General features: G+C 37.6%; 1 long non-coding RNA gene across 1 annotated transcript; it reads right to left on the bottom strand.

Moving 5' to 3' along the window:
- Nucleotides 1–1,056: 1,056 nt before the first annotated feature.
- LOC141563447 (uncharacterized) lies at nt 1,057–90,086 on the bottom strand. Its single transcript, XR_012488421.1, has 3 exons — nt 89,949–90,086; nt 62,731–62,787; nt 1,057–1,756 (listed from the first exon to the last, which is right to left on the bottom strand). It is a non-coding gene; the product is annotated as an uncharacterized LOC141563447 (long non-coding RNA).
- Between the last annotated feature and the right edge of the window lie 25,478 nt (nt 90,087–115,564).

Below are 115,564 nucleotides of genomic sequence, written 5' to 3'. Positions count from 1 at the left end.
CTCCGTGGCAGAGAATGTATTGTCTATCCTTCTTCCATCATTGCCGATCTCTAAAACTTACAGTGGACAATGTTTCTTTTCTTCCACAGGGTGGATTCTAAGACGCTTTATATCCTTAGCTGTGGATAATGCCTCGAGTGAATGAACCAGACAGGAAGGGAAATTAGAAGTGCTTCCATGCACACAAATATCTCTGTAATCAGTAATAAGAGAGAAAATACAGAAGCAAGGTCCATAATTTATGGCAAGCAGAGGGCAGAAAAGGAAGTTTTAAAGGCCTGCTCAAGTTGTCACTAAAACACCATTTCATTGTTTTTTGTTTGTTTTAAGGAACTGACCCAAATGGGCAATTTCTATTGCACACCCCCCTGAAGTGCAAGCTTTTCATGTTTTCCATGAGGAACAGAAAACGCCCGCCTGCCACTTTGGGGCCCACCTTTATATGGCTGTTTGTAAATGTTTAAGTCAGCTTAATGGATGTAAATGAGCACTCCTGCCTGATGCATATCAATCACAACCCAACCTTGTTCAAACTATCCAACCAAAGGCCATTTTTTCCTGCATGGGTGACGATGCTCTCAGTTGGGTCTGAAAGTGATTCTCTCGGGAGATAATCCCTAACCGAAAGGGACACCACTTTGTCTCCGCGGCCTTCCTAGAACACGGCACTAGAACGTCGCCCTAACTAAGAGGTTTCCTACTGGGGCGAGTGTCCCGGGAATACGCACTTGGCGGACTCTGCAATGGCAGGAGCGTAATTCTAATGCAGGAAGGAAGGGACGTGTGCAGAAAGGAAGACTATGGGCTGAGGGAGAGAGAACAAGAATAGCATGAGGGGAAAAAGTCACAATCTTAGAGATGAAAACCAGCGGGACCTTGGCTCGCCAAGGCCTCCTCACGCTTTACAGAAGGGGAAGCCGCTGGGGGGAGGGGTCCCAGAACTGGCAGCGGCTAAGCCAGAAGCTGCCCCAGATTTCCTGAGTCCAATTTCAGTATTCGCTACAATTTTGCACTTCACGGAGGACCGAGACGCTGAGAAAACAAGAAAACTCAGCATTTAAGGCTATAATCTCCTTTATTCCAAAAATAAATATTTCACCTTTGAATTGATAGATTACAAATCCCGAGAGGCGCAGGGACACACGGTCCCGCGGGGAAGCGTGTGTGAGTCATGGCAATCACGCTGGGGGGCAGGGCGGCGGAAAGCTGAGTCAGACAGGGTTATGGCACGCAGAGTTCTCCTTCTCCGGTGGAGTTACACAGACCTCGGTTTTAGAAAGAAACACTCCCTTTTTAAGTCTGAAAGGCACATGAAGTGGACCACAAGGTGTATGGCACATTCACTGATATACATTTCCTATTACATTCCAGGAGAACTGAGAGACTTTAATCAGGGGCAAGGCGGGAGGAGACTGGGCGCCAGGCTCGGGAGCATCCGGGCCTCCCCCAGCGGAAGCCGCCGCCCCCTCTCGGCTCCTCTCTGCCTCCCCGCTTTCCTCCTGACAGGGGCTCACTCGGTGGTGGCGGGGCGCGTGGCCACGTACACGAACACCACGATCAGGAGCACCACCACGGCCAGCGTGGGCAGCACCACCGTGGTGATCTGCTGCCGGGCCTCCTGCATGGCCTGCTTCCGCTCCTTCTTATCTTTCGAAGTCTCCTTCTTGGGCTTGCCTTTGAGCTGCCTCATCCTGAGCAGCTCCCCAGAAGCGGCCCCGCTCCTCCTCTCTCAAGCGCACTGCTACTGAGGGAAGACCTACAAGCAAGAAGAGAGGACACATCTTTTAAGTGGGGCTGCTGAGAGCACCTGCCACCCTCACTGGGAGCACGCCCCCCACGGACTGCCCCGCCGGCCGCCTGGCAAGGCAGCTACATCTCATTAACGCATCGTTCCCCCTAGCTTCCCAGAGAACATTCCATCACTTCCTGCCTCCTGACCCAGACCCTTCCGTTTAATTAAGAATACGTCCTGAAAGCCTCAAGACCGTGATTTCAGGAATCTCGGTAAAGGAGGCTTCCCTCCTCTCTGGCGATGGACCCAAAGGGTGGAGGGAGGCCCTTGTGGTCCCACATGGCAATGTGTTTCATTTAACTGTACTTGTGGGGGCCGCTAGGTGGCGCTGTGGGTAAAGCACCAGCCCTGAAGGCAGGAGGACCCGAGTTCAAATTTGACCTCAGTCACTTTCACTCATAGCCCTGTGACCTCAGGCAAGTCACTTAACCCCATTGCTTCAGGGAAAAAAATTGTACTTCTGGTTTATAAGGAAGTCAGCAGAACCAAAAGTGCTACAAATACTACTAAATACTAAAATAATATGTAACACAGATGCAACAGTTATGTTTAAGTACGTATGTCCAAACCTCTCACTCAAAGAGGAGGAATAATTTAACCAAAGACGTAAGCGTCAGAGTCCGGATCTTTTCTAATACCCCGCGGAACTGGGTTAGATCACAGTATCTAACGGGAGAAGCGTCCATTAGGCCCGAGGTACAGAGTGGAGTAAGGAGCTCTAAAAGCTAACCAGCGGTTTGTTCGATCCGAGACAACAGAGCGTTCCTGACCGAACAGGGGAATCACGTGGTCGGACGCGCACTAGGGAAACGACGACGGAGGGGGTTCCGAGTGGCGAGACCAGGTGGGAAGTCCTCACAACCGTCCAGATCGGTGACGGCCCGAAACGGATCGGTGACAATGTGAAGGGAGAAAAGGGCCAGATGTCAGAGACGCTGGTTGTGGAGGCTACAAGGGCCAAAAAGATAGAACTGAAGCTAATGCCCCGGTGAAGAAACCGGGAGACTGGAGGAATAAGGGTACCCGGACAAAAGTGAGGAAGATTGGATGAGGGGAAGATTCGAGGGGAAAAGTGAGTCCATACACCCACAGGGTGACCACACAACGTTAACTTGTGATCCAGCAACACCTCTGAGAGATCATAAAAAGTGGAAAAGGACCTACGTGGGCAAAACTACTTACAGCGCCCCATTTCATGGCGGCAAATATCAGAACTGGAGAATGGCTGAGCAAGCTCTGTTATGGGAACATAATGGAAACCGCTGTGAAATAGGAGAAGAACAGGCAGATTTCGAACCGCCAACGCACAGATCGAGGCAAAGTGAAAGGAGAACCAGAAACCTCGTGCGCAGTGTCAGCACCGTGGGACGGTCACCTACGAATGACGTGGGTCTTCTCAGCACGCAAGGATCCAAGACAAGTACAAAAGACTCACAAAGGAAAATGCTCCTCGCAACCAGCTAAGAACAAAAAGCTCAGACCAAAGTGTACTTCTTTCACGTTATCCTTTTTCATGGCTTTTTCTCTTTTGATGTTTCTTCTTCCACAATTGTGACTAATAGGAAAAGGTTTCCCGTGATAGCACATGTATAACTAATACTAAACTGCCTCCCATTTTTGGAAGAGGGGAGAAAAGAGAGGGAGGGAGAAAATTTAGAATTCAGAATCTTCTAAAAATGAATGCTAAAAATTGTCTTCACAGGTAATTGGGGAAAAAATAAGATAAGGTATTGAGTTCAATTTTGGACATTTTGGTTAAAGATGTCTTTGGGATATGTAGTTGAAAACATACAATAATCAATACACGGATTTATAGATCTAGAAGACATCTGTGATAGAGATAATAGTTAAATCAAGGACAGCTGATAAGGCTACTTGGAATATGGAGAGAAAAGTGAAAAAAAGGACTAGGACACAACTTTTCCAATTAGGAGATAGGGTGAGCAGGAAAAGTCAGAAAGAAGAATGAACATGTACCTAGTCATCAGGAGATCAATGGTAACTTTGGACAGAACTGTTTCAGTTGAGTGACAAGGGCCTGTATATGTAGAGAAATCTGCTAACCTTAAAGTGCTATATCAGCATTAGATATTATTACTCCCATTACTGCTCAAGGACTCACAGATAATAGGTGGAAATCAGGACTCCTAGTTTGTACTGCCAGTGTTTATTTATTGACTCCAAATGATGTCAGTTCAACAAAAACCAGAACCTAAGGACACAACTCAAGGTTCTCAACTCCCACCTAAAAATAAGGAAGCAAGAATGAAGTGAGGGGAATTGTATATGTGTGTGTGTGCGCACTTAGATTTTCAAGAAACAAACCATTTGCAGTAACTTTTTCCAGTGTTTAGAGGTTCATCATACTTTAGAAAACAACTTTTATACAAATTCTTTTATATAACGCAAAAGATACCTTGCAGAAACTTCCATACAGACACTACTTAGGGGTGTGGGGGAGAGGGAGAAACAAGATTATTCAGCTGAGAGGGTGTTCTAAAATATAATAAAAATCTGGATATAAACAGCTATTGCTGCTTTACTTCCTTAGAAGCTGCTGGAACTTTCTCATGTAATTCTATGGGATATTCAAAGGTACTAGCCACAGTGATGACTAACTCTTGTACATTTATACTGTAAATTCAAAAGTGACTGGAGCTTTAAAAATTTTTTAAGAAATATAAGTAACCAGCTGCTCCAGCTCGCTTAGAGCTGGTTAGGATTTCAAGGACAAACAAATATGCTTGGAGTCTAAATGGCAATACATGTATCAGCTGGTCTCTGCTGAACACCACAGAGCAGAGATCCTCCTTTTGTGCACTCCCCTTGAAAGGGGAGGGGAATGCTCTGCGGATGCGGGAAGAAGCCCACTCTGTCTGCCACCCTCCACACCAAAGAGAATCCTCCCAAACCCAATGGCTTGGGACTGTGACAGTGAGCTTGGGCTTTCACACATCACAAAAGACTCTGGCTCCAGGGTCAGAAAAGGTGCGTCAAAATCCTGCCTCTCACTATAACTTAGTCTCTGGGTGACTTCAAACAAATCCCTGCCACTTTCTGGCCCCCAGTTTCCTTATCTATAATAAAATGAGATTAGACTAAATTTTTTCAGCTCTTAAGTTTATGATCCTATGAAACCTTTCAGCATTTCCACTCTCATCCCTCAAGGGGGCAGTCTTGAACACTGAGGCTCTAGGATAAAATGTAAACTTTTCAGGTTGGTATTTCATGCATTTTAAAATCTGGCTCCAGGTTTATTGCACATTTTTCTCTTTCATGCACTCTGTCACAGCTCAACCAGTGGCTGTTCCTTGGATTTAGCACTCCATCTCCCATCTCCATACCTTTGCTCTCATGTCGAGTGCACTCCCTTTCTAGCTTCCATCTTTTAGAATCCCTAACTTTTTTTATGACTCAGCTCAGGGTACAGCGAGGTGGTATTGGGCACAGAGTCCTAAACCAAGAATCAGGGAGACCCAAGTTCCGATCCAGCCTCAGAAACTTACTAGTTGTGCAATTGGGCAAGTTATCTAACTCCTCCTGCTATAGTTTTCCCATCTGTAAAATGGGATAATAGCCCCTTATCTCTCTGGGTTGTAATATGGATAAAAGAAGATATTTGTTAAAGCAGTTGGCAAACCTTAAAGTGTCATATAGATGTTGCTATTGTTGTTGTCATCCTATCACCATCTCTCCAGAAGCCTTTTCTGAGGCTCTATACCTGCAGTGCTTAGCACTGGAACCGGCTCATAATAAGCACTTAATAATGCCTGAGTGCTTACTGACTGATCCCTTTATTTGTTAATAATCACTCCAACCTTCCAAATTATCACAAATGTACATAATCAGCAAAAACTGATTAGAAGTATGCAAGAACTGTGCTTGCTAAATGATGGTCATACTGTTAGAGCAAATAAAATAATACAAATAATACAAAGGAAAATGTAACAGGGCTTAAGAGAGCTGTCTAGACAACATGTTCTAGGAAGTCACGATGACAGAATACTTTCAGCTGGAGTGTGGGGGTGGAGAGGGAATCAAGGACAGCTTCTAGTAAGGGATGGCACCTGTGCTGAGCCTTAAAGGAAAAGAAGGTGTTTAGCAAGTAAAGAGGAGGAAGAGAAAATGACTGGCTCACTGTGTTTGATGAAGCAGGTCTGTAATCTCTGCTGATGAAGGAAGCTGAAACTAGTGAATTGTTTGACTGGAAATTCTGTGCTGAAATGGGCAAGAGAGGATTGAGCAGTGGTGAGATATCCAGAAATATGGGGCAGAAGGAGGGGTCTGCAAATGGTCTCTGCATTCCAGTCTGAACAAGACAGGGAGGAACCCAGTCTCCAAATCACAAACAATGGTGATCAATTCCTCTGAGTTTAAGGATTTATGTGTGAATTCATTATTTTTATTCCTGCTTATTTATCTGATCATTTGTTTTTATGATAGTTGCTAAGCTTAGGATGAAAATAAAGGGAGAGGAGGCTTCATAGTCCATGCTCTCCCCCATTCTCTAACAATCCTGTCTGACAATAGCATCACTTTCTACAGATTTTACTCCCCATTTATCTTTCCTTTTCTGGACTTTACCTCCTCAGTAGCAGCCTTCCCTTTTAAGCTCCGTCAGGAAAGGGACTGTCTTTTGCCTCTTTTTGGATCCTCATCTCTTAAACTAGAGCTTGGTATGCTTGTTTTTGAGTCATTTTTCAAGTGTTATCTGACTCTTCATGACCCTATTTGGGGTTTTCTTGGCAAAGTCACTGAAGTAGTTTGCCATTTCCTTCTCCTGATCATTTTTCAGATGAGGAAACTAAGGCAAAAGGGGATCACACAACTAGTTAAGTGCCTTAGGTTGGATTTGAACTCAGAAAAATGAGTCTTCCTAAATCCAGGATTATCTAGTCTACCATATAGGTACTTAATGTTTGCTAATTGACTGAAGATCTCCCTATTGGCCAGTCCTTTAGTTCACTATTTCTTTAGTGGGCTCAGTCCTGCTTAACTTCACTTCTAAATGGACTTTGTCCTTTCTTTCTATTCCTCAACAGAAACCTTGCACCCTTTCAGGGGCAGTCCCCACCCACCCATCCCTTGACCCTGACTCCTTGGGAATAGGTGGTTTCTTTGTACGTGTGTCCCTAGAGTTCAGCACTAAGTGTGGTGTGGAGTGAATGTGATATCTCTAGTCCTCACCTTCCTTCTGCGCTACAGACACATTTCTAACGGCCTACATCCCATCTCTACCCAGACACCCCACTGGAACCTCAAGCCCAGAATGTCAAAAACCAAGCTCATTATCTCACCTCAAAATCCACTCTTCCTCTGGCATCTCACTTCCTGACAAATGGTGCCATTCAGTCCCTCCCACTTTCATAAATTTGAAGCTATCTTTTCTCTCCTTTCACCTCTCATATATGATTAGTTATAAGTCCTGCCAATTGCTCTCACATCTGTCACCACTTTTATTCTCATTGCCACTGCCCGAGTACAAGTCCCCATTACAACCTGCCTCTCTTCTTGTTCCCTCTCTCTCCTTCCCACCCATCTGTCCTTTGTATCACTATCAGAAAAATCTTTCTAATGCACAGATCAAGTCACCTTACACCTCTGCCACTGGCTGTTAAGGAAAGCTCAAACTTGGCTGCCTGGCATCCAGAGCCATACACAATCGTGTCAATCTACTTTTCTGGCTTAATCTCATTATTTCCCTCCATGTGCTTTACACTCCTTCCCAAAGGGAAGATTCCTTGCTACCTGAATACTAAGGCATGTCTGCCTACCATGGGCCAGGCTGTGCCCAATTTCTTTTGCCTTTCTTCTCTCTTTTTGCTTTCCCAACTCAAAAACTAAAGTCTGGGCTGGTCCATGCTTCACTCATTTGGACCTCACACATCATACTTTGTTTTGTGACTCCTGTAGCTTTCCAAGGGCAGGGGCTGCATCTTATTTTTGAACTTCATAGATACTCTTTTCCTAACATAGTAGTCTACATACATGCATAATAAAGTTGGAAAATATTGTTAAATATACATGTTAAGTGAAACGACAGCAAAAAGATGGTAGGTGTTCAATGTCCCATCATTCTGGAGATAGATTTCTCATATAGATATGGGTGCATGCAGGACTGAGAAGATACAGGATGCTTTCCATCCTGGGTGGATACAGCATAGCCACAAATATATGGCCTACTTGTGGAGATTTGGACAGATGACTACATATATAAATTGTCTCGGCTACTAGCTCCCCTTTCCTCAGTTATCTCCTTGCCAGATGCAGGAATGAAGTACTAATCCACATTCTCCATCATCCTACACAGCAGATACAATTAGTTAGCAGGACAGGAACCTCAGTTTTTATAAACTTTACCTGGTAGCAAAAGAGAGGCCTTCCATTCAATGAAAAATACATATAATTGACTGACAGCCTGAGCCTCAAAGGTTCTAGTTACATAGGGTATCTAATGTAAATCATCTGTTAGCACGGCATTCTTTCTTTTGGGTCTAGACTTCTGTTTAAAGAGAAGTCCTAGTGAGGAAACTTCCTCTCCCAATACACATCGACAACTGTATTCTAACTCAGTCTTTTCAAAGGGTCGCCTGATGGCATTTAAAAAGCTGATTTCACCAGGGTCACATAGTCACAGGAAGGCTGAGACTGGCCCCTATGGCAGGGCTTGGGTAAGGTCATTTAGCAAACTTACTAGGTTCAAGGACCAATCAGTGAAAGGCAGCCAATTACCAATACAAGGAATTTGAGTTTAGCATAAATTTACCCCCAAAGTACAGAATAACAGAAAAACTATGGAAAAAGTCAAGCTCTTCCCTTGATGAAGCAATTTCCCATACCAAGAATTGATCCAGGAACAAGATTGCCTGAAGCATGATCCCTCATCAGCCATGGTAGGACAAGATCTCCCACGAAGAATATGTATATAGTGGACAGTGACATGATATGTCTTTGAAGGAGTCTATGCAATTACCTCTGTCCCAACATGAGATAGTAACAGTGGCCACAAGATTTCAATTTTAACTAAGGTAGACTTGAGTAAAAATATAGAAGTCCTAATAATTTCATCTTGAGTTCAAATAAAATATGTATACAGGGTCATCTGCAAGGTCACTATCCCCTGGCATAATACCTATGGTCCAGTTTTAGTATGACTATCCTAGAAAGATGGGATCCAATTTTAATCTAATGTTGATGTTGCTATCAATAAAATTATTTCTGATAAAAAATGTTATAAAGCAAACAAACAATATTAAAGCAAATATGAATAGTTTCTCCAAAGAGACTTTTCCTTGGAATAGAAATAAATGATTCTGCTTTCTTTCTAACTCCATACCTACTCTTCTTCAATATACCATAACTACCTGTACTAGAAAAAAAAAAGAAAAAACCCCAAACAACACCCAGAGAAAACATCCTTCAACAAAGTCTTTCAGATCGTTTTTTAAAAAAGAGAATAGCTAAGAAGATGTCTGAAAAGACTCTATCTTTTTAAAATCAGGAATACAGAGAAACATATGACAAATAAAAGGCAGGGAAAAAAAATCCAAAAAAAAGAAAAAAAAAAAAAAACCCTCAAATAAAACTTTGCCATCTCTTCTCTTCCTAGTGTCATTATCATAACATTAAACAGAAGAGTGGCTGGCAAAGCTCCCACACTTGATATGTGAAGAAGAAAGCCGTCTTAGGTAAGAGGAGACATAAATTCAGCACTGCAGAGCTAGCTGCAAACCTCTGCTCTTTGGTTCATCACATGCAGCTGCTTCGTTTTATGTCCATGGTATTTAGCAATAATGTTTTTTCCTCCCCAGCTTACCAAAGATCCAGGAAGAAATGCTAGGGAAATTAGGAAAAGTGTGACTTGTGACATTGTTAAATACCTGCCGATGACACAGGCGCCTTCTCCCATGGAAAGACAAGAGCCACGAGTACCCCTTCTCCCCCACCGCCTGTGCACATACATGCTGGGTCAATGAATGCCTCCTAGACTCTGAGTTGGAAAGGCTTTGGAGCTACCTCTCATCCAATCTAGCAAGCCCCTTAGGATACCCTAAAAAGTTGGCAAGCCAAGGATCACAGGATTTAGAATAGCTTACAACTAAAACTGTCCTTTTTGAAAATAGAGAAGCAAGGAATGAGGGAAAGGTCTGTGGAGAACTCAGTTAACTATAAACAGTCCAGCTCTATGTCCTTTTTGGTTGCTGTTGGTGGGTGCCTCAATCATGTCTGACTTTTTGTGACTCCAGGGACCATGCTGTCCATAGGGCTTTCATGGCAAAGACACTGAAGTAGTGTGCCATTTCCTTCTCCAATGGGCTTAAGACAAACAGGTTAAGTGACTTGCTTAGGGTCACACAGTTAGTGTCTGAAGTTGGATTTTAATTCAGTTCTTCCTGACTCCGGATCCAATACCTATTCCACTGAGCCACCTAGATGCCTCCTATGTCCTTTATTTCCAGGTAAAAGTCAAACTGCTCTGTATCAACCAACAATTCTTTATTCTATGACAGTTTAAGAAAAAAATCAGCTATCTCAAGTATTTTGGTAATGATGATAATCTATTTCACAGATGACAAGTCAAAAAAAAAAAGGGGGAAGAAATAAGAAAAATAGTATAATTTCCTATAAAAGGGCTTGAGGTCTTAGACAATTAGCTTCAACTCAGTTTTTACTGGCTTCCAGCTGCCTGCCCTCATCTCTACCACCACCAAATGAAGACCAACTGCCAATGGACAGGCAGATAAGCCCAAGAACTCTTATCTACTATAGCAACAGAACTCCCTCTCCTAGTCTCCACCTTTCTGCCACTCCCTGACCCCCTACACCCAGGACTAGCTCTTTCCAACCTGGCTCATAAAGACATAGTCCATCTCCTTGTGGCAATATGGCCTGACAGCTTCCTTTACTGGTCCCCTGATTCTCCCTTTCCTCAAGCCTCCTATTCCTTGACAATATTTAAAATAGGCCAATTAATAACCCTACAATGACTCTAAGTGTTTAAGTAAAAGGTAGAGTCAATTGATGTGACAAACTTCATTGCTATGTTATTTTAAGAAACTGCCACAGCCAACCCAGCCTTCAGCAATCACTCTGATAACTCAGCAGTCATCAATAGGGGGGCAAGACCCTCTACTAGCAAAAAGATTACACCTTTGTGAAAACTCAGGTGAAGGTTAGTTAGCACTTTTTAGGAATAAAGTATTTTCAAATTAAGATATGGACACTGTTTTTTGGACATAATACTACTGCACAGTTAACAAAATACAGCACAGGGTAAACATAACTTTTATAGATATCACCCTTCCTGATGTCATTAGTCCTCTTAAAAAACAAAGAACACGCAACAAATTTTATATGTACTTTGACATCCAAAAATTCATGTCACTCTCTTTTGTAAGATGTTTATTTTATTTTGGTGGTTTGGAAATGACCCCATATTAACCTCTGAGGTATACTAGTATATTGAATTTATCAGAGAGTCAACCAACTCTCCCAATCAGCTAGGAATTTTAGAAAGATAATGTACACATTCCCATTCTATAGATGAATATTATAATTAAAAGGTGGAAGAAAGAGACCCAGTACTCTAATCCTGAATCTATCATTCATTAGCTGTGTGACCTTAGGAAAGTCATAACCTTTCAATGACTGTTTTCTAACTGCTGGAGCTAATATTCTGTTTTAACTAGGCCTGATAACAAGCCTGGATCATGTTATCAAATGAGGTCACAGCCATAAAAGATCTACAAAAACTATGTATTATACATTGTTGGTGGAGTTGTGAAAGAGTCCAGCCATTCTGGAGAGCAATTTGGAACTATGCCCAAAAAGTTATCAAACTGTGCATACCCTTTGATCCAGCATTGCTGCTATTGGGCTTATATCCCAAAGAAATACTGAGGAGGGGAAAGGGACCTGTATGTGCCAAAATGTTTGTGGCAGCTCTTTTCGTAGTGGCTAGAAACTGGAAGATGAATGGATGTCCATCAATTGGAGAATGGCTGGGTAAATTATAGTATATGAAGATTATGGAATATTATTGCTCTGTAAGAAATGACCAGCAGGAGGAATACAGAGAGGCTTGGAGAGACTTACATCAACTGATGCTGAGTGAAATGAATAGAACTAGAAGATTGCTGTACACTTCAATGTTGTATGAAGACGTATTCTGATGGAAGTGGAAATCTTCAACATAAAGAAGATCCAACTCACTTCCAGTTGATCAATGATGGACAGAAACAACTACATCCAGCGAAGGAACATTGGGAATTGAATGTAAACTGTTAGCACTACGGTCTATCTACCCAGGTTACTTATACCTTCGGAATCTAATACTTATTGTGCAACAAGAAAATGGTATTTACACACATATATTGTATCTAGGTTATATTGTAACACATGTAAAATGTATGGGATTGCCTGTCATGAAGGGGAGGGAGTAGAGGGAAGGGGGGATAATTTGGAAAAAATGCATACAAGGGATAATGTTATAAAAAAAAATTTATAAAATTTAAAAAAACAAAACTATGTATTATTATTACCCAGACACACTCTTCTTCTGCCCAATCCTGTGCATGGTTTCCTTATCTGGATCCATTATTGCATTTAGTTTAAAAAAAAAAAAAAATCTTTAAAATATGCTTGTCAGCAAAATTGTTCCTTTAAGGGAAAAAGGAAAACTAGACAACACCTAAAAAAAAAAAAAAAAAAAAAAAAAAAAAAAAGTCCCTGGTCCTCTGGATATAGGAACTGCAGTGAAGCAGTTCCTTACATACCAAACAACAAAAATCCTGACATTTATATAGTGCTTTCCATATACTATCTCATTTGAACCTCAAACCTGTGAGCAAGATACTACTGGTATTATTGAATCCACTTTACAGATAGGGAAACTGAGGCTAGAAGAGGGTAAATATATTGCCTCATGGTCAGAGTAGGTTTTGCTAAGTCTCTCTGATTCCTTTTCACAATGTTCACTATACTGGGCTAAGGTTTTTCTTTTTTTTTCCCCCCCTTACAACACAAACTTCATTAACGACCCAGAGATCATAGGCATAGTTGTTTATGGCATCCCTAAAAAGGAAAATCCATCTCAAAGCTAAATTGCAGTAAGTTAATTACATATTCCGGTTGATGGCAGAAATATTGAGGGAGAGAATGTTTTTATGAGCTGTCAAGTGAGAATCAGAGAAAGCCCTTCCCCAAACTGGCAAATCCTGAGGATGACAAGGAAATGAGTCCTGAAGGTTTATGGCATGTGGTTTTCAGAGAAAGGCAATTATTGCTTACTCATCCACCCCCCTGCCCACCCAGGTTTTCTCTGAGGGGTTTCCTCAAAGGACCTGGAAAACAACTCTATGAGCACAGCCTTATGTCATAATAGGACAACTGTCCATCTACAAAACATGATTTCAGAAGTGCTGAAAAGGTTCCCCAATCTCATCCTCTCCCCCCATAATGACCCCCTTCTGGCATGAAATGACTAAAATTCCATCACTAGAAAGCTCTGTTATTTAGATTAAGATTTTGATCCCTATAAAATACAAATAAACCTAAGGAAAGGTTACTATTTAAGCTTCAGGAGTTAATTAGCCTTTAGTGTCAATGAGTTCTAGGTTCTTCCCAGAATACATGTTTTAAAAGGGGATGAAATTATTTAGAGAGAGAAAGAGAGGTAGAAACTGAAATAGAAAGATACACACAGACAGACAGAAATGTGGATGGGGTGGGGGTGGGAAGGAGGAGGAGAACATAAAAGTACTGGGTTCATAGCAACACAAAAAAGAGAATTAGGAGAATTAGGAATACCATAGACAACTTTCACCATAGACACCTTCACATTTTCTCCTATATCTTCATAATATCATTAAGCTAAAGGAAGCTCTATTAACATAGGATTTATTAAGAGTCCTGTAGACTCACTGCCACCTGAGGCAGACCTCCTGGGTTTCACCTGATTTAGATTAGTATAGATAGTTGGGCAGTAGAAAATAGCAATTGCTATTACTTATTTATCTTTTTCCCCCAATGGATTTGAACTGAAATTTTTTTTTTAAATGATATTTTTATTTTCCTCAGTTACATGTAAAACAAATTTTTACATTTGTTTTTAAAACAGTAAGTTTCAGATTTTTCTCCCTCCCCACTTTCCCTCATTGAGAAGACACATGTTGAAGTCATGCAAAACATTTCTATAAAAATCACATGCTAAAAGAAAACAAGACCCCCCCCAAAAAAATAAACAAAAAAAGTTTTAAAAAATTATATTATGTGTGTGTGTGTGTGTGTGTGTGTGTGTGTGTGTGTGTGTGTGTGTGTGTGTGTCAATCTATACTCGGGCATACTCAATTCCTTCTCTGGATATGGATAGCATTTTTCATCCTTAAGTCCTACAGAGTTGTCTTGTACTATTGTATTCTGAGGATAGTTATATCATTCACAGTTAATCATTTTACAATATTACCATTATTTTATACACAGAACATTTCACTTTGCATCAGCTCATAGAAGTCTTTCCAGGTTTTTCTGAGGGCTTACTGTCTCCCACAGAACAATAATATTCTACCACATACCACAGTTTATTCAGCCATTCCCCAATTGATGAGCATCCCCTCAATTTCCAATTCTTTGCGCTGAGAAAAGAGATGCTATACATATTTTTTGTACAAATTGGTCCTTTTCCTTAAAAAAAAAATCTTTTGGAATTCATGCCTCGTCATAGTATTATTAGGTCAAAGGATATGAAGATTTTATAGCTCTTTGGACTTAGTTCATATGTTTTAATCATTTATTAATTGGGAAATGGCTCTTATATTTTATAAATTTGACTTAGCTCCCTCTACATTTGAGAAATAAGTAACTTGTTTCATCAGAGTAATTTGTTTCAAAATTCTTTTCACAGATACTATTGTTAATTGTATTTCTCCCCTGTATATTCTATTCTCTCTCACCTTGTCCCTCCTCAAGTGTTTTGAGTATTTCACAAATGAAATGAAAGATTATGAAAATTTCACAAAAAGTATTTCACAAATACTATTGCTAATTGTATTTCTCCCCTGTGTATTCTATTCTCTCATCCTGTCCCTCCTCAAAAGTGTTTTGCTTCTAACTATCCCCTTCCTCAATATGCTCTCTTTTCTATCATCTTACTCCCTCTTTACATCTCCCCCCCCCCACTTTCCTGCAGGCTAAGATAGCTTTCTATACCCATATTGGGTTACTATTCATTTATCTAATAAGTTTATAATCACCTTGTGATTTGTAGTACAAGAATGATCCCCATTTTACAGAGGAGGAAACAGAGATTCTACAAAGTTAAATGAGTTGCCCAAGATTTTATAAAATTTGAAGGCAGATCTCAGTGCTCTCAATGAGCCTCACACCAAATTTGGTGTTTCCCAAACTTGACAGGAAAGTAAGTCAACTTGGGGGAATTTGGGAAGTAACGGACAATACTAAAATCAGTTCAAAATATCCAAAGCAGAACTCATCATTTTTTCCCCAAAACCCAACTCCTCTTCTGAATTTCCTTATTTCAGTTGAGGATGCCATCTATCCTTCTAAGTCATTTAAGGTTTTTACAACTTTTGAGCAGTTCATGACTTCCCACTCTCACTTACCTCACACATTCAATAAGTAGGATGTTGCACCAATTCCTACAATTACAAGGATTTATTAAGCATCTTTCACATCTGCTCCCCTTTTCAGACTCACACTCATCAATCTAGTTACAAAGAGCCTCACCTGAACTTCTTCGATAGCTTTCTAAAGGATGCCGCTCCATCTCTCCACTCTTCAATCTGCCCTCCACATTACTTTCAGAATGATGTTACTAAAACACAGGTCTAATCCAGTTTCTCTGTTTCTCAATTAATTTTATTGACCTATGAACTTTACAGTGAAATTCAAATTCTTCTATTTAGTGTCAAAAACTCTTCAGAATCTGCCTCGAACCCATCCTTTCTGACTTGTTCTATATTATTCATCTTTGATCTTTGGAGATGACTCCCTTCTGCTATCTGGTAACACTGGCTTCCTTGCTATTCCTTTAGTACTAAGGTTTATCTCCTGAGTATTTTCCTTTGCTGCAATCTGTCCCTTTTCATTTCAACTCCTAGTTTACCAGGCTTCTTTCAAATCTCAGCAAAAGGAACATGATGGGAAAAAAAAAGCCTTTTCAAGTCTTGCTTCCCTTCAGAGATTATCCCCAATATATGCATTTTGTCTGTGCATCATTGCTGGCATATTGTCTCCCCCACCAGACTGGGAACTCCTTAAGAACAAGGGCTGTATTTTTTTTTCTTTCCTTGTATCCCAAAAGCATTTAGCAAGATGCCTTGTATATAATAGGCATTTAATAAATGCTACTTCATTAATAGCAGTTCATGCTCTCTGTAATCTAGCCAAACTAGTTTTTTATTCATAACATTACTATCTTATTTTCATGCCTTTAAGCAGACTGAAGGATCCTACTTTGTTTAAAAGTTCAGCTAACATACCCATTAGTGACCTTTCCTCACTCCTTTTAAAGTACTAAAGCCCCCTTGCCAAAATTTTTAATTATTTGCAAATGCTTTTTCTTGTTAACTTGTGTTCTAACCTTACAAATGTGAAATCCTTTTTTCCCCATGTTTTAATATTTTTATTTTCCCCAATTACATGCAAAATATTTTTTACATTTGCTTTTAATATTGAGTTCCGGATTCTCTCCCTTCCTCCCTATATGCTCCTCACCACTGAGAAGGCAATATAAAGTTATGCAAAATATTTCCATAAAAAAGTCATGTTGCAAAAGAAAACTTGGATCCTTCCATTTCACCCCCCCAAAAAAAAAATCCTCTAGAAAAAAAAAAAAATTTAAGAAAAAAGTATGTTTTTGTATTTGTATTCAGACATAATCAGTTCTTTCTCTTTGTATGGATAGCATTTTTTCATCATAAGTCCTTCAAAATACTGATGAGAGTAGCAAAGTCATTTACAGCTGATCATCCTACAACATTGCTATTATTTTATACATACAGTATACTTCAATTGCTTGAGCTTCCAGAGGCTTTTCCAGGTAGGACATGAAATCCTTGAGAGCAGAGAATGTTTTATTTGTTTGTCTCCTCTGCTCCTAGGACAGTATAGGACAGAATGGCCTTAATAAAAACAAAATGCTTGTTGACTGATTGATGGGCCTACCAAATGCCTAATCCCAAGATCCAGCCATATTTCCCATAAAGAACATTAGAAATTATAACGACCATCTGACACATCCTCTGGATCATTCTTGTAAACCTCATACTCTAATCATCTCTGCTCTTTTCTCTATGATGATTACCACTTCCCTCCATCCTGCAGGTGAAAAATCAAAAGAGATAGGGGATTTGAGATAGGAAGAGGGAGGAGGGAGAAGAGGGGGAAGAGGGGGAGGAGGGGGAAGAGGGGGAGGAGGGAGGGAAGGAGGGGGAAGAGGAGGAAATTCGTCTTTCCAACCAAAAACCTGCTTTATTAAAGTAGTAAAGGGTAAAGCTGTAATAGTTATTTAACCTGGACAATTATTAATTAATGAGTATTCTGTTATGATTCCAAAGGGAAACAACCTGACAATAGTCTCAGCACACCTCTCATCTTAGAATATGTTTTCCTAGAAGAAACACCTAGGGAGGAAAGTATGAAGTGTCAGAAAGCCAAGACTGGGAACACAAAGGGTTTAGGCTAAAGAGATCCTAGAATCCACCAAGTGTTTTTAGTTGTGTTGCTGTCATGTAAATGAAATCTTGTAATGACCGTGTTAGCACCCTGGATACCTTAGAAGCAGCCAGAGTCAGGAGAAGCAAAAGTGCTTGGTCTTTATGGGCAGAACTGAAGGGAACGGATACAGGATCTCCATGACCTCTTCTCTTCGTCTCTGGCCCCAAAATGACTCTGGCTAGTCTCCCTGCTCCTTCTAGCCCCTCCTACAATTCTCTGTATGCACCAAACGATTGGGCCAGAACAGAATAGTGGGAAGGGCCATTTTCCAATCATATGCTTATAGAGTATTGTCCAATCAGTAATTAGCCTTAAGTGCTCAGTTGTCCAACATCAGCCCTTTACAAAATCTGATGTAGATCAAGCTCAGGGATTTCTAAATGAATTGTGATCCAGGGAACTCAGGATCTAGCTAATATGAAGATATCTAACCAAAAGCCCCTCTCACATTAAGGAACCTACTTATCTGAAATAAATTAATCTAATCAGTCCAAGTTCATTGGTTAGCCAATTGCTCTATTAGAATAGAATAGATCAATATTATTAATAATATTTATTATCTAACTAATTATTATAGTGTTATATAGTAATAACTATTATTTATTATATATAATATAATGACATTATTTTAATAATAATTATGATTATGAGAATAATTGCTTTCCAGAGGTGGAAAGGCAAAAATCTGAAGGATCCTCTCTGGGCCCTAGTTTCTTTTCTTTAATTTTTTTTTTTTTAATATTGCCTACATTTCCCAACATAATCCTCTCCCTCAGAGTCATCCTTTATGATAAAGGAGAAAAAAAAGATATAAAAAAAAAAAAATTCAACAAACTCAACCAGCACATCCATCCATGTCTCTTCTTTGGGGTCAAACTAATTTCTAATGTTCTTTGTCCACTCACTCTTTCCATTAACAATGTTATATTCATTTGTATACACATACACTCAGGTATGTGCATACACATACACACACACACACACATACATACACACACAGAATACATTTCTGTATAGAAACATACATTATATATTATACACACATATATGGTTTTCCTATCTGTGCTTCATTTTTGCCTCAGTTCACATGTCTTTCCTTGATTCTCTGAAGTCATCATATTCAACGGTTTCTTACAGAACAATAATATTCCTTTACATTTATATACCACAGTCTATTAACTTAATCCTCAAACAATGGGCATCTACTTTATTTCCAATTCTTCACTAACTACAAAAAAGTCAAAATATCAATATTTTGTTGTATAGAGTCTTTATTTTTATTAATTTACAAAGGGAGATGGGAGTAGCCTAAGAACTGAAACTGGCCATTGATGTATTCCATTGTGAAGGGGAAATCTACTCAAGAGCAAATTATGAAATTAAAGATAACATTTTACAGAGAGGGACAGAGAAAAGTGTTGCTTATCACAGGATCATATAAATGGAATTAAAAGGAACCTTAGATATGTTTCAGAGATATTTCCATTAAGGTAGGGTAGATGGATAAAATGTTTTTTTTCTACTTTAAAGACAGGTCTATGTAAAGAATCAGTGCTAAAACAAGAAGATTATATGATGATCAACAGTGATGGATTTGATTCTTTTCAACAATGAGATGATTCAAGGCAATTCCAATAGACATGTGATGGAAAGTACCATCCACATCCAGAGACAGAACTAGGGAGACTGAATGTGGTCAAAGCATAGTATTTTTACCATTGGGGTGGGGATGGGGGCATGAGGGGAATGTTGTTATTTGCTTGTTTTCGCATGGATTTTTCCCCCCTTTTGATCTGGTTTTTTCTTGTGTAGCATGATGAATATGGAAATATGTCTAGAAGAATTGCACATGTGTAACTTGTATTACAATAGGAAGAAGTGAGGGGAAGGAGAAAAATTTGGAATACAAGGGTTTGCAAAGGTAAATTCAAAACTATTTGAAAAAATAAAAAGCTATTAAAATTAAAAAAAAAAAGAATGCTAACATCTCTAATTTCAGTATCCTTTGTCCCAGAAAAAAATACAATGATAAATTCTTATTCTTTATTTATTCTTTTTTTATTCACTATAAGAATAAGTAATTTAAAATTTTTATTCATGCTTTTTGTATGTATAGGAGTCATTTATATATCCTTCCACCCATCCCCTTTCCCCTCCCCACCTCTTTAACAATCCAACTTTCTGGCTGAGTATTCAGCACTCTGCCCCAGTAGTGTCCCAGTTTTCTGCCATAAGGAAAGAAATACATTTGATATATTGTCTAGGGCCATGATGGTCATTCAAATTTCTAAGAATTCGATTTATCATTTCTTTCATTTACTTTCTTGTAGGAATTGTGCACATTATTCTCTTGGTTCTGCTTACATCTGCAGTTCCATACATTCACTTTTCCAATTCTGCGCCTTTCTTTACACCATTCTCTTTCCCTGAAAAACTTTCTCCCACTCCTTTTTTGCCTATGAAATCCTGTCCAGTTTTTAAAGTTCCATTCAAATGCCACACCATGAAATCTTCCCCCACTTTGCTCAGTTGATTATGATCATTTCCTCAGGGATCTCCCATGATAGGATCATTGTGGTTCTTTCATACAATTCCCATGTAAAATTTTCAGACTATTATAGATTAATAGTTATTTGTGTATATTTTTCATTTCCTTCCTAGAATCTAATTTCCCTGAAGGGGCTAAACTTTGTCTCTACCCTTGCAGCCATTTCACAGAATTGGAATATTTCAGAATTGGGTCAGTACCTCACCTCATCAGCAATCCATCGCCTCCAACCTGAGAGAAATGATTATCAACTAATTATTGAATCAAGAACAATGGTTTGGTTTTTTTTCCCCCTTTCTACCTCCTCATCCGGGAATCAACCAGTGCAGGGAAATCTTTTTCTAAAGACTTACCCAAGCTAACGATCTAATCAAAGAGAGAAAAGAAATTCAGATTTAAGCTAATAGGTAGATCTCAGCTCATTGTGATTAGAGTTTATAGGTTTATAGATCTGAGAAAAATGTGGATTCTCCTTTTTATCAGACAGGGCATAGGGAAATTATTGTGCCTTTGATCAAGACACTTAATTGTTAAGAGTCTTTGATCCAAGGTACCCTCAAGACTCTCTCTGTAATATAGCCCACTTCTCATTGTAATGTTCATTTTCTCATTAATCATTAACAATGAGAATTGACTGACACCCTCAGGAAAGCCTGCATATGGTACAGGCACAGGACTGCCCAATATGGCGTGCCCTCATCAAAGAGGGTGCAGTGCTTTATGAGCAAAGCAGAAGGGAATTAGCCCAAAGGAGCTCTAGATGCTCAAAATTAGAGAAGCCATCCTAAAACTTCATAGTAGCAGAGCACTCCAAGCTGGCACACTAAGTCTAACAAAGTGATGTACTTACTCTTTAAGAACAAAGGACCTCCCCTCACCATCACCACCAGGACATTATGAACTGTGAGCTCACCACCATGAGGGGTTTTTGCATTAGAGAGTGTCAGCTAGGTGGTGCAGTGGATGGAATACCAGCCCTGAAGTCAGGAAGACTTGAGTTCAAATCTAGCCTCAGATAATTAATATTTCCTAGCTGTGTGACCCTGGGCAAGTCACTTAACCCCAAATGCCTCCATAAAACAACAACAATAATAATAATAATAATAATTAATAATAATCTGTTAGCTTTATTAATAAAATTATTAAACTATCCAGAAACTGTCTCTCAAACTTTTAGAATATTACATACTCATAGCCCCCCAAAGAATCCTTACTTAGGCTTGCTCAAATAGTTACTTCCCTTCTGCTTTAAGAACTTCAAAGAAAGGGGACCCACACTTTACCAAGGCAGTCCAACTTTTGAATGGTGCTAACTATTGGAAACTATCTTTCCTAGACATTAAACCTAAAGTGTGTCCTGGCAACTTCCAATGACTGTTTCTAACTCTGTTCTCCGGGACCAAACAGAATAAGTTCACGTTCTTTTACACATGACTTTCCTTTAACAATCTGGAAGATTGCTATTATGTCCCCCCTCCAACTCTTCCCCAGTTTAGTCTTAAAATCTCCCTAACTCAACCCATCTTCCCAGTGTTTGAATTTGATTTTCTCTATCGTTCTTCTATATGTAACAACCTTCACTTTATCAATGGCTTTTCTAAAATGTGCTGCTCAAAAGAGAATACAATAATCCAGATGTGCTCTGACCAGGAGATGACTGTGCAACTATTAGCTACTGACTCCCAGAAGTCAGCTCTCTCTGAAGTTAGCCTAAGATAGCTCTACTGGCTACCAATTCACCCCTTTCACTCATAAGGAGGATACAGCCCACTAAAATCCAAGGCCTGTTTTTAGACAAACTGTTGCCTAACATGCCTCTCTGAATCTGTATTTGTGAAGCTGATCTCTCTAAACTCAATCACAAGACTAATTTACATTTATTTCTATTAAATTTCATTTTATTAGATCTGGTCCAATGTTATAGCCTGTCCATTTTTCTGCATCCTGACTGTGTGTTAGCTTTCAGTGAGTCAACAACTCAATTTAACTCCAATTTTCTTGACAAATACCTTTATTAAAACATTATCATTGGGTCCCATAAACTCTGTCTTGAGAGGTAAAAGCTTTTAGCTGAGAACAAGGTGTTCATCCATTTATTAGAGTAGCACACAAAATAAAATCACAGTATAATGACTATTTTCACCAAAAATCATATGCCCAAAGCAAAAATGATATATTTTTTATTCTTGTTTTCTTTTCTCTCTGTCTGTTTCTCTCTCTCTGCACCCTCCTCAATGCTTTATAGCTATGCAACCTCTTAATAGTCCACATTTAGAAATGCAAACTCTACAAATAGCTAAGAATGTCAAATGTAAGTGAGGTAGGGAGAGAGAAAAAAGAAAAGCCTCTACCTCAAGATGATTTTAAACAACTATCTGAAGCAGATTTACTGGTTTTCTAGTAAAAACAAAAATGAGGAACTGCTTGGGCACAACAGAGTAGGGAGAATACACCATATCACCTGGCTGAACTCTCCCTTTCATTTTCTGCTTCTAAGATTTTTCAAGGGTAATTTCCCAGTTGATCCTCATTTAAAATCTCTTTTTCTTCAAAGACAAATTCAACAAGCATTTATTTAACAACTATTGTGCACAGAGACCTTGGAAAGCAACATAGTTTAATTTCTGGTTAAGACATTCCTTATCTTCAGGAAGTTTGAAATCCCATTTCTTTACTAGCAATCAGCTCAGTTCAATTCAATTCAATAAGCTCATGCTTATATATAGCAATGGAAGATGGTGGTGAAGGGGGCAGAATGGTATTAATGTGGTACAACTACCATGCTTCTGTGTTTTACTTCAACCTTTACCTGATTCATATCACTCCTACTCTGTGTCTTCTTGGTGCTTACATAATTATAATTAGTACTACATCAACCGGCACTTTTTGATATATAGTTGATCCGAATATGGTTTATGCTACCCCACCTCCATTGAAAGGTTTGTATAAAACCTCAGTGTTGCATTTTACTATGTTCCTAGTTCCACTCATTTTTATCATAATTGCTCTCTTTGTGACAAATACAAGGGAAACAGAAATGATAAAAATGAGGAAAGCACCTTTGAAAGAAATGTAAAATATAAAACCCTTTCAAAGTAAACATTTTTTGATATATGGTAATTTTGTGTAATTATTAGGATAAATTTGTGGGTTTTTTTCTCTCCTCAAAGAGATTTCATCTTTGGTATAAGACCTATTAGCAGGATCAATACAGTGTACCTCAAATGGTCTTCATCTGGTATGCTCCCTCAAACTAGATTTATAAATGACTTGAGGTTGAAGAACCTATATCATACTTCCTATAATTATGTTTGAAATTTAACTTGTACATCTCTTGTATATTGTTTCTGCCCCATAGCCCAATCCCCACCCATGTCATAATAGGAGCTGCTAAAGGACAAACATATATGGTTTTTTTTTCTTTGTTTCCCCAGCACTTAGCACAGTAACTGGCACATCAAAAGCTCTTAATAAACATTCATTGACCGAAAGTTCTAAAGTCAGTACAGCTAAAGCAGAATTTCTTAAACTTTTTCCACTTGCATAAAGGCATATAAAATGGGCATACAAATCAAACATATACTGACAATAAATCATAATTTTGCAACTTCCACATTCAGTTACATATGGCGTCATGAACCACAATTTAAGAAGCTGGGATCTAAAGGATGTTTCTTAGGATGAGCCTCTAAAACATTCCTGGGATTCTCTTAGTTGAGAGAGAAAGTAGATTAAGGAACCAGGTAGACTAATGATATCCTGGGAGAACTACTATCTACAAATACTTGTGTACAGAGGCTCTCCTATAAGAAAATTTTAGTTTAAATTTCCCTCAGAGGCTCCCTATCCTAAAGTGTAAATTGAGAACATTGTCTACTAGGACACCAGAGAGTAGGAGTAAGGAAGACAAACGTTTCAAAACTGTTACTGCCTACCCTTTTCTGGAAAACCTCCAGAACCCAAGATTGTATTTCTAGATTAAAATGACTTCCATGGTTGTTGAGACTCATGAAATCATATATCCAGTGTTCCATTCATTTATAACAGCTGAAAATTATTAGACTAGGTGAATATAAATGCCAATTGTTTCTCTTTTGCTCAGAAACCCTGAGGGTCTTTTTCTACCAGACTGATTTTTTAAAAAACTAGATTAAAAGGCCATTCACTACCTCCTTTCTTACCTAGCCTAAATCATAGAAAGTGCCTCAGTTAAACTAAGACCTGTCAAAGACTTCAGCTTAAAAAGACCTACATCCTCCACTGCATCCAGGGCCCTTTGCAGTTGTTCAGATCTATCTTGCCATTGGACCCAGATGGCTCCAGGAGAAAATGAGCCTTGATCACTGTGCACAGCTCTCCCTCACTTAAATCCAAATTATTTGCATGGAACAGCATCACCTCCCTGTGTGATGACATTGTTCCAGAATGAGGAACAAACAATAACAAGCTGTACCTATAGTTCCTCCAGGGCTTTTCATTCTTCACAATTCTTGTGCCCATCTTTCCCATAAATTGACCCACAGGATACACAGATCACACAACAAAGATCAAGAACTTTAGAGATCCAAAGAGTTCCATATGAAAAGATGCTCCAAGTCATTATTAATCAGAGAAATGCAAATAAAAACAACTCTGAGATACCAGTACACACCTGTCAGATTGGCTAACAACAAATAATGATGAATGTTGGAGGGGATGTGGGAAAATTGGGACACTGATGCATTGTTGATGGAATTGTGAACATATCCAGCCATTCTGGAGAGAAATTTGGAACTATGCTCAAAAAGTTATCAAACTGTGCATACCCTTTGACCCACCAGTGCTACTACTGGGCTTATATCCCAAAGAGATCTTAAAGAAGGGAAAGGGACCTGTATGTGCAAGAATGTTTGTGGCAGCCCTCTTTGTGGTGGCCAGAAACTGGAAACTGAGTGGATGCCCATCAGTTGGAGATTGGCTGAATAAATTGCAGTATATGAATATTATGGAATATTATTGTTCTGTAAGAAATGACCAGCAGGAGGAATACAGAGAGGCTTGGAGAGACTTACATGAACAGCTGCTGAGTGAAACGAGCAGGACCAGGAGATCATTGTATACTTCAACAACAATACTATATGATGATTAATTCTGATGGACGTGGTCCTCTCAAACAATGAGATGAGCCAAATCAGTTCCAACTGAGCAGTAATGAACTGAACCAGCTACACCCAGCGAAAGGACTCTGGGAGTTGACTGTGAACCACTACATAGAATACCCAGTCCCTCTATTTTTGTCTGCCTACATTTTTTACTTCCTTCACAGGCTAATTGTACACTGTTTCAAAGTCCAATTCTTTTTGTACAGCAAAATAACTGTTTGGACATGTATACATATATTGTATTTAACATATATTTTAACATATTTAACATGTATTGATTAACCTGCCATCTGGGGGAAGGGGTGAGGGGAAGGAGGGGAAAAGTTGAAACAAAAGGTTTTGCAATTGTCAATGCTGGAAAATTACTTATGCATAAAATTTTTGTAAAAATAAAAATAAAAAGGAAATTTAAAAAAAAAAAAGAAAAGAAAAAGAACTAAGATAGGGAAAACTTGAAAATTGATTAACTACTGTATCATAAAGAGATGATAAAAGAGGGGAAAAGACCCATGTGGGCAGAAACATTTGTAACAGCCTTTTTGTAGTTTCAAGGAATTGGGAATAGCTGAATTTTTCATCTCCATACATTTGTGCCGATCATCCTTTAAGCTTAGAATGAATTCCTTTTCTCACCTTAATATATTAAAATCTCTCTCTCTTTCTTCACAATCTTCTACAGGAAGTTTTCCCCAATACCCCAAACTGCTAATATCTTTCCCCCCTAATCATCTTTTATTTATATTTGTATTTATATTTCTCTTTAAATTTATTTGGTATTTATTAATACATGAAGTTTATTGTCAAAAACTTCTTGAGAAGTTATTACTCTATTCTTTATATATGCATCACAAGCACCTGACAAAGTGGCAGGTATATAGTAGACACTTAATGAAATGCTTGTTGATTGATAAGTCTTAGTCACATCTCTTGTTGCCTTAGCAGGACATTCTATAGTGCATAATAAATGTCTATTAAAAAAATTTTTTTGAAACTGAGTGCCATGAAGATATATTGAACAAATATGGTCCCCAAAGAGATGAGGAATCACCTTCCTTGTAGATTTAGAGGACTATAGGTGTGGAACAAGACATATAATGTCTGACATGACTGATATGTTAGTTCTGAACTGCCTTTTTTTTGTTTGTTTTGTTATAAAGGATGCCTCTGACAGGATGAGTAAGAATGGAAATATCAGGAAGTTAAAATTATATAAAAATAAAATAACAACTTTGAAAAAAATAACAATCCTATTAATAATCTAAACCATTTAAAGGAAAAACAACATGTCCATTTGAGTTCACATGCATATAACAGAAATAACTAAATTTAGCAGTCATTTTCCCATCTTAACTATGGTGCATATTTTGGAACATTTGAATCTCCAGAAAATCAAAATTGTAGGTCCCTCAAGTGGCAACAACTCAAGAAGCATGGTGGACACAAGAATAATAGATACACTTTCAATGATGATCTTGTATTCAAAATGTGAAATAAGGATTATCAATGAAAAAATGTGTAATCAGCAAAGAAGGCTGATCAGTCACTTAGTAAGAACAGAGAGGTTCAACAACAGAATTATACAGATAACCATGGAATACATGTAACCTCTGTAGAGAATCTATGAAAAAGAATAGATAATAATCACAAAGGATTGAGAAGACATGGATGAGTTACAATCTGTACTGATGAATGAACTGATAGATAATCCCAAGTTATCAACATGGATAAAATGATGGAAGAATCAAATTAGCTAGTTTGAAAATATCCCTGAAATCGGGAAGGTGAAAGAAAGATGGAAGAAGAAGAAAAGCATAACCATATTCAGGAAATATTTCATGAAGAAATGAAATTGTTTCCCTTATGATTCTGTGTGCTCAGCTGTTTTTGTCTTAAACAGCTTTTCACTTATGCTGCTGTGGATAAACATGTTCCAAAAAGATTTGTCTTGTTGATAAAAACTAGATGTACATGGACAATCTTCTAGCAAAAAGTAATGATGTCCACAGCATCACCTCTTCCTCCCTTCTTCTTCCTCAACCCTCATCTTCCAAGTCAGAAGACACTGCTAAGGAATCAAGTTTGTCAGAATTCACATGAAAATTTAAAAAGTCAGAAGAGAACCTTAATGATGCCTCATGCTTTCAAAATTAGTTCCTTTGCTCCTTTCTACACAAAAAGTCATAGTTGCTATATTTATGATAATGAAAAAATGGGAAGGAGAAAAAAAAACTTCTGTATTTAAGAATTGGGGAATAGATGAATAAATTGTGGTTTACTGATGTTGTTCTATCAATGTACCTTCGTTGAAGAAATTCTCCTTATCACAGGATGGAGAGAGGCACTAGTTTGGACTGATCCTATCAAGCTAGAAAGCTTTTGATTGTGCACCCAGTTAAGGAATACATATCTAATAGTAAAGGAGTAGCATTGCTAATTTTGGAGAGATTCAGTACCAGATAGGTCAAAGGGTGTCAAAGGGACATTTTTAAGTCACATCACTTGTGGAAGACAATGTCTCTTGAAGGCAGCTAAGGATACAAAGGAAGAAGGATTAAAGATCCCTTAAGTAATATGAGATGGAATATTACTGAGTATAAGAAGTCTCCTCATCAATGTAAGCAATAGCTCTTCTGTAATTGGCAGGATAGAGCAATACACAGAGAAATGGATTTACAGCCTTGAAGACTTGAGTTCTACTCCTCCCTTAGCTAGCTATGTGACTGGACAAGGCACTAACATACTTGGTTCACTCTAATTCTAATTTCCCCATTGGCAAAATGAGGAAGGTTGGACTCTGATCTCCAAGATCATATATCTATATCTATGAATCTTTGAACTTAGTAAATGGTCTTGAAAGAATTATTGTGGCCCTAAGAAAAAAATCATCACTGCAGCTAATGTGGTAAAAAGCCTATTTCAACTTAACTAAAATGGTCCTCAAATAACAAAAACCACACATTCAAAGGCTTGCTTTCAAGCTTGTCAAAACCTCTACCTGCCTGCATGTATCCCAAGAGCATGACTTTCAAGAACCCAGATTCATCAAAATGAAGTTAGATTTGAATGGAAGCCATAATACTTATTGTGATTTTTTTTCTTTTTTTGGAGGGGGGAAGAGTAGAGACGGTATCTAGATTTGTGATTTCAGCAGTGTGGACATTTTCTCTGATGATCAGCAACTCACTTCCAACTTATAGCTATCTGGCCCACTGAAACATCTTACCCAGTATCAGAGGCAGATCTTAAACTAGATTTTCATGGTCCTTTCTCACACTCTTTTACCAGACCCTCTATTCATTACAGCACAGTGTTCTTACTATGCCATAAGCATGACAAAAGAAATAATGTAAATAAGCATGTAAAAGCATTTACAATGAAGAGCAAAAAAAAAACAGGGAAAAATTATAGGATTTGGGAGTTGGAAGGGATTTTTAGAGATCATCCAATTTACACCCTTTATTTATACATGAAGACATTTAAGCCTAGAGAAGTGATTGACACAGATAATAAATGACAGGATTGTGAACCCAGACCTTCTAACTCCAAATGCAGAGCTCTTCACATTACCAGCCTAACAACTCATACACAGCCTACTATTTTAAACTTGCCACAATCTTGCTTCAATCTAGTTTCCAGACTAATCCAATCATCTTATAAAATACCTGATTTTCTAGGTAAACCAGCCTACTTCTTGTTCTCCGAACATGACAGTCCATCTCCCATTTCTGTATCTTCACAAAATCCATGCCTGGAATGTGTCCCCCTCCTCACTTAAGTCACTTAGAATCCTTTGCTTCCTTCAAGTCTCAGCCCAAGTGCCCCTTGCAGAGCTCCATGTGGAGCCTCTCTTGGATCTCTCCTGTCTTCCACCTCATGTCCCCAGTTGTCAGTGTTCCTTCCCTCCTCCAATTTCCTCAATTTAACTTATCTATGTCTATGCAGTATTCAGGAAGCTGGTCCCCAGTAAGCTCTGTGAACCCAGTACTTATCACAACACATAAACATGACGTGCTTAATAAATATGAAGTGAATTCTGCAAAAGGGAAAGAGGGCAAGAGCACACCCCCATAGTTTTTCCTGCATTTTTCATCCTATTCTCAGTCATAAAACCTGTACTAGAACCCTTTCCAAGCCATTCCACTAAGGGGAAAGTCCAGCCAGAAGCACAACTTGAAGATGGCCTTTTCTTTTTAATAATAAGGAGGCAACTAAAATTCAGGGTGAGTTTGAAAGGTATAAGAAAAGAAATATATACAGGAGGCAGGAGGCCAGATTCAAAAATGAAGAAACAAGAAAAAAGGACAAAGAGGGAGAAGTGAAGAGTTCTATTAAGCTTGGGCTGGGCCTATCAAACTATCAGCCAGTTGGGAAAATCTGCAAAGCTGGTCTGTAGGCACTACATAGCAAGTGAATAGTGAAGACAAAAAACACCATAGAAGTTCACTGAAAGTGGAGATCATGGGGCAGCCAGGAAAAGAAAATTCAGTGTAGGAGGAACTTGAGCCACCATCCTAAATGATAAATAGGATTTATATTACAAGATCTATGTAATGCGTATAGGAAGGAAGATTTATTATGGATTTAAACTATATGCCAGGCACTAAATGAAGTGCTAAGAGTACACATAAAAGTAAAAAAGCAAGATGGTCCCTGCCCTTAAAAAACTTACATTCTTATTAGGAGAACACAACATATGGAATAGAGTGTGACCAAGGAAGGGAATTTTGTTCTCCGAAGTTACTGAGATAGTTAGTGGAAACATAAGGCAGTAGACAATAGACAGATGTTTCCCTTTCAAAATCAATAGTAGCACTGATTTGATTATGGTTGAGATAAAGAGGTAGAAGGAGATGGGGGGGGCCAAGAAAGAAAGCCAAGGTAATAGGTCAAAACATGGCTGTAGTGAAGAGTATGGCCTGACCAAATGAGGTGTCATTGATTGGGACAGTCTAGCTTCTAGACACAAGCTCTAGTGTCTAGAACAAGTATTCTGGAGATTCACAATAGAATCAAGGGATTTTGATAAAAACGGAAGGGCACCTTAAAAACCATTCAATTCAACCTTCTCGTTTTAGAGAAGAGGAAGTGCTTTGTCCAAAATCACACTATTAATTAAAGCAAAGATAAAACTAGTTCTCCTGATTTTCAAGTCAGGGCTCAATCTAATAGATCATGTTGTTTCTCTTATCTGAAAAAGTACCAGTTTCTAAATGTGAAGAAAGGAACTATAACTAATTAAGTCCATTCTTTCTAAATACAGAGAGAAGAAATTCAGCTTACTTCTTCAGGACCAACAAAATGATAGCTACTGCATATCATCTCATATGTAACCTGAAAGCTGGTAGGAGCAGCAGATAGGATTGGTACATCTCAATTACTTTTCAAGGAACAGAAGCATCTACAAGGTGGCATCTTGGGAGACAGGTGTACACAAGGTACACAGGGGTACACAAGAACTTAAAGAGCAGTATGGTCAGTGGATAGTAAGCTTGGTTAATTCCAGACCTATTAATCATTAAGACAATGGACACTCTCAGCCTGTACCCCAGGAGGCTGTGTCTGCTTTAGGAATCCCTAACACTGTCCCAGAGAGAAGGGACGTGATCAGCAGGCCCAGAAGACTATAATCCATAGCTTCCAGATTCAATTAAACAAATATAATGTACATAATTCCTGTCCTAAAGGAGTTTATAAATTAGTGAAAAGGAATGAAACAATATACAAATCTTAAATGCATCAGAAAAACCCAGAGAAAAATAAGATAAAAGGCTCAGATCAAAGCAGAGCCTAGAGAAAGAAGAAGCGGATGGTGGAAGTGGGGAGAAAGTTTACTTAGTCACAAAAACAAGATTACTTAAGCAACATAGAGTCTAACAAGGGATGCGTTAGGATCACATACTAAATCAGGAAACACTTTAGTCCAGTCACAAACTGTAATTAATGTCCTAAAAAACTAATGTCCTAAAACTCTCTATTGAACATATACTAAATGACATTAAAGACAGAGTGAATACACATAGTAATTCCCTCCCTGTATTGATCACTACAAAGTATTTTTCCCATATATATGGTCTTCTCTGGTCATGACAACCCTGTGAAAGAGGCAGATATTTTCATTTTACACAAAGCTGAGGGGGTGAACTGATTTGCCCAAAATTACACAGTTCTAATAAGAGGCTGGGGTTCAAACTCAGTCCTGATTCCCAAATCCAGGATGCCCTTTTCCCTACCTTGAGCTGCCTCCTGACTTAAGGAGATTATAACTACACTCAGATCTAGGTCCATAGAGGCCCTAAGTTCTTGCAGAAAGATATGGTAATCTCTGAGCCCTTAGAAGCTCTGCAATGTTGATGCCAGAAGATGGAAGTAGGAGAGGGAGAAGTACAGGGAAAGAAGGTGGGGAGCAGGAAGGAGTATCAAAGAAGAAACTGAGCTTTTCTCAACCTTTCATTAAAGATTAAATCCTCTTAAGGGCCTTAAATCACTTCATGTCTCTCAGCTCTGGGTCTGTGTTGTTGTTGTTGTTTTTTTAACTCAGGGTAGCCATACTCTGGTCCAAGTACCCAATGTTGCATCATGGTCTCCAAAGGTTGATAGGAGCCAAAGTGAAGGTCATTACATCCTGCCCAGGCAATGACTTCCCAACTGATACTGAAAAATAGACATCCTAAGTGATAGAATGATGAACCCCTTCTAAGGGAATGCCTGACACCCAGCAGGTGCAACACAACATTAAGGACTGTTTCTATGGTAATCTTCAGTAGCAAAGATACTGGTTTGGAGTTAGAAAAAAAACCAAAAAAACAATAACTTTGCCAATGAGCTGGTGTTAGCACTACATCAAAACGGCAGAAATAAAGTGTGCAAAGGGATCTATCCAAATGAAAAGTACCATCTGCGGGCTTATCACCTTCTGAATGCTGACATTTCCTAAGAGTCCCAGTAGAAATTCCTTGCTTTTTGGACCTGAAGCCTAACCCTTTATATTTCTAGTGGGCTGTACTGCTTGGAGGGCAAGAAGGTAGATAGGCTCTCATAGAGTTGTAGTATATTAGAATTCATTTAGCACTCATTTATCAGAAAAGGAAACTGAGACCCTGATATTTGCTTAAGGTCAGACAGTTAAGTTGCAGCAACTGGAGAATTTAAGCCTTCTGACTCCCAATCCTATTTCCATTCCACTCTATCACTGTTTCTCCAAAGATTAGGCATAAGATGTATATGGAACATACTCTTGGAATGGTCTACTAATTCTCTTATCAGGCTCCACGATTCCTTATGGCTGAGAAGAATATTGTTCTGGAGCAAAAAGAAAAAATATGAGGAATATTACTCTATATTGCTCCAGTATGGAATCAGGAAAGATAGAAATGACCAAGATGGGGATTGGGTTGGTGGTAGAAAAGCTGCTGCTTTTTTTCTGAAATAGAGGCATTTTTTCTTATTTCCCAGCAGTGGACAAATCAAAATGTGATACAACATCTGTTTTCTAGTTAAAAGCTGTGCCTTTTTTTATTACTAAATTTCACTAAAGAATTCTAAATAGCAGTAAAGCAGTAGTATCTTCAGCCTTGATTGATGCAACCCATTTGCAATTATTTAGACGGAGAAGAGGGGTGGGGTAGAGAATTTTAGACTGAGTTAGATTAGGCTTATCAAATTCCTGTTGGTTGTCTTTTAGTTTATAGCAAAATAAGGCAGCATGACATAAATGTAAACTAATTAAATTGCCTTGAATTTAAATTAGCCCTAACAAAAATAAAGAGTAGAAGAAAATCTGGAGTGAAGAAGATTATTTGCTTTTTCAGGAAAGCAAATTAAGGCCAGGGTCAGCCCACTAATACTTAAGTCACACCTGTGCTTTCCTGAGAGGTATGACAAATCATCCTGAGGGACAAGGTAGATGTGAAACACCTTTGTAATTATACAGAGCCCAAAGTCTGAGCATTCTTGCAGAATGAATAATGTAGCTAGTAGCAGACCTCATAGTGGCAAGCAAAGAAAGAAATCTGCACTCCTAAAAATTCAATTAAAAAGCCGCATATTAAAGTGTTTATTAGCTCTGTAGATTCCTGTGCTGAGCATTGGGGAGAGATACAGGGTACAGATGAAACAAAGCCCCTAGTCTCATGGCTTTAGGAAATAGGCAGGTCAATTCCCATAACTTCTTTTGCCTATGTTAATGATCTCACCTATACAATTAGGAAAAAATTCTGGAAATGACTATATTGTGATCCTTTTGACAGGAAAGGGAACAAAAGCAGTTGAAACTCAAGGAAGCTTGATTCCCTTTTTTTTTTTTTTAATTAGGAGATAAAATGAAAAACATGAACAAAAACATTTCTGGAAAGCTTATATACAGTGTGGAAGGATATTAAGTTTGAAGTCAGAAACACCTGGGTCCAAATTCCACCTAAAATTTGATATATGTGACTCTTGAAAGTCATTTTGTCTCTGTATCTAACATCTGTAAAATGAAGGTATTGAACTGACCTCAATAATCTCTGAAGTCCTTTACAGATTTAAATCTATGGTGCCACATACAAATAATTTAAAAGTCATATATATAGACATAAGAAAAATAGATCTTGAAGGGATACAAGAGATGATCTAAAGTGTCTCATTATTTAACAAAAGGATACTGAAGCCCAATATGGTCAAGTAACAAAGTTATAAAAAGGCTTAGGATCATAGATGTAAAGTTAGAATGAATTCAGGTCATTTAACTGAAACCACTCATTTGAGAAAAGAGGCATTTGAATCTTAGGAAGGAGTGAGTGCCTTGACCATAAATTCTGGAAGGATTTTAACCCAGCTCCCATGACTCCAGATCTAGCATTCTTTTCCACACCTAAAATCTGACCTCTTAGGTCAGGGATTTTCCCATTAAATGAGTCCCTACATTAACTTTGGAATGGTCCATGACCACATATATCATCTTTATTTTCCTTGGGCTGACACTAAAAATTTTCATTTCCTGCTCAAATGCTAGAGAAGAAAAGTGGCCTACAAATGAGCAGGACAATTAAAAAAAAAAAAAAAAAAAAAAAAGACTTATTTATTTGACATAGTTCTAAGAAAGGGATATTTTTAAGTCTCAAACTTTTTCAGTAAAACAGTCATTTTTCAGTCATGTCTGACTCTTTATGACTCTTTATGGGGTTTTTTTTGACAAAGATACAAGAGTCGTTTACTACCTCATTCTACAGCTCATTTTACAGATAAGGAAACTGAAGCAAACAGGATTAAGTGACTTGCCTAAGGTCACACAGCTAATAAGTGTGTGAAGCTAGCTGAGCCTTTGCAACTTCAACCCCGGCATTCTATCCACTCTATCCTAGCTGCCCCTTTTATGAAAACTGCAGCATCTTAAAACAAACTTCTCAGCCAGCAATGGGGGCACTATGCCCAGTTTTGAGAGTCAGCTTTCAGAGCTGGTGAAATAAGTAATGGTAGTGAGATAGGCAGGATGCTTGTGTGTTTGAAGGAGCTAGTGCAGAGGATCCTCCCCCTCAGCTTTCTTGATTGCCTTATTGTTCTAAGCTGTTTCCCCTGCATAGTTCCCCCATTGCTGGCTGAGAAGTTTGCTTTAAGATGCCCCCATAGTGGGGAGCCACCAAGTTGCCAAAGGAAAAGCAAACCCACACAGGTTGGAAACTGAACAGGTTAAAGCCATCATGCTGAAAAGTAATCAGATTAAGCCTGTGAATAACCACTATATTTCCAACCTAGGCAAGATAGGAACCTTTAAAAAAAAAAAAAAAAAAAAAAAAAAAGCATAAAAAGGCAACAAAATAAAACAAACCAGGAAGACAATAAATTGTCACTTCTAGCAAGGACTCCAGGCAAAGACGCAGGTCTCCAGAATAGAAAAGACTGAATTTGAGTAGAATAGAGAGACAAGTTATCACCAGAAAAAAGAGAAAGATATCCAAATCTAAGAGAATGTTCCCCCTTTATATGTAACCCCCCCCAATGCCAAAGCATTTCTGATCTTGTAATATAGTAAATCCTCAACCTGTAGTCCACAAACTCCCAAAGGGATCTATAGATAGATTTCAGGGGCTGAAAATTTGGACAGGAGAAAAAAAATTATATCTTTATTTTTCATTAACCAATAACTGAAATTTAGCATTTCCTCCAATTATTTAAAGAAAAAAACAAAACAAAACATTATTCCAAGAAGGAGTCCATAGGCCTCACCAGACCAGCATTCAAAGGGATCCATGACAAAAAAAAAGGTTAAGAATCCTTGCTCTAGAAAGAAAGCAATCCCAATATTCATTTTCCTTAGCTTCTTATGTATCACGATATGAATTATAAAGAAGAAAACACAGTTGGATGCATAATACTTCACTTTTTGCAACTGCTTTTGTTTGAAATATAGAACACACCCAGAATAACTGTAGCAAAAAACAAAAACAAAAACAACCCCCCCACACACACACAAAACACACCTATATTGCTAGGCCATGGAATGGTGGTGACCAGTGGGAGGCACTCAGAATTAAAAATTCTGAAGCAAGGACATAGCACCTATTTGTCATCAAATTGTGAGCTCATACCCCTTAAGGAGGGGGTCTAGTGGAGAGGGTGTGCTATGTAATGGGTCAGGGCCTGATGAGTTATTAATTATACAAGAGTAAGAAAATGTAAAAGAATTCAGAAGGAATGAGGCCAGATTTATACAAAAGTTGAAATCATGCTGACCTTAGGGGAAGGACAAGGTGTGCGACTGGTAAGGCAAGGACAAAAGTCCCATGGGGAAACTGCTACTGAACCCACTTATCATCCAATGGAAATGGTTCTGTTTTTGGAATGTGAGCTCTTTAAGAGCAGGAACTGTTTTTCTGCCTTTCTTTGAATCACTAGCTCATAGTGTCTTGAATATAGTTGTAGTAGTGCTTAATAACTTGACTTTCCAGCTATTATGCTGGAAAGCATATCATAAGCATATCATAAGCATGAGCTGCCTCCAATTAGAAACTAGCAGTTGCTGTTCTATGAGACTACAAAGAGCAGAACAAGGATCCAATGGATGGAACTGTAGTGAGGCAGATTTCAGATCCCTAAAAAACATCTAACAGAACTGTCCCAAAATGGAACGAGTTGGTTTGGGAAGTAGGGGATTCTCTTCTCATTGGAGAAAGATCCTGAAGTAGAAGCTGTTGATTTGTCATAAAAGAGGTTTGTTGTGCAAACTCAGCTTATATTAAATGAGCCCCTTCTTCTCTGAATCTGTATAGAACTCATGCTGAAATAGTGGTTTGGGAATCTAATTCAAGTGAAAACAGAGTTCCCTGAGAGATTCTTCCTTCTTATCTATTCCCCAGAATGGCCCCTAAAATGGGCCAACAGGAACAATAAAAGTAGCACTAGACATGAATCCCTAAAAGATACTCATCAGCTCTTATGGATTCAAAGTTCACCTCAAAGAATTATAGCATCTCTCAGTCAGAAGAGCTCTCTATGTAGATGACTCTCAAATCTATGTAGACAGAAACCATTACTGGTGCATACTCCCAAAGAGATCAGAGAAAGAATAAAAAGATGCATCAGCATAAAAATATTTATGACAGCTCTTTTTGTGGTGGCAAACAACTAGAAACTGAAGAGATATCCAATTGAGGAACGGCTGAACAAATTATGTTATATGAATGGAATGAAGTACTATGTGATATAAAAATTAATGAAGGGGATGTCTTCAAGGAAACCTGGGGGAAGATTTGTCTGAATGGATGCAGAATGAAGTGAGCATAACCAGAATGATTTATACAATAACAGCACCATAAAAAACAAAGACCTTAAGATGCAATGACCAACTGTGATTCTAGAATACTGATTAGGAAGCATATTATAAATCTCCTTTCAGAGAGGTAAAGTAAAGAATGAGACCTTCAAGACACAATGTGGAATTTTTTTTTTTCTCGATTCACATATAGTAAAAAGTTTTGTTTTAATTTTCCTCTTCAATTTTAAGAGAGGAGGGGAAGATAGGGAAGAGGGAGGAAATAGGAATTGGTTGTCAGAAAGAAACTGAGACATGTTTTTAAAATACAGAGAAGAGAATTTAAAGAAGACTAGAAGGGATCACAGACAAGCAGGACAGCTTTGAAAATTGTATGTTAAATTTATAATATATTTAAAAAGAAAATAAAGTCTTATATAATAAAGATTTCCAGCCTTATATATATCATTTTCTGTTCTATTTTGTATATGCAAATGCTTATTTTAGGGAATGTTTATTAAATTTAGTATAAAAATCATTCATTAAAAAAACTTTATATAGACTTAATCTCTTCCCTGACTTTCAGTCTCATATTAATTCAATTCAATTTAACTTAATTCATCAGATACCTATTTAGCATATACTATGTGAAGGTCAAATACTGAATCTGAAGCTTAAATACTTAGGCCACATAATGAGAATACAGGACTCATTGGAAAAGATCCTGATATTAGGAAAAACTGAAGACAAAAGGAAAAGGGGACAACAGAGGATGAGACTGATAGATATTGTCATGGAAATAATGAATATGAACTTGGGCAGACTTTGAGAGATAATGGAGGATAGAAAAGCCTGGCATGCTAGGTCTGTGAGGTCATAAAGAATAGTACACAACTGAATGACTGAACAACAGCTTACTTTCTCCCAGAACTGGGAGAAGTATTGGAGTTGCAAGAGTCTTTGTTCTCAAGTTTATATTCTGCTGGGAGGGAAACAACATAAACACAGATAAATAAATACAAAATTTATACAAAGTAATAGGAGGTAAGGGCTTAAAGGAGTGCTAACAATTGCAGGAAGGTTAAAGAAAGGCCACTATCTCCTAGACATCTTTACCTGGATAACATTTAGGCATCTCCAATACATGTCCAAAATGAATTCTGTTTCTCCTGCAAGCTTTCCCATTTCTACTGATGTACCATGGTCCTTCCAATCACACAGGTTTGCACTGCGAAGTCCTCCTCCACTCTTTTCTCAAGCCCTAAATACAATTATCTGATAAGTGTACTTAATCTTACCACTCTACAGTCTCACCCTTCTCCATTCCCTCTCATCTCCTCACAACTACTATCCTCATTTGAACCTGCATCACCTCCCATATGAGATTATTGCAAGAGTTATCATCTTAGGGTCCATGAACATTAATACAAAAAAAAAAAATTGTCAACTATTTCAATAGATTGGTTTCCTTTGAATTGCTATTTTTTAAAAATGCATTTAAAAATATGTTGAGAAGGGACTAAAAGACTTTACCAGATTGCCAAAAAGGATCCATTCCATGACCCAAAAAAGATTAAGAACAGTTTGGTGGTCTCTTCTGTGCTTTCAGTTTATTATTCTCCCCAATCCATCTTCCACACAGTTGGTAAATTGATACTCTTAAAACACAGATCTAACTATGTCACCCTTTTCCTCCCTCCTCCCCAAATCAAATATATGCAAAGGTTTCTTATGCCTTTAGGATAGAATATAAAATCCTTATCCTGATTTAAAGCCTTCCATAATCTGTTTTCACCTACCTTTCAAGTCTTATTTTTCATATTCTTCTTTACATACTCCTTTCTTGTCAAACTAGCCTGTTAACTCCTCCACCTCCAACACAATATTCATCTGACATTCAACTGTTTTATATCTAGAATTCACTCTCTTTATCTCCAGCTCATTTAATCCCTAGCTTCCTTCCACAGGATAATTCAGATGCCTTATCCTCCATTAGATCTTCCTTACTCTTCCAAGTTATAAGTATTTTCTCCCTTTTGAAATTGCATTTAGTCATATACATGTTTCCAGTCTGATTACTCCCCTTCATACACTCTACAATCCAGTCAAACCAGCCTTCTCTATACACAATACTCCCACAATACTGGCTGTCTCCTGGTCTGAGAAAGTTCTTTCTCACCTTTGTCTTTTAAAAACTTAATTCTTAGATGGCCTTCACTACAGGCTGGGGCCATTGGCCACAAAGGCTCCACCAGAAGCAAAGAAAGTTGTGTGGGAAAGATAGGGTATGACTTAAAAACTAAAGATAACTTGAAAAATATATTTATAAATAGTTAACTCTGTTAACAACACTACCATATAGAGGACAAGGCTAAAATCCCCTTGCAGAGGAAATGTGAAATACATGCCAAAGATTAAGTATTCAGTCAGGAAGTAGGTTGAGGATATTTGTTCAATAGCATCTGGTGTAGACAACTGGTTTCAGGACTGGTCGGGTTTCTATTGGCTACTAGGCATTTTAGACTGGCTATAAGATTGGCGTTATACCCTAGTGAAGGAGAAAGGGGTAAAGTCAGCTCTGTGAAACTTAAATTTGCTTCTTGTTACTGAGGCAACATGGCAGGGTGTTGAGAAGGCTAGTCTTGGAATCCAGAAGGCCTGGATTCAAACCTTGCCTTTGCCACCTACCAACTATGGAGTTGTGGTCAAATCACTCTCTAAGGCTAGATGAGTTATGTTATAATTGTTTTGCTTGATGAAAAGAGTTTCCACATCAAGGACATTACATAAGGACATTGCAGGACCAAACAAAAAATAAAAACGAAGAAACAAATCAACTTACAATTTAGGAGTATAACAATTTAGAATCATCAAATACAAACATGAACCATTTTATAAATGATGGAATTTTGTTGCTGAGTTGTTTTTTGGCCACGTTTGATTCTTCATGACCCCCACTTTGGAGTTTTCTTGGTACAGATACTGTTTATTTTTTAGACAAGGATGTGAAGCAGAGTTAAGTGACTTGGCCAGGGTCACACAGCTTGTAAATGTCTAATTCCAGATTTGAACTCAGGAAGATGAGTTTCCCTGACTTGAGGCCCAGCTCTCTATCCACCACATTGCAGATAGAAACCAAGGTACAATGACATTATCTGATTTGTCCAAGGTGTAACCTGCCTCATACTCTGACCAGCAAACCAGAGCTCAAGACTGAGTGCATACTCTCACAGGAGGCTCCATCTCCATGATGACTGCACTGCTGGATGATTCCTGCGATTTGAAATCAATTCCCATTGCTTCCAGACCAGAAGCTAAGGCTCTCAGCTTACAGGCTGGGAGCAGATGGGAAAGGGGGGAAGAAAAAATGGCAGCAAGTTGCCAGATACAAACCTCAATCCCTTCTCCAGGCCAGTTTCCATAGCTCTCTTAGCAATGGCTGAGCTACATTCCCTACTTCTCCCTACTTCCCCTCATCCCTCACAAGGTTTTGGCTTTAATTTGTGGTCTCCTTGATTCTGTAGCTCTCATTAGAATGAGAGCATGAACATTCTCTGCCTCAGCTGTTTTGTGTTCAAGTCTAAAAGAAAGCCAAAATAATCCTTCTGAGAAAACCCTGTGAGGTCAGCGCTGTGTTTCTGCTATACTAAAATAGTCGCGCATGCAATTCTCTAATACCAGAGCTCCAAAAAAAGCACCTAGCAGTTTTGCCAAATTTGTTTTTTGTTTTTTTTCCATCCAGAGCAGCAAGAAGAGTTCTTAAGAATTGACAAAATGATTATCTTTTCAAGATAATAACTTCAAGAAAGAAGTTTTCTACGGAGGAAGTCCCAAGTCTGGGCATCCCAGGACTCTGCCTGACCACAAGACCACAGCCAACTCACTTAACGTCTCTTTCTTTTGTTTCCTCATCTGTAAGACAGGGACAAGACTGGGTAGCCTTCAGGGTTGCTTTCCAGCTCTAATGTTCCAAGACTGAACATTGAAGTCCAAAGGTGATGACTTTTTTTTCCATGGCCTTTTTCAACTTTTTGATTCAAGTCCATAAGCATTTACTAAATTTCTACTGTGAGTGCCAGGCACCATAGGGATAAAGAGAGGGACAAGAGCTGTTACTTCATAGTATGGGGAAATCTCCAGTAAAGAAACTCCCTCTACCAATATGGGTCAGCACCTTCTCTGAGAAAGTTTCCTAGAACAATGAGTTGGTTAAGTGACCCTCCCAGAGTCTCACTACTAGGAGGGGTTGAAGGCAGAATCTGAACCCTGGCTATGAGGGCAGCTCAATCCTACACAGCAAACCCTTCTGCCTCTCTTAAGGACAGAAGTCAAAAGAAAAAAGTCACTACTCTCAAAGTGCTTCCTTCCTACTAAGCATATTCTCCTGAAACTGGCAGAAAAACAACTTAAGTTCACAATCAAAGGAATCAACACCCCCCTAAGGATTTTTCTTAATTCAATTGAATCACAACACCTGAAAAAAATCAGCAATCCCCAAAGGTTTTTTTTCCCCCCATTCAATCAATTTCTCTAAAATCTATTAAATCTTGGTGATACTGGCGGGGACAAAAGCACTGAAGAAGTTTAAGGCTTTGAGGTAATAGGACAACTTGAAATGGCAAACATTTTTCTGTCTATCCATCCATAAATTAGGACAGACAATGGGAGATTATTACTCATTCAGTATGCTTGTTTGGCCCAGAGATGTGTGGCTCCATGCCAGAAGCCAACAAATGCTGATTAATAAACATGTAAATGTTTTATTTCTCTGTAGGTGATTTCACAAAATGAAACATCAAATTAAACACCAGGCTAATCTTTCTGCTAATGTCTTGACTCCCCAGCCATCTGGCTGCAAACCTTTTTGGTTTCATTTACCTACTGCATTCAACCAGCACAGGCACACATGTATAGATGTATACATGTTCCCTCCTCAAATACTTTATTTCTTCTGAAGGCAACCCAATTTTATTGTATCAACATTAAGTCTTTTGATTAAATATTAAATCCACATAAATACTGCATTAGCATTTCCCCTAACATGTAAGCAATTCTAAGTCAAATTAGAATTTGGGTTAGGAGGTTGTTTTGGTTTGAGGGAGCAAGCTAACCAGCAGAAAAAGCTGCTGCTAAAAATAATGCTTCAAAATATCAATTTCCTCCCAAAATAGGGTGGGGGGAGGAAAAAAGAATCTGCAATGGATAAGTGTGAAAAAACAGATTAAGTGACATTAATCTATAACTCAATGGGTGAGAAGCCATTAGGACCAATTATGGGATAAATGTCCATGTGAGCTATTCCATTTTGGGATCCCCAAATGCCATAATCAACCATCTCATAAATTCCCAGAATTTCACACTTGGAAAGGACAATGATAGACAATCTAGGTCAAAAGTTGGTATATCGTGAATAATTTTTTCAAAAAGAAAGTCTAGAGGTTCTTGGGATGGTGAATACTGAATAATGCTTCTCCCCTCCCTCCTCTACACCCCATAGCAGAAAGAAAATGAGCACTTCAGGGGTCAGAGTAGTTAGTTCAGCAGGATTGGTATAGAGGTTTCAGGCAGAAGTAGAAAAGGCTTGGAATCAGGAAGCCTGAGTTTAAACCTGGCCTGATAGTATTTCCATGTGCCTTCACATAAGATCCTTTAATCTCTGGGCCTCCGCTTTTTCATCTGTAAAATGGGGAATGGGGCAGAAGTAGGGTTAGATTATAATATGGATCCCTTAGTAAGATTTATGACTGCATAAAATTCTATCTCTCTGTAACATCCAATGATCATAGCCTGCCTTTCCAAGGCTACTCACAAGGGAAATCAAGATGGCACAGTGAGCCTGGGTTCAAATCTGTGACATATACTGGCTGTGTGACCATAGGCAAGTCAATAAACTTCTCAGTTTTTGGGTCACTCAATAAGATCCTTACATTGTAGAGAGGTATAGATTTGAATTCTTTCCTCAAAGAAGTTTCCTACAGCAATGAAATCACAATTTATACCCCTATCTTTCTGGTCCTCCTACATTTACTGATGATGTTATTATTATTATTAATTTTTTTCCCAAAATATCTCCAGTTCCTTCATTCTATCCCATTTTCACAAGGCATGACTTCAAGTTGCCTTTGAATATACTCCAGACTGTTAAATATTTCTTCTCAAATGTATTGTACAGCATCAGACACACTACTCTTGATATGCTCTGACCACAGAAGACAATGGGTTTACCATTATTCTTTTTTCTCAATGTTGTCAATCAGTGTTGTATATTCTTACCAACTAAGATAAAGCTGGCTCTGTGACTGTTTCATCACATTTATGATGCCAAATGAACATGAAGTCCATTAAAAAACCCATTTGAAGTAATTTCTAGTCATGTCCCCTGACAAATAAATACATACATAGAGATATACATATATAGATATATAAAGACATACATGTGTGCTTGTAAATATATATGTGTGAATGTATATAAATAAATTGTATACATGTCTGTGTATATTTGCAACTGACTTTGTGAACTCCAGAACTTGTTTATTCCTCTTTGATTTCACCTTATTAGTTTCAGTCCAGTTTCAATCTGTCTTTAATCTTTATTGTCACCCAAATTGTTAGCTTCCCTTTCCCTACTCAGGTCATCTGCAAATTTTATAAGCCAGCTATGTCTTCACTCAAGTTATGAATAAAAATACTGACCAGAAACGGGCCAAGGACAGAGCCACATGTCACTCTAACAGAGATCTCCAGGTTGACATCAGCCATCTTCTTCTTGAAGATGTCCATGGAGAGAAGCTCAACTCTTCTGACCAGTTCTCAGTTGACTTAATTATCATGCAGTTTGCATCCCTCCAATCTACTCACTAAGACATCATGAAACATGGTCAAATGCCTTGCTGCAATTCAGCTATTATGTCTCTAAAGCAGCCTAATAACTGTCCAATTACAGGAAACCTTTCCTTAATTCTAGAGTCTTCCCTGTTATTTGTTTATTACTAATCCTTTTCATTGTCTGCTTTATATATATTTGTTTGCATGTTGCCTCCCACATTAGATTGCACACTGGTAATACAGGAAGGGACTTAGCATAGTTCCTGGCATAAAGCAGGTGCTTAAAAAATGTTTACTGATTAATTGATTTAATAGACAATATTAAGAGGTCACTCAAAAGGAAATAAGGTATGGCCAGATTTGTTCTAAATGAATCCATGCTGGCTTCCTGTAATTATCACCTCCTTTTCTAAGGATTTATAAAATATCACTTCAGTAATCTGTTCTGGATCTTCTCCCAGAATGAACATTATGGAGCTCACCAGGATATAGGACAAGACAACCATCTTCTTTCCTCCTCATAAAAATCCTGACATCTTTCTCATTCCAATCCTTCCATTCTCCTGAAGTCATCAAATCAGATGTTGACAGAGACTTATGCATGGTCACATTTTCAGCTTTTACTGGAGTCAGAGAACTTGAATTCATTGAGGGAAAGTAGGAGTTTTGTTTTGCTTTTTACAAGGTCTGTACTTTCCAATCTGTATTCCCCACCCTGTCTGGAATTCATTGTCCTTAGTAACTGGGGGGTGAGAGGGAGAAGTAGAATGGGAGAGAAGGGAGAGGCAAAAGAGGAGTTGATTGGAATGATTCTGTTCTACTTCCATAACTATTACTAGTTTTCCATCTACCCTGAGATGTTCAGTCCCTTACTTTATCTTCCTCTGACCACTAACAGGCTTTTCAAAAGCCCTTTGTTTTTGCTCCTAGCATCTATTTCAAACTTAAACTCCTTTTGGTCTTTAGCCAGATGCTATTCTTCAAGGATTAGATGGTTCTTTGGTTACCTGTTCTTAGTAATCCATACTGAGCTCCTCTATTGTATACTGTCTTTTTAAAAAATGAAGCTCATCAATGAATTCCTTATGTAGCACCATTCACTTCTTTAAATTTTAGTAACCTTCCCCTCTGCACTTTTTCCTGCCTTCATGCTGAATTAGTGTGATTTAGATTAGTGTGAGTTAGAATGATCACAACATTAGAATTTTATTTTTTCACCCTTTTTAAAGCCAGCTTTTCTTTTAAAATATCATGATGCTGAGATAATGAACCTATTCTGACTCTGGATTCAGTGAAGTCTACATTCCCAAAATTTAGATGTACATTAAAACATTTCTCCCAGAATCTAAATTCTCGAATTCTGGAGTTAAACAAAAAAGTTCATCATCTTTATAGACTACATATCTAATCACATAAAATACAAGGGTATAGGAGTGGGGTAAGGGAACTCCAAATGTTTGGGAGAAATCTCTGAAAACAACCAACCCAGGAACAAAACAGTCCCTGACAATTGAATCAGTCTGATGAAAAGTCAAATTATAGGGCATCAAGGATCCCATCATCGCAATACAAGTTCTAAAACATTAATGGATCTCTATAGAACTTAGAAGAGAAAAATTCTAGGACTTTAGGTTAAAAGATTTCAAAGAAAAGCTCTGGCCAGTTACAATTCAAGGAAAGTAAATGGTGAAGTAAAAGGTTTTTAAACAGAAGAGGCTAAAAACCAAAATTCATTTCCTAGTCTTTTGGAGGAAGACAAAATAAGCTACAAAGAAAAAGACAAACCAATATATTAAAGCAAAAGAATGAAATACAAATAATTTTTAAAAATCAGAAAGTATTATAAAGAAATGGTTTAAAGGAACAATAATGAGGAAGTTACATAGTTACATAGTAACACCTACTTCTGGGATAAATTGGATAAAGTGCCAGACCTGGAGCCAAAAAGACTCATCTTCCTTCAAATCCAGCTTTAGCTACTTGCTAACTTTGTGACCTTAGGTAAGTCATTTGATCCTATTTGCTTCAGATCCTCAAAAAACCACAAATGGAGTCATGAAGAGTCAGACATGACCAGAAAATGATTAAATTGTTACATGGTCCAGGTATTGTGGTAGGTACTCATTTGAGCCTCACAAAAATTCTGGAAGACAGATGCTATTATTATTATTTTTTTTCCCTAAGGCTGGGGTTAAGTGACTTGCTCAGGGTCACACAGCTAGGAAGGACAGATGCTATTAATTAAAGAAAACTGAGGTAAAAAGAAATTAATTAACTTACTCAGGATCCCATGATTGATAATTATTATGAGGCCACATTTCCAATGGGGTCTTCCTGACTCTCAATGTACCATCTATCTGCCATATGCTAAAAAACTGACATTTACTCATGCATAGGAGTAGCTCATGATTCTGAAAGGGTAGAAGCAATGGAAAGATGTTAAGTGCAAGTGATGTCCCTAATATACAGGTGGCAATAACTAGGTCTTCTCTTCAACTCTATCTGGAAACTCATAGTTCTAAAAAACACTTTTTGTTCCTATTCTCGACATTTATTATGCTCCTTTTGCTGTTGAACCTTTTAAATGATTTTTATAGCAGCTGTTTCAGGGAGGGTTGAGAGCTGGGAAGGTGGGAAGGGGGGGGGGGACTCCTGTGATTTCCTCACAACTCAGAAAGGCACATTTGCCTCTCTATAACCGTGGTCTACAGCCCAGGGACCAGAAAAGTGAAGTACCTGGCCCTCGGCCACACAGCTAATGTGTCAAATACAAGACATAAAGCTCTAAGATTAGCCCTCAATCTGGCTTTCTGTTTTGTAGTTTAGTGAAAAATAACCAACAATAAGCTACAGAAAATAGAGAAAAAAGTAAAGTCAAATTCCTGCTTCAAGGAACTTTAGGAAACTGGTTCTAGAGTAAAGGACATGGCTTCAAATCCTGCCATGTGTAGGTGTGACCTTGACCAAGCCATCTAACATGTCTGTTTTAAATGACAAGCTTGATCTAGATGGTCTCTGAAATCTCCTCCAGATCTAGCTCTGTGAGTCTTTGATACTACAGGAAACAGCTGAAAAATTGGCAAACTAGTAATTGAGAGTAGTGCAAGTTGAGAAAGAATGGTGTTTAATATAAGATACGGCAGGAGCAGCAAGGTGGTATAGTAAATGGAGGACTGGCCTTGGAATCAGGAGGACCTGAGTTCAAATGCAGACACTTACCAGCTGTGAGACACTGAACTAGTCACTTAAGCCCAATTGCCTCCAAAAATAAAAATGAGGGCTGGACTTTAGGGGGAAATAGTGAGAATTATTTCTTGATTTGCTAAAGTTATTATGGTCTGGAAAGAACTCAAAAATCAAAACCTGAGAAAGAAAAAAAAAATCATGATAATAGAGGATTAAAGCATATTAGTTCACTGGCTTTTAGTATATTCTTTCCACTACTTAGAATAGAGAACTAGAAAAAGTACTTCTGAATTATGTCTTCTATTAAGTCACTGGTTTCCTCCAAGTCAGCTAAAGCCACATTTTCTGCAAGAATATTTTCCCAGTCCCTCACAATTCCCTCTCAGTTGATTGTCTCCCATTTCCACTAAATAGTGGGGCTTATAGCATCATTTCAGAATATGAAGAGCAAAACATTGTTAATAGGTTTAAAGCAAGAAAGAAAAATCCATTCAGATTCATCTAGAGAGATGTTTGCTGTTCACACATGGCTGACTCCTTATGACCCAATTTTTGGGATTTTTATCAGTGGAATGGTTTGCCATTTCCTTCTCCAGCTCACTAATACAGATAAGGTTAAGTGACTTGCCCAGCTTCTCACAGCTAAGTGTCAGAACCTGGATTTGAATTCATGAAGATGAGTTTTCCAGATGCCAGATACAATGGTTGTCTATTGCACCAACTAGCTGCCCTTAACTACAGAGATAAACAAAGCTAAATTAGGCAAACTCCTCCAAATAGATAGGCAGTTGACACACTAATTAGCATGAAGATAATATTGAAAATTTCCAAATGCAGACAACAATACAAAGGCAGAATAAAAAAATAAAAGGGAAAGATCAAAAGTTTTCCAAGATGACTGTGATCACTTAAGTGACAAGGCCAGGATGGCAAGAGATGAGTGGAAATAAAGTGGAAATAATCAGTCTCTGAGAAAAAAATCAAACTTCTAGCATATGAAACATGAGTTTTTGTTTGGTTTTATTTTCTGGTTATTCAACTCAGCAAAATGGTCAGGAAAGCACACCAGGGGTCTGTCACAAAGAAGTGGGTGGAGGAAAGGGGAGAGAGAAAGAAAGAGTTAGAAATGAGACATGCTATTTATCTTTTGACTAGCATAGTCTTTATTTCACACAGACTAAATTTCAAGCTAAATTCCTTCAATTCATTCTTCCTGGAATTCACCAATCATATGAAAATACATTGCCTATTCTGTGATATACTCACCAGCTATGCAGGTTTAAACAAGGTAAGCATCTTGAAAGCAGACACTGTCTCACTTTTCTGGTTAATACAATGCCTGGCACGCAGTAGATAATTTTTAAATGTTTGGTCATTCACGGGTTCCCTCAACTCATCAGTCAGAAGTCCTGACCAGTCAATGTCAAACTCCTTGGTTTGACATTTCCCTCCAGCTGCTGGATTGAGAGGCTGGAGTAACTAAGTTGATAATAAACTCACTTTCATGTGCCCCATTTTACAAATGAGTTGGTCCTTCATTTTTGGTAATGAGTTCTTCACCATTGGAAATCTTCCAGCAGACTCTAAAAGACTACTTGTCAGGAATGCTTAAAAGGGGGGAGAGGGAGGGGGAGTCTTTTCAGATGACTTGGACCCAAGCCTAACCCTATAAAGTCCTTCCAATTACATAATCATTCTGCCTCCTTTGCAGATTATCCTAAATGTGGATGCTATCTCCACTTCAATGCTCAACTCACTGCTTCTTTATATATATTTTATGAAAATCACATCTATTTTTTTGTTGATGACTCCCAAATTTACATCTCTTGTTCTTCTTTTGTAAACTCTGTTCTCACATTTCCAACTGTCTGGTGGACATCTCCACTAGAAACTATCACTCCAAATCCTCCCCCTAAAATAGCTCTTTCTCCTGACTTGAATGTTTTTGACACTCATACATTTGTTGTCATGCATACCATGCCTTATGATGTTCCAGAGTCATAAGTCCAGAACAGGCTTCTCCCTACTTTCTTCTATCTATCCGTTCACACTACCACCACTCTAGAGTTCAGATTATTCTCACCTTATGTCTGAGTTAGATTGTGTAGTTGATAAAGGAGTTAGGAGGACCTGAGTTCAAATATGACCTTAGATACTTAATTAGCTGCGTGACTCTGGGCAAATCACTTTACCCCATTTGCCTCAGTTACTTCATCTGTAAAATGAGTTTGAAAAGGAAATGGCAAACCACTTCACTATCTTTGCCAAGAAAACTGTAAGTGGGGTCACAAAGAGTCGACCAAAACTGAAATGATTGAACAACAACAAATGTATCTGAGCTACTGCAAAAGCTTCTTGGTGGGCTCTCTGCCCACCCAAATCCACACACCACCAACAATCTAATCATCGACTGTTTTGATAAAGCTCTTTGCCAATTCAAAAACTCCCCTACAAAATAAATATCACCGTGGCATTTCACTAACTGAAAAGCCTTTAATAACTCCCCTTGAGTATACTCTAGACAGACCTATACTGGTACATTTCCTCACATTATCTGACTCACTTCCTCCTGACATCACAAATGCCACTGGGAGCCGCCTACCTATTGGCACTACAGGTTATACAGAAAGTAGAAAGTAAACACAGTCCGTTCCAACCAACCACCTCCATATCCCAGCTTAGAGATTCGCTGGGAAGTAATGTGAAACAATCAAGGCACTTGATCAAATGCTGCAAATAGATCAAGGAGGCCAAAGATTAAGAAACAACTGGCACTGCTTAGTGAAATAATAAAGTGATAAACTGTTTAGGACAGACAATAAGCTCTAGTCAGCAAGTATTAGGCACTTATGATGCACTTAACAGTGGTGCTAGAGAAGATATAAAAGGAGGATATTAAAGTCAGTCAGTCAATATATAAATATATATTGTCAGTCAATAAGCATTTATTAAGCACCTACTATGTGCCAGGCACTGTTCTAAGTGCTAAGGTTTACACCCTTCCCCTTTCCCCAAGGAGCTTACAATCTAAAGGGGCAAGACAAACACAAAAAAAAGGCTAGAAAAATATACTTTTGTATACAAATTATATTCTGATTAAAAAGTATGTCCAACAACAATGGCTAGTTCCTAAATAAGATCTTAGCTCCTAAATAGGACCCTAGATCCTAAATAAGACCATACTTCCTTATTGGTCTGTAATTCACTAAAAATTGCCCAAACCATATTAACTTCATTGTAAACTCATTGTGAACAGAGACTTCACCATTTTCAGCATTTCCCCAATACTTAGCAAAATGCATTAATGTTTGTTAAGCTGAATCCAACTACTCCATGTATTTTCTTCCAATTTTCTATTCTGTTCCAACTTACTATTCTCCTGCATACCAGACTCAAAAATAAAGTAGTCTGGGTCAAAAGGAACAATCAAGAATCAATTTCATACTAAAGAGCGGAAAGAGACCTGTATGTGCCAAAATGTTTGTGGCAGCTCTTTTTGTTGTAGCTAGAAACTGGAAGATGAATGGATGTCCATCAATTGGAGAATGGTTGGGTAAATTATGGTATATGAAGGTTATGGAATATTATTGCTCTGTAAGAAATGACCAGCAGGAGGAATACAGAGAGGCTTGGAGAGACTTACATCAACTGATGCTGAGTGAAATGAATAGAACCAGAAGATCGCTGTACACTTCAGTGTTGTATGAAGATGTATTCTGATGGAAGTGGAAATCTTCAACATAAAGAAGATCCAACTCACTTACAGTTGATCAATGATGGACAGAAATAACTATACCCAGAGAAGGAACACTGGGAAGTGAATGTAAATTGTTAGCACTACTGTCTATCTACCCAGGTTACTTATACCTTCGGAATCTAATACTTAATGTGCAACAAGAAAATGGTATTTACACACATGTATTGTATCTAGGTTATATTGTAACACATGTAAAATGTATGGGATTGCCTGTCATGAAGGGGAGGGAGTAGAGGGAAGGGGGGATAATTTGGAAAAATGAATACAAGGGATAATATTATAAAAAAAAATTACTCATGCATATATACTGTGGAAAAAAATTCTAAATAAATAAATTTTTAAAAATTTAAAAAAAGAATCAATTTCATTAGGGGCTTTGTGAGATCTTTTAAACAAGATTGACCCTAAACCATCTACGTAATAAGTAGGCTTATCCATCTTAAGAGTCCTCAGACATGGAAATTCTGAGATATCCTTAAAGATCCTCATAGTATTAGTTTATACACTATAATGGTCAGGGAGTTCATTCACCAACAATTTATCAAGCACTTACTATGTGCTGGAGACATTTTTTTAAAAATTAGTCTCTGCCCTCAAGAAACTTGTATTCTGTTGTAGAGGAACAGATAGGAGAGACGAAAATCAAGAAAAATGAGTCCACCTCCAAGTCTAACCCAAGTTTTTCTTAATGAAGTATATTTCTTTTTATTCTTTTTCACTGATAGATGAATAAAACATGAACAACTGTGTACAAACAAGACATATACAAGAATAAGTTGGAGATAATCAGAAAGAAAAGGCCTTAGCATTAAGATGTATTGGGAAAGTCTTCTTGTAGAAGATGGAATTTTAGCTCAGACTTGAAGAAAGCCAGGGAAACCAAGGCAGAGATGAGGATAAAGAGGATTCTAGACATGGGGGGACAGCCAGGGAAAATCCCCACCACCTGAGTGTCATCTGTAAGGAAGGAGCTAGGCATAAAAAGCTTTCTCTTAAATCTAGCTAAATTATAAGTATAGCATTCCCTTAATCTATTGGACTAGCATTACAGTCAATATTAAAATACTTTTAGGTCAGGGTTCAATAGGAGCCACCAAATATTCTGTAGTTTTTTAAATAAGCTCTTCAACCACACGGAACCAGTCGAAAGAGTAGAATAGGCAATCTCTAGGTTTTCAGACTATCTTACCTCATGTGTAATTGGTAAAGCCAGCCTTAGCCCCAGTCCAGTTTCTGACACTTGCAGGCTATCTTACCACAGGCAAATGACCAAACATCTCAGTCTCACCCCCAGACCAACCTTCTAAAACTCTAAATAGCAGAACAGTTGCTCATTCACACTGAGTTCCCCAAAGTAATGAAATCAAATGTCTGGACCAAAATAGGTTGTCAACTATCTAACAGAAGGGACTAGGTTCTATTTATATCCAGGCTCTAACACAGTTCACTGGCATGTCACAGTTTACATGGCAGGTAATATATGGCAAAGACATAGAATGAATTTCCTACCAGTGATCTCTTGCTCTTCTGAAAGAATCAGTGCCTAATCTTAACAACTTCTAAAAAGCTCATTAGCTGGCATCCCAAAGAGATTTTTTTAAAAGGGAAAAGGAAATACTTATTTGTATAAAAATATTTATAGCAGCTATTTTTGTGGTGGCAAAGTACTAGAACTGAGGAGATGACCATCAATTGGGAAATGGCTAAATAAGCTGTGAATGTAATGAAATACTACTGTGTTCTAAGAAGTGATTAGCAAACTAGATTTCAGAAATACCTGGAAAGATTTACATGAACTAATGCAAAGTGATGTGAGCAGAACCAGGAGAACATTATACACAAAAATAGTAACATTGTACTACACATATCAACTATGAAGGACTTGGCTATTCTTAGCAATACAATGATCCAAGACAATTTCAAGGACTCATGAGGAAAAATGCTATCCACATCCAGAGAAAGAACTGAAGTGTGAATGAAGATCAAAGCATAGAAATTTCGCTTTATTTTTGATGGGGTTTTTTCTTCCTTTTGGTCTGTTTCTTCTTTCACATTACTAATATGAAAATGTCTTACCTGATTGCACATATATAATCTATATCAAATTGTTTACCATTTTAGGGAGGGGTGAAATTTAAGGGATAAAGGGAGAAAATTCAGAACTCAAAAATTTTTAAAAAGTGCTAAAGTTTGTCTTTACATGTAATTGGAAAAAAATAAAATACTATTAAAGCAAAAACAATAAACTCAATACCTGGAAATTTGCTGCATATCTGAATTAAATTTAAGAATACTCTTGTTTCTCACTTAGTTGTATTTATATTCTGTGCAACTGCAACATTTCCTAAACATTCCTAAACATTCTATCCTTTAAAACTCAATCTTTCTGGATTGTAAAAGATCTATAAAGTTAATAGCCTATGAACTCAAATATCACCTCTTCCATAGACTTCTCAAAGTCAGGCTAACCTTTTTACCTCAGAATCCCCAAAGTACTCTGTTTATCCTCCTATGGAGTATTTATGATGTATTATTTGTATTATCATTACAAGTGCACTTCATATTGTTCCTTATAAATTTAAGCTCTTTGAAGAACTCCTAGAGCGCTATTTACTACTCTCTAATGTATTTATGATGTATTATAATCACAAATGTCCTTCATATTTTTTCCCTATTAAACTGAAGTTCCATGCAGGCAGACTATTTTACCCAAGGATCTCTTTCTCCTGGAGTTTAGCACAGTGCTCTGGACAGACATATTGGGCACTGAATAAATGTTAGGTGATTGCTGTGATTTCTTTTATAGGATCAAGCAATCACCTCTAAAGTTTCTAAAATTTTTCCAAAAGAAGCAGAAAGGAAATTCAAAGGTTAAAGTTAAGAGATGGCAATACTGTACTATTTTTTTTTTTAAAGTAATTGACTTAACAAAGCAAATCCAAGACAAATAACAAATTCAACCTCCCAGTTATCAGTAAGACACAAGCATGACACAGTGACAAAGCCAACCTTCAACATCAGGTAATAAAAAAATACAAAAACCAGGTGGGTTGGCAAGGTTTGTCAGGCCAGTGTTTAATTAGGCAGAAAGTAGGATGCAGACAACTCAATTAATTCCATCCTCTGGAAGAAACCGAAAGTCAAGATAAGGTTGACTGAAGACAGATGCAAAGCATAGCTTGATATAAACAGTAGGATATAACAAAGGGAATCTATAGTTTCAAGGAGGATGTGGACCATTCCACACCCTGCCCCCACTGGAAAGCTCTTCCAAGAGGCCCACACAAAGGAAGAGCTGTCAAAGCCATACCAAAGCAGAAAGGTCAGACTATGAAGGAAATACATTATTTATTTTACTTAAAACAAAGTTTCAGTGGTTAGTCCTGTGCAACTCACCAAGAACACAGTAGCCCTGATTCTTAAAATGACTATGACAGCATTCAATATTGGAGCACTAGTAAAACTCCAACCACATAAACTGCATCCAACCAAATCTTGAATTTTTTTTTTTAATTCATTTTTCCAAATTATCCCTTCCCTCCCTCCACTCCCTCCCCTTGATGACAGGCAATCCCATACATTTTACATGTGTTACAATATAACCTAGATACAATATATGTGTGTAAATACCATTTTCTTGTTGCACATTAAGTATTAGATTCCGAAGGTATAAGTAACCTGGGTAGATAGACAGTAGTGCTAACAATTTACATTCGCTTCCCAGTGTTCCTTCTCTGGGTATAGTTATTTCTGTCCATCATTGATCAACTGGAAGTGAGTTGGATCTTCTTTATGTTGAAGATTTCCACTTCCATCAAAATACATCCTCATACAGTATTGTTGTTGAAGTGTATAGTGATCTTCTGGTTCTGCTCATTTCACTCAGCATCAGTTGATTTAAGTCTCTCCAGGCCTCTCTGTATTCCTCCTGCTGGTCATTTCTTACAGAGCAATAATATTCCATAACCTTCATATACCATAATTTACCCAACCATTCTCCAACTGATGGACATCCATTCAACTTCCAGTTTCTAGCTACAACAAAAAGAGCTGACACAAACATTTGGGCACATACAGGTCCCTTTCCACTCTTTAGTATTTCTTTGGGATATAATCCCAATAACAGCAATGCTGGGTCAAAGGGTATGCACAGTTTGACAACTTTTTGGGCATAGTTCCAAATTGCTCTCCAGAATGGCTGGATTCTTTCACAACTCCACCAACAATGTATCAGTGTCCCAGTTTTCCCACATCCCCTCCAACATTCATCATTATTTGTTCCTGTCATTTTAGCCAATCTGACAGGTGTGTAGTGGTATCTCAGAGTTGTCTTAATTTGCATTTCTCTGATCAGTAGTGATTTGGAACACTTTTTCATATGAGTGGAAATAGTTTCAATTTCATCATCTGAGAATTGTCTGTTCATATCTCTTGACCATTTATCAATTGGAGAATGGTTTGGTTTCCTATAAATTAGTGTCAGTTCTCTATATATTTTGGAAATGAGACCTTTGTCAGAACCTTTACTTTTAAAAATATTTTCCCAATTTGTTACTTCCCTTCTAATCTTGTTTGCATTAGTATTGTTTGTACAGAAACTTTTTAGTTTGATGTAATCAAACTCTTCTATTTTGTGATCAATAATGATCTCTAGTTCTCCTCTGGTCATAAATTCCTTCCTCCTCCACAGGTCTGAGAGGTAGACTATCCTCTGTTTCTCTAATCTATTTATTATCTCACTCTTTATGCCTAAATCATGGACCCATTTTGATCTTATCTTGGTATATGGGTTGTTAAGTGTGGATCCATATCTAATTTCTGCCATACTAATTTCCAGTTTTCCCAACAGTTTCTTCCGAATAATGAATTTTTGTCCCTAATGTTGGTATCTTTGGGTTTGTCAAAGATTAGATTGCTATAGATGTACCCTTTTTTGTCCTTTGTATCTAATCTGTTCCACTGATCTACCGTTCTATTTCTTAGCCAGTACCAAATGGTCCAAATCTTGAATTTAACTCAATCCCAACCCATCAGCCTTATTTTTATTGCTCAGTCAATTTTCATTTTCAGTTGGGTCTTACTCTTTGTGATCTCATTTGGCGTTTTCTTGGCAAAGATATTGAAATGGTTTGTATTTTTCTTCTTCAGCTCATTTTACAAATAAGGAAACTAAGACAAATTGGGTTAAGTGCTAGTAAGTATCTGAGGTTGGATTTGAACCACTAAAGATGAGGCTTCCTGACTCCAGGCCCAGTGAGTGCTCTGTGCATCATGGCACCACCTAGCTGTCCTCATCTCTGACTTTCTATTAGAACACATCTACAAAAACGTACCATTAAAAGTGTACAGCTAGGGAGAACCATTTAAATGAGACTTAATGAGCAGGAGAGAAAGTGTGGTCTAACCCGTGGGGACTGGACATTGAATACCTCCCTGGATTCATATCCCTCCTATGACATTTAATAATTGTATGATCCTGTGAAGTCACAATTCCTTAGAGCTTGAAATAACTCTCTAAAAGCCTTTAAATTATGAATGGGTTTCAGATCAGTGAAGGGGAGTCCTCACATGAACAGAATCACAGGTCTCTGACATACAAAGGCAGAAGACAATTTAGGAACAATTGAAAAAAAAAAAAAAAAAGGAAAGGGAAAAAAATAGCTAGGTAAAGGGATCATATATGTCCCTTTTCAGAAATGTATAATGATCTGAACTTCCTTAAGCTCATGCTTAGGTCCCTACAAAGGAAATGAAATATTCTACAATCAGATTATCCCCTAGACAGGGATTTCTTCATTGGGGGTGTGTGTGTGTGTGTGTGTGTGTGTGTGTGTGTGTGTGTGTGTGTGTTTACCCTTTAGCAATCAGATGAAGCCTACAGACTTCAGAGTAATGTTTTTTTTTTAATACATTAAAATTAAAGTCACAGAATTGCAAAGGAGAGCAATTATACTGAAATACATTCATCAAAATATTTTTTAAAACAAATTCCTAGACACCCAAGTTAAGAATCCCTGCCCTACAATAATTTAACAGCAGGATAGAGCTGAAGAGTCCATCAGTTATGATAATATGATGATAAATGCTACTGGGTCTATGTGTTAGGTACTATGCTAAGTGCTTTATAAAAATCATCTCATTTGATCCTCACAACAACCTTAGGGGATAGATACTATTATTATTTCCATTTTACAGATGAGGAAAATGAGGCAGACAAAAATCTTGCCTAAGGTCCCAGAGCCAGTATGAGAGATGGTATTTGCACTCAGATCTTCCTGACTCCAGACCCAGTGCTCTATTCACCCTAACCACTAGCTTTTTTAGAGATCAAATCTAAACTCATTTTATAGATACAAGAACTGAAATCTAGACAAGTTGATTTGTCCTAATTCATCTAACTAGTTGGTGGCAGAGCAAGAACAAAACCCTGTACTGAATACATGGGACAAAAGAAAGAAATTGGTGAAAAATAATCAACTATTTTAGAAAGACATTACTTTTAATCTACCCCTCTCCTTAGGTGTGGTACAGGAGTAAGAGAATCTGGTTCTAATGCCCTCTTAGCTAATTATCATCTGGGTATTTCTGAGCAATTCATCTTTCTCTGGGCCTGAGTTTCTTTTGGGTGTAGAGATAGTATCAAGAGCATTAGATTTGCATTTTTTAATTTTATGGAACAAATGTTTCCATAACTTAATGTGATAATAAAAGATGATCTATTGTGTACAACTTGCTTTAGTTTCTTCATCTTCAAAACCAGGAAGTTGAACTAAATGGCCCCTCCCCCTCTGAGTTTATGACCAAATTGTCCTTTTCTCCCAAGAGTCCTTACTGAATAGGATATACAGAACAGGGGACCTGAACTTTCCAAAGGGAAACCAGACTCTGACCTAGGTAAACAGAAGAACAGATACCCATTTTAAGAACCAAAGGATAAGTAAAACCAGGCACCTTGGAAACACTATCTATTCCCTTGGACCTTTCACATTTCAAATGTTTATTTTTATGTAGATAGTTCTGAGAATAGACTCACATAGGGGGACTATGGTAAATGACTTTAGCACGCAGTTTTTATCTGATCTACTGATGGCAGGATTTGCTTTGCTTTGCTTTGTTAGGCTGCCTCCAAAATACTAGATGATGCATTTTCTGTTTTAATAGTTGATATTGTTATTTCTGTTTCAGCAGGGAAATGTCACCTTTTGATTCCAGAAAGTTCTTTGTTTTTTTCTAAGACTATTTTTTTCTTGCAAATCCCTTTACTGATAGCAGTTTCCAAGAACCTAATTAATTAAATCCTTCCCAAAAAAACCTCTATTTCCCACCCCAATCACCAACCCCCACTACAAACACCAGAAATCACTTTTAATTAATAGTTTTAGAAAGTTACCTATATATATCAGGGGCAAGTCTCAAACTGAATCCAGGTCTTCCTGGTCCTGAAGACAATATTCTCTCCATTATATCCCACTCTCTTTTCTTAGTTAACAAATATATATGTATGTATTTTTTTAATTGGCTAGGTTCAAATGGTGATACAAAGTTTGGCTAAGATACTGTCCCTATCTTGTGGAACTTACAGCCTAGCATGACAAAACAGTAAGAACATAGGTAACTATATGAAAGAGGGAACATTCTAAAAGATACCACATAGTCAAATGCAAAAAGGATCATGATCAGTTAGTGGAGAAGGGCCTAGATGGTGTTGTAGATATAACAATGGACTTAAAGCCAGGAAAATCCAACTTAGAATCTTGCCTAAACTAATTTAAAATCGCACCAAAAATTTTGGGACACTTGTATATGTAAAAAAGGTTTTGCAAATCTATAAGGTTATATAAATGGTAGCTGGGACAATTACTAAGCAGGGGGTAGAAATCAGTGATCATGGAGAAGTCAGTATCTGAACTGGCTTTTAAGAGATGGATCAGAATTTTTGAAAAGGTAAGGAGAAAAGGAAAAAGTCAATCCATACACGGAGAATAGTGGAAGAAGCAGAAAAACTCAGTAAATCAAATGCTGTAAATCATTCTGTTTTTCCAATATTGGACTATCTATCACTTTTCCTACCTGACATTAGTCTACTGGCTCCATCAACCGAGAGCTTCACTAACTCTGAAAAGTCAGAAAGAAGTGATTTTCACAGAATCAGAGTTCCTAAAGTCCTAAAATATAACCTTTCATCTGTAGTTTCCTCTAAAAACACAGCATGGTCCCTGGCTCACTCAAAAGCTCACTGGCTTTTGGAGGCAGAGGACCTAAGTTCAAATCCCACTTCTCACATTTAGTATCTGTGCCCTTGAACAAATAGTTGGGCCTGCTTCATCATTGCTCACATTTATCCCATATGGCTTTTGAGGTCCCTTCCAACTTCAGTTCATTCATCTTTACAAAGTACAAAGAAAGACACCAATTCAGTAGTTTAAAAATGCAGAAAATATTGAGACTTTAGAGATTTGAGTTCAGCACTACCTTAACCTCAAAACACTAAGGTGAACCTGAACTGAGGAAAGAGTCTAAAGTTTTATGAGTCCTTTATGATATAAAATATGCCTACTTACTTGCATAATTTTCCCCAAACTCTGGAAAAAAAGATGTTAATGATTAAAAGGACAACGGGGGAGGGGAGGAGGAGGAGGAGGAGGAGGAGGAGAAGGAAATCTGAGTTTCACTTAGGTGATCCTGTTTCTTGTGCGGATTATAGCCAGGGGAAAAAAAAAAAGTTATTCTTCCTTTCTTGCCATTCTGGCTGGATTCCCTTTTGGAACACAATGATTGAAAGTTTAATAAGAGCAGCTGAAAAACAGTAAACAGTAGTTTCACAGTCTTTTTTTTACTTTCAGAAAACAGACTTTTAATTAAACACCTCTTTGGTTGTTCTTACCAAGCCTTTAAAAGTTCAGGACTGCTATTGTTGATGGCAATACCAAGAGGAAAAGGATAATGGAGGGGTTGAGGGAGAGAAAGGAGTTGTAGAAAAAAAAAGTATCCTGTTTCTCCTTAAAAATGGGGACAAGTGCAGGGGGCAAAGAGAAAAAAGTGGATTTTTCAGGTAAATATGGCAACATGTTAGGTGTAAATTTTTTAGACTTAGTATAAACAGGAATTTATATGGGGAATGAGCTACTTAAGTACTCAACCAGAGCTACATTTGAGTGAAAAATAACAAAAAGTTTCATTCAATTCAATTCCGTAAACATGTATTAAACCCACTATGCTAAGCATTGGGGATACAGAAAAAGAGGCAAAAGACAGTCCCGGTCCTCTAGGAGTTAGGGGAGAATCTGAAAACACATACATACAAAGATATATACAAGATAAATAGCAAGTAGCAAAGGGAAGGTCCTGGAATTAAGAGGAGTTGGAGAAAGCTTCTTATAGGAAATGGGAATTTAGTTCAGTTTTAAAGGAAACCAGAGAGGTTAGGAGTAGTAGAGAAAATGGAGCAAACTCACTGAACTACCGCAAATCCTGGGTCCTGTTAGATTATACCAAGTTAGAATCCAATGCAATCCTGCACACTTTTAGAAGTTCCTTAATCAATTTTAAACCAACTCCACTAAATAGTGATATCTTGACACTTGAATAGTGAGGTATATCCAGAACTCAAAGCTCTGGTGACTTCAATTTGCAGAGTTCATCAAGACTTTAGAAAGATCTTCATTAGCAAAGTTAAAATATGAGATGACTGCAAAAGAATGAAAAAACCAGATTCACCCAAAATTAAAAATTGGAGCAGTCACTAAGAGCCAATGATTTTCATAATATACCACAGAACTAGTTAGGGGGAAAAAAGATGCAGTCCTTTTCCTGAGGGTTTTTAAAAACCTCTATACTGCTCCCTAGAAAGCAGAACTCAAGTGCTTCATTACCCTCAGACTCTTAACACTTTATAAATACCCATATGACCAACCAGGGAGTGCTTGCTGCCTGCTTCCCCAGTAAACCAGTCCAACAGGATTTGATCCGGAAATTAAATATTCATGTAGCTGTGGTCACATTCCCTTCAAAATAGATATCAATGACCTAGTTATTCTGCAAGCACAGTTTTCTCATATCCAAGAAATGCTAAGACAGAAAGGCAAGCTCATTGTTAGGCAACAATCCCACTCTCAAACATGTAATTCATGTAAGACATTGTATATCAAAAGAAAACAATACTCAAATGTTCATCCCATCAAAAGATTCATTTATTATTCACTAGTTATGAGTCACAAAGAACATCAGAGTTGATCAACAAATATCTGTGTATGCCATGTAAATTTATTGTATGTTTATAATTTGTGGTTATAAAAATTATACTTGCATGATATTATCAAGTTAGTCACTTGAATATTTGGAGACCCATCCTTCACATCTATAAAAAGAGCGGGCTAGATTAAAGCACCTCTGAGGTCCCTTGCTGATATCAATCTATGAGCCATTTTGATGATGTGTCTACAAGGAGTAGATGGAACGAGGTGGCAGATTTCCAATAAATTGTGATGGAAAGAGCCATCTGCACCCAGAGAGAGGATTGTAGGGATTGAGTATGGAACACAACATACTATTTTCACTTTTTTCTTTTTATTTGCCTGCATTTTATTTTCTTTTTCATTTTTTTTTTCCTTTTTGATCTGATTTTTCTTGGGCAACATGATAATTGTGGAAATATGTACAGAAGAATTGCATATATTTAACATATATTGGATTACTTGCCATCTAGGGGAGGAAGTGTGAGGGAAGGAAGGGAAAAAACTTGGAATACAAGGTTTTGCAAAGTTGAATGTTGAAGATTATGCATATATTTTAGAAATAAAAAGCTTTAAAAGAAAAAGAAAAAAGAAAGATGGCATAGGGTGAAAGTTACAGGTGGCAGAAGAAGAAAAGAAAAATAAAATGAATGATCATGTATAGCAAATTATAAGGCTCAGATATTTCAAGAGACTAAATGGCTTGAATTAGGAGTGACTGGTCAGGGAAGATGTAGAAAATAGGGAAAAGAGGAAATCTAAAGGTCAAAGATGATGGCCCCCAAAACTGACAAAGAGAAGCTAGTGGCCCCAGAAAGCTAAGAGAGGAGGTATAGTGACAGAGTTGGGAAGACCTCAGTTGAATCTTGCCTCAGATACTTAATAGCTATCTGACCTGAGCTAAGTAAATGAACTTCTGCCTCACTTTTTTCAGTTTAGAAAATGGATAATAGCACCAACTTCCTAAGGTTGTTGTGAGACTCAACATGTAAGTGTTTTGCAGAACATAAAGCGCTACACGTTAGCTACTGTTATTATTCTCATTCTCAGTAATTCATGTGAAAATCAAATCAGAAAATTGAAAGATGTATCTGTCTTCTACTATATGGCAACTTTCCACAAAAATGTTGAGAAACATTGTTACTCATTAATAAAGGGGCCTTGCCTGAGCCTAGGGGGGAAAAAAACCCTAGACAAGGGATTCTTAACAGAAGATCCATGAACTTTTAAAATATTTTAATAATTGTTTCAATATAATTTATTTTCTTTGCAATCCTATGCATTTTATTGAATACATTTTAAAACTTTAACCTTTGAAAAAGGTTCTTGCACTAGTCCTTGGCATTGTCCAGTGCTTCATCAAGAAGTAGTCATTTTATCAATGGAAATGACATTAAAGAAGAGACATTAACATGTGTACAACTGCTGTACCCAGAGGACCATGAGACTTTTCCACCAAACTTGAAAGCTGAATTCTTCAATATGTATTGTCTCCCTCCATTATAAGGTTAAGTTTCTTAAAAGGATTATATATTTATTTCCCCATGTTATGTACAATAGCTTAGCATTTAGGAAGCCCTTAATAAATACCCTAAAGTACTCATTCATTCAGAGGGAGCCCATCAAATATAAAAAAGAATAAGGACTGATGCATAGAATCTTCAGGACTGTCTAGCAACTTCTTTACATAAATTTAAAGTTGGATAACTTTAGGTTTTCCTTATCTTACCTGGCTATTAATATGAAAACTAATCAGTATACAGTACAGGATGAGCTGAAGACTCACCAGCCAGAAAACCCAGGAAATTCCAGGTGGCCCAAAGCTCTTCTCTGACCCACTAACCTGCAAAACAAAAATACACACACTGTTTAAAAAGGCACCCTCTCTTAGGACCTCAAAAAACAGAGACTTAGTTTAAAACAAGCATGAAAGGTCATGCAACTTAAGAAGGAAAGAACTACATGATGTTCACCAACTGGATACTTGCCACTAGATAGGCCTGCAACAAAGATTTTTAAAAGCCTGACAAGAAAATTATCACCATAGCGGCTTTCTTTCTCAGAAAAATGTTAACCCTGGGAGGAAAATTAAGCAGTAGGAGATGTGCTGAGTATGGAACAGGACTAGGAATGAACTGCTTCACACAAGGACCAGTTCTTAGCAAAAGAAGAATTAGAAACACTAGCAATGTAGGTTTCTGCAGATTTGGAAAATGAGAGTCACAAGATCAAGTCTCCAGCTGGAAGGCTTTCTCAGAGGCCCACCTTACTTTACTGATGAAGAAGGTAAGGTCCAGGGATGTAACCTAAATTAGAAGCTAATGTGAACTAGATCTTCTGACTGCTGAACTGTTAGGATTACAAGGTGAGAACTCAGGTTGTCTGGGCAATTCTCTAGCTCAGAATTCACACCTTTAGTTCCAGCCTTTAGGGGGAGTTTACACCTTTGAACTTCTGAGGAGGAGGAGTTTGCATGTTTAAAAGAAGTTTGCACCTTTAAGAGGAGCAAGTTCATTGGTTGAAGTATTTCCCCAAACCCTGTTGAGTTCTCACTACAATCTCTGCGAGGATAAAAGAGGGCAGCATTGGGTATGGAGAGTAGTCGAGTCTGGGACAGAGTTGGGACGGCAGGCTGGAAGGAGAGAGTCTGGCTGGGAGATTGAGTTGAGACGGCAATCCCCAAGGATAACTTAGAGACAACTGGACCTTTACAATTCAAGAACTTTACAATTTGGCACCCACAACGTGGGGCAAGGACTTTTGCTTATCCTGACAAGGACTTATTCTGAGCCCTTCAGAGGAGCTAGCCCGGACCTTCACACTGAACCATTTCCAGTTCCAAACCTGGAACTATATTTCAGTTTCTCTATAAACTGAAGGAAAGACTAGGCCCCCCTCCTCCTCATGTTGGGGAATATGCCAGGGATCAGATCACATCAGCAAAGCTTTTGAACTCCTCTGAAACTATGAATTGCCATTCTATTATTTAAAAGGCAGCTCTTCTTAAAGCACTATATGGCAAAGGAAAGCTTTCCATAAATAACTCAGAAAATGGATTAGGTATCTAGCAAACATATTTGTAACACACACTCATTTTTCATCCAAGAATATTCTCCACAACTCCCCAGGTGTGCTGTCCTAAGTGAGGAAGATATAAGTGAGTGGGCCCCTAGAAGCAGAACCATTTCAATCTGACAGAACAGCAAAGAAAAAAATGGCAGCTTCCAACAAAGGGATATTCTATTTTCATATTTCCTTATTCATAACTCTTTTCTAAATCTGTGCTCCCTAGAGAGGTCACTGTCTGGAGCACACAAACATCCCAGAATCAGGACTGATAGGATATTTCTGTGAGTCTATGAAAAGCAATCACTGGCCCTCAAAGATGCAACTAATCCCCCAGGTGTCTGTACCCCACTGTCCCAAAGACTGTACTAACAGTAGCATAATTGTAATCTCAGATCTGCCTACACTGTGGGTGTGCAATCCTTGTACCACAAACTCTTTCTCCCTATTTCATATCCCACAGTGATTATTGTTGTTTGAGTTCAGTCATGTCCAAAATCTTTGTGGGAGTCACTCTTTGTGACTCCATTTAGGACTTTCTTGGCAAAGATACTCAAATAATTCATCATTTCCTTCTGCAGCTCATTTTACAAATGAGAAACCGAGGCAAACATAGTTACATGACTTACCCAGAATCACATAGTTAGTGTTTGAGGACAGATTTTAACTTTGAAAGATGAGCCTTTCTGACCCCAGTCCTGATACTCTTATTTACTGTGCCACCTCAACACAGTGATTATTACAAACTTTTTATTCTCTTCATTTATTCAACTACATTTCCTACTCTTCATCCAATTATGATTGTCTCCCACTCTACTGGGGAGAATGAGGGTAATGGAAGGTGTTATCCCTCAAGTTCTACCACCTCTTTGCTTTAAAATATATCTTTACCATTCAAAATAACAGTCGATAGTATAAAATATTTGGGAATATATCTACCAAAGGAGAGTCAGGAATTATATGAGCAAAATTACAAAACACTTGCCACAAAAATAAAGTCAGATTTAAATAATTGGAAAGACATTCAGTGTTCTTGGATAGGCCGAGCAAATATAATAAAGATGACAATACTCCCCAAACTAATCTATTTATTTAGTGCTATACCAATCAGACTCCCAAGAAACTATTTTAATGACCTAGAAAAAATAACAACAAAATTCATATGGAAGAATAAAAGGTCGAGAATTGCAAGGGAACTAATGAAAAAAAAGTCAGAGGAAGGTGGTCTAAGTGTACCTGATTTAAAGCTATATTATAAAGCAACAGTCACCAAAACCATTTGGTATTGGCTAAGAAATAGACTAGTTGATCAGTGGCATAGGTTAGGTTCACAGGGCAAGATAGTGAATAAAAATAGCAATCTAATCTTTGACAAACCCAAAGATCCCAAATTTTGGGATAAGAATTCATTATTTGACAAAAACTGCTGGGAAAACTGGAAATTAGTATGGCAGAAACTAGGCATGGACCCACATTTAACACCACATACTAAGATTAGATCAAAATGGGTCCAAGATTTAGGCATAAAGAACGAAATCATAAATAAATTGGAGGAACATGGGATGGTTTACCTCTCAGACTTGTGGAGGAGGAAGGAGTTTGTGTCCAAGGGAGAACTAGAGACCATTATTGATCACAAAATAGAACATTTTGATTACACCAAATTAAAAAGTTTCTGCACAAACAAAACTAATGCAAACAAGATTAGAAGGGAAGTAACAAATTGGGAAAACATTTTTACAGTTAAAGATTCTGATAAAGGCCTCCTCTCCAAAATATACAGAGAATTGACTTTAATTTATAAGAAATCAAGCCATTCTCCAATTGATAAATGGTCAAAGGATATGAATAGACAATTTTCAGATGATGAAATTTCCACTCATATGAAAGAGTGTTCCAAATCACTATTGATCAGAGAAATGCAAATTAAGACAACTCTGAGGTATCATTACACACCTGTCAGATTGGCTAAGATGACAGGAACAAATAACGATGAATGTTGGAGGGGCTGTGGGAAAACTGGGACACTGATGCATTGTTGGTGGAGTTGTGAAAGAATCCAACCATTCTGGAGAGCAATCTGGAATTATGCCCAAAAAGTTATCAAAATGTGCATACCCTTTGACCCAGCCATAGTACTACTGGGCTTATACCCCAAGGAACTACTAAAGAAGGGAAAGGGACCTGTATGTGCCAAAATGTTTGTGGCAGCCCTTTTCATAGTGGCTAGAAGCTGGAAGATGAATGGATGTCCATCAATTGGAGAATGGTTGGGTAAGTTATGGTATATGAATGTTATGGAATATTATTGCTCTGTAAGAAATGACCAGCAGGAGGAATACAGAGAGGCTTGGAGAGACTTACATCAACTGATGCTGAGTGAAACGAGCAGAACCAGAAGATCATTATACACTTCAACAATGATACTGTACGAGGATGTATGCTGATGGAAGTGGATTTCTTCAACATAGAGAAGAGCTAATCCAATTCCAATTGATTAATGATGGACAGAACCAGCTACATCCAGAAAAGGAACACTGGGAAATGAATGTAAACTGTTATTTTTACCTTCTGAATCCAATTCTTCCTGTGCAACAAAAAATTCGGTTCTACACACATATATTGTATCTAGAATATACTGTAATATATTTAACATATATAAGACTGCTTGCCATCTGGGGGAGGGGGTTGGGGGAGGAAGGGAAAAAATCTGAATAGAAGTAAGTGCAAGGGATAATGTTGTAAAAAATTACCCATGCATATGTGTAGCGAGCTATCGTCTCCAGAAGCTGCCAGATCGCTCTCTGGGAAGAGATCTGCTGTGTCTACTCAAATCTTTCAGACAGATTCTTCTTCCTGTAGTGAACCGTTGTCTCCAGGCAGTTGCTGTTAACTCTTGTCCTTAGAAGTGACTTCCCTTCCTGCAGAGAGCCCCGTCAGGCCTGATGTAATACAGAGAGTCTTCTTCTTTCTCTGAGAGTCCTCTCTTTTATTCTCCCAGAGAATGGGCGTGGGATAATGCAAGGGCTTCTGGGAAGAACCACTTCAGCCAATGGGCTTGCTCCTTCTATCAAGTCAACCTGAGTTCTCACCTTGTAATTGTCCAGAAAACCTGAATTCTCACCTTGTCACTGTCCAGACAACCTCAGTTCTCACTTAGTAATCCTAACATCTCCCCCTTTCTTTTGATTTAGAGCATAGGACAGTCATGACCTTGAAACATAAATCCATCAATATGGGAAGTATTACAGATAATTACATAAATTACATAAGCATATAGTAACATAGTAACATAACGCATGCTAGAAGTATATAACATAATCAAATAATCATAAATTGAAAATTTATAAATGTCCATAAGTCCATTGTCCATTAGTCTCATCTTGTGTGAGGAAGTCCAATGATTCCTGCTGGTTTTTAAAGTTCTTTAACAGTCTTCTTATTATCCATGCTCTTTCAGTGTCAGATGTTTCTTAGATCTTCTCCTTTATTTTGAGGTCTTTCTCTTTTTCTGTCTCTCTCTGATAGACAAGGCGAATATGACTCGTTGGCACCCATCTGATTCCTTCTCCTGCTGAAGAAATACAAGCAAACCCTCTCTCCCAGGCAGTTAACCTATCTAATTTCCTTCTATTTACCACTTTCTAAATCTCTTCTCATCATCTGGCAATTACATTGGAATTGTTTGCACTGAACATAGCCCTGTTGGTTTAAAAGGCCTGTATTCTCCCCAAGTGTAATCCATTTTTGCAATCTGATTGCCTTTTGACTCACTTATCAGGTAATCCCTTTCTGCCATGTGATTGCTTTTCTGCTGGTTGATTAAATCAGAGTCCTGGCCTTCTAAAGGTTCTTTGGATGTAACATCAGCTGCCATCATGCCCCAAGTCTTTTTTGCCTGGGGCCCTGGACCTGGACCCCTCATCCCATTTCCCTGAATTATTCTACACTCTGATGCCCAATGGAGTCCTCTGTTGCATTTTGGACATGGGGTTTTAGGTCTTCTTTCACCCTGTCTTCTCACTGTATCTCCATACCTACACTGAGCTCTTAGATGCCCAATTTTTCCACATTGAAAACATCGCCGAGTTTCTCTAGAAGTCCCTTGCCAGGAGGGACCCTGTCTTTCCACATTCATCATTGTCCGGGTGTAAAAAGCATTTGTTCCCACTGTAGCACAGCGTCTTATGATCTCCTCTAAAGGAGCATCTTTGTCTAATCCCCATATAATTCTTTTGCAAATCTCATTGGCATTTTCCTTAGCCAGATGTCTGGTCATTATTTCTGTAGCTGAATTTTCTCCAATAGTTCTTTTGACAGCAGTTTGCAAACGTCCCACAAAATCTGCAAAAGGTTCATTGGGACCTTGCTGTATTTTAGTGAAAGCCTCTCCACGATCTTTCTGTCCAGGAAGGACACCCCAAGCTTTTATTGCAGCCTTAGCAATTTGCTCATATATTGTCATGGTATAATTAATCTGTTCCGAATTCTCTCCATACTGACCTTCACCAGCTAAGTGCTCAAAAGTGAATTGTGTGTTAACTCCTATTTCCAAATTGCATCTGACTTGAATTTTACATAATTCATGAAATTCCGCAAGCCATAATAAATTTTCTCCAGGTTCCAGACATGTCCTTGCTATGGATTTCCAATCATTCGGGGTTAGGACTTCATAAGACAAACCATCTAGTAACATTTTGACATAAGCTGATGTAGCCCCATAAAGGGTACAACCTTTTTTCAAATCCTTAATTTTATTCAAATCTAAAGGTGCATATCTTCTCCTTTTTTTACCTACAGAGTCAGTATTTTCAATCACAGGATATGCATGTATAAAATCACTTATATCCTGTCCTTCTCTCTTAGCTTTAACCAATGCTTTTTCTAATCTTGTCATAGGCTTAGGCTTCTTCACAGGCAATTCTGTTTGTGTTTCTGCCTCTTCCCCTCTTTCTTCCTCCATCTCTGAAGGTGGGGTTGATGTGGGCCTGTCAATAATCTGTTCTCTAGGCAGGGTTGAAGCTTCTTCAAGAGAATCATACCATAATTCCTCATTTAAATCCTCTTGCTCTAGGGAAAGATCTTGATCTTTCCTTTTTTCCTCACACTTCCTCCTCTGTTCATTTTTAGAACTTTTCCTTCGCCTACAACTTGCTTGATAGTTTAAGGCTAATTGAACTATGTTGTAGATATAAAATACTTCTGCAGAAATTGAACGAGGCCCATTTTTTGCTTGAAATTCTTTCATTTCATATCCCACTAGCTTCCATTTATCTACATCTATCTTTTCTTCCTCTAAGAACCAAGGGGATGTACGTCTTAATGCAGCCAAGACTTTAGCAATCTGTACCCAGGTTACAAGTAAACTCTGCTCCTCAATTATCTTGATTATACTCTCTATAGTACCACTCCTGAATGGGGGTGGAGCTGAGGTTGCTTCTGGGGCTGGGGTTGAGTCGGCTGAGGTCCAGGGATTGAATATAGCTAACATCTGCCCCATTTCAGCTATAAGAGATTCCTGGTTTAGCCCTTAACAAGTTAAGTTCCTTATTTATCTATTAGCACGCTCACTTAATCTTTAACAAAGTTTCCTTGTTACTCACGGTTCTGGGTCAGAGAGACTGAGATCTGGATGGGAGGCTTTTCCACTGGAATCAGGACCGTGTCTGTCCCTGTTCGGGCGCCAAATTGCGAAGGTCTGGTCTAGCTCCTCTTGTCAGGATAAGCAAAAGTCCTTGCCCCACGTGTGGACGCCAATTGTAGCGAGCTATCGTCTCCAGAAGCTGCCAGATCGCTCTCTGGGAAGAGATCTGCTGTGTCTACTCAAATCTTTCAGACAGATTCTTCTTCCTGTAGTGAACCGTTGTCTCCAGGCAGTTGCTGTTAACTCTTGTCCTTAGAAGTGACTTCCCTTCCTGCAGAGAGCCCCGTCAGGCCTGATGTAATACAGAGAGTCTTCTTCTTTCTCTGAGAGTCCTCTCTTTTATTCTCCCAGAGAAGGGGCGTGGGATAATGCAAGGGCTTCTGGGAAGAACCACTTCAGCCAATGGGCTTGCTCCTTCTATCAAGTCAACCTGAGTTCTCACCTTGTAATTGTCCAGAAAACCTGAATTCTCACCTTGTCACTGTCCAGACAACCTCAGTTCTCACTTAGTAATCCTAACACATATGTACTGTCAAAAAAATGTTATAATTATAAAATAAAATTAAAAATAAAATAAAATAAAATATATCTTTAATTTTTAACTGAACCACAGCCTGACTTCTGCTTGCCTCTAGACTCACTTCACAAACTTCCCTAACATACAATTCCCACAAACTTCCTACAAACTGTCTCCCTAGATCATCAATCTCTTTTCCAGCCCCCAGGTCTTTGTACTGCAAAGTACTTTGATTCTCACAAGAATTTTTGGAGACTGGCCCTATCTCTTTATTTGATTCTCACAACAACTTTAAGAGACTGGTACTATCTCTGTTTTCTAGGATGGAGAAAGTAAGACAATTTCAATGATTTGTCTATGATCAGACAGCTATTAAGTGTCTGAGGCAGGATTCAAATTCAGGCCTTCCCGACTCTCTAAGTCCCAAGGTTTTATCCATTACACTAATTGTCTCAGTTTTCTGGGGTCACTGACTTCTCTTTGAGTCAGTTTTAGGGACCATTTTCTTTGACCCTTGGATTTTCACTTTTCCGTACTTTCTAAACTTTCCCTGACCATTAAATCCTAACTGGAGTCATTGATCCTCTTGCAATTTCTGGTCACCAAGTACTGTAATTTACTACACAGTAATTATGTCTTTTCTACTGCCACCATAACTGGTATCTGGTCCCTCTTTCCACTTTTTTTTGTAGTACATTATTAATAGGTGCATAGATTATATCTGCAAAGGGACTTTAGAGACAGATCATTTAGTCTCCAAGCCCAGAAAGTAACTACTTTTTTACTTCCTCCTCTTAGAATTCTTAGTTTTGAAGGCTGAGCTTCTTTGAGAAGCTGTTTCTGATTTTCCCATAGCTGAATATGGTGGTTCTTCCTCCTCAAATAATCATGTAGAACTTGTTCTCCAAAGGCCCCCTCATATCTCTCTCTTCAGTCCTAAACCTCTTTATGGAGTTCAATTCACATAGGCAAAGATGTCCCCTGGGCATCCTACTGACAACTTTAAAATCTATACATTCAAAACCAAGGTTATTAGCTGTCTCTCAAAACTTGCTTCCCTTTTTAAGCCTAATTTTTGAATGTGCCACTATTCCACTAGTCTCTCATACTATTATTATTTTTTTTTTTACCCCATTGTCTTCCCTCAGGCTTCAAATCCAATCCAATCAGTTAGGAAGTCCTCCATGCCTAGAACATTCTCCTTCCTATGCTCAGACTATTGACCTCCCAGGCTTCCTTAAGGTTTCAACTAAAATCCTACCTTCCACAGGAAGCCATCCCTGACCCCTCTTAATTCCCTCTGTTAATTATTTCTTATTATCAGGTCAATAGGTTACTTTGTATATTTTCTTTCCCAATAAATTATAAATTTCTTGAGGTCAGGGATTGTCTTTTGCTTCTTTTTGTATCCCCAGCACTTAGTACAGCCCCTTCATAAAAGTTTACTGAATGAGTAAAAAGCCTTATCCAGTTTATCCTTCAACTGGGTGTGAGATAAGCTTTATACGTGGTTTTAGTAAAATTTAAATTTCTTGAGGGTAAGCAGTGTTTTTTGTCTTTCTGAACAGAGACACAGAAAACAGAGAAACAGACAGACAGAAATAGAGAGAATTGTGAGAGGCATTTACCTGGTAAGTAATAGGGAGCCATTAAGACTAGATCCAATTCAGTTTAGTTAGCATTTAGTCACTCTTTGCAAAGGATAAGGAACTGTACTTTTCTTTCTCAAGGTGATGGTGATGTGCTGGGTGGCCAGGTGGCCTTTAGCAGAAATAGCCAGATTCACAGTAAACAATCTGGAAGCCTAACTATGTCCAGGAGCAAACAGGGAGGAGCAAAGATAGCTTTATAATACTCCCAGAGACTGGCAGGGAGGAGCACTGACAGGATCATCTCAGCCTCAAGTGGGCCTTTTGTTCTTAACTAGATCTTTGGTTCAAATGGACTTCTGATTTCAGCCCCACCCCAAGTGGAGATCTCTGGAAAACCCCACCTTTACTGTATTCAATCAAAAAGCCAAGTTATGATGTCAAAACCCCAGAGTACATTTCCCCTATAAAAGGGCTTAATTGTACCTCACCAATTCTCTATCTTCTCAATTAATTAGTGGCTGTTGTAAGTCTTAGTCCTTAAAAAAACAACTTACAATAACAGCCACTACTACTACTTTTGAGGTTGGGTGCAGACTCTTCCTGTACCAGGCCACCAAAATGTTGAAGTTATCCAGTGATGGTATAGGGAGGTACCCCTATACCATATATTGGGGTTACAGGCCCAGTGGTGTGGATTGTCTCAAAAGAATTTATAGGTATACACTTCCAAATCAAGGGGCAGAGATTTTATTTTGCTACTAAGAGCTGGCTAAATTAAGTCTGGCTCTCATAGACTGACCAACAATTGGTCTTAGGTCAAACCCCAGTTGGTTTATGGTTTGGGCCCAAATAGATTCAGTGTAAAATGTAAATAATAATCTTTTCTGTTTTAGCCAGAAATCCTGAGAGTCTCCCCCTTCCCAATTTATTTATTTATTCATTAAGTCATTTATTTAGACTAGATAAGAGGTCATTTTACCTAACCTTAATCACTGAATGGGTATAGTCTAAGCAGATAAAAAAGGCCAAGAAACAAGATAGCTAGATGTCATAGTGGATAGAACACCAGCCCTAAAGTCAGGAGGACCTAAGTTCAAATCCAGCCTCAAACTTTTACATCCTAGGCAAGGCACTTAACCCAAGTTGCCCCCCACCACACATACATTCAGGGCCAAGGTCTCCCACCACATCTGGGGGTCTTCTTTAGGACTGAGCTATATCTGACTACCAAACTCAGTTATGGAGGAGAAAATGAGCCTAATGACTTGCATATCATGGCATCACCTCCCTAATGTCTTGGTCCTCTTGGAGAATGATGAACAATAATCTTTTATATCTCAAGTTTAAATACAACCTCTTCACATGACAGCATGAGTGCTTTGCACTTGCACACATACATACATACACACACACACATATATACCCCTTTTTAATCTTACTTAGAATTTTTATTTATATCTCAAGCAATTCTACTGTTAAATTATCTGTATGGGATAGTCTCTTTAGACTGTAAACTGGAAGAAAGGCAGGGAAAAGAGGACTTATTGAAGCTTTTTAGCTATTCCCACCCCCACTGACCACCTACCCTCTTCCTCTCCCAAAATACAATCCCATAAAGCAGATGCTTAATAAATACTTGTGAAATGGACCTGAATTCTGGCCCTGCTTTATTTTTAAAGTGAGATTTAGAGATAGCCTGAAATCTGACCCATCAACATGCTCAACAAATTCATCTCTTTAAACCCTGAAGAAGAAATTAAACATCAGGTTGAAAAAGAGATTTTTTTCCCTTGGAAAACCCAGAAAAAATGCAAAATTAAGGTTTCCATAGCCACTACTCACAACAAAAACCTCAAAGAAAATTGGCTGAACATTCTGAGAGCAGGAGACTCTCTGTCTTTATTTTTAAATTTTTGGTTGCTCACATTATTGGTTGTCACTTCTGTCACACATAAGAATGAGACAGCACTGTCAGGAAGAATTGGCTGTAAATCCTACCTAAGTGACCAAGGGCTTAGAGTCAGCCTTGCTCAGTTTTTTTATCATCTGTAAAATGGGGATAATAACCCTACTCCCTACCAACTCAAAGTTGGAAGACTCACAGAGTACAATGAATGCTTCTCATACTTTGAAACATTGTAGGTCAGTTAAATTTGTCGGTAATATTATTAAGAGTGGGGGAAACTTGAAAATTTTTCTCTATAACTTTGCACACTATCTCTATAATGCGATTTCTACTACAGTGTGCTATATAGGTAATTACTAATACATGTGTCAGATGGGCTGAATACAATGATTAGCTCTTTAAGAGCTAATTAGCTAGCTGTTGGCTAAACTTGAAACTTAGCACAGTACTCTATGTAAAGAGAGCAGACTAATAAATATTTGAGGCATTTAGCTGAATTTTGCCAACCTGTTATTACTTGAGAATCTATCTATATATTTTTAAACTTTAGCTATCTTTAACCTATCTTATCTACACTCTTCTTTAACTCACCCTCTCAAAGGAAGGACACAGTTGCATATAACTTCCTGGCTTGTATATTTTAGAACAAATGTTGCCTTAGGAAGTTGACTCAAACTTTTCATGGCACTTTATGGAAAGGAAGTACCAGAGAAACTCAAAGTACCATCTTTGTACAACAATTCTAAGATTTGTTAGAGCCATAGTGAATGATCTTAAGAAAACTCATAGCTTGGGAGAAGTTTTCTAATGACTTTTCTAGAGCCTGTTCCTGTTTATCTTCTCTCTGTTATAGACTGGTAGTGTAGCTTTTTCAATAAGAACAGGTAGATGAGAAGGCACTGAGAAGAAAAAAATAATTCAAGAGCAATTAAGTTTCTGTAGAGCAACATTTTAAACTTTTTTAAAAAGGTAGACAACATGAATTATCCAGACCTCTGCTCAAATTTCCAACCCTCATAGGTGGTTAAGGAAGCTTGGTAAGCTTCTGATATGATCCCAGTGATGGACTGTATGTATATCATCCAAGGACAAGCCTTGATAAGTTTAGGTTGGTTTTATCACTAAAGGGCTGGCCATCTTAGAGAAATGAATTTTTTCAATCACAGTATGCCATGAAGATAATAAGGAACATAGCCTATATAGGTAGAAAATTTGTTGGTATTATTGTTGTTCAGTCTTTCAATCATGATCAATTCTTTGTGACTATGGTACACCAGGCCCTTCTATCCTTCACTCTCAAAGTCTGTCCAAGTTCATGTTCATTGCTTCTATAATATGATCTGTCCATCTAATCCTCTGCTGTCCCCTTTTACTTTTGCCTTTAAGCTTTCCCATCATCAGGATCTTTTCCAATGAACCCTATCTTCTCATTATGTGGCCAAAACATTTAAGTTTAAGCTTTAGTATTTGACTTTCCAGTAAACAGCCTGAATTAATTTCTTTAAAAAGTGGAAAAAATATCCTTAATGAAACCATAGTTCCTTGAAGTGTTGAAATGATCATTCAATAGCACTAATCACTGTTATTATTATTGTTCTCATTTTTCCCTTCTCGTCTTTTTTTTTTTTTTTTTAATGGAGTTCAGATTGGTCAGAGGGTAAGATATTACTGATATCTATTATTATTGTATACTTAATAATGGACTATTACATACATGGATAAAGTGTCTTCTTTCCATAATGAATAAGAGTATTGTCATGTGTAATGAATAGGAATGTTGTCATGTAAGCTCATGTTCAGTAAAAAAAAAGGCATCTTAAGTATAATTCTAAAGGAGAAAAGACCCTGGAAATGACTTGTATGAAACAACTTCTGCCAAGATTTTGGGACCTCTTCCAGTACTTCCAGTAGTTTTAAGTTCTTCCTAGGGTCTGTATGTGGAAGCAATTCATTCTATGTTGTTGGGAGATTATGAATACCTGGCAACTGTAAAATCTACTAAAATTGTTCTTTTTTTGCAGTGAATTTTTCTTTTTTTAAAAAATCAAATTAGCTAATGTATTTATTTTTGCAACTTAAAAAACAGTTCCTGGTTTTGTTTCTGAATTTAATAGTTATTTTTTTGTTTTGTTTTCAGTTTCATTTATTCCTTTTATTCTCCAAAACTTACTTTTATGTTTAGTTGGGGTTTTTTTGATGTGCTACTTTTCCAGATTTTTGTTGTTTTTGTTGCATTCCTAATTCATTGATCTATTCCTTCCCTCTTTTGTCTGGGGGGTTGTTTTTTCTATAACAGTTCTCTGATTCCAGTTCAGTTTTATCAACTGAAATCACAAAGATCTGTTATGAGCCTTATAGATGTGGTATGGGGCTTTGTCACCATTCAGTGTGGAAAGGCTCATTTATATCTGCTATAATCTTGTTTTTATTATGACCACTCTTATTATGACATAAAGAGACAGTTAGAGGAGTGGATTTCCAGAAAATGAAAGGCTCTCCCTAATTATCACACAGCAGAGTGTGTTGTTGGGAAGGACACTTTTCCCAGGCATGGAAAATCTAGAATGAGGAGGGAGTAGAATGCTCCCAACTTTGAAGCTTTTACATTACACTTTCCCATGATTTCACTGTGAAACACTGTAGCTGCTGGGCAATACATCAAAACAACAAAACTTTCGAAAACAATCCTACTTTGGATTCAAGTGGCAGGATCCTTGATACTCCTAACCACAAACTAAACTGTGAAAACTACAACAAAGACCCCAAAAGGTGCAGTTTTGGTTTCAGGATGATGTTGAAAGCTAGGTGGTGTAATAGTGGCAGATGGGCTGATGGATCTGGAGTTTGGAAGACTTCATTTCACCTCAGACATTAAATAGCTAGCTGTGTGACTTTGAGTAATTCAAGTGACTTCTCCTTGCCTCCTTTCCTTATCTGTAAAAGGGGCACAATAGTAGTACCTGCCTTTCAGGAGGGTTATGAGGATCACATATATAAATGCTAGCTGTTATTACTATTTAATTAAGTTGCTATTATGTGAAAGGCATAGTGGTGGGCAATATTCTTTAAAGAAAGGAAATAGTCTAATATGTAAGCCAACTCAGCCAGAAGATAAAGGAAATAACTGTCACATGGCTGAGATATAATTTCAGCACATTAAGAGCTCACTTAGTGAGAAATTTCTGTGAATAACATTATGTATTATAAACACGTGTATGAAAACGTTTTCACAGTTTACATCCTATAGACTAAAATACACACATTAACATCAATAGAATGACAGATTGGTCTGATTGTGCTACTTGTTTGACTTTAGTTCCAAGTTTCCATAAACACTGTAGCAAGCAAGTTATACCCAAAATAATGCTTTTTGCACATAACCTCCTGGGATTCAGGACATATGACCTCAGATAAGCCATAATCTCTATGAGGCTCAGCTCCCTCACCTTCAAAATGGGTGGGGGTGGCTGAATTGGTCAGGTGATTTCTAAGACCTTTCCTGAGGGTCATCTCCATCATCTTGATTTATCTCTCATTCCACAGGTAAAAGTGAGGCAGGTGACCTTGCACAGCTCTCCCTCACTCAAATCCATTTCACTTGCATGTTATGGCATCACTGCCCTGATAGCATGGTCTTCTGCAGGAAAGAAGGACAAACAAGGACTTTCAAGATTGAAAAGTTCATAATGTTAGGCTTTTTTTCTATTTTCAGTTCTGACACAGAATTGATATAAACCTTTGTGCAAACTTCTTCATTCTTTCCATGGCTGAATTTCCTTCAAAAGTATAAACTTGGGGAGGAACATTTCCAAGAGCCCACTGTCCCCTTTCCTACCCTCTCCCTTCAAAGACAAGAATAAACTACTCAAGTAGGAATGAACTAGAGTGGTTCTGACAGTGCGATACAGTGTCTCCTATAGATCTCCAAGACCCTTTTCAGAGTTCAGAAAGGATAAAACTATTTTCAAGACAATGCTAACATTTTAATTTTTAATTTAGGAAATATTGATAAATAAAATCTATACAAACAAAGATTTTTGGAGTCCAAGTTAATTTTTTAAGCACAAAATCCTGACTCCTAAAGACCAAAAGGATAAGCCAAACAACTCAAAAAGAAATCCCAAAGATTTTAAATTCTCCCCTTTGTACTCACCAGCTAGACTTTCTTCTCTCCTAATCTCCATATTCCTGAATCCATATAGCCTCCTAGTCTCAGGATTCCTGAATCTATCTAGCCTCCTAATTCCTGATAATTATCTTGCTTTCCAGTCTCCATATTCCAAACTATATCTTGCCTTCTCTCCACTCACATCTCCTTGAACCTGGACTATGATAATAGACTCCTACTTGGAATCTTGGTTTAAAGTCTCTTATCTCCAATAAAAGAGGAATTAGGCTTGTCCTATTTCACCTTAGAGGGCAAAACCAGGAGCAATGTCTGGGTAAACTAAACTACTTGCCATCTTCTCTTATTCCGACCTTTCAAAGCTTTAACTTTTCCTTTGTCCTTATCTCCATTTGCTCACAGCCTCTCACCCATCGGCACTGGACCTGGAGTCAGAAAGACCATTATATCTCCACACCTTAGCAAAAGCTATTGTACATAATTAGAATATATTATCCCTACTTCCTAGAATTGCTTGGCTTCTTTCAAGTCTCAATTTATGTGTCACTTCATAGGATTATAGAGTAAAAGACCAGAGAGGCCATCTAACTATGTGACTGAGCAAATTAGCTAACTTCTCTTGATCTCAAGTCAACAAGAACCTACTAGTACCTTCTCTCTGAGATGATCTCCAATCTATTTTGTATGTGTCTTTTCTGAACATAGTTGTTTGAATTTTGTCTCCACTCATTAGATATGATCTCCTTTGATTTGATGATCTTTGTCTCCTTTGACTTTTATTTTTTTTTGCCTTTTTCTATCTGCTAGCACTTAGCACAATGGCTGGCACACTGGTGCTTAATAAATGCTTGATATGTGCTGACCTTTCTTCATCTAGGTGATACAGTGAATAGAGCACTAGGCTTGGAATCAGAAGACTACAGTTCAAATCCAGTCTTGGACATTTACTCCATGTATGGCTAAGCAAGTTATCTATCTGGTTTGCCTCAGTTTCCTCATCTGTAAAATGGGGATAATATCACCTACCTGCCAGGGCTATTATGCCAATCAAATGAAATAATATTGTTTAACATGCTTAAAATAGTGTTTGCCACATGTAGGTACTATATAAATGCTAGTTACTATTATGATTGTTCTTCCTATTATTAAATTCAAAAATAATTTCTAAGAATCTATTACTTGCCAGGCACCTAGACAGATTAAAAAAAAAAAAAAACAGCAAAAAAGGAAAAGAGTTCCTGCCCTAAAGGAGTGGGGAGGGGGACACTTCCTTGGATGAGGAAAGGAAAGAGATTCAATCTTAGTAGAGAAAGTAAATATAAAATAAATTTTTAAATTATTTGAAAGACAGAGAGGTAAGTCCTAGGGGAGAAGTAGATGAAACAGGAAAGATATTGATCCTATTCACATGTAAACAATGGAAATAAATTTCTATTGGACAGAGACACATTTTACCTTTGATTAGATTGATTAGTTCCCATCCCCACAAAGATGAGAAGAAAAGAGCAGAAGAAAATTTTAAAGATATCTTCCACATGACAATCAAGCCAATGCTTGAAGATGCCAAGAGGGGAAAGAAAAAAACTTGAGCAGGTCCAAGTGAAGGCTGCCAGCCCTGAAGCTAAGTTTTCAAAGAACCTCAACCTAGGCCAGCAGCCCAGAATCTTTTCACACCCAGAAAAGTAAATCCAAAATCTTGAAATAGATTTTTCTACCTAAACAGCAATGATGAGGAAAGGAAGCCATGTGATATAATAGGAAGAATCAAAAGACCTGAGTTTAAATCTTATATTGGATGCTTTTATCTCTGTGATTTAGAGATAATCTTAATCTCATAGGATTCAATTCTCTCAATTGTAAAATGAGTGAGGGTCATCAAGTAAAATGGCTTCCCTGAAGTCCTTTCTGTGAGGTTTAAAAAGTTCAAGAAGCATAATTTTAGGATAATTAATCAATTTATTAATAATGATAGCATGTTATTTATAAGGTCACTGGCACTCTGGAATACCAAACTCATGGAATGCATTGAATGCTTATATGACCTTGGAAAGATGGGTGGCAGTTAAAACTAATTGGTTAATAATGAATGAGAGAATGAATACTATAATGAGTCTTTAGGTGCAAGACACTAAGCACCCAAATCTTAATCAGAGACTTCTCAATTTCCATGTCACCTGTCTAACAAAAGAGTGAATCCACATTTCCCCCAGACCTAGTCTGAGTAAACACAAAGAACAGGAATCCAGCCATTTGCCTAGACTTGGAATTTCTTTCACTGTCTTTGAGTAGGTCCTAGCTATCCTAAGTCTTTGAGAAAGATTTACCACAATGGTTAATTTCTATATGAGGAAATAGAAAAGGGAAAAAACCTTGATCCTGATTCAAGAGATAAATAATCTTTTCTGTAGATCCACTTGTAGATCTAGAATCTCATGAAAAGAAGATAAGTGCTCTTCTAGTTTCATATGTATATATTTTATATGCAAGCAAGAATAGTGTCTTGGTAATAAACAGGTTTTTAAAACATGATAAACTTCTATTTTCTGCCCTAAGGATGGGAAAAATGTACACAATGAAAAGCATAAAAATAACCAATTGGCCTTTATAGGAATCTATAAAAGGCTGGAATCTAGGCTACCACTTAACAGGCAAAAAGATTCTCCCTGATCCCTCAGAAGTCAGGGATTATTATCTAGTAAAGACAAACTGTTCAGCTTTTATAACAAAGAGAAAAAACAAAAAAACAAAGGATCCCTGCTTTACAAAACCCAGAACACCTTTAGTAGGGCAATGACAAGATGCTATCTGTTCAAAAGGTAACCAAAAATTAAAGTCTGGGGCTACCCAGGGAGAACTGAGTTGGGAAAATTTAGTAGAAGCTAAGGAACAAGGGGCAATCCCAAAGACTGTGGGTCAAAAAAAAAAAAAAAAAAAAAATCAAAGGATACTAAAAATTGCCCTTGTCTCCAAAGGAAATCCATGCAAAAAATCCACAAGGACCTAATGTCAAGACAGAAATGACAATAAAAGTTGATCCAGGTTCAATCGAATAAGAAGTAAAATCAACTAAGTCAAATGCAAAGAGTGAAATAAAATTGAACAGTCATTTCAAAATATTGGGGGAGGGAGAAGGAAGGAAAAAATTAAAGGAAAGCTGGAATCAGAATTCATGTTCTAGGGCTCTGCCACTTATTAGCTCATGCAATCAAGTAATCAACAAGCCTTTTTTTTTTTTTTTTTTTTTTTTTTTTTTTAAAGCACCTACTATCTGACAGATGGGACAGTTTTTTTTTTTTTGTTTGTTTGTTTTTGTTTTTGTTTTTTTTTTAATTAAGTACTTACTAAGTGCCAGACAAGGCATATAGATGGTTTAGTGGATAGAGTCCTGGACCTAAAGTCAGGAAGCCCTGAGTTCAAATCTGGCCTCAAACATTTACATGTGATGCTAGGCAAATCACTTCAACTCTTTGCCTTAATTCATGGAAGAAGAAAATGGCAAGCCACTCCTGTATCTTTGCCAAGAAAACCCTATAAATGATTTGGTCTATGTGGTCACAAAGAGTTGAATGTGAGTTAGACAAGACTGAACAATTGAACATGTTCTGGGCACTGGGTTTGGCACTTAGGGTACAAAATAAAAAAATATTTTTTTTAATAATCCCTGCTTTGAGTAGAAATACAGGAGATAGCAAAAAAATATATAATAAATATAAAGAGTATAAATACAAAATAGTTAAGCCCAAATCCTTGGGAAGAGAGGACACTAGCAGTTGAGAGGCTTTGGAAAGGAATCTTGAAGATGGCTCCTAAACTCTCTTCAGAAGGAAAAAAGGAAGCAAATCTGAGAGACAGAGCAGAGGAGGAGGGGCACTGCAGATATGTTAGGAAGGTAGGAGAGAGATGGAATGAAGTGTTTGACTTATAGAGAAAAGGCCAGTTTGGCTGGATTGTAAACTATGAGAGGGAGTAATCTATAATGAGGAAACTTGGAAAGATAATCTGGGGTCACATACAAAGGTCTCTAAGAACTAAATGGAAGAAATTACATTTGATTTTAGTGATAAATGGTGGCCCCTGAAGTTTATGGCATGGGAGTGATATAGTCAGATTGGCATCTAAGGAAAAATTCTGATGAACAATTCATTAGTCAAGTTGCTTACCCTTCTCAGGAAGAAATCTCAGTTTCTTCCTCATAAAATAAAGGGATTGGCTAAATTATTTCTCTGACTCTACAAAACTGACTACATAAATATAAATTATATCTGAATGACATCCAGTTGTGAAGGTTCAAGATGAAATGAACAAACCCTCATCTCAAAACAGAGATATTTCTTATTTTTAACTATTTCCTAATTAATATCCAAAGAACTAAGAAGTACTTTTTCACAGACTAAGTGAATCTTAATAAAATTCTCAGCAAAATTCTGACATCAGTCACAACAAACATTCTAGTAGAATTTAATTTTCTTTTCAGCATACATACTTATTGTGGAAACTCATTTATGATACCACCACAAAGTAGTCAAAATTTACCTCTAACATAAGAACTTCAAAGCCCTGTGAGAAAGGCTATAGGAGCTGGGTGGAAATTATAGCAGTATTTAACAAAAGTTCTTGAATAGGCATTTCAGCCATGGAATATTTTCTCATCTTGCACTGACTGCCCTTTCAACTCTTCCTTCTTCCTTTTTCTCACTCCCTCTAAGCCCTGTAAACTCCTTTCCTAGGCTCCCCATCACAGGATTTTGAAACTAAAAGTGACCTCTGAGATTCTCTGCTTGAAAGTTTCTTAATCTGATATTTGTGGATGTAAATGGGGGGGGGGGAGAGAAGGGGGAAGGGAACATCTTTATTTTCACTAATCTCTAGCTGAAATTTAGCATTCCCTTCAATTATTTAAAAATGATTCCCGAGAAGAGGTCTGTAAGCTTTACCAGACTGCCAAAGAGCAGTGGTTGTTCAGTCATGTTGGATTTTGTGATCCCATTTGAGGTTTTCTTAGCAAAAGACACTGGAGTGGTTTGCAACTTCCTTCTCCAATTCATTTTGCAGTTGTCTAGCAAGCAGCTAAGCCTGAATATGAATTCCCATGTTTTTGATTCCAGACCCAGTACTTGATCCCATGTATCACCTACCTGTCCAATGACCCCCCAAAAAAGAGTTAACAACCCCAGAATAGATCCTCCCCCTCATTTTAAAGAGAAGAAATATTATCCCTCAGCTTTCTGAAGGTCCCAATTTCTCCACCAGGGTCTAGTGAAACTTATTAAATATTCTCTATCTGCCAAAGATTTGGAGGAAGAAGGCATTATCAAGTTACAAGGGTGCTAATGTCCCACCCTACTTTTCCTACTGTCCAATTGCCTGCCCTTTTTTCTAGCATCCAGGGAAGAGCTATCCTGTCTTCTCCTCATAATGGGAGTGTTATAAACCTCAAATAAGATGTAAATGTTTCAGCAATTTGAAATCTACACTGTTGTTCAAATTTGGTTTGGATTATATAGTTTAGGATCATATCACAGATATGGAGCTGAAAAGAACCCTAAGGATAACCTAATCATTCATTTTACAGATAAAGAAACAAAGAAAGATTAGGTGACATCACACATCTAAGGTGGAATCTGAAGCCAGGTCTTTCAGGGTTTAAGACTAGTACCTAAGCCACTATGCTAGCAAAAACAAAGTACTATTATAAAAATAGTTTTTCCAGGTTCTCCCATATTTCAAAGATGTGTTTTTTGAACAGGGACCCTGCCTCCATTTATATAGTTCATTAATCCCTCTATAACTTTATACATGGTCTCTGACGGTTATCCTAAAGGAAAAATTCATCACCCTGTGGTCAAGTATTCCCAATGTAGCCAATCTAGTCCTTGCCCAACAAACATAGTTTATCATGGAGCATATATAGCTGAAGTCTTTCCAATTTAGACTCAACAGAACTTGTGTTCAACTCACATAAATTAAGAACTCAGAGGTAATCACAATGAGGTAAAGTCTGAGAGAAGTAAATACAATTAGAAACCCATGTTTGGAATTTAAAATCATCTGCAACTTTGCTCCAACCTAACTTCCTATCCTTATTATACATCAAATGAAATAATTTTTGTGAAATGCTCAGCACAATGCCTGGCACATAGCAGGAGTAATAAATGTTTATTCCTTTCCTTTCCAATCCCCTTCATACACTACAGCCAAAACACCTTTCTCGATATTCTTTGTCTATATCAATGTATTTGCACAGGTTGTTCCCCACATATAGAATTTACTCCTTCAACCAGCTTTGTAGAATCTTTACCTTCCTTCCAAGTACAGCTCAAGACCTACTACCAAGAATGCAGATCTTTCCTGATCCAGCACTCACCCTCCCTCCATTGTTCAGGCTTGCACCTACTAAAAAAATCAATTTTTTACACACACACACATATACTCACACATAGATATGTATATATATATATATATGTATATATATATATATATGTAAATGTGTGTGTCTGTATATATTTGTATATATATATATATATATATATATAAATGTGTGTGTCTGTATATATTTGTGTATATATATATATATATATATATATATATATGTTAAATTTTGTATGTTTTGTCTAATGAACAATATACATAAATATATATGTATTCACCATCAAGCATTTTATTAAACATTTAAAAGGTTCCCTGTGCTAGGTTAAGAACTGGAGAAACAAAGAAATCAAAAACTCTTCTACTCTCATGGATTTTACATTCTTATAAATGTTCTTTTTTTTCCATAAATTTGCTCTTCACTTCCGAGCTAATATAAGTTCCTAGAGGACTACTTCCTTTTTCCTTTGTACCCACAAGTACCTAGCACAAGGTCTAAGCACCTAGTAGGTGTTTAATAATCAATTGAGGATTGATCCCCTCCACATCTTCCCCCTTCTCCTCTCTCCTGAGGCTCTCCAGTAGAACAGGGAGAGTTTTGGAATAGAAAAGCCAGAAAATGAAGAGACTAAAGATCAAATTTAGGAAATATTCAATTATTTAATGAGAGGGAGAGATATAGTTTATTTATGCATGGCAGAAATCCATTTCGCCTTCTTTTCCCAATTCCCCTCTACAATCATGAAAAAGTATTTATTTCCATGCCTAGTACCCTGTGTCTAAATATTTGTATTTATACATATATGTCTGGAAGTTAGAGGCCTTCCTTCAACTATGCATCTACTCAGCATTGGTTCAGTGAATTTGCTGGGTCAAATTTAACCCTTTCTCTCCACCCTCTACCATATTCTGCCTCCCCTGCCCCCTGCAGATGGTTCAGACTCATAGTTTGGAGTGGTGAGTTAGAAGGAAAATTGAAATTTACTATCTGTAAGTACTTCCAAAAGTAATCATCAGTGAAGTGCTACCAAAAGGGAATTGGAGTGAGGGGCACAACATGGGAATTAATGCTACTTTTGACTTAGTATTCTTAGCATCCAGCAGGATGCCTCCTATAGTAAGAGCTATTAAAACTAGAGACTGGACATCAATCTGTAAAAACAAAGCCCAAAGGCTAAAGGACTGAGCCACAATCTTTGCTCATTCCCATAAGGAGGGGTAAAGGTTTGTCAAGGGTGGTAGAGGATGGAGTTTAGAAGGTAGACCCATGGAAGGAGATTTATAGAGTAAAATATATTGTTTCTACCATGTAAGATCTCCTATTTATGCTATGCAGTCTTCCCACAATCAGTAGTACCAAGACTACAAGTTTTTTGTTGGTTTTTTTTTCTATTTTGTTAGATAAAATTGTTGATTGTCGTTTTGCAAAATTTTACTTATAATTAACACATCAGCTTTCAGTACCCTGAAGCATTCCTATAAAAGATGCGATTTTAAAAACTGAATAAATAGATATTGACAAAGTCAAAAATTTCCATTTGTGTGCTTAAGGCAATAATTGGGTTCATTTACCAGGGCAACAGAATTTGCTACCATATGTCCCAAAGTCCCATTACAGCCTCCTCTGAAAACAGTAAAATAATACTGCCTTAATGACTATTATGATATGACACTATTCTGGGAATCTTAGAATACAAAAAGAAAGATCTTGAGGTCATCTCATCTAACCTCTTCATTTTAACACATAAGGAGTCACCACTAGAGAAAGGATTTTCCCCTAGTCACATGGAGTGTCAGAAGGGGTATCTGAATCCTTCCTGATCCCTATCAAGTTCAACCCTAACTTAGACATCTTAGTTACCCTTTAAATTTGAACTACACACCCCCCCACACACACCTATTCATTCACTTCTATCTGACTGATCAATTTTCTAATACTAAGGATCAAATAAAATTTCATTAATTAAATGTTTTAAAACTTAGATTAACAAGTCAAATATTTACTAAAAACAAGTAGTTAGAGATTATAATTCTTTGAAAACACAGAAGAAAGCAGGACTAACTGAAATTTCCAAGAGCCAGAAAAAATGGATTACTGAAATGAATTTGGTTAAATAAAGTAATTATTTTAAAAGTGACTTAACAACCACCATCAAAAGCATCAGGAAAACTAACTTGAATCTCAGCCGTTCCTTCTTCCACTCAGGAGATGGGAGAATAGTGATGTTTCATGCCCTTTTTATTATTATTATTATTATTTGTTTGCTTGCTTTTCACTACACTGGCTTTTCACCAGTGTATACCTATAAGAAAAAGATGATTTGAGGTTGAGAGATGTCAGAGGGACCATAACTGTCCAAGTAAGGGTAAAAAAACGGGCATGAGTGTAAAAAAAAGGTAACTGGTATCTATCTCTCACTGGAATCACAGAATTATTCAACTTGAAAAGAACTTTGTAAGCCATGTGGGTTTGTCCTTCAGGAAAGATCACAACACCATGAGCAACTAAACTGTTTTTTTTAGTCCAGAATTGGAGGTTTCCTCCTCCTACCCAAAATCTTTAGATTATCTAAACATATACTATATGTGTGTTTCAACTGTGTGTATCTATAGATCAGATCGTCCTTTCCATTTTTAATAAATGTTTAGCCATTCTCCTAATAGCTAACAAATCAACCATTATGTGCTGGGCACTGTGCTAAGCACTGGGGATGCAAAAATAGACAAAAGAAATTCTTGCCCTCAAGGAGTTTATAAGCCAAAGTAACTATTTTTATATTGATATATATTCACATGTGTATTCTCCAAGAGGACCATGACATCAGGGAGGGGATGCCATGACAAGCAAAATGAATTGGATTTCAGTGAGGAAAGGATGGGTAAGATCACCTACCTCACTTTTCCCTCCAGAGCCATCTAGGTCCAGTGGCCAGTTATAGATCAGGACTACTGAAGATGACTGTAGATGACATGTGTATGTATGTTAAAAAAAAAAAAAAAAAAAATATATATATATATATATATATATACACACACACACATGCAATATAATACATATATACTTATATGTATATGCATACATATAAAGAATAGATCTTTACATATATGCATATATGTGTATATGTGTTTGAATGACTATTATATGTGTCTGTGTACACACACACACACACATATATCTTTGAGGTTTACAAAATCTTGGCATGTACTTTCTCATTTTATGGTGACAACAATCCTGGGAAGTAAATGTTAAAAGTATAAAGAGAAATTAGAGTAGGTGTTAGAAGATTCAGGCTCAAATTCCACAGCCAGTGGTTGTATAACTCTAGACAAGTCATAACTTCTAGGATGCTTTAGAGCAGGGGTTCTCAAACTACAGCACATGTGACCACTGAGGACATTTATGTGGTCTACCGGGTTATGGCAAATGGGCTGAGGGGCAGAGACAGAGTGTGAGTTTTTATTTTTAGTATAGTCCCGCCCTCCAATAGTCTGAGGGACAGTGAACTGGTCCCCTATTTAAAAAGTTTGAAGACCCCTGCTTTAGAGGAACTGGTAAAATGGAAATAGGAATATTTGTTCTGCCTATGTCACAGGATTTTAAAAAACATATAGTTGAAAAAATCTGAAGGATCATTAAATCCAGCCCTACAACATTTTACAAAGAGAGAAACTGAGGTTTACTAGCTATTGCAAACCTTGAATCTAGCTTCCTACATTCCATTGGGTCTTCTTTCCATTGTCCTCATGCTATAGTTATGAAAATCAAATGAGATATATAAGAAAACACATAGTTTGAGGTCACAAGGATCACTATACTAATTAAGAATCTAAAGCCATAAAATCCAGTTAAGGCAGACCACTATGACACTACCAATGGAAAAACTTAACCTCCAGAAAGCCATGGCTGGAGATCCTATGGGTTGAATTTTCCATTCCTGCTATATAGCCTTTTTTGACTGCAGACTTTCCTTTAAAGCCTATCCACATTTCTTTGCAGTAGCAGTCCAGGATTTTAATTTGCACAATTGATCTAGTTTCACTTTTAAAAGTTCTCCAAGAAGGGAGATTGCACAGCTTCTCTTAGGAACCCATCCCAACCCCATGATGATATGAATTTGAAACTGGAAGAGACCCTAGAGACTTTCTATCATTTTGTAGATGAGGAAACTAAGTAGTCAGTTAATAATCATTTATGAAGCACCATTAGGCATTTGCATACTAGGCACTGTGATAAGTGCTGGAGATACAGAAAGAAGCAAAAGAAGGTCCTTTCACTCAAAGGGTTCAAGGTCTAATGGAGAAGACAATTAAGTGTCTAGTCCAGAGAAGCACAGATAATGCCAGAATCTAAGTCTGCATTATTCTCCCCAGCACAATGAAAAAAGCCAGCACCTTTCACCTCTACTGGCATAAGGTATGAAACAGGTTTATAGAATCCAAATCCTCAGAACCACTTGTTGCTGCAATAACCAGATAAAAAGATAAACAGATAAAAGGACAGACCTGCAATGTACTCCAAAGCTCATTCTAGAATAGAAAGCTTCAAGAGGAACTCTTGGGTTATGGAATCTGCTAATGTGTTAAGGGGAAATTTTATTAAAAATAATATTTTGACCCTGATGTCCAGGCTACCCACAGCAGAAGGTGAAGGGACATAACAGAAAAAGTGAAAGATGAGTAGATTTTCAAGCAATCTAATCCTATTAAACACTGAGCCTCCCGATAAGTCGGACCCATTCAAATCGGCTCAAAGTTCCCCAAGGATAAAGTACTGTAGACTAGGAGGATTAAGCACCGGAGGAGACTTTGCAGCGAGGTAACAGGGAAGAAAAGAGGTAACCGGGAAGAAAAGAGGTAACCATAAATAGTTAACCCGCTCTTAGTTTGCTCAGAGGCCCGCTCTCTTCTGCTCTTTTGGCTTTTTTCCTTTACAAGTATCCGGACCCTTGTCGGTGAAGGCGCTTTTTCAACCTCACTGCTTGGGGTCTGCGGACATCCCCAAGTCCAGCACGGACGGAATCCGGTCTGAGCCTGGGACAAACTTCCCACGCGGCAGAAGCCGAGGGATCGTGGGCTCCGTGGGAGCCGGTGAAATCGGAGGTCTGCTTCCCCATGCACCCAGCTGTCCTTCCCAGACCTCTCAGTCCCCAATCCGACCAAAGGTCACTTCCTGGAGTAAGTAGGAGCCCGCGTGGGCGGCAGTCCCCGTACCCCAAACTTGCAGTCCGCTCCCCGAGCTCGACGCTTCTGGAGGATCCCGGCTCCTGACCTCTGCTACCGCCCCTCCCCAGTCCCGACCGGTCCAGCCCAAAGTGACCCCCTCCCACACTCCGGCCATGCACAGCTCCCCACTTCTCCCTCTCCCTCCCTCCCCAAGGCTGAGCCCCCTTCCCCACAGCCCGGCCCGCTCGGGGCTCCCTCTCCGCCCCAACTTTCCCCCGCCTCCCTACGCCACGCTCGGGCTCCGGCTCCGGCTGCGGCTGCGGCTGCCCTGCCCGCTTCCCGCTTGCTCCCGGGGCGGCCCCGGCCGCACTTCCTGAGCCGGGACGGGCGGCAACGCGTCCTCTCTCGGCCCCTTCCTTCCTGCACGGGGCTCCGAATTCAGCCGCTAGGCAGAGCGGCAGACGGGTCTGGAACTGCCGGGGGTCGCAAGCTCGGGATCGGGCTCCGGGAGGGGAGAAGGACTGGGAGAGGTCCCGGGCCAGCCCCCTCCTGCCTGCCCTTAGCCCAAGCCTCCGGCTCTGCCGGAGGGTCGGTCCCCCCGGCGCCGCCGCCGACAGCACTCACCTCGGCTTCCAGCTGCCGCAGCGGCGGGGAGGAATACGTGGCAGGAGCCGCTCGAGCTTTCGCTCCGTCTCCTCTCTCCAGCCCCAGCAGGCTGGACACGGGAGCCAGAGGCGCCCTCTGCCGCCGAGAAGCGGGATCCTCCGCCCCCTAACCCTAACCCCGCTCCCAGCCCGTCGGGCTCTCGGCGCTCCTCCCTCTCCCTCCTCCTCCCTTCTCCTCAGCTCCAGCCTTCGCCACCCCTACTGCCGCGTCCACCTCGTTCCTTTCTGTCCCCCTCCCCCAAAAGGAACCGGCAAGCAGTCACTTAAAAAAATTAAACGTCATATTAGAAACCTAGCAGCAGCCATCAGTACCCACGAACGTTCATTCATTCATTCAAGAGCATCTACTACGTGTGACGCAGGAAGTTGAGACAAAAATGAAACTAGGAACTTACGTTCTACTCCTAGGGGAAATAACATGTTGTATAAAAGTAATCTTCACATCTGTACAAACTAAGTAGGAAGTAATGGGGGGGGGGGGTGAGGACAGGGCTTCTGTCACTGGAAGATCTTAAAAGAAGCCCGGATTCTCAGGGTGAGCAGTGAGGAGGGAGCGCATTCCAGGCACGAGGGAAGGACTGTCCTGCAAAAGCTGAGGCAGAGGGACTGCGGTGCCAGCCCCGGGACACAAAGAAAGGCAACAATATAACAACTGCTGCCCGCAAGCAGCTCACAGTCTGATGAGGAAGACAACATGCAAACAATTATGTACAAGCAACATGTACACAGGACAAATTAGTCTCAAGAGAAAAAGCACTAAGATGAAGGAAGATGGGAAAGACCTTTCAGAAGGAAGAACTTTTTTATTGTTCATTTGTTTCAGTCCAGTCCCAATCTTCATTACCCCATTTAGGGCTTTCCTGGCACAGATCCTGGAGTAGTTTGCCATATCCTTCTCCAGCTCATTTTACCGAGAAAAAACTGAAGAAAACAGATTTAAATGACAGAGGGTCTGAAGTCAAATTTGAACTCAGTAAGACTGTTGAGGTGGGTGTCAAAAAAATTTGCAGGCTTGAACCCATTTCCTAGTCAAGGGCAAAGTTTATTGTAATTGTAACACCAATTGCAGTGGAATCAGTTCCAAAAGAAATTAGCAAGGGACCTACACGTGGGATAGATTTATAGGGCAAAATTGGTTAGAGCTTCGGGTTACTTATTTGCTAATTTTATGGCTTTCAGGTAAGTTTGAGGGGTGGTTTTATTCACTATTGTCTCAAGAACCTGGTTATTGCTGACCAACAGATTATCTGACAGTTTGCAGGACAGAAGATTTTTAAATCATTGACAGATTGTTAGAACAAGAGCACTCTTAAATCACTAATATAGCTTCCCTAAAATATAAGGGAAGAAATATTATTACATTCCTAGGCCAGAGGACTTTTACAATCATTGACAGACAGAATGTCAGAACAACCACATTCTTAGATCAGATGGCTTTAGGATTATTAATACATCTTCCCTAAAATGCAAGGGAAGAAATATCATCATATTCCTCCACAATTATTGACAGATAGGATTGTTAGGATAAGAGCACTCCTAGGTCAGAAGGCCTCAAAATCATTGCTATCTCCCCTAGAAGCCATACCACATCGAGATGAGTCTTCTTGACTACAACTCTGGCACATTTTCACTATAGCATCTAGAATTTTAACTGGGATTTTAGGAAGTCAGAAAAGTCAGGACTTGGGATGGTGTTGAGGAGGGTCACTCAGTCAACTAGCATTTATTAACTGCCTCCTATGTGAGAGGTACTATGCTAAATCCCCAAAGAGAGTGTAAATAGCAGTAAAAAGATAGAAGGAAAGCAAAGTGTGAAGAACTTTCAAGGCTAATAGGATTTTGCATTTGATCCAGGAGCCACAGAGAGTCCATTGGAACTGTGTGGTACGGAAATGATGAGGGGTCACCATTAATTTAAAAAAAGCTGGAGAGATCTCTAGAGAAAAGCAAAGTTTATTGTACGTTCTCGCGAGAATCGGGCATCCCACTCCTCGAGCAGAGGAAGAGCCTCCTGTGGGCAGGACAGCACCTTTAATCCCTAACGCAAAATGCCCCCTCCCACCACTGACTCTCATCCTCATTGGCTGAGAGTCTTACATTCTAAACGGGAGATCTACCCATGAAATTGAACTTGACCAATAAGTACATAGTTACCCATATTTAGCTGAAATAGGGAGGAGATGATATATTAGGCGGGGAAGGCAATTATGCCCTTTGCTCGAACTTCAGAGTCCTTCAGGCCTACTCAAACTCTGACGTAGATGAAGCCTTACTCGATTTTCACAATTGTCTTGAAAGATCTCACCTCATCTCATTCAGAGCTTTTTGAACAGGGAAATGCTTAATGAATATCACTTTGGAAACTGTGAGGAGTATGGATTGGAGAGGGAAGAAAGAGATTTAAGGGATAGAAACCATGTATTAAGGCAGTGTCTATATGAGTAAAGAGAAGTTGAGAGATGTTGTCCAAGTACAATTGACAAGAATTAGCAACAGATTGGATGGGGGCAGAAAACTGAGAAAAAAGAGAAGGAAAAGTCAAGGATGACTGGCTCCAAGGTGGCAAACCTGGGTTATTGGAAGGATGGCGGTAACTTCAACAGAAATAGGGAAAATAAGAGGACTAGGCTTAAAGGGAAAGACAAGTTCTACTAAGGATGTGTTTGAGATGCCGACAGGACAGTTGGACATATTTAACTGGCAATTGGTGATGTAGGATTAGAGTTTAAGTAAGACACTAGCACCAGACCTATTGATCCTGGAAATCATCTGCCTGGAGATGATAAGTAAATCCAAAGGAGTTGATGAGATTGCTAAAAAAGCATGTAGAAAGGCTACAGAGCCCAGGAATAAGAAATGAGCTGTATTCATGGGACAAAGTGATGATGAGAGTGGGACAAAGATGATGATCCAGCAAAAGATGGGAAGGAGCATCAAACAGAAATAGGTTGGAAGAAAACAGAAAGAAGTTCATGAAAATAGAGGGAAAAGAATATTTAAGAAAAAAAGATGGTCAATATAGTGTCAGATGTCTCAGAAAGATCAAGAAAGATGAGGACTGGGAAAATGAGTTTGGTAATTCAGAGATCACTGATAACTTTTGGAGGAAGCACTTGGGTCTTAAGAGTCAAAATTCAGATTATAAAGACTTGAGAAATTAGCAGAAGAAGAGGAATTAGAAGTTAGAAATAGGCTTTTTCTTGAGGAGTTTGGCTATATAAAGGAAGAAAGGCACAAAAGAACAGTTTGAGAAAACAATCTGGTTTTATTTTGCTTTGTTTGCATGTTTGTAAGGAGCCACTAAATAGGGGAAAATTAAAAATTATAAAAAGAGAGAGAATAATTTGGGGAGCAATTTTCCAAAGGAGAAAGGATTGGAATTGAGTATAAATAAAGGAACTGACAAACTCTTCATCAGAGACTAGAATAAAGAAGAGACTGGAGGATAGTATCAAGGATCATTGAGTAGAAAAAGAAGACTTCTTTTTTTTTTTTTTTTTTAAGCAAAATATGTCAATAAACTCTACCAAGGATAAGTAAAATGGGTAAGGCTTCAAAAGAGAAGAGATCTGAATTAGCATGAGAGAGGAATATGGTAGAAGCCAACTAAGGAAGAATAATGAGGACTACCTTGAGGCAATAAGGGCTCAGTAAATATCAGATAACAAATTTGTAGTGGACATATCAGCATAGTTGCAGGAATTCCTATATCTCTATTCATTACCATGTGAATAGATGGCAGAAGTAATGCAGAGCAGGAGTTTGACAAGGCATGAGTACTTATTGGACAAGGGGACAAGGGATTTGACAGTATAAAATGATCCTTGTTAGCTATAGAATAATATTTGGAAAAGTAGATAAGTGAAGTGAAATTGGGAGTGATGACCTTCAAGACCACTGTGGGATAAAAGGATTGAAAGATATGGTAAGAACAAAGAATAGGCACAGGAAAAGTAAGCCAGGAGAAGAAATAGAAAGCTGGAATCCCTTCCAGTTCTAAAGCTAGGATCTTGTAAGTTTATGATCAATTAGAGGGATTGAATATGGAAGTAGGTGTGGGAAAGATCAAAATAGTGACTAATCCTGGGTGCAGTTGATATAAAAGTTGGGTTCATCCTGCAGCGCCAGTTCTGCTTACCAAAAGTGGCCTACTAGGCTCCAAGCCAGCGAGCCGGGCTTCTTACCCATTGAAAGTTTGAGAATAGGTTGAGGTCGTTTTGACCCCAAGACCTCTAATCATTTGCTTGACTGGATAGAACTTCGAGCAGGCGGGTGCCAGGGGCGCCCCGCCCCCCCCAAACCGCCACCCTGAAAGTTGAGCAAACTGCTAAAGTGGGAGACTAGGGGGAGAAAATAGATGTATATCTTAAAGTACTCTAGTATGAAAGCTTTGTTTGGGATGGAGAGAAAGATTATTAGAAATAGATATTCTCTTTCAAAATATAGTCAGTTTCATTGGAGTGTGTATTTGCTGCTGTTTATAACTATCATTTCTAAAGCCTTCTGACTTAAAAAAAAAGTATATATCTTTTTATATATACTATATGCATTTGGAAGATTTCTAAATAGTATATGCTGTTTTCCCCATTAGACTATAAGCTCTTTGAGCTTGTTGCTTGCTTTGACTTGCTTGCTTCATTTGTATCATTATAGTAGTTCCTGGTGCATAAGAAGAACTTTATCAATTGGCTTATTTCATTTCTTATGAGGAACTATGTTTTCCAACAAATTATTTACCATGTTCTATATGATCAACTTTACATTGATCTCCAAGCATCTATATATGTTGTTCTGGTTTAGAGAATCTTGTCACATTCTTCATATAATTTGTCTGTCTCTTCTTCTGTAATAGAAGTTTGTTTTATCCTTGTATTCACAACACCTAATATAATAGTGTACAGAAAACATATACTTAATTAATATTTGTTAGTTGATTGATTGCCATTACTTTAAAATTTATAGAGCTCTTTATACATATCATCTTATTTGATCTTCACAACAACTTTGACAAGTAGATGCTATTGTTGTTCCCATTTTAGTGAGGTCGAAACTAAGGCAAAGAGAGATTAGGTGACTTGCCTAGTGTCACAACTAATTTGTGTCTGAGGTAAGATTTGAGCTTAGTCATAACTGATCTATCCTATTTACTGCAGCACCTTGTGGCCTCTAAAAGCAAGTTCTAGGTTTTAAGTGTTAGTGACTGTAGTGTCCAGCAATAACATTAAGAATATTGGGAATATGGAAAAGTATGAAAAGAAAAACTGAACTATACTCTGAACATATTGTATTTCAGATGCTTACAGAACATATAATTTGAGATTCTCTGTATTTAAATGTATCTGCCAAATTATTTGTTCATTCAGTTTGGAGTTTGGCACCACATTCACTGACATAAATTGACTGGCAAAATTGTTGAATATATTAAATTCTAGGTATATAGAGAAATGTTACTTTTCCATAGATTAGTGATCAAAGAATAGGACAAACCTGTTGTCAAAAGAAGAAATGCAAACTATAAAAACCACAGAAAAGAATGCTCCAAATCAATGAAAATAAGACAATTATTAATTAAATGGGGAAATAAGTGGTACGATAGTTAGAATATCAGACTTGGAGTCAGGAAGACCTGAATTCAAATCCATCCTCAAACACTCTCTAGCTGTGTGATCTTAACCAAGTCACTTAACCCTGTTTGCCCCAATTTTCTCATCTGTAAAATGAGCTGGAGAAGGAAATGGCAAACCATTTCAGTGTCTTACCACAAAAATTCTAAATAGCATTACAAAGAATCAGACATGACTGAAACAATTGAACGACAACCAAGAAATTAAATGAACTTTGAGGTTTCAACTTAGACTTGTCATTTTGGTAAAGATGACAAAAGATAAACATGACAAATGTTGGAGGATTATGGGAAGGTAGGCATTATAATATAGGCATTCTAATATTCTATTGGTGGAACTGTGATTTGTTCTAACCATTCTGAAAAACAATTTGAAGTTATATTTTTAAAAAGCACTAAGCAAAGGTACAAGTGACCAAGTGAACTAGTATTAATCATATACTCCAAGTAGGTCAAAGACAAGGGAAATGCAGATAGATATTATAGTGGATAGAATAGAATGCAGATAATGAAATACTTGAAAACTGATCAGTTTAGACAGATAGACAGACACACACACACACACACAGAAAGACAGAGACAGAGAAAGAAAAAGAGAGAGAGAAAGAGACAGAGAAAGAAAGAGAGAGAGAGAGGATGTATGTGTACAAAAAAAATTATAGCAGTTCTTCTTTGTAGTGGCAAAGAATTAGAAATTGAAGGAAATATCTATCAATTAAGAAATGGCTAAACAAGTTGTAATATGTAATTGTGATGGAATACTATTGTGCTATAAAAAATGATAAACAGACTGATTTCAGAAAAACCTAGAAAGATTTACATGAACTGATGCAAAGTGAAGTTAGCAGAGCTAGGAGAACATTGCATATAATAACAGAAATGGTACACAGAAATATTCAACTGTGAATAACTTAGTTATTCTCAGCAATATAATAATCCAAGATAATTCTAAAGGACATGTGATGAAAAAAATGCTTTCTACCTCTAGAGCAAGTATTGATGGAATCTGAATACAGATCAGAGCATACTATTTTTCATTTTATTTTTTGCAAGTTTATTTTTTCTTTGGGTCTGTGCCCTCTTTCATAACAACTAAAATAATTGCCCATGTATAAGCTATAACAAATTGCTTACCATCTCAGAGAGGAGGGAGGTAAGAGAGGGACAGAGGGAGAATATTTGAAACTCAAATTAAAAAAAAAAAAAAGTTACACTATGACTAAGTAGAATTTATGCCAGGAATGCAGGACTGGTTCAATGGTAGGAAAACTATTAAATAATTGACTATATCAATAACCAAACTAACAAAAATCATATGATTATCTCACTAGTTGCATAAAAAAACATTTGATAAAATCCAATACCCATTCCTATTAAAAACACTAGAGAGTGTAGGAATAAATGGAGTTTTCCTTAAAATGATCAGTAGCATCTATTTAAAACCAACATCAAGCATCATATATAATGGGGACAAGCTAGAACCATTTTCAATAAGATCAGGAGTGAATCAAGGTTGCCCACTATCACCATTACTATTCAATATAGTACTAGAAATGTTAGCTTTGGCAATAAAAGAAAAAAAATAGATTAAAGGAATTAGAGTAATGAGGAAACCAAATTATCACTCTTTGCAGGTAATATAATGTTATACTTAGAGAAGCCTAGAGAATCAACTAAAAAACTACTAGAAACTATTCATAACTTTAGTAAAGTTGCAGGATACAAAATAAATCCACATAAATCATTAGCATTTTTATATATTATCAACAAAGTCCAACAGCAAAAAATACACAGAGAAATTCCATTTAAAATAACTGTTGATAATATAAAATATTTGGGAGTCTATCTGTCAAGGCAATAAGGAACTATATGAACACAACTACAAAATACTTTCCACACAAATAAAATCAGATTTAATCAATTAGGAAAATATCAAGTGCTCATGGATAGGTTAAGCAAATATAATAAAAATTAATCAAATTATTCAGTGCCATGCCAATCAAACTCCCAAGAAATTATTTTACAGATTTAGAAATGATAATAACAAAGTTCAATTGGAAGGACAAAAGGTCAAGAATTTAAGGGAATTAATGGGGGGGGGAGGGAAAGGCAAATTAAGGTGGCCTAGCTGTGCCAGATCTAAAACTATATTACAAAGTAGCGGTCATTAAAACCATTTGGTACAGGCTAAGAAATAGAGTAGTTGATCAGTGGAATAGGTTAGGTTCACAGGATAAAATAGTCAATGACTATAGTAATCTAGTGTTTGACAAACCCAAAGACCCCAGCTTTGGGGATAAAACTCACTATTTGACAAAAACTTCTGGGAAAACTGGAAACTAGTACAGCAGAAATTAGGCATTGACCCACACCTGAGAGCATATACCAAGATAAGGTCGAAATGGGTTCATGATTTAGACATAAAAAGTGATATTATAAGCAAATTAGGAGACAAAGGACAGTTTACTTCTCAGATCTGTGGAAAAGGAAGGAATTTGTGGCCATAAGAAGAACTCGAGCTCATTATTAAACACAAAATAGATAATTTTGATTACATTAAGTTAAAAAGTTTTTGTATAAACAAAACTAATGCAGACAAGATTGGAAGGGAAGCAATAAACTGGGAAAACATTTTTATATTCAAACATTCTGATAAAGACCTCATTTCTAAAATATATAGAGAAGTTACTCAAATTTATAATAATTTAAATCATTCTCCAATTGATAAATGGTCAAAGGATATCAACAGACAATTTTTAGATGATGAAATTGAAACCATTTCCAATCATATGAAAAAATGCTCTAAATCATTATTGATCAAAGAAATGCAAATTAAGACAACTCTGAAGTACACTACATATCTCTCAGTTTAACTAAGATGACAGGAAAAGATAATGACAAATGTTGGAGGGGATGTAGGAAACCTGGGACACTCATACATTATTGGTGGAGTTGTGAATTGATTCAACCATTCTGAAGAGCAATTTGGAACTATGTCCAAAGAGCTGTCAAACTGTGCATATCCTTTGTTCCAGCAGTATTTCAGCTGGGCTCATATCCCAAAGAGATCTTAAAGGAGGGAATGGAACCCACATATGCAAAAATATTTGTAGCAGCCCTTTTTGTAGTGCAAAGAAACTTGAAACTGAGTGATTGCCCATCAGATGGAGAATGGATGAAAAAGTTATGGTATATGAATATTATGGAATATTATTGTTCTATAAGAAACAATTAGCAGGATGATTTCAGAGACACCTGGAGAGACTTAAATGAACTGATGCTAAGTGAAATAAGCAGAAGTAGGAGATCATTGTATAAGGCAACAACAAGCTTATACTGCTAAATTCTGATGGATGTGGCTTTTTTCAACAATGAGATGATTCAAACCAGTTCCAATAATCTTGTGATGAAAAGGGCTATCTTCACCCAGAGAGAGGACTGTGGGAATTGAGTGTGGATCACAACATAGAATTTTCACTCTTTTTGTTGTTGTTTGCATTTTATTTTCTTTTTCATTTTTTTCCTTTTTGATTTGATTTTTCTTGTGCAGCAAGATAGTTGTATAAATATGTATGCACATATTGGGTTTAATATGTTTAATATATATTGGATTGCTTGCCATCTAGAGGAGAGGGAAGGGGAAAGGGGGAAATTGGAACACAAGGATTTGCAAGGATTGATGTTGAAAAATCATTCATGCATATGTTTTGAAAATTAAAAAGCTTTAATAAAAATAAATAAGTAAATGTTAAATTTTTTCTTTACATTTAATTGGGAAAAATAAAATATTCTTTACAAAATAAAAAAATATACAATGACCAATTGAGATTGCAGAATCTCAGGATTAGTAAAACACTATTCCTGTCTATCAGTAAGGAGGTATCTGACCTCATGTGCAGAATGAACCACATATTTTCAGACATGGCCAGTGTGTTGATTTGCCTTACTTGTCTTCACTTATTTGTTATGAAAAATTTCTATTAGGAGGAAAGGCACTTCACCCCTCTCATATTAGCTAAATTGACAGGAAAAGAAAATGATGAATGTTAGAGGGATGGGGGGAAACCTGGAACAATTTATACATTGTTGGTTGAGTTGTGAAATGATCTAGCCTTTCTGAAGAGCAATTTGGAACCATGCCCAAAGGACTATCAAACTGTGCATATACTTTGATCCAGCAGTGTCTCTATTGGGCTTGTATCCCAAAGAGATCATAAAAAAGGGAAAAGAACCTATGTGTGCAAATGTTTACAGCGGCCGTTTTTGTAGTGGCAAGAAAGGAAACTGAGTGGATGCCCATTAGTTGGAGAATGTTTGAATAAGTTATGGCATATGAAGATAATGGAATATTATTGTTCTATTGACAATGATGAGCAGGCTGCTTTCATAAAAACCTATATGAACTGATGCTAAGTGAAGTGAGCAGAACCAGGAGAACATTGTACACAATAACAAGCTTATGTGTTGATCAAGTGTTGTGGACTTAGCGCTTCTCAAAAATGCAGTGATTCAAGGCAATTCCAATACACTTGGGATACAAAATACCAGTCACATACAGAGAAATATTAAATGTGGATCAAAGCAAAGTATTTTCACTTTTTTGTTTGTTCTTCCATTCGCATTTTTTTCTCTTTTGGTCTGATTTTTCTTGCACATGACCAATATGAAAACATATTTAAAAGAATTGCACATATTTAACTTATGTCAGATTGCTTTCTGTCTTAGGGAAGTGGGTGGTTAAAAAAGGGAGAAAAATTTGCAATGCAAAGTTTACAAAAATGAATGTTGAAAACTATCTCTACATGTATTTGGAAAAATAAAATGCTATTCAGGGAAGACAGGAGAAAAGAGAGTTGTGGGTAGTGATAATGATATTTAAAAAAGAAAAGTGTAAAAAAAATAAAAGCTATATTCATAGTAGAACTTATATTCACTATTGCATAACTACTGAGAGATATAGAGAGTATAGGATTCCATTGTGCTTATTGTTTTCTGATTATTTAATAAAATAAAATATTCAATGTATTACAAAAAAAGGATAGTAATTAATCAATAAATGAACATTTATTAAATACCATGTGTCAGACACTGTTAAGTGCTGGATCAATAAAATGAGAAATAATAGAAATGTACACATTTCAAAAAATATAAAATGCTCTATTATCTTTATTCATACTGTATTTTTCTTCTTGAATATAAAGTTTTTCTTTTCCTTTTTGCCCATTCTATCTACCTTAACATCTCAGTTTTTTTGGGAATTGATGTTAATTAGATCAAGGCTATGTATTCACTTTCTGTGTGGAACAATTGCTCTCACAATGTTTCCCACCCACTGCACACTAAACCTAGTCAGTTCTCTGCCTTTTAATCAAAAAGGGGACCAGACTAATTAATGATTTTGGAGTGATCTTTGTCCTAGGAAAAAAATCCTTCCCTATTTAGTGATAAATTTAAAATGTAGAAAAATATCAGAAGGCCTAAGGTTGGAGCTGAGGATGTTTTGCTTAGCCTGTGGGTTTAGAGGAGAAAACCTGGCTCATTGGGTTGAGAAGTAGCATAACATTGTCTTGTACATCAATATTTTCATCAGAAATTTGCTTTCATATTATACTGTGATTTAAATTTCCTGAGTAAATATGCTGCATAAATGTAAAGCTTTGTAATGTTTAAGATGCATTCTTTGCTCTGTAGTGGTAATATACATATGTTTGTGTATGTCTATATAAAGTTAAACATGAGATGTGAAGCATATACTAATTTTTCTATTGACAATGACATTTTCATAAATATTTAGAAATCCACATATAGCAAAGACTTAATATCACTGTCTTAATTTAAGAAAAAACTCTAGAGTATTAATCAAAAGTTCAACCAACTTCTCATGCTCACTGCTTTCAATTTTCCAAAATTTAGGCTACCACTGAAGGAAGATCTTTCCCACCAAAAGCTCAAACATTAATACTTGCCAAGAATACTAATGTTTTCTTTTCAATTTAATTTTTAAAAAATTTAGTGTTAAGTTTCTATTTTAGGAGAAATATGAGTCTCATGAATTCTCCTTTCTTTGATCCATCTGACTTCTTTCAACATTTTGTTTTTCTATTGAAAAGCAAGACCACACTAAAATCATAATCCCCAGGGATCCCATTAAAGGGAGGACCTTTCTTTGGATTAGAACAAGAAGGGTGAATATACTTTGATTCCTCAGAATGTAAATAGTCTACTACATTTTTGGATTTCAGTCTGGAAATGTAGATCTTCTAATTACTTACCTCTTCTACCGATAACCCTAGGGTACCTAATCAGTGGATCATGTACCAACTGCCTCATTTGTTGAATACATTTTTTATAATCAAAAGATATTTCCTCTCAACTTGTCCTTGTCTCTAACATTATCAGTTGCAGACTGTCCTTGCCTCTGACTGGACTTCATCCTTATTAGAATGTATTTTTAGGGTTTTTATGTAGTCAGTGACAAATACAATACCTAGTTCAAATGGACCTTGGAAAAATTGCATGTATTGTTTAACTAACTTATGTTGGATTGCTTGATGTCTTTGGGAGGGGAGAAAGTAGAGGCAGGGAGAAAAATTTGGAGCACAAGGTTTTGCAAAGGTGAATGCTGAAAATTATTTTTGCATATATTTGGAAAAATAAAATGCTATTAAATGTTTTGAAAATCATATGTACTCAGTTGCCTCATCTGTAAAATTGAAAATTTGGACTTCCTAAATCTAAAGTTCGATGATTCTAAGATCTACTCACTAACAATTACAATGCCACACAAAGTACCTCTGACTTTTTGTTCCACTCACTATAAAATTGCCAATAGAAAAGAAAAAAAGAGAGAATTTTTGTTTTTTGTTAAAAGAAGCCCTTGTTTTCCTTAAAAGCAGCTCAAAGTCTTATTGATTTGAATTGAGTTGAGCTGAGCTGATATATGTTGAATTAAATTTTATTACAACATTGCTAGTATTGAACTGGAATTTGGAAGCTAAATCAGAATACATTTTAGAAGGCCAAAGGCTGGCAGAGCCAGAATGGCTAATTAGGGACAACCACTCAGTTGAACTCTCCCAACATTCCCCTCCAAACAACTTTAAAATAACATATAAAATAAAATTTTAAAGTAAGAGAGCCAACAAAAGGTCAGGATGAGAAATTTTATGGCCTAAGGAAGCTTACTTAAGAGGTAACAGCAGAAGTCTGTGACACTGGTAGTTTGGCTTGTCCAGAACCCACACACTTGGATGTAACACTACAGCTCTCATTGCTCTATAGGTCAAGAAAGTCTATAAGAAATACTTGAAACAGAAAGAGACACACAGTTAAAATAAAGAACAGAATCTAAAATGTTTCAGCTAAAGTTAAAAAGTAAGGGTAGCAAACATTATCCCAGACGAAGCAAAAGCAAAAATATACCTAATTAAAAGAGACAATGAAGGAAACTATATGATGCTAAATGGTACCATACAAAATAGTTTCAGGAAAACATGCTAAGATATATGAACTCATGCAAAGTGAAATGAGAACAGGGAGGTAATCATACACAGGAGCAATAATGTTGAAATGATGATCAATTGTGAAAGACTTGACTACTATAATCAATATAATAATCCAGGGGCAGCTAAGTAGCAAGTGAATAAAATGCCAGACCTGGAGTCAGACAGACTCATCTTCCAAAGTTCAAATCTGGTTTCAGACACTTACTAGCTGTATGACCCTGGGAAAAACGTGAGATACATGGAAAATAAATAGAGAAGTTGAAAGATATGAGTTTGGGACAGAAAGATAATGACTTCCGTTTTTATAATTGAGTTTGAAATGTCTACTGGGCATCCAAATGAAAATGTTGAAAAAGCAGTCATAATTTGAGATCAGAATTCAGAAAACAAATTAGAGTTGCCATATAGCTATGAGAGTTATCTGCATCAAAATGAATTTAGGATAATTAATGAAGTCTCAATAGAATATATAAAAATTAGAAAAGAGGACCACAGATGGAATTTTGGGGAACACAATTAATAGGAGGAACATTGTTAATCATTAAGGCAGATTCAGTTTGTTGCTGTTCAGTTATTCAGTTGTATCCAACTCTTCATGACCCTGTAGACTATCTTACACTAATACCTTGTATTTTTTTGGCAAAGATACTAGAATGGTTTTCCATTTCCTTCTCTAGATGGGTTAAGGCAAGCCAAAGTTAAATGAGTTGCCCTGAGGTTGTATTTGATCTTTCTGACTCCAGGTCCAGCACTCTTTGCAATGAGCCACCCACAGAGAGATGTATCTAACACACTGAAGAGTTTCTTCAAGTTCTCTTGATGTTTTATGAATATGCCAATGGTGCATTCAATCTGTCCATCAGTTATCCCTTACTCTCACCATATGACTTACTCACTCTTTTCCCCTCATAAAGCTTAGTGACAATTTCCTTTGCACTATTTTTCTTGCTCAGTCCTTGGTTGGTAATATTGTATAGTCTATTCATACCCATCATGAGCCTCTGAATTGCCATTTTGGTGATTCTCTGTCTTAATTCTTCTCATGATTCACAACCACACATCACTGATATATGAATAATGGACAGATTCTGACCAATTATTAAACTAAGATCTTATTATAAGAGTTAATAAAGCATAATGTCTAAAAAGGTGGGTTTTTGTTGTTGTTGTTGTTGTTTTGGGTTTTTTTGGCATTAAGAAGACTTGCATTTGAGTCTTGCCTCTGTCCATTACATACTATGTAACCCCAGACAAGTTAAGTAACTCCCAGTACCTTGTGTCAGTTCTCTCTGAGTTGTAGAATAGTACATTTGCTTTAGAAGAGAGAGCTTCTTCAATGTCACTTTACTATAATTAATTCACAAATCTGAGGGGGGAGGTAGGAAATGCTATAATGCTGTAATAAGGCCCTGAGTCCAGAATGACTAAAGATTCTCTCTCCTGCTAATTAGGACCAGTTGCAAACTCATGCAAACTCATTAAATTAATGAGTTAAATATTGAGGGTGCTTGACCCCTAAAGATAGGAGTGAAGTTGTTTTGCTGATATTGTCTAGGTTTTGATGACCCTCCTTCAGAGTCTCAAAGGAAATCATTTAGAGTTGTTTTACTTCAACTCAAATCTTCTTCAAAAGTGATGAAAAAATTACTTAATAAACAATATAAATCAATTTTAAGGCAGCTACTTATTTTCTCTACTTTAAAACACTTGAAATAAACAAAAGGCTAGTAAGCAGGCATTGATAAAGACTAAAAGATTGAAACAATAACCCATAATTCTTATTTTACTAAACTCCTCTCAGGAAGTTGATACATAAAATGTTAAAGCTTGAAACATTTAGTGGCTCTTAAATTCATAAGATTTCCTCCAAAGGAGAAAATGTCCATCTCAGGATTCTGTTGATTACCTATGTTCAAAGAAAAAAAAAATCCAAAGCTTTTAGAAGCAGCCCAGGTTCAGATTTAACCTAGGCAGACTGTAGAGGGCCAGAACTCTGGAGAAGTGTACTTGAAACAATGATACTTACAACAAAGTTAACTCAGTGGGATTGAGAGATGATGGTTCTTTAGTGTACTTATACTTAGTACTTAGCATGGTGATGGAATGGTTCTCTAGTTCACACATAATCAGTATGCTGTAATGATGTAATTGTAATAGGTATTTAAGGGCTGAGAGGACTTTGACCATCCTCCTGGTAGTTCTCCTGCATCCTGTACTCCTCCACTAAGATCAAGACTGGGCCAGACTGTGACAGATACAAACTGTAAAGGAGACAAGATGACTCTATTCCTGACTATCCTTGTGGTGATTATCTTACTGAGACCAAAGGCCTGGAGGATCTCCAGAAAGCTATCCCGGACATTACAGCAGACTACATATCTGTTGCCACATTAGCTGAAGGGATTGAGGGGAACTCCTTACAGGAAGTCCAAAAGAATGTCTCAACCCATTCCCCAGATGAAAAAGAGAGAAAGAAAGAGGAGGAAGGAAATAAGTGTTTATATAGTACCTATAATATGTCAGATATTGTGCTAAGTGCTTTCTTTTCTTTTCTTTTTAACACATATTTCATTTACTTTTTACAACTCTGAAGCAATTGCTATAATTATCCCCATTTTACAGATGAGAAAACTGAGGCAAACAGTGGTTAAGTGACTTTCCCAGGGTCACACAGCTAGTCAGATCTTTCTGACTCCATCCAGACCCAGTGTTCCATCCATTGCATCACCAGCTGCCTCCAAGAAAGGGGAAAAGATGGATGGAATCATTCTTTTAAAGTCCACTGAATGGGACACTTTCTAGGTCAGTTGTCAGTATCATAGGACAGGGGGAAATTAAATGGAATTGAACATGTTCTTTAGCAAAAGACTAAAACCCTTCCTCCCATCATGGGGACCAAGAGATTGCAGCAATATCCCAGAGAATCTCAGTGTTGAGCAAATGTATCCTTGAAGTGACCAAAGGGAGCTCAGTCAGTATGTTCTAACCTCATCGACATTGCTTTAGCTGTAAGCATAACAGCATCTCTACTTCGATGTCTGACTCTCAGTATACTCAAAGTAATTCAATAGAGCTCAATCACTGGGGCAAGCATCCTTTTCCACTTTGAGTGATGATGCTGAACGGAATCCCCTTTCCAAAGTCTGCTGCAAAGTTGAGTTTCTTTCTGCTTGCCCAATGACTTTGAACAACCTGGCCTTCCATCCCTGCACTGCAGTATTAGAATTCTTCCAGAGCAGCAGGCATCTCCTGTGCCCCAGCAGAGCATGCCGGTGTCAAGAGATGCACCCAGGTGTATGAAATAAAATAAAGAAAACCACTAGCCTGAAAGCCTAATGCTTTCTATTCCAGAATAGAAAGGAGAATGTCCTGAAGATTTACAGCATTTTTGGTCCCCTCTTGTTTAAACCCTCCTGTATCCTTCAATTTCAGATCACTTATGAAATTGCTAATGTGTATTGTAGCCTACACACTAAATTTTTGTTTGCACTTATGCATATTAAAGCACACTACTAAATACTCCACTGACAAGCTGTATTTTAGACTTCAAACTGTACTTTATTGTGCTTGGCTGCATTTTAATATGTCTACTAAATTTCATTCTAAGTGAAGAACAGGAACAGCCAATGATTGATCAGAAGTGGTAGTGCTTCCCACTCCTAGAATACACACAGTCAACTGCTGCCTCAGTGATTGACAGTTGCCATTGCCTGATGACTCTGGGGAGCTTTCAGGAAATGATCTACAACACAAATTGCCTATACAATACTATTGACTGCTTACTGGCAAGATGAAAAGGATCACTAAGTTACAGGGCAAATATCATAGAACCCTCACTTTCTCTTAATCACCTGGCTTTTCTCTGTTCCAACAGCTTTCTTTCTCTTAACCCAAGGGCAAAAGAATTATTTCATCAGGGTTTTCAGGCAATTTAGTAGTCCCACGACAAGGGTTGAAATAACCACCATCATTTAGGAGTTTTTATTGCTTTCACACCTCTTTAGGGGGTGGGTAGGTGGGAGGGATTTGTATTTCCCCTCTGCAAAAACTTGGACTGGCCCTGTCTTACCTATAGAAATAGATAATTCCATAGACTAGGTGTCAATGACCTATTAGGTGGCAAGCAGCTGCTTCCTCAGCATGATTTTTGAAAGACTGAGAAATCCGCTTGGTCCCTAAGCCATTCTCCTGCCAACTTGCCATGTTACTTCATCTAAAATTCCCCTCATAGAACCTTATAGCTGGAAGGGATTTTAGCTTTTCTAAATGCTCACATTTTATAGATGAGGAAAATAGCCCAGAAAGATAAAGTAAGTAACTTATCTAATTCAACCCAAATCTGCAAATATTTATCTAACTCTTACTCTGCACAAAATTTTGTATTAAGCACAGGAAGCGGAAAAAAACAAAAAGTAGGCCTGCCCTCAAATAGTTTATATTTTATTCTAATTCTTTGGCCAAGGTAAAAGCCAAATTCAGGATTAGGATCCTGGTTTTCTAATTCTCTATCAATGTTTTTTGCTGCAACTGCTTCCAGATTACAAATGTAAAAAGATTGAGTAACAAACATTTATTAAGCACCTACTAGGTGCAAAGTAGACTATGTGGTATAGTGAATAAAGCAATGAGCCTGGAGTCATCTTCCTGAGTTCAAATCTGGCCTCAAACATTTACAACCTTGTGACTGTCCCTGAACAAGTCATTTAACCTGTTTGCCTCAGTTTCCTCATCTGTAAAATAAGATAAAAAAGGAAATGACAAACCACTCCAGTGTCTTTGACCAAACACCCCCCCCAAAAAAAATGAAATGGGGCCATAAAGAATCAAATGTGACTGAAAAACAATTTAACAATAATATCATATACAAAGTATTGTGCTTATGTCATATATTGCCTCATATCATTAAGTCTTAATGTAACTATATTTTAAAGGAAAAAACATTGAATTTGGAGTTTTAATCCTGAGTGTGTCCAATCTAATATGACTTTGAATAAGTGCCTTAAATCATTCTAGGCCTCAGTTGCCTCATCTATAAAATTAGTACCATAATTCCTGTAAATAACTCCTAAGATAATGTAAGAATCAAAAAATAGTATAGTTAATGACTATAATCATCTAGTGTTTGATAAATCCAAAGACCCCAATTTCTGGAATAAGAACTCACTCTTTGACAAAAATTGCTGGGAAAACTGTAAATTTAAGATAGCAGAAACTAGACATTGACCCATACCTAACATTTTATATTAAGCAAGATAAGGTCAAAACGAGTTCATAATTTAGACATAAAGAGTGATATTGTAAGCAAATTAGAAGAACATAGGATAGTATAACTCTCAGATCTGTGGAGAAGAAAGAAATTTGTGGCCAAAGAAGGACTAGAGTACCCTATGGAATGCAAAATGGATAATTGTGATTATATTAAGTCAAAAAGGTTTTGTACAAACAAAATCGATGCAGACAAGATTAGAAGGAAAACAGTAAACTGGGAAAATTTTTTACATTTAAGGGTTCTGAGGAAGGCCACATTTCTAAAATATATAGAGAATTGACTCAAATTTATAACAATACAAGCAATTCTCCAATTGATGGATGGTCAAAGGATATGAACAGATGATGAAATTAAAATCATTTTAGTTATATGAAAAAATATTCTAAATCACTATTAATTAGGGAAATGAAAATTAAGACAACTCTGAGATACCACTGCACAACTTTTAGATTGGCTAAGATGACAAGAAAAGATAATGATGAATGTTGGGGGGGCATGTGGGAAAGCTAGGACACTAATTCATTATTGGTGGAGTTGTGAACTGATCTAAGCATTCGGAGAGCAATATAGAATTATGCCTAAAGGGCTATCAAACTATACATAGCCTTTGATCCATCAGTGTTTCTACTGGGCCTGTATCCAAAGAGATCATAAAAAAGGGAAAAGGACCCATTTGTGCAAAAATGTCTGAAGCAGCCCTTTTTATAGTAGCAAGGAACTGGAAACTGTCCATCAGCAGGGGAATGGCTGAATAAGTTAGACCATATGAATATAATGGATTGTTATTGTTCTATAAGAAATGATGAGCATGCTGATTTCAGAAAGGCCTGGAAAGACTTCATGAACTTGTGAAGTGAGTAGAACCAAGAGAACATTGCACACAGCAGCAACAAGATTCTGTGATGATCAATTCTGATAAACATGGCTCTTTTCAATAGCAAGTTAATTCAGATCAGTTCCAATGGTCTTGTGATAAAGAGAGCCATCTGCATCCAGAGAAAGAGGTGTGGGGACTATGGATCAGAACATATTATTTTCACTCTTTTTATTGTTGTTTGTTTGCATTTTGTTTTCTTTCTCATTTTTTCCCTTTTTGACATGATTTTCTTGTGCCTCAGGATAATTGTAGAAATATGTATAGAAGAATTGCATGTGTTTAACATATAATGGATTACTTGCTCTTTAGGGAAGGGAGGGAGGGAAGGGAGGGAGAAAAAATTGGAACACAAGATTTTGCAAAGATGAATGTTGAAAATTATCTATGCATATGTTTTCTTTTGAAAATAAAAAATGGATTTTAAAATTTTAATTTAATTTTAAAAATTAATTGGGATAATTTTTTGCAGTATCCATTCATTACCAAACTAACATTGAATAGACATATTAGGATATGGTCAGGTCCAATGAAATGGAAATGAAAGGTTTCTCTTATCAAACATTCTTCACTTCACTAGGATATTATACAAATATTAAAATACAGCCTGAGCCTTAAGGCAACACTGGAAAACACTACCTGCTCACAAAGAGATGACACTCTAAGGAAGGGAGCTCTATGTAAAGGAATGCACTAGATTTAGATTCAGAAAACCAAGATTTAAATACAGATCCTACAACTTACCTGCAAAACTTTGAGTAAACCACAGCTTCCCCAAACCTTCTTTTTTCATCTATAAAGTGAGTACATAAGACTAGATTTTCAAGAGCCCCAGACATGGAGTCAAAAGACCTGTATTCAAATCTCAGTTCTGCTACTTTATAGCTGTGTGACCTTGAGCAAACTCTGTAGGCCTCAGTTTACTCATGTTGGTCTAAATAACTAGTCTTCTCAGTTCTAAGTCCTGTAATCCTATGACCTAAAACATTTTTTTCTTCTACCATTGATAAAATACCCATATGCTACCTAAAAGTGGAAGAAGATGGGATAGAAGGAACAATCTTCTCTTCTTGACTCCTCCCATTTGAATGGACACATTTATCAAATTAGCTAGAGAGACTTTTGGGAAACTTTATTGTTGTTCAGTCATTGCCAGTTGTACCTGACTCTTCATGTCTCCATTTGGAACTTTCTTGGCAGAGATATTGAAGTGATTTGCCATTTCTTTCTCCATATCATTTTACATGAGGAAATTGAAGTAAATAGAGTAAAGCGGCTTGTCTATATTCAAAATAGTTGTTAAGCATTGGAGTCTAGATTTGAATTCAGGATCATGAGTCTTTCTGACTCGAGGCTCAGTACTCTATCCATTGTGATACCTATCTGTCCTCTTAAGGAGCTAGGAAGAAGCTGAAAAGGAAAAACAAACAGTTTTAATGCCACAGGACCAAAGCAAGGTGGAAGGGCAAACAAGACATTCAAAAGGACATAGTTGCAAAGAGAAAGAAAGATGATGTCAACATTTTGTCCTGGAGTCAGCCCTGTTGCTATCTTCTTTTCCTCTGTCCACCCATTATCCTTCCAATAAAGTCAAGGTCAGCAGAGTCAATCTCATTTAGAAAGCAAAGGATCATAGTCTAGGTTCTAGGAAACACAACTATGGCTCTGTTGCACCATCTCATTTTGACAGATAAATATTGTGAGAAAATGTCTCTTCTTTAAACAGTGACAAATGTCACACATTTTTGCAAATATTGTAAAGATAGCGCATAAGCTGGCTTCGTGTCATGTATTAAAATAAGCACTTTTCAGGCTTATTTACAATTTTTTTCACATTACTCCATATCATGCCACTCACACTACATAAAAAATGTGAAAAATAACACCTATCTCTCCCTAAAACACCATAATTTCAAGTTTTACACTGACATTTATTTTTATGTTCAGTAACTATTAATGTCCCTTTCACAGATAACATAAAAGACAGCTCAAAAAGTCAGCTAAAAAGAGAGTAGTTTCCTGTTTTAACCTTATGTAATAATAACAATTCACATTTACATAGGGCTCTAAGGTGGGCAGTGAAAATACAATCATGCCCATTTTACAGATGAAGAGACAAAAGCAGGATTAAGTTACTTCTCTATGATTGCACTGCTAAAAATAGTTCTCTAAAACATTAAATATTCATACCAAGCTGACACTATATGTAGTAGACCTTATACTAGTCACTAGGGATGTAAAGATGAAAACAAAACACCCCCCTCCCTCAACTTACATTCTATTGAATGTTGGAATTGGATAGTAGTAGTAGTAGTAGTAAGAGGAGGAGGAGGAAAAGGAGGAAGAGGAGGAGGAGGAGAAACAAGAAACATTCAAATTAAACAGGATTAGAAGAGCCTTCCTGTAGAAGATAGGATTTTTGCTGGGATTCAAAAGAAGCCAAGAAGGGAGCATGGACAAGGAAAAGTATAGCCAGTGAGAATATCTGCAGTCCAGAGATGGCACATCTCTTTTTTCAGAACAGTAAGGTTATCAGTATCACTGGAACACAGAGTACATTGGAGAAAAGAGAGAAGGTATAAAGTACAAGAAGACTGAAAAGATTGGGGGAGGGAGAGAGGCTAAATTGTAAAAGGCTTTAAGAGGCAGAGGATTTTATATCTTATCCTGGAGTTTGGTAGAAACCACTGGAGTTTACTGAAAGGGCAGGTGACACAGTCAGATCTAAACTTTAGGTAAATCATTTTGACAGGCGAGAGGAAGATGGATCAGAGTGGGAAGAGACTTGTGGCAGGAACCAGGCTATCACAATAGTCCAGGTAGGAGAACATGAGGTATACCCAGAGCAATGGCATATCAGAGAAGAGAGTGTATTCAGAGGTGTTGCAAAGGTAAAATCAACCCATCAAGAGATTGTATATAAGGGGTGAGAGAATCAAGGATGACACCTCGGTGGTGAACCTGGGGGACTAGAAGGATGGTAGAGCCCTCAACACTAAAAGGGACATTTGGAAGAGACAGAATTTTTAGGAGGAAAGATATGGAGTTTTGTTTTGGATGTGTTAAATTTATGATATCTCCAAGACATCCAGTCCAAGATGTCTAATAGGGAGTTGGAGGTTAATTATAAGATGAATGAAAATTTTTTATGATTTGGCAGTTGCTCTGAAATAACTTGATTGGTTTATTTCCATTGCCAGCAAAGAGGTGCTTTATTCCCAATACCTTCGCAGGAAGTGGCAAGTTGGCACAAGGAAATGAGTTGCAGCACTTGGAGTCAAAGGACATGAATTCAAATTTCTCCTTTGCTACTTGGGTCAGCACAGGAGCAAATCATTTCACTTTTCTGGGTCTCAGTTTTCCTGTCTATGAAATGAGATCTTTTATAGCTCTCAAATTCTAATCCCAAGAAAGAACTTTGAAACCTTGACTGAGCTTTTTTGGAAGGGCTTTTCCTAAGTGAGCGGTTGCTCTGGATCTTGTCTGATACCCATTTATGACTGGGTTGCTATGGAGAAGCCCTGTTCCTTCTGCTTTTTGGCTGGACAGATGACTTAGAATGCCAAATTGTCCACTCGTTCTGTTTCTTGGCAGTGAAGGTGGAAAGCAGCCCCTTTCACTATACTATATCTTCCCCATGAACAATTATGAGACCTGTATCTTTTGCCTCTGTGTGCCTAGAACTAATTCAGAGCTCCTTCTGTATGAAGATTACTTCATTAGCCTAAGTTCCACTCAGATGATTTCAATTACCAACTGTATGCAGAGAGCTCTCAAGTCTCTGTCTCCAGAGTTAGGCTCTCACCTTTTTTCCTTTTCTGAATTCCTGGGCACATACAAGTCATTTCCACTTCGATGTCCCATTAGCATCTCTTACTTAACAAGCTCATGTTATAAAGACTTAAATCTTCACCACTTTGAAATGCAATGCAATCCAATTCAATTCATTTCACAAACATTTATTGAGGTTCTGTGGAAGAGAACTGTTTTAGGTTCTGTGGCAGATTCAAAATAGACCTTACAAAATGACCCTACTGTGACTTCATTCTATCACCAACCACCCATCCAACCACCCCTTTAACTTGGGGAATCAACCTTAAGTAATTTCCATCACTTTGCCCACTTGGTCCCCAAAATACAGGTCCTCAAGGGACAAGTGGGGGTGGAGGTACAGCAGAAAGTAAGCTCCTTGGGTTGTTCTTTGTATTCCTAGCCACTAGCACAGTACCTGGAACACTTTGGATATTTAATAAATGGTTGACTAATTGTTATATTGAATTGAACTAAATTGAATTAGAAGTTTCTATTGATCCACTAGACCTATGGGAGGTATTGACATGGGTAGGAGGGATACCACCCAGTGTTCAGGAATAGGGAGGGACCTAGAATTAGAGAGTCATTCTTCTCCAAACCGATATAAAGGATGAATACATTCCTGAAAGGGGAAAGAAGAAAAATGTTCCTACTCAATAGACTTCCATGAAACCAGAAGTCCACAGAACTGTTGATACAAGGGAGAATTCCCAGGGAGGAGTCTCTCTTGACAGAAAATAAGTAAGAAGAGGCTATAGAGAATTGGATAATATGAGATATAATTTGAAAGCTAGATTGACACCATATCATAGGTCATTAATGCCAAGCCTAATTAATAGAGAAACAGACAGGTTCTGAAGAGAAGGGATATGACTAGATCTACTGTGCCTTCCTTGAACAGATTTAGAATTATTTAGATTTAGAATATTGTGTTTATTTCTTGACTAGTACAATTTAAGAGGATAGAAACAATTATGACATATCTAGAGGGCAGCAATGAGAATGAAGAGGGGAACTGAAACCATGCCATATGAAGGGAGAGGGGAAAAAAAAAACAAAAACCCAACATGTTCAGCTTGGAAAACAAAAGGTTCCAGGAGGACCCAGTAACTTCAGGTATATGAAGGCATATGCTTGAACAACACCAAATTTATATTTTACTTGTTAACAAGGTGGTTTTCTCAGAACAGCCCTTTCTGATAAATGATATCAAGATTACCATCCTTGGTTTTATAGATGAGAAGACTAAGCTTCCCTGGGGTGAAGTGACACATAAAGTTACACAGTATGTCAGATCCAGGGCCTTTATTTTAATAATAATAAAAAAACCTCCAAAGCCAATTATTTAGATTCATCTTGAATCGCTCTGTAGAGGGAGCTGGCACCAATGGGTGAAAATTAAAAGAAGACATATTTCATTTCAATATAAAGAAGAACTTGCCAACAACTAGAGTCATCCCAAAATGGAATGAGTTGTCTCATTAGATAGTGGCTTCTTTATGAATGTATGTGTTTGTAACAAGACTGAATAACCCTTTGTTCAGGATATTTTATGAGTGTTTCAGGCATCAGGAAGATGTTGGACTAGAAGATGACTCCTGAGGCTCCTTTCAACTCTGAGATTCAATCAGTTTCAATTTAAAAAAAAAATAAGCAGAAGACACATAAAATTCAAAGATTTCAATGTGGCTCCAGAATTACAAACTTTGGCATTCTGTGTTAGCAATGGAATAAAAATTTGAAGGAAAGTTTGTCAAAACAGTAATGACTGGTCTCCTCTCCTCCATATTTACATCTTTAATTCATAATTCATGAATAATACAAAAGGAGGGAATAAAAATGAAATAGCAGATGAAGATTCGATTACATGAGGACGAGGACATATAATGACAGAAACTTCCCCCAGAATTATACTTCAAGGCTGAAAAACAGGTAAAAAAAATTAAATGGCTTCAGGTGAAATTCTCCTTTCCAAATTCCAATATGGAGTTTGATTCAGACATCCTATTCTTCTTGAGTGGCTAGAACTCCCACTGACGTAGGGGCACACTGGGACAACAGACTATTAGAGCAGAAATCAACCATGCATTGCTGACAGCAAAGTTTTGCTGCTAGTCTTTCCCTTTGAGGGTGACTATGTCACAGCATACTAAGCACCAGCAGCTGATTGGAGTACAGCCTGAGATAGCAGGAACTGCCAAGTCCTAATCCACTTGGAATGCTAAATTTCTTGGGCTGGGACTAGGCCTTCTATGTTCAGTAGAACTCCAATTACTCTGTTCAACCAAGAGAAAATGTTGGTAATAATAAACCCAGTTTTTTGAACCAGAGGCTGTTGACTCGGCTTTCAGAAACCTAAGGAGTAACATTGCGTGCTTTTACATCCCTCCCTGCACTGTAACTGAGTGAAGTCATCCCCTTGGGCTTCTGTCCCTTGTTAGAAGGAAAGAGGTAAGCCCTGGAGTCGCTTGGGTCCAGGGCCAGTTCTGAG

This window comes from Sminthopsis crassicaudata, chromosome 3 (genome assembly GCF_048593235.1).
Source record: "Sminthopsis crassicaudata isolate SCR6 chromosome 3, ASM4859323v1, whole genome shotgun sequence".
In the NCBI taxonomy this organism is placed as follows: domain Eukaryota; kingdom Metazoa; phylum Chordata; class Mammalia; order Dasyuromorphia; family Dasyuridae; genus Sminthopsis; species Sminthopsis crassicaudata.
The sequence above is the reverse complement of the archived record's forward strand: the minus strand, read 5'-3'. Positions and strand labels throughout refer to the sequence as shown.